Source organism: Anarhichas minor, unplaced genomic scaffold, assembly GCF_050575085.1.
Source record: "Anarhichas minor isolate MPS153535 unplaced genomic scaffold, ASM5057508v1 ptg000007l, whole genome shotgun sequence".
In the NCBI taxonomy this organism is placed as follows: domain Eukaryota; kingdom Metazoa; phylum Chordata; class Actinopteri; order Perciformes; family Anarhichadidae; genus Anarhichas; species Anarhichas minor.
Window position 1 is genome coordinate 17,744,985 of NW_027466453.1, and position 101,785 is coordinate 17,846,769.

The 101,785-nt window shown below is 41.5% G+C and overlaps 12 protein-coding genes and 1 long non-coding RNA gene across 18 annotated transcripts; 4 read left to right on the plus strand and 9 right to left on the minus strand.

Moving 5' to 3' along the window:
* Nucleotides 1-3,596: 3,596 nt before the first annotated feature.
* Nucleotides 3,597-12,338, minus strand: paqr4a (progestin and adipoQ receptor family member IVa). Its single transcript, XM_076081167.1, has 3 exons — nt 11,261-12,338; nt 8,095-8,313; nt 3,597-6,478 (listed from the first exon to the last, which is right to left on the minus strand). Exons 1-3 carry the CDS (start codon nt 11,532-11,534, stop codon nt 6,045-6,047), a joined length of 927 nt encoding a protein of 308 aa, XP_075937282.1. The 5' UTR covers nt 11,535-12,338; the 3' UTR covers nt 3,597-6,044.
* Nucleotides 12,339-16,222: 3,884 nt separating this feature from the next.
* Nucleotides 16,223-19,035, plus strand: LOC142938001 (perforin-1-like). The gene is made up of 4 exons (XM_076081180.1): nt 16,223-16,779; nt 16,909-17,047; nt 17,141-17,355; nt 17,453-19,035. The coding sequence occupies exons 1-4, from the start codon at nt 16,247-16,249 to the stop codon at nt 18,330-18,332; spliced, it is 1,767 nt and encodes a 588-aa protein (XP_075937295.1). The 5' UTR covers nt 16,223-16,246; the 3' UTR covers nt 18,333-19,035.
* Nucleotides 19,036-19,221: 186 nt separating this feature from the next.
* Nucleotides 19,222-34,658, minus strand: LOC142938008 (uncharacterized). The gene is made up of 22 exons (XM_076081193.1): nt 34,592-34,658; nt 33,407-33,454; nt 33,241-33,267; nt 32,764-32,823; nt 32,629-32,661; nt 32,212-32,286; nt 31,977-32,060; nt 31,767-31,796; nt 31,429-31,473; nt 28,469-29,560; nt 25,107-25,169; nt 24,953-25,000; nt 24,825-24,845; nt 24,143-24,196; nt 23,635-23,673; nt 23,472-23,531; nt 23,092-23,136; nt 22,701-22,742; nt 22,462-22,515; nt 21,093-21,170; nt 20,322-20,360; nt 19,222-19,819 (listed from the first exon to the last, which is right to left on the minus strand). Exons 1-22 carry the CDS (start codon nt 34,656-34,658, stop codon nt 19,728-19,730), a joined length of 2,196 nt encoding a protein of 731 aa, XP_075937308.1. The 3' UTR covers nt 19,222-19,727.
* Nucleotides 34,659-43,846: 9,188 nt separating this feature from the next.
* On the plus strand, nt 43,847-45,191 carry cox6a2 (cytochrome c oxidase subunit 6A2). The gene is made up of 4 exons (XM_076081206.1): nt 43,847-44,003; nt 44,373-44,448; nt 44,739-44,881; nt 44,988-45,191. Exons 2-4 carry the CDS (start codon nt 44,373-44,375, stop codon nt 45,075-45,077), a joined length of 309 nt encoding a protein of 102 aa, XP_075937321.1. The 5' UTR covers nt 43,847-44,003; the 3' UTR covers nt 45,078-45,191.
* A 915-nt stretch (nt 45,192-46,106) lies between these two features.
* Nucleotides 46,107-52,760, minus strand: armc5 (armadillo repeat containing 5). Its single transcript, XM_076086321.1, has 7 exons — nt 51,314-52,760; nt 51,193-51,223; nt 50,972-51,082; nt 49,784-50,669; nt 48,877-49,685; nt 48,326-48,458; nt 46,107-48,143 (listed from the first exon to the last, which is right to left on the minus strand). The coding sequence occupies exons 1-7, from the start codon at nt 51,704-51,706 to the stop codon at nt 46,640-46,642; spliced, it is 3,867 nt and encodes a 1,288-aa protein (XP_075942436.1). The 5' UTR covers nt 51,707-52,760; the 3' UTR covers nt 46,107-46,639.
* LOC142945031 (uncharacterized) lies at nt 52,555-54,273 on the plus strand. The gene is made up of 2 exons (XM_076086323.1): nt 52,555-52,759; nt 53,033-54,273. Exons 1-2 carry the CDS (start codon nt 52,666-52,668, stop codon nt 53,638-53,640), a joined length of 702 nt encoding a protein of 233 aa, XP_075942438.1. The 5' UTR covers nt 52,555-52,665; the 3' UTR covers nt 53,641-54,273.
* Nucleotides 54,274-54,562: 289 nt separating this feature from the next.
* On the minus strand, nt 54,563-57,139 carry LOC142945030 (putative nuclease HARBI1). The gene is made up of 3 exons (XM_076086322.1): nt 56,665-57,139; nt 56,040-56,271; nt 54,563-55,952 (listed from the first exon to the last, which is right to left on the minus strand). The coding sequence occupies exons 1-3, from the start codon at nt 56,965-56,967 to the stop codon at nt 55,234-55,236; spliced, it is 1,254 nt and encodes a 417-aa protein (XP_075942437.1). The 5' UTR covers nt 56,968-57,139; the 3' UTR covers nt 54,563-55,233.
* Nucleotides 57,140-57,728: 589 nt separating this feature from the next.
* On the minus strand, nt 57,729-62,504 carry elob (elongin B). Of its 2 annotated transcripts, none has more exons than XM_076086325.1 (4): nt 62,416-62,504; nt 60,108-60,461; nt 59,390-59,498; nt 57,729-59,147 (listed from the first exon to the last, which is right to left on the minus strand). In XM_076086325.1, exons 2-4 carry the CDS (start codon nt 60,228-60,230, stop codon nt 59,035-59,037), a joined length of 345 nt encoding a protein of 114 aa, XP_075942440.1. In that variant the 5' UTR covers nt 60,231-60,461; nt 62,416-62,504; the 3' UTR covers nt 57,729-59,034. The 2 variants fall into 2 exon arrangements, with proteins under 2 accessions (XP_075942440.1, XP_075942439.1); XM_076086324.1 differs by having other exon boundaries at nt 60,108-60,242; nt 62,416-62,501.
* Nucleotides 62,505-63,716: 1,212 nt separating this feature from the next.
* LOC142945034 (uncharacterized) lies at nt 63,717-68,351 on the minus strand. Of its 3 annotated transcripts, XM_076086327.1 has the most exons (12): nt 68,205-68,351; nt 67,520-67,721; nt 67,309-67,341; nt 66,893-67,011; nt 66,072-66,183; nt 65,803-65,838; nt 65,682-65,723; nt 65,359-65,592; nt 64,974-65,077; nt 64,558-64,723; nt 64,402-64,464; nt 63,717-64,190 (listed from the first exon to the last, which is right to left on the minus strand). In XM_076086327.1, the coding sequence occupies exons 1-11, from the start codon at nt 68,267-68,269 to the stop codon at nt 64,420-64,422; spliced, it is 1,158 nt and encodes a 385-aa protein (XP_075942442.1). In that variant the 5' UTR covers nt 68,270-68,351; the 3' UTR covers nt 63,717-64,190; nt 64,402-64,419. The 3 variants fall into 3 exon arrangements, with proteins under 3 accessions (XP_075942442.1, XP_075942443.1, XP_075942441.1); XM_076086328.1 differs by having other exon boundaries at nt 63,717-64,464; nt 65,803-65,835; XM_076086326.1 differs by having other exon boundaries at nt 63,717-64,464.
* Nucleotides 68,352-68,692: 341 nt separating this feature from the next.
* Nucleotides 68,693-74,070, minus strand: rusf1 (RUS family member 1). Its single transcript, XM_076081216.1, has 14 exons — nt 73,577-74,070; nt 72,451-72,528; nt 72,253-72,367; nt 72,126-72,171; nt 71,931-71,963; nt 71,723-71,828; nt 71,166-71,267; nt 70,276-70,346; nt 69,983-70,167; nt 69,590-69,647; nt 69,445-69,509; nt 69,226-69,348; nt 69,083-69,148; nt 68,693-68,976 (listed from the first exon to the last, which is right to left on the minus strand). The coding sequence occupies exons 1-14, from the start codon at nt 73,724-73,726 to the stop codon at nt 68,891-68,893; spliced, it is 1,284 nt and encodes a 427-aa protein (XP_075937331.1). The 5' UTR covers nt 73,727-74,070; the 3' UTR covers nt 68,693-68,890.
* Nucleotides 74,071-78,281: 4,211 nt separating this feature from the next.
* Nucleotides 78,282-88,725, minus strand: prr14 (proline rich 14). Of its 2 annotated transcripts, none has more exons than XM_076086331.1 (11): nt 88,603-88,725; nt 87,325-87,353; nt 87,057-87,166; nt 85,832-85,994; nt 85,688-85,747; nt 84,981-85,021; nt 81,646-84,459; nt 81,429-81,570; nt 81,098-81,207; nt 80,654-80,722; nt 78,282-80,042 (listed from the first exon to the last, which is right to left on the minus strand). In XM_076086331.1, exons 3-11 carry the CDS (start codon nt 87,152-87,154, stop codon nt 79,751-79,753), a joined length of 3,789 nt encoding a protein of 1,262 aa, XP_075942446.1. In that variant the 5' UTR covers nt 87,155-87,166; nt 87,325-87,353; nt 88,603-88,725; the 3' UTR covers nt 78,282-79,750. The 2 variants fall into 2 exon arrangements, with proteins under 2 accessions (XP_075942446.1, XP_075942445.1); XM_076086330.1 differs by having other exon boundaries at nt 87,057-87,226.
* Nucleotides 88,726-90,384: 1,659 nt separating this feature from the next.
* cd2bp2 (CD2 (cytoplasmic tail) binding protein 2) lies at nt 90,385-94,726 on the minus strand. 2 transcript variants are annotated; one of them, XM_076086332.1, is made up of 7 exons: nt 94,658-94,726; nt 94,210-94,288; nt 93,050-93,194; nt 92,536-92,693; nt 91,872-92,454; nt 91,702-91,787; nt 90,385-90,649 (listed from the first exon to the last, which is right to left on the minus strand). In XM_076086332.1, exons 2-7 carry the CDS (start codon nt 94,282-94,284, stop codon nt 90,539-90,541), a joined length of 1,158 nt encoding a protein of 385 aa, XP_075942447.1. In that variant the 5' UTR covers nt 94,285-94,288; nt 94,658-94,726; the 3' UTR covers nt 90,385-90,538. The 2 variants fall into 2 exon arrangements, with proteins under 2 accessions (XP_075942447.1, XP_075942448.1); XM_076086333.1 differs by lacking the exon at nt 94,658-94,726 and adding an exon at nt 94,514-94,558.
* Nucleotides 94,727-95,920: 1,194 nt separating this feature from the next.
* On the plus strand, nt 95,921-99,590 carry LOC142945037 (uncharacterized). The gene is made up of 3 exons (XR_012952911.1): nt 95,921-96,276; nt 97,623-97,711; nt 97,801-99,590. It is a non-coding gene; the product is annotated as an uncharacterized LOC142945037 (long non-coding RNA).
* The last annotated feature ends 2,195 nt before the right edge of the window (nt 99,591-101,785 follow it).

Sequence of the window (101,785 nt, forward strand, 5' to 3'; positions counted from 1 at the left end):
TAATAATCCCATAATTTAACCAATATTACACTTGTTCTAATACTTAAACCAGTTTTAATTTAATTTAAGTTTTAGACACGATACATCAATTTCCCTCATGGAGATTAGTTAACTAGTGTTACTGTGCTGTACCGTACTCTGGCTGAGGAATCAGCTTTGTAAAGCTTGAAGTCAGTCAGGAAAGAGCACCGTTGAGTTGCATAATGGGAAATACAGGATCCAGTGTATTTGGAGTCTTAACAGGCAGCAACCTCTGGTTCTGAAAAGTGAAGTTGATGTCCGTCTCTTGCAAGACCCTAAACTTTAAGGACACGTAATGCTTAGTTGCTGAAACACCTGTTTCAACCCCTCACCCTGAGCTGTAACCTTTAAACATCCTGTGTAACAAGCTCTGATCTAATCTCCTCCTTGAATAGATGAGGTCAAGTCATTTCTTTCTATTGTAGTGAGGTCATTCAATACTTATTACACATGCACACACACGTCTATACTTGTGAGGACCCCCCCTTTGACACAATGCATTTCCTAGCCCCCCAACCCTTAACCTCACCCATCAAAACTACAAGACCATCCACAGCCTTTGCCCTAACATTAACCTAAACCCGTTTTACAGTATTTGTGAGGATCTCATATCGAGTTGATTTATTTCCTAACACCTAATGGTACTAATGAAGTTCTAGCATAAATTCACCCAGGAAGACTATTCTTCTGTCCGCTCATAGGCCTGTAGTTTATTTCTCGTTCATCCTGGCATTCACTCCTCTCATGCATGCACACTCTACTCTCCTTGTTGTCATTGTCTGGAGCTTGATCATGATATCAGCTGTTCTCTTCACTTGGTCACACCATCCATATAACACAGTGACACACCTACATTGTTAGCCTATCATCTTGCTGCTGTCTCCTTTTAAATGATTCTCTCTCTGCCTTTAGAACGATGCTGCTGTTACGAGCTCCCCATCACCGCTCAGTTTTCCACCACCCGTGTCTGGACTCCATGGGGGGGATTTATCTTGCTGCTGCTCAGGGCATACAAATATCCCTGAGATACAAATCCCCCTGTAGAGAGTCGAGATTTATGAACACGTCTGTTTATAATCTATCCCACTAACAAGGTCTTGTCCTGGTTTACTACTCAAAGAGCTGAGGTCAGTTCCTTCTATCATTGGGACATTCGATCCTGATCCACACATACTGTACATCTATATTGAGGGAATGAGTCCCTCACTGACATAATGCATTACCTCGTCCAGTGTTGTCAGGTTTGACTCCAATCAGAGCCTCAAACACGCCCAGTCATCAAAAAGCATCCAGATTCCAGTAACATTAATGAAATGGCCTTTCGACAACGTTACATTTAAAGTCAAACGTATTCTATTATATGAACAGATGTACATTTTTACAAAGCTTTTGTCACAAAGCTGACCGAATAAAACCGTTTTCGTCTAGCTGTAATAAACCTAAATGTAATTTGGCACCATCCATCACAATGATAGCTCTAAATCTATATCTATTTTTCGGAAATCTAGCGGGTCACAGGATGGGAGTTGATTTCACGATTCATCACGTGACTGGGACGGGAAAAAGTCAGTGGGAGCGAGTGGGAACAGAATTATAATAAAAAGTCAGTTTAAGTATATAAATATGCAGTTCTAATATGAATAAACACAGGAATGGACAGAGATTGGGGTCGGACAATAACTTATTTTCTCTGTCATTGGGTTTGGGACGGGCCAGGAGCTCTTTTGTGAGATTGGAATGGGAGGGAAGTAAAAATCCCCTCCTGAGTCAAGCCATAATCTCCTCACTTTATACTCCTAAAACTTAAATACAAAAGCAAGCAAACACACACACACACACACACACACACACACACACACATCTAAACAACAGTAACATGGATGAAAGAGATGGTCTATAGGCAGTTTTAAAAATATAGACTTCAGTTTATTGCACAATCGTTGCTGGAGACAGAGGAGTGTGAGAGCCTGTCTGTTACACAGGACACTGATGTTGGACAGATGCGTGAACTACAGCACAGAACAAACTGTGTGTCTGCGTTCGTGCACATTAATTTGCAAGCACAGACTGGATAATGAGGCACTCTCTGGGGACGCAATCAGCTCCCCATCAGTGCAAAGGGAGAAAGCAAATCTGACAACATACAGATTTCATGCTTGCATGGGTTCTGCTGGAGAGCTCATAGACACACACGTGAACATACATGGTCTGGAAATATAAATAAACAACCCAGGGGAATGACTGCAAACCAGCGCAGACAGTATTACAAACTGTCAGTTGTTTTCCTTTGCCTGCAGTGAGGCTACAGTAATGCCTGCATCAGTGCATACGAACCTCCACTAGATGGAGCCACACTTACTCCGTTGTCAGTTTTAAAAAGCCACGAAGTTGCAGATATGAAGAGATGATAACAGACAGACCCTCCAGAAAGCTCCCTTCATCCTAAAGGGAAGGGCTTGTCTCGTTATCTGTACACATAGACCAGTGTCATCGTTAGGATCCACAGAATAACAGTAATCAGAATAATCAGTATATAACAATACAGGTAGTCCATTATAAACAGGTCATTAACAGGCTATCCGGCACCTGTGTTGTATTAAAAAATGAATTTTGTTTCGTTAGTGTTCATACATCATGTCGTTTTTTTTTTTTATTTTACATACAGACAAAAAGGACGAGGACCAATATTTCTGGCCAGGTTCCACTCATGTAACATGGTTTTGAGAGAAATACTCCCTTTCCACCTTTTGCCTCCCTTCTGTCCAGTCTGTGACCCAGTTCATAGCATAAACAGACTGGACAAAGAGGGCCGGTGGAGGTGGATGAAAGTCTCACAGCCATGTTCCAGACTGCAGAGGTCAGGCCTTGGATGTTACAGCTACTGTTATGGCACCCTGAGAAGTGGGAGACCCAGGATGTTGGAGCGAAGCCCTCCGTGACAGCGGATCAGAGAGCTGATTCAACGAACACATATCGACTTCACTGTTGCATATCCTTCGGCTGATAATGCATAGAGAGACCAGTGGTAGTCACGAGGTATTCACATGCCCGCCAAGATTCAAATCCGTCTTTCCCACGCGTGTAGAAAAAGTGGTTACATTTAAATGATCAAAAGCATTCTTAGTTAGGGTCACAAAAGGTCAAACAACTCTACATTAGCACTGAAACCAATTCCAGTATTTGTTTCCCCTTCTGTGTTGTTCACGTACATACGGACGCAGCTAAACACACGTCTTTGATATTAATCTGAAGCACCGCTCCGAGCCGCGTCCCTCTCAGCAGCTTCTATGTGGCAAACCATGAATCCCATTTCTTCTGATGCTATATTTTATTCCCATAACATATTGTGTAGCTATCAAAAATTAATCTGTATATCATTTGCACTGCATGTATATATGATCTACATACATGTAGTTACACTATTTATATGGACTTTAAATACGTTTCAGAATTGTAATTTACTTTAATCCAAAACCCTTTTGAGAACGATGAGCAGTGCAATTTCTTTGATAGTGACGTCTCTATGATCTGATCCGTTCAACCCCCCCCCCCCCCCCCCCCCACACACACACACACACACACACTACCAACACGGTCATTTTTAGGAGTGAGTGACGTGGTCTGTGGATGGCTACGATGAACAAACGATTAGCTAACACTAGGAGACATCGGTGCCTGTTTTATACCTGCTTTCATGCATTTTTATCAGTTTCATTCAATGTCCAATAATACATTAGTTTCAGCTTTTACATTGTACCACAGTCATCATCGTTAATAACCGCTGTGTCAGCGTGAGGCTGGCAGACATAAGTATCTGACTCTGTGTGGAGGAAAAGAGAGGGGTGGGGGGGGGGACGCAGTCTGAGGCTAGTGTACGTGATTACTACTGTGGGAAATCCTTCATCACCTATGATTCATTGTTAGCACAGGAAGCAGAGTATGTGTTACACCTCAGGCGCTGCTAATTTGGCATGTGAAGAGGGTCTGACGGGATTGGCAACGAGTCAATGGGCGGCTGCGACTGTTGGCATGGGAAACAAGTGCAATGTTATTCATAAAGTCAGGAGTGCCTAGTGTTGAGCATGAAGGAACAGAGCAACCGTTACTTTTACTCGAGAGTAGTGACTGAAATACCACAGAGGAACACAGTGTGCAACACAATCAAGGACATTCACACAGGACTGGTGAGACCGATACATGACATGAGGGCACAGGGGTTCATTCCTGTTTGGCGAGGCCAGCTTAGTGTACAACTGTAAAAAGACACAAAGTGTCGAACCTTTAAAAAGTGCTACTCAAAGAACACAAATCCAGCTGCAGAGCAACAGCATCGCATTTAAATAAGAAAGCATAAATAATGGCAATAACGTGCACCATTCTGTGGCAGTAATGACTGACGTTTATAAATCATCAACATCTAGAGTTAATGTACAAATAGACATCCAAATACAGTAAATCCATTTTCATTAAAAACAGAGAATATTTGACATAAATAGCATCTTTAGAAGGGTGCTGCACAGGTTTCTAATGTCACATAACAATGTTGTTTTTCTTGCTGATTATTGTGAATGTTATGTGAATGGCAAAGCCTAGAGACATTATTACTGAGTGACCGAGAAGTCAAAAATCGCCGGAGAAAGAAGAGTGTGGGCAGAATATGAGGAGCTAATCCTTGGGATTTTCTCTGACCTCTAACTTGATCTGTCAGCCTGTGATCCTGCACAGCAACAACGTAAACAGTTTAGGCAGCTGACGGAAACATAATGTTACCTGTACCAGCAAATAAATACAACACAATAAATATGTTTCATTACAGTGTTTTGTACATATTGTGCCAATAAGCAGGTCTTTTTGATCTGTAGTTTGTCTAAAGGTCCAATTGTTTAGGAACTCATAATTACATTTAAGATATCTTAAAAAGTTGGCAACGGTTAAGTGGAAACCCTTTAACCTTCAGTGCATCTCGCTGCCACACGTGCATCACGCACTAATGTACACGTGGTGGCATGTCAGTGTAAAGCTCAGTCTGTTCAGGTTTGTTCTGTCATTTTAAAATGGCTTTTCTACAGAACAAAATGTTAAACTCAGCAATTAGTTTATAACTTAAAAATGAAACAACCTCATCTTCCATAAAAGGAAATAGTGACGACGTTCTCCCTTACAATGGGAGGTTAAAAAAAAATGCCTCAATTTCATTGGCACTGAGCTCAGGTGAAAAGGAAACATGATCGTAATGTGTGGTACGAGCCACATGAAGCAAGTAAACTCAAGTGTGCCAGCACGCTCAGGAATGAACCCCCTCACCCGCCTTCATCTCCTCGTCATCTTGTGACAGTGAAGACGAATCAGTTTGACACACATAAAGAAAGAGGGAGCGGCAAAACACAGGGAAGCGGGGACAGAACCAGTCCAGTAAAACTCAGTGAAGACTCTATAAGTGCTTTGTGCCGCACTGACAGTATGTACATGTAGTATAAAAATATAGGTGCGAGGGTGTCTGAGTGTGTGTTGTGTGCGCGATGAGTTGAGATGTGGATGTGCTGCATAGGTAGCAACAGTGACATCTGAGGACTTGAGCATGTGATATCGTCTTAACCAACCACATCGACTAATGCTCAGGTAAAACTTCTATTGTTAAGTAAAGGCATGAAACTTACCTTTTACTAGAGCCTTTTGTTAAGACTTTTTAGTGTTCAAAACGTTTTCATTTTGCTGTGTATGTGTGAGTGTGTGTCCGTCTACACCTGTGCGTCCATGTTTACGGAGACTGACAGAGTCAAAATGCTTGTGCGTGTTACTTGACATACTTTTGCCTGCATTCGCACAAAGTACCAAGATGGACGTAGATATGGACATTCTGAGTTTGAGCGCACGAGGTGAACACATGCACGGACAACATATTGTCTCACCTCACCGCATCAGTTCCCCGATTTCCCCTCCCTCCCCTTCCCTCTGTAGACACCCCCCTCCCCTCAGAGGTCCTTTAACCTCGCAGCAAAGTGCTCCTTGTGAGGCATCGGGGGTCAGTCTGAGGAACAGTTGTAGCTGTTGATCCACAGCAGGTCGTCCAGCACACCCCAGTGCAGGTACAGGATGGAGCCTACCACCAGTACATGCATGATCTGGTGGCTGTTGCACCAGTAGTCAAAGAGGCCCGGGCGGAAGCGCTCCGGGATGCGCGTGATGTTGATGACCCCGCCCAGCACGGCCAGCGCATCCATCGTGAGGAAGTGGCGTAACGAGGTGGGACTGCCGCCGCCCACGCCCGCCCAGCGCAGCAGGAAGAAGGAGAAGCGGAACACCGCCTGCCAGGCGAAGGATCGCAGCCGGCGAACGCTGCTCCGAGCCGTGACGGCGCAGTAGATGGCGTGGCTGGACAGCATGATGTAGACCAACAGGGCCACGGTGCGGATGAACGGGTAGCACAGCAGCGTGCTGTAGACGATGGGCAGCGCCCCTGAGACAAGAAAACACACAGAGGAGCGTCAGCAGAGAGGTGGAGCGCTGATGATGCCCGACTCAGCAGCAATGTAACGCCTGGTGCAAGTCACAGTGCACAAAGGTCAAAGTGTTTGAGCGGAGTGTGACACAGCTCTGTGGGGGGGAGCAGCCTTCACATCGTCTGGTGTTTTAGTTGCTGCCTGACTATGTTGACTCATGTGAAGGTCATGTGGAAGCTCCTTATGAAATGAAGCTTTCCAGATGTGGTGACTTTGGTGAAATGAAAAAAACCGTTTCAGCAGGGGGAAAATTGACTGAAATGCGGAAAAAAACACATCAAGTCCATATAGAGAGCTCTTTATGTTCAGCAGAGGAGCCTCGACTTTGTAGACTGAAAACAGTTCTGTTTTATTGGACTCATCTAGAACTCAAACGATAAGTCAATTATTCTATTAGCCGATCAACAGACAATTAATCAGTAATCTTTAAGCCAATTTTTAAGAATAAATGCAAAGAAAATGCAATATTCCATCATCTGAAATGAGGATTTGCTGGTTTTCTCTGATCTACATCATAGAGAATGAATATCTTTGAGTTTTGGACTGTTTTTCAAACAAAGTGAATAATTTGAAGAAGTCACCTTGAGGAATAGTGTTGGACCTTTTTATACTATTGTTTTCAGAAATTTCATAAACAAGGTTAATAATGAACCGTTAGTTTCAGCCCTAGACTCGTCCTGCCAAAATATTCTTTATGATGAGTTGCTTTCTGATTTCATGAATAAGTTGTCGCTATAAGCCTTCAGTAGAGTCAGACGACACTGACAAAAAGATTATTAAAAAATGATGGACTCGGCATCAAGTATTAAACAAGCAACAGCGGCGACAGCAATAGAGTGCTGCAGGATTTCGTCCTAACACTCGGAAATGAGTCACCACAATGAAATGAGTTCTACAATATAGAATCACTAGATAACCCTCTCGTGGCTTTTGAAGCTTTTTACGTGTCCTAAAAAAAAAGGTGGCTGCTAACAAGTGGTCAAATGAGAGTACAAAACATCATCACACCGACTAGTCCGACCTTTAGCTTCGTGGTGGTGACGTCATGTGCCCGTGGGAGAATCCCATTGGCTGTTCGTCGAGGTAACCAGTGGGACGCTAACTTCTGGGTCAGGCTACAAACACAGCGCTCTGTACCAAGAACCAAGCTATCGACTTCTAATCGGCACGCGCTCTGCTCTGCACAGCCAATGTTAATTATTACTGTATTACCAGAATAATGTGGATTTTATGGCCAAGCTAAATTGTATGTTCACAACTATAAAATAAGTGAAAATATAGCCCGTGTCACTTTGGTTTTAATGGGCTAATACAGGCAGCATGGACGGATCAATAATCATTTAAGAACTTGGATCATTGCTTATATTGGCCAATTGACTCAGCGGTCAAATATGTTCTGACAAATCAGTGCCGGTGCACCTCTAAGCAAACCACTGCCGTGGTAAATCATTGACAGTCAATGAAGAAAAGTTCCCCCTTCAAAGTAAACAGAGCATCAATTACAGAAGGCGGGCTGACAAACAATCCCAAATGATGAATGGTGAAGAACCTGCTGAGCTTCCAGAAGGCTTACCCAACGTGTTGATCATGCAGATTCCACACACGTCGAGTTTGAGGAGGGTGTGGTAGACGGGCTCGCCTCCCTCATGGTTCATGAAGAGGTGGTAGAGCACAGAGCCCAGCTGGGGCGACAGGCAAGCCAGGAAGTGCACCACGCCCAACCACGTGACGCTGATCTGAGACCAGGGGATGTTGAGAGGCAGCAGCACCAGAAAGCAGACCAAAGGGATGCCTGCAGAGGGAAGGGCAGAGAGACAGAGACGGAACAGGTTGTTAGAGTCAGTTTTACCGTTGATGTAATTAAGCTTAAAGCTTTTGTGTAGCTCCTGGGAAGGCTCAACAACCTGAGACACTTTGAAAATGTGTTGTACACAATGTACACATTTAGAATCATTATAATATGTCTTCTATATGTAGTTACATATTTTAACGGTAACATTTTTAAAGCATGAGCCATATTTTGAAGGATTATTTACTGTAGGTGATTGAAGGAAAACAATGCCTGAGCTTAGTGCACGCCTGTATAAAAACCATCAGAAAACACCACAGAAACTTTGACAAAGCCAAATTAAGGTGCCATGTTTATTTTGATGGATTATCTGGCTAAGGACTTTCAAAAACATGTGGACGTTATTCTTCAAACTGTACAAAAATGAGATGCTATGAAGGGCTTCCAACTGTGCGCAGACACCAGCAAGAATGATGTGGAGCAGAGCAGAAACCTACATGATTGGCACAAACGCATCAGTACAGTAAATTCTTATAACGATGCAACAAAAGGTTGCATATGTAGGTAATGTAGCTCCAATGTAAGTTCCTCAATTGGGCAAGGGAGAGACCTTGAAATGTGATCCTCACACAGGTGTTGTAATCATTTATCACTCTACCACACACATATTGCTCTGTCTTGCCCTTCTGGTTTTTTGCTCACTCTGCCATTCCCAATGTCGAGGCATTTGTCCTGGCCAGGTGATACTGGCTATGCCTTCTACTGTAACATCTATTTTAAGTGTGCTATCTCTGCTCCCCCCCCCCCCCCCCCAACTCCACTCCACTCCACTCGCCCTCAGCTGACCGGCCATTCTCAGCCCCACTCGGCGTTGAATACAGAAGAGAGGACTTCTTCCTCTGAAGGCGTGAACGGCTGCTGAGCTGCAGGCAGGATGTTTTCAGTTTATATGCAAAACAAACCAGCTCATGAAACTTTACCTGAAATGTTACAACAATAGGAAACAACAATATTCCACCTTAGTCACAAGCACAGCTCTGCCTCACTGCTTCTAAATTTGGAAAAAATTAAACGTTGCTGCTTTATATAGGTGCTGATGTATGTGAGGTCACACGCTCAGCTGACGTCACTGGAGTCGTGTAATACAGACTTCCAGGGACACTTCCCTGGTGATCACTGCTGCAGTTCATTATGTGACTGCCGGCAGTTGGAAGTGAAGTGCTGACCTACAGAATGAGGAAGTTGTCAGATTCTCCGAAGTCTGTGAACACACAGATGATGTCCTGCACTAGTGCACTCTGTTACGACTGTAGGATGTATTCTGATGTACAGATGTATTCTGATGTACAGATGTATTCGTACCAGACTGAAAACAGAATAACATACACTTCTGGCTGCACAGATTAACACATTACTGCAATTTTAGACTTGCACCAATCTATTAAAAGAATGGGATATTGTTGTGTAACGATGACATTTTGGACCAGAGGAAAAAGCCACTTTTCATTTTTGTGCATTTCAAACATCCACGTCAAACTTCTGCTTGTTAGCGGCCCGACAGAGCTGTTACATTTGGCTTAAACACCATTGTATAGTTAAAGGAACAGTGTGTAACATTCAGGGGGATTAATTGGCAGAAATGGAATATAATATTCACAACTATGTTTTAATCAGTGTCTAATCTCCTGAAACTAAGAATCGTGTTTTCGTTAGGTTAGAACATAGATGTAGTCATCGTGATGTCACCATTGGTGTGTGGACGGCCGTTTTGAAGCCTTGAGTTTGGTGATTTGGCCGTCGCCATCTTGGTTTTTTTGCAACCGATGAACGGATGTTACCATATTTGGAATGTAGAGGAGTGACGTAGAGACGCCATGTACGGCTCTGGTAGCGGCAGCGACCTGTCAATCACAGTAAGCCCGCCCTAAAGCATGCTCTGCTTTATGGTCTGTTTTACTCTAAATGGAACATAGTTTAATAAATTAACATCACGTTGTATTGAAGAAGACTTGAAACTAGCGACTGAGACCATAAACTCATGTTTACAATGTTTACTGAGGGAATAAATCAAGTGAGAAGTACAGTAATTTTCTCATAGACTTCCATACAATCTGACTTGTTTTTGCAACCAGATGAGTCGCCCCCTGCTGGTCAGTAGGGAGAATGTTCATTGTTAAACACTTCCGCATTGGCTTCACTCGAGGTTAGAAAAAGTTATTTCTACCTACATCTAAATTTTAACTAAATTATAGAGCTCTAATAATCGATTAGTGGAAACACTGCAACTACTGTGATTAATCGTTTCAGTCATTTTTCAATCAAAACAGTGAAAAAACACTAGTTCCTGTTTTCCAGCTCTTTGTTGGTCATGTACTGAAATCTGAAGATCTTTGGGTTTTGGACTGTTTTATACAAAACAACAAAACTAAACAAGATATTTGAAGACATCAACTTGTTCTCTGGGAACTTGTGATTGGCATCAGTTTCATAGAATAAACAGTATTAATTACTCAATTACATTCATTTTGTGGATGAATACATTAGTGCCTCATAATGTAAATGTCACCAAAACCAACTTGCTATCACTCTCAGCTTGACAGTTAAATGGAAAAACAATAAATATAAGTTACTGGTGTTTTCTGATTTGCTTCAATATATTTACGAACTAAAACAGGCTTATATATTTTAATATTCCCAGTTGACAAAAAAAAGAAATTCACCTTTTCACCATTAAGACAAATTATTCAAATATGAATTTAGCTGAAACCTATTAAAATAAGGAGGTTTGAGTCCTGTATGGACACCTGGATGCGTATCGTCCAGGCTTCAGTGCATCCTGCTGCAGGTACAGTATCTGTACAGTCTGTTCACTGTCTGTGGGCCAACAGTCACAGTCACCGGCTACAGACATCTCACCTGCTGACTAAGCAATCCGCGCTTCTCTACTCACCGTGAGTGTATATGTTTCCGAGTTCATTGTGCAGGTAAAACAGGCTCCTGATGCAGTCGTGCACAGAGGAGATCGGCCGGTACCCCGTTAGGACGTATTTGTTAAATTGAAGATGTGGAGGTGAACTCGTCCAGTCCAGCAGCCTGGGTCCATTTAAATATGCCATAGCAAACAAGAACGTTAAAAGGACGCCGCCGAAAAAGTAAAAAACAGACTGTACACCTATATATACATACAATAAGATTATTGCCACGAAAACCTTGTGGGACACCATTGGTGGTTTTCTTTAGGGTTACTATATTGTGCTGTTAGCCTCGTAGCTTTGGCGCTAGCGAGCTCACGTCCAAGTCTCTCAGCACTATACCCGGCGACGGTGTGATCAGCGCCGCCGCTGTTTGCTCTCGACCGCCGGTACCTGTGCGAGTGTCATCCGCGAGGCTGGAGACAGACACGGCCAGCCACGTACATGGCGCGAGCCCGGGACGGTCATTACATGTGGCATCGGATAAATGTCTGTGTGGCACCGGACAGCCGTGAGCGGTTGAGATGCAAAACGTTCCTCGTCATGTTAAAGCCACTTCCTCGTTAGTTAGCATTCCGGTGCAGCAGCAGCAGAAAGCACGGGCTTGAACGAGTCACCGGCGAGGATGCTGTGCGTGCGCCGCGCGTCCATCCGACTCCAGAGGATGCTAGCGTGGACCTAGCGGTCAGATTTGAGGACTAGCGGGTCATGCATTTACTTTAATGAAAGAAAACGGGCGTCATATGCTCGAGTCAGCTCCGTTTGATGCTTCCTGGCTTTCGTGACGCTATTTAAAAAAACTAAAAACAGATGAGATCCGTGATTCTGGAGCGCAGATTTTTGGGAAGGACTGCTGGCTAGCAAGCCGGGCAAGTCGGCTACCGATGTCCAGAGACTGGTGATGAGGAAGCAGATATTTGAGCCGGGTGACTCCAAACACACGCGGTCCGGTCCGTAAAGCGTGTGTTTTCTTTATTCAACATCTGTTTTATCCAATTCTTTCCCACCATTATGTCTCGCAGGCTGTATTCCTTGAAATGCAGAGTCTCTCCTGGCGGCCTGTGAGTCCCCTGCATCGCCTTTACACAGGTGTCAAGCTACATAGAACAACGACGACGCAGCTTCCGCTCATTGATTTCAAAGTAAAACTCCAATTTTATTTTATTTTAAAGTTTTGGCTAGAGCATAACACACATTTTTCTGTATTATTCACACCATGTATTGTATTTTATTTCATATTGCTTTGTGGTATGCACTGTCATGCGCAATATTTCAGTTACTTGATGTTTCATGTATATAATGTCTCCTTCGAAATTAATGTAAAAGTAAGAAAACAGGTGAACCAATAAAAATATGGTCACAAAAATAAAGAAAACCTGCATCTATAATTTATCGATGGATTTGTTTGTTTGAGTGTCCAACAACAAATGGTGCTCAGCCCATGTGGGTTTACAAGACACTGGACTGCAACAACAACCAGGACGGCCACATGACCGATCATAACTCCCCGTATACCTGCTCATTGTTCAGCTGAGTTGAGCTAAACATGGTTGACTTATTAAATACACAAGATGCAGCTGATGATGCCTTTAAAGTGGCCTATGGCAAATACTTGCTTGCTACTTCATTTCTCAACTCCGGTATTCCTTCTGGAATAAGCAGTTTAGCCCTTTAGGTTTTCTTTGAGGTAATTTGATTAAATACAACTTAATTAAAGAATATGCACCATGTGAGAACAATATCAACTAAAAATCTTAAATGCAGGAATCCTTTGTAAGACAGGTCTACAAGAGTACAGGAATTGTTGATGCATGTTCTATAACACATTTTCAATTCACCCAAACCAGCAGACACACAGTGAACCTAGGACTATTTATTTCTGGGGCTGTAAAGCAGCTGCACACTTTGCGTACTTGATAATCCAGCTTTCTCTTTGAAAAACAAAACGAATTCAACAGACTGACTTCTAGAGAGATGATCTTTTATTTTGAAGGTGAACTCTTTTAGCTTCTGGTCTTATTCTGTTTTACTTGCACTCAGCAGTCTAAATGCCAACACTGAGCTACAGCTGCCTTCAACACAGCCGTTATTTTTAGAGTAACCACCCGAGCTCTCATCCTAAACAGAAAGAACATAATTATTATTTGTAGGTTATGTATTTCCCTTCTTTGGTGATATTCTAACTACGAAACAAAGAATATTTTCAAAGGCCTAGATGTGAAATAGTATGAAGACTATGAATATACCAGGGAATCAAAATGCTTTATAATGTAGAAGTTAAGGGACTCTCAGATTTTAATCATGAGGAAAGTTGTCGCTGCTGCAGGTCTATAAATAGATCAGAAACATGAGTTTGAGGGTAGCGCTTAAAATGCTAGTATAGCTTGATTTATACTTCCCAACAACATAAATACTGTAATTATTGGGTCAATTTTGCTGTTATTACTGAACAAAAGCAAGAGATGCACTTGGATTAAGACATTTCCGAGGAGCACATGAAGGCAGCACGTGATGCGCTGTAATCCTCTAATGGGGGAGAACTGTTGAGGATCTGTATGAATCACACCACCTCCACCTCTCACCCCCCTCTCTGCTGCTCGGATTGTCTCACATGTAGCTGCCTACAGCCGCACCTCTGTGCGACTGTGACGAACAATACCCCCCCCCCCTGAACAACCCACATGACACGGGTTAATCATGATGTGGTTCACATTACAGAGCGAGTCCCAATTCTGCAGAAAGACGAGGAGGGAAGTAAAGAATATAACAATATCTTCTTTTGTTATAATGTCTTCATATAATACATGTTTCATATTTCACTTAGTTCCTCTCCTACTTGCAGCGCTGCTTTTTACGTCTCCTTTGTGCTGATACAAATGTACTTCTAATGTACGAATCAATGCATTTAGCAGATTTCATTGATTGTTTTTTGTTGCCGAATCTGCAATATATTACAATTACTGTACTTTAAATGCTCTTACAACCCGTACACATCTATACTGTCCACACTGTATACATCTCACCTCTGGTGTGTTCATATTTATATTACTGTACTGCTTATACTTCTGCACTGCATTTTGCCTACATTCTGACCATGTTCACACTAGTTTTTTTGTATATATCTTAGCATACTTATATCTACCCCTTACTGTTATAAACACACCTCTATGTAGATTACTCTGTTTTTGCAAATGTGGTTGGGTGCTGAACAGCATTTTGTTGTCACAGGAATCTGTGCAATGTCATTAAAGTTAAATCTAATCTAAAAATGAACAGTTTCTTCTCAGTTTAAAATGTTCAGACATGGCTGTATTTTGTTTGTATATTAAAATATTGATTAATTTTCTTTTCCGTGTCAGTATTTGCTTAGTGGCTAAAATGTGATCTCAGCTCATCATATACAAAAATCACATTTTGCTTGTGATAGTCTTGAGAAATAGGGGGGGGGGGGCTTTACATGTCTGTGTCACGGGCCCATTGTCTCATAATCTGTCCCTTTATCAATCTTAAGGAGACACCCAGACTTGCTTCTCAGGGCCTGATAGACAACTTTGAGTTTGTGATTATCTTGAGAAATTGATCATTATCGTGTGACAATCTCCTACAGAGTACGGCCACAGCCCACCACCACTTCAGAGAAATGATCGGTTTGTGGTCTCTGGTTCGCTGTTCACTGGAAAGCCAGCCATAGTTTCATGTTGCCTCGATCTGTTTGAGATCGTCTAGACCACCAGCTCCTCCCTCTCAGTGCTGCTCTAAATCGATGACACATTTTCCCCCTGCTCTCTTAAAGACCACCATCACCTCACCCCCTCACCACCTCCTAACCTGCTTTTCTGACTTTTAAAAAGGCAAAGTACTAATATTCATGCTCACAGTCAGTTTCACAAGTGCAGCGTGAACAGGCAAGACGAAGGTGAGTGTTCGCTGATGTTAAAATATTCTTTCACTTTATCTGAATATACGTCTTTGGGTTATTTAATATTGTGTCAAGTTATTAAGTATCCGGTGAACAATGTATTGGTACATCATTGAGTAATTCTAAAGTATAGTTTAGTCCTTTCACATTCATGAGAGCGGTAGTTTGTAACATTGTGTCATCTATTATTGTAAGTCTATTTATTCACAGAGCAAATGTTGACCAAAGAGTTGTCATAGTTGTTGAGACTAAACGCAGTTGCAGAAAGATTGTGTTCCACAGGTTGTTGGGAAACAATGGAAAATGTTTGATTATCTTTGAATTTTGACTAAGTTTGCATGAATATTAAAGAGTAATTGATCAGAACTTCTAAGAAGACTAAAGAGTCTGAAATATAAACTTGTGCTAATCCATGCTGTGCTTAAAAAGAAAACAATCAATCAGTTCTACATTTCACTGGTCTCTATTCTTGGCGACAGTGAGGAGATTCTTCACAGGTAAGATGAGATTTCCTGACTGACTCACATGAAGAAAGTTACAGCAGTCGAAGAAAACATATAAAACAGTCTTCTGATCCCTAGAAGATAGATCATGTTTATTTTCGCAACAGACCTAAAGCCGTAAAAGCTATACTCATGAAAGTTTGTCAAAATTTACGGCAGATTGAAAAGTGACACCAAGACGCAATTTAGACAGAAATTTGTCTAAAATGTTGTCTACAAAGGAGAGAAGCTATGAAGACACCTTTTACCAATATTTTAGATAAAGATGACAATTGTGAGATTGTCCGTAAATTATTAAAAGTAGGTCCAGATATAGAGAAGGTTTTTTTTTATATCAAAGATGCATCACTGCATGTTAGCAGAAGGATGGGACATAACATTTGGAATAAAATACTGAGCCAAAGAAATGTCAAACACAAGAATTACAGAATAACTTAATCTGTACTAATGAACGGCTTCACTTGCTCATGTTTGTTCAACTGAAACGTTTATTTTTCAGAATCAACCGTCAGGTTGCATCCATCGCCGAACTTAACAGTGACATGTCTCTGTTGAATATTTGCGTCTTTGCCGGCCTCGTGCTCTCCCTCCCCCAGTGTTCGTATCAATCATGCGCAGACGGGACGCCCAAACAGTGCATGGATGCAGAATTTGCTCCAGGTACCAATTTGGCCGGGGAAGGCTTCGATATCACCAAAATGGAGCGCAAGGGAGCCTTTGTGCTCAACATGAATCAGTGGAAACGCAAGGATAAAACATGCACCCTGTGCAGCAACCCCTATCTAGAGAACAAAAAGCAAAAGCTCCCGTTGTCAGTGGTGGACTGGAGAGCGACGCAGTCCTGCAGCATAAAAGTGGCCACTACACTCCACCGATCCAGTGAGGCTCTGGTCAGCTCCAGCGCCTCTTCTGTGGAGAACAACTGGCAGGCCAATCTAGACGTGAATGTGGGTGAAAAAAGCGGCGCATTGATGCTGGCTGGTACTAATTCTAAACTGGCTGATTACTCCATGGATAAAACTAAGAATGACAAGTTCAGCTTCGCAAGCCACAGCATGTCCTGCGAGTTCTACAGGTAAGAAGACGAGGAGTGGCAGGAACATTTTCTCCGTACACTCCCATAACTCTGAAAATCAATGCAGTATGTTTGATACACTGGTTTCCTATTAGTCTGTCTTTTTTAATCTGGTCTCACTGTGAACAGCTACAGAGTGTCCGGCAATCCCAAATTGCACAGAGAATTTCAAAGAGCAGTGAAACAGCTCCCGAAAATATACAGCCCTGAACACAAGCAACGATTTTACAAACTGATCGACAACTTCGGCACCCATTACATCACCAAGGTGAACCAAAATTATAAAAAACCATGAGCAATTTTGAAAAATGAACAAAGTAATACATTTGCTAATACACTGTGTTTAAAAATATCACTCCAGGTGAAGATGGGAGGAAGTATTGAATCTGTGACCAGCATCAGGCAGTGCCAGGCCAGCCTGCAGGGCATCAGCTTGGAGGAGGCGCAGATGTGCCTGGAAGTTGAGGCGTCCGCTAGCATTAAAGTAGCTACACTTAAAACACAAGCAAAACACTGCAAGAAGGACACTGAAAAGACGGCAAGTAAGTCGTCCTTCTCCAGCCTCTTCAACGACAGGTAATTTCTCATATATTTTGTGGCCTTTTTTTGAAATACACTCTTATAAATAAATTACTATTTACAGAAGTTGCTGAAACACCTCTCTCCTCTACAGGTTCACAGAAATAAGGGGGGGGCATACCACGGACCCAGACCTTCTCTTCTCTGCTGACAAAAATCCATCGGCCTACAAAGAATGGCTGAACACACTGCCACAGAATCCAGACATAGTCTCATATTCCCTGGACTCGATTCACGAGTTACTGCCTACTAACTCCCCTGTCAGGAAGAACCTGCGCTCCGCCATTAGCCATTACATCCTGGAGAAAGGCCTGTTGAAGAACTGCAGTAGCCGCTGCAAGGCCGGCATCAAGAGCGACCCACGGGACACCTGCGTCTGCCAATGCCACAATGACCCAGCTGTAAACCAAGACTGCTGCCCGACCCGTAAGGGCATGGCACGGGTCATCATAACTGTACAACGGGCTGCTGGTCTTTGGGGAGACCACACCACGGCCACGGACGGCTACGTGAAGGTGTTCTTCAACAGACAGATGGTCCGGCGTTCACCTGTCTTTTACAACAACAACTCCCCACACTGGGCCATGATCGTTGACCTGGGCCCCCAGGATGTGTCCTCAGGGACAAAAGTGAGATTTGAAGTGTGGGATCAGGACAACAACTGGGACGACGACCTGTTGGGAGCATGTGAGAAAGCTATATCTGCTGGAGTCAAGGTGGATCTGTGTAACCTGCAACATGGCCAGCTGTTCTACAAATTGGAGGTGACATGTGCTCCGAGTCTGAGCGGAGCTACATGCACGGACTATAAACCTTCGCCTATAAGTCAAAGTCTGAAGAAGTTGTACGTGTCTCGTCACGCACATCCTATTCCAAAGGCCATGCTGTTAGAGATGGGTGTGTTTGTGAATGAAACAAGCTCACACAGAAACCAGAGTCTTACTGCTGAGATTTCAAAGTTTGATGTGATATAACATCCGTGTTTGGCTTCACTGATGCTCACGTAGCCAAATCAGTCTTTGTATAGGTGCATCTATAAAGGTTATTGAAATAAAACTTCACCCGTAACTGGCATCCCTTGTTCATTTTCTGCTGATTACAAAGAATGAGAAGTTTGTCTGTTGGGGAATTATGTTTCATGTTTTGACAAATCGTCTGCAACTCAATTATGTAAAATGCTCAGTTTTTGTTTCAGTGTAATTTACATTTAAGTCTGCCAACGGTTGTGTATGCATGTGTTCGACAGAAGAAGATTGTCAATGAAGTCTCTGAGAAATTGACATCAGCAAGCAAGACCCAGATGACTGAAATGTATTGCTAAAATGTTGAAAACATTTTCAAAATTTGAATGAAAGCAGTGGCAGAAAAGATACTGTTGTTTTTATGTACTGTGTCTGTGTATTTGTATCATATAGTACTAATTGTACTGTAGATACCGGCCTTGTCTTTCACAGCATATGCATCTAAAAGTTCTTGCAGCTTTCAAAATGTGAGTTTGATTTAGTGCAGCTTTTTCTTGTCAATGTATTCATGCATCATTCTTTACATAAAATAACATGTTTGCAGATTGTACATGTTGTGCATTTGTTGTAGCATTTTATCATCCATATATACAATATCATATTCTTTTGAGTCATTTTGACAGGATGTTTGTTTAACCAGAATAAAAGAATAATATCTGGACTGTGCGTAGTATTTGATGTTTCATCTCACCATCATACTTTTGGTTTTGTGTTGTTTGTCTTCAGCAGTGTTGCCTGACATGAGAAAGGAAGTGGTAAAACTTCCTGTGCACAGATGTGGGCTTCGCTGACGCTATTGCAAAGAACAATGTGTGCATGTTTTTACTCAGAAGCATTCAGCATCATTTGACACATCATTTATTGGATTAAAACAGTATTTTAATATATATTTCAAAACATTGAGGCACATTTCTTGCACTTCACAAACATTTATGTTCATCAATCCCCACCAATTTGTTCAGTGTTGACAGAAGACGACTGGTGGGTTACAAACAAGACAAATGTCCACTTACAGAAAAAAAGACATGAAGGTTAAGGAAAATAGAGCAAAAGACAAAACAGACAACACAACATGGCTGAAACACACAAAAAGCTTTAAAAACACATTACACTCAACACATTATGGAAATGATCCACTTGAAGAAGTCCAGGTCAATTGAATTAGCCTGGTTAAAGACAGAGACAAAGAGGACAGAGACAAAGAGGACAGAGACAAAGAGGCCAGGGAGGAGGGAGGACACAAATTTGATTGGTCGATGACAAACACAAGAGCGCAGCGGCAATGAATCATCGAATTCCTAACCTTGGTGGAAGCTTTTATAGTTTTATGATTTTTCAACTGGACCTTCATGCACCAGTTGTAAACTTTCCTTCATTCTCACCTTTGTATCCATTTCTAAGGGCACCGTTCACGTCGCCATATTTGCCAGCTTGCTCTCCTGTGAAAGGATCAAACCCAGACCAATGTTATAAATGTGCTCAGAAGGAAACTGCAGCAGCAAGAAAAAGAGGTTTGACTGCTCGGTGAAACCTTGCAACAACAACGAGTTTGGACTTTATTAGAGGACTCAGGCCATTCACTTTGCAGGCCTTATACCCTTGAGTGGAAAATAATCCATAATACATGCAGTTGTACTTTTGGCGTGACAGCAATTTAAGTAAAAGTACATGTTCATTGCATGTAAAAAAAAAAAAACTCGGAGTACAGAGTTAATTTTCCAAAAATAGCTGGACCTCGTTTCTTTCACTCTCCGAAAAAATGTGTATGTTTGAACAGTTGCACAGTAATATTTAGACACGTGCAAAACTGCAAAAATAATTAGATATGACAAATATGTGCAGTACACTCTGCTGCCATTGTACTATTATGCAAGAAGACATGGCTAATGATGTGAGTGGAAGTTGCTCATAAATGAGGAAGTCTGTGGGTTTCTTGCTTACCCAAGGCATCTTGAGTTGCTCCTAGCTGTGCACCGTAACCTTATCAAACACAAGCAAACATTTTTACAACAGACAAAATACATTCATGATTTTCATCACTTTGCTGATTTCAGGCGTAGCTGGGGAAATGTGCACAGATGAAGGGTACACTTAAAAATGTAAATCTTAATAATTCAAGACAAACCAGTACTAAAAATACTAATGAGTACTGTCATGCTCGTCCAGCCACCTGTGAATTGCAATGTGATGTGCTGGTGTGACAAAAGACACAGTAGGGGTGTTGTGCATCGTGTGAAAGGCTGTGTGTGTGTGTGTGTGTGTGTGTGTGTGTGTGTGTGTTTATTTAGGTGAGAGAATGCATGAAAATACACCTGTTTGCTGAGCGCCATATCCTGCTACAGCTCCTGAAACAACACAAAACATGTAGATAACTCGACTTCAATAGGGGGCGTCATGACAAAGAGAAATATTGTAAACAAAGACACAGCTCAGCCGCAAAGCTAATCTTATCTCCGATCATGAGGCATATATCTGGTGTCTGTCTCATGGTGAACAACTCATGTGCTTATTTTTTGTGTTCTTAACTAGCATCGTTATGTTTTCTCTATTATCTTGTTTGGCTGAGGGTTGCAACCTCAGTGGCATTATCACACCCTGCTGCTTTAGAGAAACAGACAAACTGTTATTTTTCCATCAAACTCTCTCACACACACACACACACACACACACACGCACACACGCGCACACACGCACACACGCGCACACACGCACCATATTTGTTGGCGGCTTTAGTGCCTTCAGCACCAAGGTTGAGCTGCTGAGCAGGATACGGGTAGCCACCACCATCACCTGGGGGGGGGGGGGGGGGGGGGGGGGGGGTGACAAATGCGTTACTTATTCAACTGTTCTGGTAGCCGTGGAGTTTTTAACTAACATGATGGGTGATTGTAGTGTAACGAAGTGAGGCTGTTGTATTTCGTTGCTGGAGTTTATTCCTTTTAATGAAGGACACAATTTCAGCTACAAATGTCAAATAAACAATACACATCAAAGTGTCCTTATATACGAAAACAACAAAGAGGTGGAGGCAAGAATGTGGAGTCCATTATTTTACTTTGGCGTGTATAGATTACGCTTTCTGTTCGCATTCTTGCAGAGAGTTACACGTCTGTGAGGTAGCCTTGTGGCTCGAGCCAGCAGTCAGTTAGCTTAGCTTAGCAAACAGACTGGAATCGGAGAGAAAGAGCTAGCAGGCCCAAGAAAAGATCACAAAATCCTTCCAGCCTACTCTTCTGAAGCTCACTATTAACATTTTGTATCTCGTTAGTTTAATCCGTACAAAAACCAAAGTGTAAAAACAACAGTTTGCCGTTTTACATTGAATTATGTACTGCTGTAATTCCCAAAATGTCAGACGATTCAGTTACATTTTCATTACATGTTGTAGTAGAACAGTGGCCTAACAGTTATGTTTAGCTGTTTTTTGACTTTAATTAACAGCTGCTATGTTTGATATGACTTAATATGATGCGTTCTGTAACACAAGTGTACTCTATTTTAGATTACGGTTGCAGTTGACCCTTCACGAAGTCTCGCCCCTAAAAAGCAGACTAGCCAATTAAAGCATCAGGCAGCATCAGGACTGCTCTGACCAGAGTCTGACAAGTAACCGGAACTGCTCCCCTGACTCTCATGCAATGGTTTCAGATTTTCTTTATTTTCAGGCTGGTTTTTTGTAGATTTGAAAATAGTCATGGTGAAACATTGTATAATAGTGATATTCGTTACATGAACAATGTTGCTCCTTAATTTCATTGTCTTCTGTCTCGATCACCAGGTGATGCGATGCTTCACTGTGATCTGTGGGCTTTTGCTTCTATCTTTATCTTTTCATTACATCTTTTTTATCAGTTGGACATCCTGGATATCTCCTTCAAATACATATTGTAGACATTTCTGTCTACTTCTATCTGAAAACACTTTTCATGTTTTCCAAAAATTAGATAATAGTATTTAGGGACTGTAGTTAGTGACAGAGTGGGCTCCATGGTAATGTAGCTCTGACAGCTTGACAGAGTAGCAGCGGGGGGCGGGGCTTAGCAAAGGGTGAATTGAAGTTGCTAACACGTGCAGCTCTTACCCTCCAGTCCAGTAGGAATCACTGGAACGTTACCATAAGGAACCTGAGCTCCTCCTGCAAGGAAGAAATCAGATGGGCAAACTTGAATCATGCCTCTTCTCTCTTTTAACCTGCACGTGCTATAAACCATCTCTGTGCGATCCACCAGTTCAAATCTGACTCATGCATGGAAAGCCACATCAACAGAAGCCTGACTAATAGTGTGACAGAAGGACGAGGTCAGTGTCAGCACTGCTCACCATATTTGCCACCAGTTGAGTCGAGTCCTGCACCAAGTGCTCCTGAAAGAAGACACAAGGGGCTTCAGTGACAAACAACACAGATGGTATATTCATACAGAGCTCCCTATGGTGGGAGGTTATTTCCCTTCAGCTCGATACAACCATTTCTCAAAAAGTAATAGATTTCTCTGAAATGTGGTCGACAGATATTTTTCGCTTTAGCTTTAATCTTGTTTTCTGATTAAAACTTTTTTGCCATCAACTAATACATTACTATGAACACACTGCAGCCTTCTTGGGAGTCATTCACACTTCTAGTATTTCAAAGTGCTTATTTGTAACCGTGTTTGGCAGCCAGAGGAACGTACAGTGTAATCTCTGATGCTGCTACAATCATTAAATCTCTTACCATATGCTCCCTGTCCTTGTCCAGCATAGCCTCCTGTACCGAGGGCTGGAAAAATCAGAAAAAATATAATGCAGGTGAGACATTGTTCATCCATTAACTGATTCACACCTTTAAATTAAATAGTGTAAAAAGCATCTACATGAAGCAGGAAGTCAGAAACCACCAGATTAAACTGGTCAGCTTCTATGAATAAGAGACAATAGCTACACCCAGTGGATAACACTGGACATGTGTTCTTCCTTTAAGGCCTCTTATTTTGTTAAGCTGTAATATGTTACAGCTTAATACATACAATACATAATATGTATGTATTAAGCATCTACGGGTTAGTGCCATCACCGATTACAGGTTTGAGCAGGTTATGACCGCAAAATTGTTACCTTTACGCTTCCCTGATTTGCTCTCAGCACCGTCAGCTAACTCTGAAGGGTAACCGAGTCCTGAAACATAGCTCTAATTAGCATTATGATTACATCTGTGAGCTAATGACCCTTTAAGTAGTTCTCCTTAATTGCACATCTTTTTTCTTTAATTGACACTCACCAGCCCCGTGACCATTGCTGTAACCATTCCCATAACCTGCTGAGAGAAGGAGCTATAGGTTAAAAACATTTTAAATGAAAAGAGGAATTCAAAGCAAATCTTTTCAACTGTTTTTGACATTTCTGACTGTACCCAGAGCCAAAAGGGAAAGGAAATCTTCAAGAGAGTTCATTGCATGCATGTGAAATACCTGTAGACAAAGCTTTCGCACCAACATCTCAGAGAAAGAACAAAGACAGCCACTAAACACAAAAGATCGGCCAGTCTGAACGGAGTATCAACACTCCTGTCAGTGACGGCTTTGATGCAGATTCCCTCTGACACCAAACAGAATGAAGAGTGATCCTCTTCATCATTCAATGCAGGCAGACAATTTACATTTCAAGTCTATGGTTTTGTTTTTTATATTTAAATTGTCTTCCGTGTTGCCTTCCGTACTCGCAGAGCGCACAATTTGACTCGTAGAATTTGAATTCCTCTGTGCGTGGTCTGATGAGTCGCCACTTACCGAAGCCATTGCCTGCCATGGCACCCAGGTATCCTGTCGCTCCCTCACCATAGCCTGTGAAAGCACACATTCAAAACATATTGTATGGGACACACTCTCACTACTTCTGCATTTGTTTAAAATACATACATATTTTATATTTAATATCTGGTCATTTTAAATATATTTTGCCATTAATGGCATTTTCATTTTGCACAAACCCTGCAGTGGGCCATGAATTATTTTTTGAGGTAATATTCCACCCATGCGATGAACCCTTCACAAAGAGCAGTGCTTCTCCTCCATTGTTTTCACATCAATATTTAACTTTGAAAGTCAAAATATTGACTTCCAAGCATACAAAAGAAAAGGAAAAGACATCCACAGGAAGACAATCGGAAGACAGCTGAAATGGTTTGTGAGTGATCCTTTGATTTTTAAAAGTGGCATCAATTATTCACCAGAAAGGAAACAAAGACACTGAAGCAGCTTCTCCTGAAGGTGAAGTGGACTCAAACGCAACTAATTTAATTTCTAGGAAGACTCGCAAGCAAATTATCGGTTTACAAGGCAAAGTAGGAGTAACAGCTGGTTTTCTGCTGGGTGACACGATCTACGGTGCATAAGGTCATTAGGTTTGTGGAGGAGGCCCTTAAGAATCAAAAGAGACAGTCCTTCCCTGCAACACTTATGGGATACTCACCCTGTCCAAGAGCAGCAGCAGCTGAGATGGAATTAAGAGAAAGAGAGAGTTAGGAGTTAGTTTAAAAAGGGAAAAAACATGTGAGCATAAACCTTAAATTACTACAAAGAAAAGAAAAATGAAAGAACATTTACCTTTACCAGCTGCACCCCCCAGGTATGCTCCCTGTCCCAAACCTGTAGGCAGTGCATGAGAATCCTTTATCACAGGTAGTGTAACATCAGCATCTCTATCAGCTGACAAGAACTGTTTCCTGTGTGATGCGTCAGTGGCCAACATTACCTGGTCCGTAGCCCCCAGCGCCCAGGCCTGCTCCCAGATAGTTTCCTGGTCCTCCAATATAACCTGTGGAGGAAGTCAACACAAGCTCAGCCAGATGATCTGTGATTTTCTGTGGGCTGGATGAACATGATCCCGGATTTTATTATTATAAAACACTAGTGCCAACATTTATAGAGGAAAGTCACTGCTTTTGGTTGAAAGTCGGGTGTAAATCAAAATCACGTTTTTAAACACATGATAAAACCAGGACATAATATGCCGCCTCATTCATTTGTTTCCATATACAGAATATACAGAAGCTGCGGTTCTTAATGGAGTGTTGGACATGTGCGGCTGACAGCGGAACAAAAAACAAAACACATAATAGATTTCAACATGTTTGTCATGGTTGGATGGTTTTTTGCACCCTCTCCACAGGACACTTTCCTGGACTGAATCCCCAAAACCACAACACCAGATGCTTACGCTTCTTTCAGCATCTCTTTATAACATCTGTGGATCAAAACACTTATTTCTCCTTGTTGTACATATTTTCATCTCTGTCTTTTATATCTCCCTCTTTTCCTTCTCGTCTTCCTGTAAATCACTTTGTAAACTCTGTTGTGAAAAGTGCTATGAAACTAAAAATAATAAGAGAAACATACACAATAAGACAGAGATGTCATTGGAGGTATTGTGTGTACCTGTAGATACAGTTTAACATGCACCAGCCATCATGAAATAGTGTGATGTGACGGTAAAGAAATTACCAACGCTGACTTTAAGAGCTCTGCTCTAAACCTCTTTGTCCTGACAACTTCATCAAAGATTAAGAGATCGTTTTTGGCTCTGGGACTTTAAGCTCTTGAAGGAGGATCAGACAGATCGGACAGAAGACTTTCCTAATTCTTAGAAAATCCTTTCAAACTAGGACGTATTAGACTGTCAATCACGCATGAAAGTATCTTATAAGTAATGTAATAAATAAATAAATAAAAATAAATACATGGCATAGCAGATATTAAAGTATGTTTAAATATGCTCAGCGAGATATAAATGGCTCTCAGTCAGGACTAAGTTCAATATGCAACACAAAAACAAACGAGCGCTACTTCTGGCACTCAAAGGTCCTGTGCCAGTTCATTTAGTATACTCAAAAGCCACACCCATCCTGCTACCAAGAAACATTCAAATTTTACAACAGAAAAAGAAAATGTTCCTCCTTTTTTAAAGCAGTGAGACTCAACTTCACAGTCTATCGTCAGTAAAGAGCTTCAGAGTTCTGTTTTTAGTCTCACGTAGTTTGTGTTTTCAGGTGGCAGAGATACATTTCTTGAAAGACTAACAGGGGCCTTGCATTGCTGCTGGCAGCTGAAGACCCTAAACCACCGTAACACAGACACCAAAATGATTCTGTAAAAATAATCTATTTTATTTCTAAATTCACTAAAGAGTAGTTCCTTTAGTCAACATGCTTAATCCTGTGATGTTACAGGAAACTGACTTTGGGCCAAATGATGTTATAAACGCACTAAGACAGACTCACAAGGACATGCAGGAGACAATTTATAGTTCAATATTCTCTGGCTTCAACCTCGCAATGATTAAGGCTTGATGATCACTTTAAATCTCCATCCATGAAAAGATATTATACACCACTCAGCATGCCAAGCAACACACATACAGGCCAAACGTTTTACCGCCGGTCACTCCAGCTGCTGGCCCGTGACATTGAATCCACAACAACCGTCATAAAGCAGCATAAGTACTGTACATATCCTGAAGAAGACAACAATAACTATTGACTGGCTATTCGTTGTGCGTCGCTGATCCCAGCTAACAAACTATTCCAAATACAGAGAAAGATCATCCATGCAGTGTAGCTTCAAGCTGTATATCAACATATACACGTACACTGTGTGAGTTGTGTATGTTTGACGTGTGTACACAAATATGCACCAAAGTCGGCTGTAGTTGGCTATGTACTGTATATAATGTTGTATTTTACCACTTACTGTTGAAACTAGACGGTTTGTCACTCTGGGACTAGAAAAGCAGATTTGTTTGTTGAATCATTTCATTTGGACAATAAGTTCCTGTTTGTTTTCTTTTGTCTATTATAATGGGTGCTGCACAATGCTTTGTTTAGTAAGATAAATACAGATATTGATTTTGTGAATATGGATTATGTAGAGTCTGCTGTTCACATATTTAAATAAATATTTAAATTAGCTAGTTATTTGGAGAAAGCCTGAGAAATGAGCAGGCTTGTAGCAGTTCATTTCAGTTCATTTGAAAGTTGTCCACATAAATGTGTTATTTAAAAGAATAAAGAAGTACTTTGGATTGTTGTAACATTTGTGCTCTTTTGTTTTTGTATATGTAAGATTGCATGTTTTGTCTTGTAACCCCATGTGGGATGGGACAGATGTTCGCCATGATGCAGAAATAAAAACTAAACTAAAGTCTAATCACGGCTTAAACCACAACGGCACAAATGAAACACAAAGACATGCAAACAGACCTCAAGGCAACAATAAACCAAACGATTAGGACAGAACAAGACAACAAGGAAGCAGCTTTAGCGTCCTGATGAACACGGTATGGAAAGGATCAGCATAGGAACTGCTTCCAAATAGGTCATCAAATTTAATAAATTCAGAATCATAAAGCAAACAATGCTTGTATTTCACATGTGTATTAAAACTCTCATGTGGCTCCAGATTACATTTACACACTTTAAGTTACACTTGGTTCCTTTTATAGTCAATAAGCCAGATAGGAAATCCAACTGTGTTTGTCCTGGTTTTCCCATAAATGCTAAACATACCATAAAAAGAAGAAGCTTTATGTTTTTTATTAAAATTGTTTAGCTAGCTGGCCAACAGCTACTAAACGACGAGCACAAAAACATTGTGCTCAGGTTCCGCTTTCAATACAGCAGCGGTCAGAAAGAAATCCACTTATAATGTTTCTTGCATTCATGCTTTTTTTTTTTAAATATCAGATTGTTACTAAATAAGCACAAGACGCAGGAAGTGACTACATGTAAAAGGGGTGATTATTAAGTCAGCTGTAAGACTCATCTCTCAGCAGTGTGGAAATGAGGAATTATGAGTTATAAGTCCAATAAAAAGACTTTAGAAGAGATGGAGACTTTCCAAACAGGCACCTGAAAAAATTGGGTCACTTATTGAATCAAGAAACAATTTCAAACAGAGGTGGTGAAATATATATATATATAATAACTATATTAGATTTGTAATTAAGGATTTGGATAACTGATAGAAAGTGGAATTTGGTGGGAAAATATATTGTAGATCTCAAAAGTGTACAAAATGACAACATTATGGTGGTGTATGAAGACAAAGCTTTGCTCTTACTTGTTGCCTGGTCATTCCTCCCAGTCTGTCCTGGGATACTGAGAGCTTTTGACTCTGTGACATCACGTCCGGCATGGGAAAGGTGTTTTACTTTCTGACCATCAGCAGTAAAGGTTTTTGCTTCATGCTCTTCTACTGAGGCGATGCCTAAACTTTGGGTTCCACTTGCACCTGGGATCACTGGTCCATGGCTCCCGCCTCCGTGTGCTTGAAGATTTGGAGAGCCATGACTACGGTCTACAGTAAAAGTCCCACGGATTCTAGGCCCACTTTTGTCTTTAGCCACAAGTCCAAGGTCTTTGACGCCCTGGCCTTCTGCTACAGCAGATAAATAGCTTCTGGTTCCCTGACCTTGAGGAAGAGAGAATAAATTGCTTCTGCCATCTTGAGTTTGTGAAAGAGGTCGTTGATAAGTTCTCTCTCTTTGTGCTTGTTGAGTTAAAATTCCAAGATGTTTGCTGTCCTTGCCAACGTGAGGCTGACGCACTAAACCTTGAGTCCTCTGTGTTTCTGAACCCAGATGCTCCTGGTGACCGATTCCCAACAAATGTGACAAATCACGAGTGGGTCCGCAGTTCGAGGCTCGCTGATGTAGTTGGATAGCTGAATCATAGTCTCTTGCACGCAGGACCTGAAAGGAAGCCGAACCCAGACTTCTGGTGTTGTCTCTACCTAGAGGCAGCTGCTGCCTTACACCTATGGCGGCCAGTGTTGCTCCATGGTTTGCTGCGCCCCTTCTTTCTAAGACCGTAGGCTCATAACTTTGTCCTCCTTGTGCTTGTGAAACAGCTAGACCAAGACCTTTACTCTGTTTATCAAGAGGTGTCAGAGGTCCAAGACTCGATGATTTGACCGATAGATCAAGGTTTTTGATCTCTCGTCCATGTGGCAGTACAGCAGGTCTAAAGCCAGTTTCTTCCTGCAAATGAGGATCAGTTGGTATATCGCTTCTCCTCATGTTGGGCATTTCAGCTCCAAGAGTTCTGTCTCCATACGAGCGACCAATTGCTCTGCTCTTTTCTCTCTTCAGATCTTGAACAGCTTGGCCCAGATTGGCCATCTGAGGTCCACCCAAATCTGCTGCAGACACACCTGGTTGTGCAGAGACAACAGTGTTTTTTTGAGGGTCAACAGCACACCGCAGTGGCCAGTGGCAAAAATGTCAACTGTATTTTATTAGATGAGTGTATAAGAGCATTCAATGCAATATAACACATCATCCAAAGTATAAGCAGTACTCAAATGGCGATAACTCAAGACCAAACGGAGATAAGGCAACATCCATTATGGCCTAAAATCAGTCAAAGGACACAATCATCACCATAATTAGGAGCTGACACAACATACAGCTGAAGCCACACTTTCAAAGGACAGTCATAGTGCTTCTCACTGAGTCAGAGCAATGACATCAACACATAACACATGACAACAAAATGTTGCCACCCCAAATTGTTGAAATGCCATAAAAAGACACCAGTGTTACAGCAAAAGAAAAAGACGCCACCGGACTCATCAGTGTGTGATGAAGACAACTGATAAATAAAATCTTAGTCAAACACAGGTTTGTGATGAAGACAGAAACCTACAGTAACCAGCAAAGGTTTTAAAAGTGAAAAATATTTGCAGTTTCCCTGATTTTTCTTTAAACTATATGCATGCATTCTATAATCCAAAAACTGGGAAGCAGAACTGTGACCACAATAAAGTAATACATTTTAAAAATCACAGTAACCTGTTATGCCCCAAGAATTAGGCTGACGTGAATATTTTTTTATTTGCTAGGTTCTAGCAAATACAGCTTTCACAACATCAGAGTATCACCTTAATCTCATTCTAATCAAGTTATTAGTGTGTATTTAGTTTGCATAACCTATTTTCCAGCACTAAGTACTCCACAACTCTCATCAACTTTCAGACTTTAAACTGTGATACTAAGAGCTGGAGAACTCATGCAACATGCAACAGAGATGAAACACTGACAGAAGAACACAGTCAAACATCAGACCTGCTGTGCACACAAAATAACAACAGAGGAGCTGATGATAATAGTACAGTAGATAGATACGACTTCATGCAAACACAAAGTTAGCATGAACTCGACGTCAGTGAATCACAAGACACCAGTTCCACAGAGGTGACAGACGAATACAAGACGGAACAAAGACAGACAGACTGACTAACACAAACACCGCAGGTTGCTGTGGTGAAGGGTTTACCAGGTTTTTGTTGCTTAGCCTTCTGTCCAGTGGGATACCCAAGTCCAATTCCTAATGATGGCAGACAGACGGACTGTAAATGATTTCACTCAACATGCTAACTTACAGAAACACCCAGACCACCACTGTGGACAGACCAGAACTGGCCCCGACCTATTTTAGTTTATTTTAGTCATTTCAGCCACCAACCATTTTGTTCATACACTCACACAGAAACTGCTGAGCTTTACGTCTTTGAGCTTTAGCTATGCAGATCACACTTAAAACTGTATTTCTCAAAATGTTATGTTATAGGTTATTCCACCTGAATCTCACCTGTAAAGTCTTTCCAATCTCTACCCAATGAGTTTAAGGTGAGAGAAGGCCTAACTGATGTTAACTACAGCTATCTATCAGCTATTATGTGACGCGCCGGGGTGATGCCACAGGCAACACACAAAATAGGGCCTATTAATTATTAATACCTAGTTATGTTGTTGTGGACACATAATATTAAAGAAAGCTGTTGGACATGGTTTTGCAAGACTACTCAACTACCTTTAAATGTGATAATAAATAATCTGATCATCACATTGTTTTCTGTGCAATCTGATGAACCTGTTTTTATCCAGAACTGACAGCTAAGGTGTGTGTTCGTGGCAGGAGCGATGGTTTGGAACGTAAACGAAATACCCTCCAGCATACAAATTCGAGGTGAATGGACAAAGTAATTGGTTCTGAGGTAAGACCTGATTCATCACTTACCTGGTCGGGCTACAGGATAGCCAATGCCGGCTGAAGCCCCATATCCTGGCAAGAAAACAAAAAGCCAAGTTCAGAAGACGTGGGGCAAATCTGTAACACTGACAAGCACTCTGATTACATCACTAGTGCCCTGGGTTTTGTTTCTTCTGTGGACAGATAATTTATTTCCTGAGATGCAATATGTCCCTTATATCACGTTCACAGACGATGACAGAGTGCCACTTAGTGGAGATTTATCAGACAAACGAGCAGAGGGCTTACAGAGAGTGCAATTCACTTTGTATACCCTCATTCAGACAAACAATGTAAGGAAATCACAGAAATGTATAATTACTTACCTGGCAGAGTGCCAGGGCCAGCACCATGAACTGGAAAGTCACAAAAACAGAGTTTTATTTACAAAGATTTCTACAGCTGAAAACCAACTGTTAATGTTTTTGCTGAAGACACACACATATATAGAACTGTTGTGCATATGATAAGATAGAAACTTGATCTATATAATATATCAAGTGGATTATAACATTATTAACTTTAATTAGTCTTACCACGTCTCCCTCCATGGCCATAACCAAGTCCCAGTCCATTGTTTAGTCCAGTCCCCATTCCCATTCCTGTACCCAAAGCGGCACCTGCAATCGCAAGATATTACGTCAAAAATGTTATTAATAAACTAGTTTCATTATCTACATAGAGCAAATCAGCAATCAGCCACAGGAGTCAAGGGGGACAATAAAAAGCCAGTAGGCTGTGAGAGCTTGATAAGTGGTTATGATGGTGTACCATAGGCTCCCTGGGCTCCATATCCACCCTGCCTCAGGCCGGCTCTACCTCCTAATCCAAGAGCTCTGTAACCTCCTGTGAAAACAATCAAAAGCACGTATTTCACATTGTTGTTAAGCAGCAGAGTTTGCCAAAAAGTATCATCATTCAGACTTTAGATGCACAGATTGTTTCTCTGCATCAGGACTGAAGGGAGGGTTTTTTCACTTGGTAATTTACCTAAAAGGATAGAAAAAACTCCCACTCTTAAAAGGTTTAAAGGACATTCATGAAAAAAGGATTTTGTATTCTGTTTGTATATTTTGATTAATCTTCCTGCTTTGCCAGTTGGCATTCCCGTGCTGTGTAAAACTGTTTAGGTGTGCATCTCATTTTCGCCCTGCCTCTGAGAATTGATTTGGTCTTAAGACGTCTTACCAACACCAAGCTGAGCCCCTGGGTACCGACCAACTAAGATTTAAAGAAAGAACAAACACAAACATTACTCATCTCAAGTGACAGTAAACCAAGTCAATGCTACACGCAGGAAGTTAAACAGAAAGTTGAGCTTACTTCCAGTCTTCAATCCTTTGGTGCCATATCGGCTCCCCAGTGCTCCAAGGGCACCTGCAACTGAGCAAAAGTACAAAAAGAAACTGTCGATGATTTTATTACACAATTTAATGTCCGTTAGCTGTGTATTAGTATTCGTCTTACATTGAAACAATAATTTGGATCCTCAGGAGATACTTTTAAATACGTCTAACACATAACTGATTTCACATCTGTAAATGCTACAACATGCAGGTGCATGTTCCCTACAGTACATGTGTGATGGAGAACACACTACACCAGTGGTGAATTCAATGTTAACACATTACAAATAATATTACATGTAGACGTGTGCTCTTTATTTGTTCTCCTGGCTTATCTGTAAATCTAAAGACTTGCACAGATAACAATGCACACCAAAGCATATTTGTTCTTCAGTCATTAGTTAACCAATTGGTTTCACAGGAACGGTTAATGCATGCTAAGACAACCACTGACCTCCAGGTTTCACTCCAATGCCAACACCTGACAAGAAACAAAACACAGACAGGAAAAGGGAAGACAAACACAAATATTTAAAGAAAATGTTTCTAGGAGTTAATAAAAGGCCAATGGCAAAGTAATTAAAACACAATGTGCATGAAAAAGAAAACTTGAGACGTACCTCGAGCTGGCAGCACTCTCCCCCAGGATACACTTTGAGGTCTAACTCCTAAAAAATAAAATGTAAAAAACACTAACAACTGGTGGGGGTTTGATCTTTGCATATATTTTTTTAAAAGACCAAAATTGTCATTTAAAATGTTCATGCAGTATACAATAGACCAAAAGAATAATGTCCTTAATACAATTAAAATCAGATAAATAAAAAGTACATAAAATCTTCATGAAAATTGCTTTTACTAACTACTTGAACACTATCCCCAATAAGGTGGGTATGGGAGCCATATACAATATATAAATAACAATACTTCAAACTACTGAGTATTACAAATGCCACTAGTGTCTCATGAATACTATCACCGGCCCTGGCAACCAACAGGAGAGGAGAGAGGAACAGATATCCATTGATGGAAACAGAGGGTGAGACAAAATGGAGCGACTGTGCCGAGTCCGTTTGTTCTTCTCACGTTTGGTCGTCAAATCTGACCTGCCTCTGCCACCTGTTCATCGCCTCCTTTGAGTCAAAGAAATTAGATAATGTAAACCGCAGTGACTCACTGATGGTGCAGCCCGCGTAGTCTCACAGACATGATATTTAACAAGTGAGTGAGAGTGAATCACTGGAGATCCATCAGAGCTTTAAAGGTGGACTCATACACTGCTTTTAAAATTATGAAGGGACAACTTATCATGACAACAGCCATAACTTATGAATACTAAGTTGTATATATGCAACGAAAATGTAGCAAAAAATATTACAAGTTTGTGGAGAGGTAACCAGACTTTGCTTGGCATTTTTGATAGTCATTTTTGTTCCACTTTAACAAATATTTCGGTTTTGTAGCAATATTATCTTTTTAAACCTGATGATTGTCTCTTCCTCAACCAATGAGCTAATTAGAATATTATTACACAAAAGTGAAAAGTATCCATAACAAACTTAAACTCCATCAGATACATTTGATCATTTTCAGTGATTCACTTGTAATTAACACGAGAGGCCATTAGGAAGAGAAATTAAGTTGTTGTTTTTTTTAACAACAGAACATGGGCTGACTTGGTGTTCAAGACATTAAAGATGTTAAAGTAATAATTTCATAACTGAAGAAAACGTATTATTAATCTGTGATTTTAGTAAACCACCAGTGTTTAGTCTTTACTCGTGATATCCTGGAGTTTTTCTTACCGCCTTGCAGAGTTTGCTGAGCCAACCAGAGAACCAGCGAGGTCTGGAGCAGAGCTCGAACCAGCATGATGGAGGAGATCGGGCACACAAAACAGAGCAGCACTGAAGGAGAGCAGAGGGACCGACTGATGGACAGATGAACGGAGAGACGGACACTTTAAGCACCACTACTCCCGCTGTCTTATATATGGTACTCTCTTTGATACACTCCTACTGCCCAGTCCTGCCCTCTGCACACACACAGGTTTGATTGGGCAAAGCCAAAGGCCCATTTTGGCCCATTTCCATTAGCTGAGAATGCACACACACACACACGGGAACCCTCAATGTTCTCCCTTAACCATCCCGTGTTTGGCATGCTAAACCCAGAAAATATAAGATTTGTATGAGTCCGATCACATTAAGCTTATGATTTAGCATCATTTACATTTTTCTTTGACTTTTTTCTTGGGTAAAGATCAAATGGTTTTCTGCCACAGTAACAAGTGTAGGGAAGATCTAAAAAAACTCTAAAATCCCTTCAGAAGACTAAAAGCCAGAGAGGAAAGACGGTGCTAAAGAACAAACATCTGCAAAGTGTGTCTGACTTTTCTGCCACTTGTTATCAGGCTTTCCATACACACAAAGAGTCACAGTGTATTTGCCACATACACACGCAATATGTGTTGTGAACTGCAACGAGGCATGCTCCAAAAGAAAAGCACTGATAAAACTTTTTAGTGAAGTACAAATATGCAATGTGCAGAGTAGAGCGAAGGATTCGATGAGGACAATGAGACAGAGGACGCTCATCAGGTCAGTTGACAGTTGACCGTCCTGAGGAGAAATAAGCTTTTTCTTTTCTCTCTGTATTGGGATTGTGACTACGTCTGTTGCTTCATAATCTTACGAGCACTGGTTCTGCCCTTTCCCTCTATTAGGATGCTCTCCACAGCACCACAGTAGAAGGTCCTAAAGCTCATGCAACAGTGTCGTTTCCATAATTACATCCTTGCAAAAGCATCGGGAGCAGCAATTAGCAGCTCTAAGGCAAGATGACGTACACACTCATAACTGAACAGACTCACTGACAAACTCAACACTGCCTTTCATACCTGAAGAAAAAAAGCTGAAGACAGAAAAATGAAGACAGAAAATTAGGTTTTTGACAGATGTGTTGAACTCAGCCCTCCGCCAAACAAACTCACCTGCGTCAAAGACGATTAAACAACAGCCCTGTTTTTCTTGGGATTTGTTAATAGAGTAATCATTACTCCTCCTATAAACAAGAAGGGTAAACAAATAAGAGACAGCAAACAGAATATCTTATAGCGTCAATATCCTGGAGAAAAGTGGAAATTGCTAAGTAAACATAACATCATTTTTATATTTGTGTTGAGTGTTTTGTTAAGTGAAAAAACATGCAATTAACAATTAACACACACACAATACCGCTGTAGAAATAGCCCTCAAGGCTGCCACCGCTATTAAAACACCAGTTTCAAGGAGTTTCCACAGTTTGTTACGGAATTGCATTGCAATCTGACTTAAAACAGGCTGTCAGCTGTAATGGGGGTCTTTGGGGCAACACATAGTGCAACTACAGTCTGTTGAGACTGTGAACAAGAAGCCCGCGGTGGCATCGAGATCCCCCTCATATTCTATAGTGTGGGAGGTCCCCTGGTTTCTTAATCTATTGTTTAAGTTTATGTCTTGAGCTCAGGAACAGCAGCACTTAATGCAAACGTCTGACTGGAGAAGCACATATGATGGTTACCCTTTGTTCGCTGTTTTTTTATACCACCTGAGGAAAACTGAAGTCACACAGGCAGACCACCACATCGTCTTCTCTGGTGGTACTGAGCATAAGACAATAACATAACCCACGTCTGACTCACGACTCCCTCGCCCATGATTCACATCTAAACATTTATCCGTCCGCACATTTGAGAGGTGCCTAAAAAAAACAAGAAACAATCAGATCCATAAGGAGTGTGTCAATTGTTCAAGACGAGATGTCAAAGCTTTGAAAGGACGAGTGGATTGTTGCGAGAGGAGGAGGTGCAGACAGTGTTGGCTCATTTACTCAGAGAATAGTATGAGAACAGGGACTGCAGTGTCTGTGGAGACACATCTGGATGGCAGTTTCACTGTGGTCTGTCATATTAGAAACACTCTGTGCCCCAATATATACATAAAAATTACATTCTGTGTGTGTTCGTGTCCTCATCTGTCCTTTAAGGTCAAAAAAGAAAAAAAAAACATCACCTTTCCAGTTGATTGTTCACATAAAGACAACATTTTGTATTACAAGTTTTCTGAAGTTATGTAAAAAATGCAAATGAGGCATTATCTTATTATACAAGTGTTGATTTACATAAATGTAAAGTTTAAAGTCTGAACATTGGATAAAGCCAGGTTTAAAACGCTGAGCTGACACGGAGGGTCCCGACCAGGCCTCAGGATGCGACAAGTTGGGAATGAGAATGGGTCATTTTTGCAACATGGAACTTAGTGACTCACAATGGATGCCGATATAGATTTACAGGTTTACTGATATACATACATTTGCTCTACCTTCATGTTTATGGGTATGCAATTAGTTTTCACATATCTTGTGCAAATCTGATAAACAGATTGTAAGGTAAATGGATTAAACTAAGCATTGGATTGTGGTTTAGACCTCAGCCAAGGTGGGCATATTGTCCTTTTAGCTTTAGAGCTAAATGATCATTTTCACTTTTGACCGAGGAACAGTACAGGCCTATTGTTTATCCTTAAATCGGTTCGTGCTCAAGTGTTAGTTTAGAGTACTGGGGCCACAAAGTGAAGGATTTCAGTCTCTGTGGGAGTTATTTGCAACACTTAAAAGCACTTAGAAGTGCTATTCTGCAAGACTTAGTTATGATGTGTGCTTCCTATAAAACATCCAGTGTGTCCATCAACAAAACCCAGATTTATTTTACAGCTCAGTACAACTCACCACTTATTGTTGAAGTGTAGTCCATTGTTTCCTTCCCTCTAAAAATAAACCAAAATGTTCCACAGAAAGTACAAAATGTGTGAATAAACACAGACAGTCAAAACCTCAGTGCCTGTCTAGAGCAGCACACCTGCACCTGATCACACTAGCCTCCTAAATTAAATCAATCAAGCATCTAAAAATGCATCTAGCGCCATGTGGTGGCCGGAGGTGTAAATAAAAACCATCTCCACTAGAACACTTTCATGAACAGCTTCAATCTGGTGAAACGATCAATTTCAATCTTAATAAAACAACTCAGAAATAATTTGAGTCTTGAATTTTTAGTTGTTTTTTCTTCTTCGCCTGGGGACCGGACCAGTTGTGTTTATTACTGGTTTTATGCTCTTCTTCTTCCAGCTGGTAAACCACTGTGGAGCAGCTCCAGGGGACTTAATATTAGTGTTGAGCTCCATGTAGCGTACACACATTAGGGGATGAACACAAAGACCTACAGAGTGATGGTGCTGGCTCACTCTTCATCCACATCTTTCAGCTGAACCTGCATCTGGCTTGGCAGGTTTTGGTTTTGAAGACATTACAGCAGCAAATGTACTCCATCAGAGAGTCTGTGATGACGATTTTTGGTCACGAGTTTCAAAAGGTGGAAGGTGTCGTGTGGGGAAACTGGCCTTAAGACTGAAGTCAGATGGAAGAGTTTGAAGGAAGAATTAGAGAGTGAAGAGAGCAGCTGACCGACCAAACCAAATGTGAGGTGTGAACTAAACGGCCTGTCAGTGTCCATTTTAATGACGTACAGCATCTTTCCCCAAAGGTCAGGCAACAATTAGCTCTATTCAAGGATAAAGCTGGTGTTGTATTTCTTTTTTTTATTATCAACCCATGAAAAGAAACTAACCAACAAGTAATTTATCTCTGTATGACTCTTTTATGTGTTACTTAGGACGATAACATATTTTAATGGAATACAGGAGCTATAGCTGGCTGTAGCCAAAGTGTTAGTAATCTTCTTCACAGAATTAAAAATTCCAATAATCAGATGTGGAATATGACCAGTTTAATGACCAGCTTTTAATCTGCAATAAATGATTTTTGGTTAATCAGGTGTAAATACAACACTATTCACCATCATCACATTAGGTTGACATGGTAAACTCCTTGTTGCCTATTTACGTATCTAGCAGATTCATTCAGACATATGGAGCTTTGTTTAAGCTCAGTTTTTGGTCTCTTCCAACGCCTGACGGATATATTTGGTTCCTCAGCTGCCAGATGCTCCAGCTTAGCTTTTTGCTTTTTTGCTGAAAAACAGCTGCCTTCTGAGTCCAAACATGATGCTAAGAGAACAGTGATAGTGAACTAAAACAGTAAAGTTGCCAGCTGGAAAAAACAAAACAATGAGCTGAAGAATGCTATAAAAATCTGAAGAGTTGTAAAGAAATTCAGAGTGTACATAAAATATTGATTATAGCTGCTTTAAAATGTCTTCTGACTGCCACTATTAATGCACAGCCACTAGCAGCCAGTCAGTGGTGCTGTACATTTCCACTGGCATGATACACTGAAAATTCAGCTAGTCACATAAAACGTGCCAGTAATACTTAAGCAAAGTTAGCTTGCTGTGTCAGACATCAACACTGCAGACAAGAAGACGCTGAGCTCTCTTTCTACCCACTCTGTCTGCACGGGACCAGCTGATGTGATGGACAGTGTATGAGAGTTTTCACTGCGTAACGTCGGCCCTCGCATCGCCTCAAATCCACTGCCGTCTCAGACTATTGATGGTGGATTGTGACTCCTCATGGTTTGTAGTCTGCAGCCAGAGTTATACAGGCAACTCCCAGTCTCACTTATTCACATTCCAGTGTGTACAAGCACATTCTGTCGAGATACTTTGCATTATCATACAGTCGTATGTTGCAGAAACAAGAATTAGATAGCAGCAAACCATGGATTAAAATCATTACAGTTGTGGAAGTGAAAGTGCAAGGCAAGGTTCATCGTTAAAATGCTGTTGAAGCCGGGTTTGTAAAGAAGACATCCTGGAATAGTCTGCAAGAAGAGCTGAAGAAAAGGTCTCTGTCCAAAAGCGGCATAACTTCAATGAAGAGTTTAGATGTGAGCTGCTCTGAAGTGAACGCAGGAATATGGTAGCTAAGTGTCCAGAAAAGAGAGAGACACACAAGGCAAAGATGGGACAGACTGTTACAACTGGCACCGGCTGTTTTCACCTCTGTCCAACATCACACACACTTACTGCATTGCACACAATCAGCAGTAGTCTTTCTCTTGGCATGAAATACACAGAGACAGGGGTTGTGTGGGTGTTAAGGGATGATGTGGAGAGTAAACTCATCTGAACTCAGTGTACAGCACCTTTTTTAATAACTGTTGACGCATGACTTAAATCCCTCATGCTGTAACTTAAGTGGTGTCAAACTAAGAGGATGAGGATGCAGTCAGGAAAAATAATCTGTCATACTTTTGGAAAATCTATATTTCTTTATTTACACATCATTATGGGTCTGTCCACTTTGCTGTGTTGAGTCTGCTGTGTTTCCTCCGGCTGCTTGTGTGTTTATAAACTCCACACGCACCCACTGATGGAAATGCTGCACTTCATCAGGTTCAGAAAACCTGTTGAATCGGTTCAGTCTGCATGTGGCCGTCCATCATCCATCCAACAAAAAGGCTGCTGTTGCTGCTGCCGGGTGAAAAACGGAGCTCAGAAGGAAGCTATCAGCTCTGCTAACATGAGAGTTATGTTATAAAAGATAATGGGAAGCATGTCATTGATTTATTTAATTGTACTTTAAACTAGAAGTTAAAAGTATCAAACAGATAGATGTTAGGTTACAACTTATAAAGACTATTCATGTAAATAAATGTGTGCAGGTTGGAAGACTGATGGAGTCCAGCTGCACACCTGCAAACCTCCGTGTGTCTACCGGCCAGTAAACGCCCGTGCGTGGAGTCTTAAGCTGAAACGGTGTTTAACTTCTGCCCACAATAACACAAGCGCGAGACATTCAGACTGGCTGCTTGCATGACTGGCTGACATCACTTCTGGCTCCGGCTGCTGTTTGCACTGCAGCCTGAAGTCGCCCAGACAGAGACCACAACGGCATTAATAATAGTGTGAAAATCAAGAATTAACACTCAACGGACCGGACAAAAATAACACATTCAAACTTGAGACAGTGCCTTTGTGTGAAGATATCTAAGAAGTAGATACTTCTAATAATCTATAATATTCCACTAAAAGTATTAAAAGTAAAAGAACTCATTAGGCAGAATCGGCCTGGAACCAATTTTAGATACTTTATACACTACTTGGTATAGTTCAGTACAAACTAGTATGTTTTTTTATGTAAAAAGTAACTAAAGCTGTCAGATTAATGTAGTGGAGTAGAAGATACAAGATTTACCTCTGACATGTCTGATATCTCATGACATTTCCATTTGAAACTGTAAAGTAAACTTTGCTCCTTCAAATTGAACACTTCAGGTTCTGTGCAGGTAAACCAGCTAAAATCCAAATGTATGACACAACTTTAATTTTAAAGGCTGTAGGTTTCAGCCAGCAGTGAGGAACCCCGCTGCAGAGATGAGGCTGTGCTACACCAATAACTAAAGAGGCTAAAGGAGCGTTCAAGGACAGCGTGTTCAAAGCAACACTACTCCATCTAGTGGATAGTTTATTTCAAGGTAAACCAATTATTGTTTAACAATAAATAGTCCCTTTTACTTGTGATTCTTTCACATAAAGTCACAATTCTACCAAACAATTCTAGCGAAGCGATCAAAAGACTTTGTATGATGTCATGCCTTCTACACAAGCTTTTCATGTTCTATACTAAACTGACAAAATGAAAACTTGTGTACCTGAAACACTTTCTTTGTATACATTCAGATTTAATTTGTGTTGTTTATTCACATCGAGATCTACAGATGTGCACATAATTCACATTCATTGTGGCTTTGGGACAGCAGTGTAATGGCACAGTACAGGCTTTAATATAATACATAATAATACATAATAATAATAATAATAATAATAATAATAATAATAATAATAATAATAATAATAGATAATAGATGTTCTGCTCAACTTCATTATTTTTGTCCTTAAACTTACATATATTATAATGTTTTATTTTATTCTTCTGTGAAAACCAGTGGTGTATAGTAACGAAGTAGAAATACTTCGTTACTGTACTTAAGTCGTTTTTTTTGGATATCTGTACTTTACTTCACTACTTATATTTCTGATGACTTTTACTTTTACTTCACTACATTTTGCAAAGAAAACTGATACTTTTACTCCGATACATTTCCCCTGAAACCTTCGTTACTCGCTACAAAATCAAATCTATCTTTAGAAACAAAATGAATCATGAGACCAACGTCGGGGACTGTGGTGGAACACAGACTGCAACAAGCAGGTTTGGTGAATCAGTGGTCCTAGCTTGCAAGTTAAATCATTGGTTAATCACGTTAATGCGCAATTGCAAACAAGTGCTCTCAAAGCCGCGGTGTTTAGATTCCCAGTGATGCCCAGGATGCTACATGCTATAGCTAGCGAGCGACTACATGAACAGAATTCCACTCTACGATGACTGATTTCATGATGGAAGCAGAAATGGAAGCACCTGCTACTCCCGCAACAATCTACGGTGGTGACGAAGACCAACACCCGGGGATCGCTAGCGAGTTAGTGAGCTGAGGAAGTGTTGACAGTTGTGCAGCTATAGTTGGCTAACGTTAGCTATAGCTAGCCACCACACCATAGGATTGACAGGAGCCGCGAGAGCGCAGCATTAGGGGAATCCTTCCCAGCTGTGCGCAAGCTGTCTGTGAAGCTGAACACACCTCTACCTGCCTCAGCGGCCTGTGAAAGACTATTTAGCATCGCAGGACTAGTCTTCAGCCCAATAAGAGCGAGACGGAATTCTCGCAATTTTGAAAACCAACTTCGTTTGAAGATGAACAGGACATTTTTCAGTTTCAAGTAATGACTGGGTTGTTACTTTCGGTGCTGCTTTAGCATTGATCATGTTTTGATATTTGAGTCATTTTGTGGATGATCAGATGGAGTTATGATGGTAGCAGTCGCCCAATTGCAGATTCAGCTTGAGCAAAACCTTTGCCTATTGTGTTCAAATCAGGCCCATAGGAGTTCACAAGGCAGGTGTCCTTTCTCAAAACACTGACCTGATGCATCAAGTGGATATTTTCTGCTGAACACAATATTATGCATTTGCCCTCTACATCCTCTAGTCGGAATGAGCATACTTATAAACGCACTGTTACAACTCCTTCATAGTGTCATATTGCTTTTCGGAGAATTATGATGATAAGTTCATAGTAGATGCAAAAGTATACTTATGTACAATATATTATGTTGAACATTGTTGCTCCTGGATGGATCACAGCCAACCCAATTATTGTCAACACAGCTCCATGTCCTTGGTCCTGGTGGCCACAGCACTTAAAAGAATAAACTTCATAATTCTGACCCTTTGCTTTTTTATTAACAGCATTTACTTGTACTTTTACTTTCAATACTTAAGTACATTTTATATCAGAAAATTACTTTTGATACTTAAGTACAATAAATATCAGATACTTTAAGACTTTTACTCAAGTAGTATTCTAATAGGTGACTTTTTACTTTTACTGGAGTAGTTTTCCAGTAAGGTATCTTTACTTTTACTCAAGTATGGCTTTTGAGTACTTTATACACCACTGGTGAAAACAAACCAGCTAACAAGAAACTTTTCCTGTTAAAACAAAATATACGAATATTAAATGTTTAACTTTAACAAGAAGTTATATGTGTGAAAGCAGATGTGTTACATATGTACACTATTTACAATTGTAAATATAACTTTTATTTAAGTAATTTTTGCACAGAAGATGTAAATCCTACAGGACTTTCCTCAGAGGTGCTTTAATATTTCAGGATATCAGTGTTCATCTAATCTTGATTACCAAAAGCACTTATAATAGTAGATGATTAATAACTTGAAAAATGTAAATAGACTGGAGATTATGTTGCACCTGTGACGCACAGCTGAGCCACAGGTGCTTTCAGTGACTGCTCTCTAACTGAAACTAAGGATGAAAGCTACAGGATTCCTCCATTAATATGGATTAATCAGCCCTCTGCTCTTTGTAATGCAGGCTGAATGCCATATGCAGCACCACCACACTCCTCCTCCCCTGTCCTCTTCGTCACATATCAGCCTTTGCACTTGCCCAAATATAAACTAAGTTTCTTGGCGCATGGACAGATTGAAGTAGGGAGGAGTCTGACACTCTCAGTTCAGCTCAGGACAGACTGAAGGGCAAACAAGCAGCAAGGAGAAGAAAATAAAACTAAAGTGGAGTTTTCCAGATAAATAAGAGGATATTAAAGCATATTGAATACTGCCTGCCTGAAGAACAGTAAGTTTTTGGCTGATTTTCTTGTATTTATATTATTTTTAATTACTTGACACACTACAACACTAGTAGGCCTCGACTGCCTGCTGTTGTTTGTTTGTAGAGGGCCATATGACAAACGACTCATTAATTCTGCACATTACTTCACATGTGAGAAATGTGTGATGTTGAAATAGCAGTGCACAGGTTCTCTTTAGTTAATCTCGTTATTTCAACATTGTTCTGCTGTGTTTTGGCTCAGTGTAAAGCTCGTGAAGGCTGCCTTAACATCGAAATAAACAGAAGAACCAACATGTGTCATATTTTCTGGTGCATAAGACTGAACTGAACTGCGAAGGTTTCTCAATCCTTTTCTTTTCTCCGCCTCTACAGATGTCTGTGTCTCCAGCTGCCTTGGCTGCTCGACGGGTGCTCGCTGCTGCGTCACATTCAAGCCATGAGGGAGGAGGTCAGTGTGTCTTTACTGTTCCTCTCAAACCAAAATGCATCAACGCCTCCAGATTCAGAGCTTCTGCCCCTCTGAGTCTCGTGTTGAACATTAAGTGAATGTCTGCAGAGCTGGCAGGGACCCATCCTGCACATTCATTCTACTTGGCAAATGATCAGGAGTCCTATTTTATGATTGATATGCACTCTGTAGACGAGAGAGACGGCTGCTATCATTTCATTTTCTTCCTTCCCCTCCATGCCGTATTCAGTGCTTCAGTCATGCACTTCCTCTGATTCTGTTTTCCACAGCGAAAACCTGGAAGATCCTGACCTTTGTGTTGGCCATACCTGGTGTTGGTGTGTGCATTGCCAATGCCTACATGAAGATGCAGGCACACTCCCATGACCAGCCAGAATTTGTGCCATATCCTCACCTGCGTATCCGCACCAAGGCGAGTCTCAAACCGCCTGCACCGAGATGTGTAATATTATGGGATGAATATCAGTTGTTTTTGTCTCCTGTTGTTGACTTTCTTTGTTTTTTATGTCTCCTTCCAGAGATTCCCGTGGGGCGATGGAAACCACTCTCTGTTCCACAACCATCACACCAATGCTCTGCCCGACGGCTTCGAGGAATCCCACCACTGAGAGGATCAGCCGTGTTTTGCTGCTTGTATAAAACTGCAGTCTGCAGTGTACTTGGCTTAATTATACTGACCGAGGGGCCACCTAGACATGAATAAAACCACTTTGTGTCATTTATTTTGTTTTGACCTCACGGTGTCTTTTTAGATATCAACACTAGGGGGCGGCAAAGATCCTGCAAATAAGGGCTTTCAAAGACTAAAAGAAGAGGCAAGTTATTTTATAGAAAGTGTAGAGTGCTACAGAGATGATGTATTTTTGTAGGCTAACCTGCAGGTTAGCATCACACTGGCTCCCTCCACATAAAGCGTTGTAAATATTTTAATTGGATTTTAGATTATTGCAGAAAAAAAGCTCTGTGGCAATCGAACGTTTATGATAGTTATACGTTTTGCTGAGCAAGATAATCTACACAAATAAACACCACTTTAATGATTTTTGAGGCGTGAATGCAATCTGCAGAAGTAGAAAGTTTACGTTAAGCTTTAAACAAACTACACCACAGTCACATGACTTCACGTTTCCACCACTACGCTTCAAACTCGTAATTTGAATTTGCGCGCTTACCTCTTCTACAAAAGCCTTTCCTCTTAGCGTGACATCGAGCATAAATGTACAAGTTGGAAAGTTTTAGTTAGCATAGTTTGCAAGAGCTTGAGTTCAAACACAAGACTAGTGAGTAGAGGCGTGTCCGTGTTCGGTTTTATAACATTCAATGTCCCTGACAGACTGTAGTCTCATCTAGCTATTTGTTAGCAACCACCGTTTTTACGCCACGTAAAAGTGTCAAAATTCATAAGAAGGGTTTTTACTTTTTACTGACGCATCTCATGTCAAAATCTCAGATCTTATTTCCCACTAAATGAAAAGTCATCACGGCTCGTCCTCTTGAGACCATGAATCTCTAACGAATGTTACGACAGTTCAACCGATGGCTGTTTGACTCCGATGTGTAATTGAATAATATAACCGACTGATTACTGCAGTCGCTCTGCATCCCGACACTCCGACAAGAAGAAACCAGAAGCAAAGTGATGTTCCAACAATATATTCAGTGGCATAAGTTGATATGGGACAGTTGTGATCTATACATTGTATATCTGCTAATCCATATTATCTCTATGTACAAAATAAACAACTGGCTACTAGACCAACCCTGATAATTCCAGTACTTCCAGCTTAATGACATTTATCAAATCCATTTTAAGACTTTTTCAAAAAAAAAAGAAAAAAAGAAATCACAATGCAAATGTCATTAGTAAATTATAAGACAATTATGTCATGCTGGGACGGGCTACAGTTTATATCAGATTACATCAAAACTAAATTGAAATTGATGCTTCCAGTTTGTGAAAATAAATCAACAGTCAGTTCATACAGCAGGTTTTTTCAGGTAATCATGCCGTTGTTGTAACCTGCACGTATACCTTCCAGACGTTTAATAAAAACGAATACAATGGAAACTCTTCCAGAAGCTGATCATAAGCCCCACAGTCGACTCCCACTTAACCTGCGCCTTCTGAACTCATGCCACAAACAACTCAACTCCATCTTTCCCTCCGCGTTCAGCTCAGAGCTACCGTGGTCAGACTTAGTAGATCCTGTTTCAGAGTCTCTGTACAGTCGGCCTCTCTGGCAAGTCTGCGAAGGCAATCCCCAGCAAGGGAGGAGGACACGAAGGGCCGAGGACAGTCCTGACAACCCAGCAGCAGAGACAGGCAGGCCCGGCCCAGTGTCGGGTAGCTGTACCGCTGGGAAAACCAGTACATCCGGGGGAGGAGAGCAGCCAGGGATCCACCTCCTCCACCTCCTACTGAGGAAGAACGGGAGTCCTGAGCTGCTGATTTCAGACGCTGTGCTGAACTTTTCAAGTTCTTTGGTCTTAACCTCAACTCCTCTGGATCTAGTGATTTGTCCACCACTGACGCACGGCCTGATCTGGAGGCTGGAGTGGCACTTTTGATTGTCTTATGGTCCGAAGTTGTATCGAGTCCTCTGCTGGCCTTTTGAACGGTTCCAGAGGTTTTGTTTCTGTCTGTCTGGCGCTGGGAACAGTTTGGTTTCTTTGTCTGTCCTGGTAGAATTTCTGCCTGCGCCTGAAAACCACTCAACTCTAACTCGGATGTTCGATTAGCCAGGTTCTCCTCGGCAGACTCGGTGCATTCATGGTCCATTTTAGATGCGGCCTTTTCAGCTCTGTCCACTGCAGAAGCTGATGCAGCTCGACTAGCAGCCTTGGTGGAGCAGGACAGGAGAAGAGACACACAGAGAGCCTCCAACTCTCTCTGCAACTCAGTCACCAAAAATCTGCAAGCTCCAATCATCATCTCGCCTAAAGCGGTTTTCTGGAAAGCAAAGTCTTCTGTTGAGCGACCCCCTCTCTCTCTTTGGCACATCCCCAGTCCTTCAAGGACTAATTTGTCCAAGACCGGACACGGTCCTCTCCTCTCGTCTTCATCACCTTCCCTGGTCCTTCCAGTGTCCTTGGTGAGGCGACATCCATGCAGGTAGTGCAGCACCGGCAGCAGCATGCCTGTGCTGACATCTTTGATGCGGATGGCTTCTTCCACATTACCCCGAGCTTCTCCAAATCCGCCTCTCAACAGAGCCCAGAAGTACTCAGAGCCGACCCCGTTTGTCCCCTCCCCCCCGGCCACTGCCTCCCTGTTGGCTCGGACCTGAGTCCCGTCGTCCAGCAACAAGAGGAGGTCAAAGTTGGAGACTCCGTAGGGACAGGCGTCGGCCAGCCGAGGCCTTTTCGAGGGAGGGGGTGAAACTTCGTCGTTTTCAATGACCGACTGTGTTGCGACTGGACTCGGATGTTTTTTGTCGAGCTCCATTTTGTTGCCGACCGTCAGGGTGGACAGGCATCCGATCAGTAGGGAGGAGAACAGCGAGTGGAGCTGAGAAGTCCGGCCTGAACGCGAAGAATTTAACCAATCAGAAAGAAACTTCCCACCTTCAGTGGGCTGGTCTTCATCCTCATCATCGTCATCGCAGCCAAGAGGCCGCAGAGCCAAGAGCAGCCCGCCGCTGTCCAGAAGAAGCTTCTTCAACAAGGACTTGTTGCTGTTGGAGAAAAAGAAGGTTACTAAAGACCAAATATGATCACTTGTTAGCAGTTAGCACTTGTTAACCAGATTAGCAGCCCAACAAATAAGACAATTTCTATAATCTTATGATATTCCAGTCATTAGATTTACAGACTCTCATCATTGCTGAACTCATATTCACATGTATCTACTACTCACCTGCTGATTAACGGCAGAGACAACGCACAGTTCATCTTGTCGGACTCAGAGCCCGACAGCATCACGTGGGCAACAACCCCAGAGCCGAATCCAGACTCACACTGGACGCGCAGATTACTAAGAAGAGTAAAACCTGCAGAGACAGTCAGCGCACAGTTATAAAATGCTCTTGTATGAAAGCTTGGTTCTCGAGTGTTATTTACGTCAGAAGTACGGACGCACCGATTTGTACCGGCCCAGATACCGACCTCATTAAGGCCATCGGCCAGATGTGACTGATCCACAGTAAATATTTAAGATCAAGAGCAATTGTATCAGCTCTGTAGCAGCTGATGGCTGAGATCCTAGTTTACGGTATCTGGACCGGAAAGTTTGATAGTCGCATCCCTCCTCAAAAGAATTCATCTCAATGATTTAAATAATCTACTAACAATACAACATTAATACAGTGTGAATTATCTTTAACCTTTATAAGGCAATGGTAAAAAGGTTGAAGGGTCAAACATATTTTCTAAAGTTACTGTGTTGCAGATGAAGAATCTTTATCTCACCGAGTTGTTTAACTTTGGCTTTCACTCGGTCCGTCTGTCTCTCTTGTCCCTCAAACCCTCCCCCTCTCTGGCACAGATGGTGACGAATCAGCGCGACCGAGCCGGTTCGGACCAGCGCCTGCAAACAGTTCGGGTTGCAGCTCAGCCGGCAGAGCATCCGGAAGCACCTGCTGCTGGGGTCCTGGTGCTGGGTGAGGTAGTAGAGCAAGCCGGACATGACTCCCGAGCTGATCAGAGCGGCCGACGGGTCGGTGGCGTGGGAGAAGCGCGACAGCAGCAGCAGGATGGGCGACTCGGGCGTCCAGGGTTCGGGGTGGTAGGGGTGGTGGTAAGCGTTCTGGCGGGGCACTGACGGAGGGGTATCAAGAGTGACTTTAGTCAAACAAGCTGCTGAATGAGTACGCTGCCTCCTTCTGTGAGGGGAGGAGAACTTTGAGGGAGAGACTGGTGAGTGGGTTGTTTTAGTGGGAGAGGAGACGGTGGAAGAACTGGGCTGGGTTTGCGGTGTGAGCACAGTGCAAGGTGGAGGACTAGAGGGAGGCGGATCAGTGCTTTTACATGAGGATGACAGTTGGGGCTGGGCCGAAGAGGACACGGGGGAAGGCTGAGCAGCTTTTTTGGAAGAGGAAGAGGCAGTAGGGTTGGATGGAGAAGAGTTTTTAAGAGAGGAATAGGAATCGGGGTTTGGAGAGGAAGTTTGAGGGGATGGAGCCGTTGGGATCTGAAGACTCCCCCATTCTCCTTCAGCACCAGAGGAGTCCAGCAGGTCCCCCTCTGAAGAGATCAGTCCCTCAGACACCAACCAGGACCTGAAGAGAGAGCAAAACTCATGTAGATAAACAATAGAAACTAGTGGAATAAAATTCACAGAGAAAATAGATAAACCGGTGCTTTTAATTGTCCATACCTGAGACTTAAAAAGCTCGATGAACAAAGACCTGCTTCCTCCTTCTTGCAGCCCTCAGGAGGAGGAGGAAAGTCAAAGGAGTCATAACACGAGGAGGGCAGGAGCTCGGAGGGAGACATGCTAGAGGAGAGGCTCACATCCATCTTCTCGGCAGATTGTTCCTCGCCTCTGGAGAGCTCAATCAGTCGTGCGACCAGCAGAGGGACCAGCCCCAACTCGTGCAGCTGCTCCATGGCAGATTCGTCAAAAACAAAGTCCACACAGGCCAGGATGGCTAGTCGGGAGAGGGGATTACTCTGATGGGCAGCCAGGAAGCCAATCAGCACCTCCAATCCACTGCTCTCCTTCACCTTGGCGCGGTTGACCGCCTCCTTGCAGCACAAGCACAGCGCCTTGAGGAAGACTCCAGACTTCAGCGGGTCCCTCTTGACCTCCTCGGTGAACTTCTGAATGACCCCCAGGGACCCCACGAAAGGGCGAAGGCAGCCCTGGGAGCACATGTTGGCCAGGGTTTTCAGCGCCAGCTCCTCAAAAGGTTTACCACTCTGCCCCGACGCCATGGCGCCGAGCTGAGCGAGGACTCCGGACCGGGACACCTCCCTGGCACATTCGACACCGCAGCCCCGGGTCAGCTCGTGGAGGGCCTTGAGCGCCGCCCGCCTCAGCGCCTGGGGGTATTCTGGAGCGATGAGCGGGGCGAGAGCCGTGAGGGTCCCCTGGGTGAGCAGCGACAGGCGGTTAGAGTGCGTGTCCGAGAGGTAGAGCAGAGCCCGAGCAGCCGACTGAGCGCACTCCAGTTTGGGACAGGGCTCTTTGGGCGGAGCAGCAGTGGGGGAGGACGGGCTCGAAGAAAGAGACACACACAGGAGGAGGAGAGGAACACCACCTGGAAGAAAAGAGGATGGTTTTATAACGATACATCTACACAAAAACATTTCACAGATCATATCAACAGTTTCTGCGACCATTTTTAATGTGAATAGACATTTCCTATTTTTCCCAGTACGAGTGTCTGTCTAGTATTGATAACTCTTATATAGACATAGTTCATTTAGAAATGTGACACACAAACTATTGTGCAGCTACTACAAAAATGTATAATTTTCCCTTCAAGTAGCTTTCAAGCTGCATCTCAAATAAGTAATAAATTGTGAAAATGTTAAATAACGTTCGACATTTAGGACTTACCAGCAGAGTGGATGAGTGCGGAGCTCTCTGGGTCCATGGCCAAGTTTCCCAAAGCCCGGGCTGCTCGGTTCTGGACTGTCTCCAGAGCCATATTCTCCTTCAGGATCTCCACTGGACGGTCAAGAATAGTTTAGAGATTACATGCAATGAATTGTGAAAATGCCAAAGATTGCAGCAAAAGTTTAAAAACATAATTATTCTAAATGTAAGTGATCACTTACCGACAATATTGATCCCATCAAGCTTACGGACCTGTGGTGACAGACATTTCATTAAACGTTTTAATGGGTGGTTTAATAAATAGAGCTTCCAGTATCTTCTCTATTATTCATTTTGTCTCACCTGTATGCGTGTCTGCAGCTCCGTGCAGCAGTTTGCTAAGATGCTCAGAGCCAGGTCCAGGGTCTTCCTGGAGCACTCGGGGTTTTTGAGCAAGTCCAACAGGGGCCGGAGACCACCTTGAGTTCTGAACCGGGCAATGCCAGCCTTGTCCCCCTTGATGTGCTGCGTCCGGATAGCAACCAGGGCTCGCCACTGAGAGACCCTGGACCTCTTGTCCCCATCTCTGGCACCACCGGAGTCAGCCCTGCCATGCCCCTGGTGTTCAGCCCCTGGTCCAGGTTTAGAGAGGTGAGCCAAGCACCAGGTCAGAGAAGCCTCTGGAGAGGATGGGTGACCCTCTCGAGAGGGGGCTCGACATTGTTTCCCGTCACCTTGCACAGGTGATGCAGCCATGGTCCCCTTTGCCTGACAGGCTGCGGGTTCAATTATCTTAATTGTCCTCTTCTCAGTAGAGACAGATATGAATCACTGTGTGGAGCATCACTGGACGCTTACAGTGAAACACTGAGGATTTAAACATCATGTCCTTTCACTTTAAATATTTAGCTTCTTTACTCAACTGGTTATTATGTGCTCTTCGTGAGTTCATTCACATAGTTGTTTTTTTTCAAAGTTTCCGCAAAAAAACAAACATTCTGGTGTGATCAGAAAACTACAGATACCATGAAAAAGGAAAGTTGTACCACCTGACGCCGCGCTCGCTGATGGGAGATGGAGTTCCAACAGCTTCGGTCCACTCCCTAAAAAACAGGCCTCACATTGTGAGAAGGCCGAACAAGCGTTATTCTACGTGGTAGACGTGTATTATCTCAATGGAACATATTTTCACACATCAAGTGGCGGATTAAAGCTCTAATGGATAAATGTTTTGTTACCACTGGCCGAATAATTTTTGTGGAACAAAATGCAATCGCCTGTGTTAGCCGCTAACGCCATCTTTAGCCAAACAACAAAACAGGGGCGGTTGAGGGAGGGAGCAGGGAGTGAAGAGGTGGGCCGGTGAGATATACGCTGGGAGTTGTAGTTTAAATATCGCTTCCTGTCACCTCCCCTAGTACACTTATTTCCGTTAAAGAACTACAATTCCCCGTGGCAGCGATAAATAGCCACTTGTCTTGATCAATTCGCAGCGTTTAGGGATTGTAGTTCATCTGGTACACCAGAGTACTCAAACGCCCGGTTGTAACAACGAGAACGGACTACACGTCCCAAGCTGCTTAGCAACGTTGTTATAGTCATCGTTTTACTCGATGCGAGAAAAGGCATCGGTGCCTCTGATATGTTGTTAAATTCCTCGCTAGAGACGCACAACTAATAAAAAAAACAACTTTAACAGTTATTATCTTAACATCATGGAGGTAATCGAGACAATTGTGATCCAAAGTACTGAAGTGGAAGAAAAGGAAACGGTTGTGTGCAGCGTGGACACGGATAGAAGTAAAGCAGGTTAGTAGACTACATCATGAAGTTAAACAGGTTTCATCCAGTCAGCGCGTGAAGCGAGGAGGGCCCGATGAGTGCGCAGTCTCTGCCTATTGCAGTGATTATAGTCATAAACCGTGACTCACATGTTACTTTAACGGCAACTAAATGACGTCTTATTACCTCATATTGATGTAATATCAAAAAAATTAAGATGCTTAAAAAAAACAGGTAATAGGTTCAATGCAATATAATTTAACAACCAATGACATGATACACCTTTGTTCTCCTCTCTAGAGTTCATATGGACACTGCAGGCCACATGGCACCTTGTCAACACCAGACTAGAAATGGACCCGGCTTTTGATCAGCCGGTGTGCAAGAAGAAGAAACTCTGGGAGACGGTGGCAGAGAAAGTGAACGCCAAACTGAGAGAGTCGGAGGTCACCGATGTCACCGTGAAGGCCTACGAGTGTGACCTCAAGTGGAGAAACATGCTGGCCACATACAGGAAGAACTCCGAGAGGGCCAAGAGGCTGGGGGCCTCCAGCGTCCACTGGGAGTTCTTCAAGGCCATGAACGAGACGCTGGGTAAGAGCAGGGAGGAGATTGAAGCCCAGCGAAGGGCGAAGCTCAGCGGGACCAGAGTGGGCAAGGCCATAGCCAGCAAGAGGTTCACCCCCATCCTCCCTAACCCTCCTACAGCAGCTGCTCCCTGCTCCACGGCCAGGCCTCCACAGGACGTCCTACAGCTGTACATGGAGCTGCAAGAGAGGAAGATGAACATGTGGGCCCAGCAGAAAGCCCTGGAGGAGAGGAAGATAGAGGCCATCAACAACCTGGCCCAGGCCATCTCCAGCCTGGCTCAGAAGAACAGCACACAGATGTCAAAGGAGGGACATTAGGCCAGAAGAGATGCGGTTTTCTGTTACCAAAAACGTTTATCATCCTGCACAAGGAGAACTGTTTGAGTGCGTTTGTTATAAATGTTTTTAAGGTTGGTCATGTTGGCACAGTTTTAACTGTTACAGGGATTAGTTTGGCCGGTCTGAACTTAAACCTGACACACACTCACTAATCATACCCTGGTCATCTTTTGTTTATACTGCAAGCAGATCACATGAAAGTTGTCCTTTTCTGTTGATGCTCCAATGGATGTAATCATCACTTATTTTTATACCGCCTGTAAAGAGTGAATTACGGTCGGCTGATGTTGGAGAGCAAGAAAAACTAAAATATGACTCACAAATAAGAATATACAGGCCCCCTACCATCACTGCACCAGTTCTTTATATCATATGTCATAAAGTTATGCAAGATTAGACAAAATTAAACGGAAATGATCAAAGGAAGTCAGTTAGACTAAAATACTAATTTTTCAGTGACAATAACGCAGATATTTATATTTATAATCATTCCCAAAAGCTATCATTAACTATTCATTGAGACACTTGTACCATTAATGTATTAATAATATACACTGTCAGTATGCACAACTTCACTTTGTAATGTTTTCCAATAAACAATCCTGCAATAAATACTACCGTAGTAGTTTTGTACAGAAACACTTTACTTTTATTTTGAAACTTTTACCGGATATATTATGGTAGTGCGTCTGTCTTGACGCCAGGGCCTGACAGATTTGGACGGTTGACGTGTGTTCACTGCCCTCCAGTGGTCACAGTGAGGAACTGCAACATTTTGTCCCGCATGTAACAGTTTAAATATCAGTATAATATATATTCATATTCAACTCGTTTTTAGTGAGATTATTACAGATAACAGTAAGATCAATACTGCCGATACTTTTTAAAAGAAAGTTTAAAGTTTTGTTGGTCTGGAGATTTATTTAACCCGGAAATTGTCACACTTGCATCAAGGTAGACATAATAGCACACACTCACTTCCGGTCATCACTTTCAAAATACATTTGGGTGAAAAAACTTAAAGAAAAATAACTTAATTCATTGCCCCTTCATTTAATTATTTTCTCGCAATTCGTCGCATGTTCTTTTTGTCACCCCATGGATTACAAGATCCTGGATAGACTCTCACTCATGTATTAAGACTTCAGTGGTTATTATTAATGTTCCTTACCCATGTGCTTTATTGTGCTGTATTACAGACTCACAGGTTATATTGGTCGTTACATTACATGGTACTTCTACTCCGATGAAGAGGACCACTAGAAATACACTGGCTTTAACATACATCTACAGTCCTACGGTCTGTTTTGTGTGATTACATTTATTTTTTTCTATTTGTAAAATGTAACAAGAGGTGATAATGTTCTGGAAAATATCATTTGTCATCTCTATTGTGGTTAACTACAGTAATAACTATGCATTGCCCAGATTTACTGTGGAAAACTGATAATTCCCACAGTGTAAAAGCTTTAAAGACAAACCTATCCGTCGTATTTAGAGACCCAGAAAGTAGAGATTCTGTTCAGATAAACCTTTATATCAAGGAGCCGTTTCCCACCAGACATCCTCACGTCACACGCTTCCAGAATCAAACATTTTAAACAACAAATCTGAGACGGCGTCACGTCTGTGCACGCCCTCGTCATCCATCTCCAACTCCCCCTCTCGGGTTATGGCTTCTTCTTCCTCAACGTCCCCTTGAACCACCTGTCCCATGTCCAAAAACACATTGTGCAACACACAGGCAGTCAGCACAACAGCTCTGGCTCGCTCGTAGTTTCCGATATCCAGATACCTGAGCCTTTTGAACCTGGCTTTCAGGTTGGCGACAGCCTGATCCAGGATGTGACAATGCTCCTCTAGCGTCTTGTTGAAGAGCTCCTCTCTTGGTCCGTGACTTCCTGAGTATGGAGTTAAAATGTGAGCGGTGAGCGGGTAGCCGGCTCTGGCCAGGAGGCAGGAGTCAGAGGGCATCAGTTCAGGATGCTGTTTGAGTTTGTCCCTCAGAGCGCCGCCTCTGTCCACGTCTGATCCTTTACTGATTCTGCAGTGTAGGAAGCGGCCTTTACGGTCGCATGCGAGCTGCAGGTTTAGCCAGGAGTCGGGATGGGCCTCCTTCTTCAGCCTCTTCACTTCAGGCCCTGCGCTCTCCACATCGTGTTTCCCTATTGGCAGGCGGATCGGGATGCGGGTGTGTCCCAACACTCCCAGGACCACAGGGACACCTTGCTGCTCCTCCTGCTCCTTCTCTGGACTGCACAGTGGGAAGAGGGCTTCCACAGCCTCCCTGCCTGGAGAACAGAGAGGAAAAGCCCCCCCATCATTATCACTTTAAAACCCTGATCATGTCCTACAAACTACTCTGAGGTTTAACCCACCGACTGGCCACCTGATTTGCTTCTGTTCCAGCGTGTTGAGGCGCTCGCAGAAAGAGAAGAAGATCCTGTGGATGTTTCCTTTCTCCAGGTGGAAGCGGCGGGACACAGAGCGGTAGCTGACCCGCTCAGAGAGCAGCGTGAGGGACAGCAGGACGGTGTGGGACAGGGACAGGCGAGCCCGTCCCGCCATTCGAGCCCTGGATTGAGAGTTTTGAAGCAGGTCTGTGATGCACTGATGGGAGAAAGAAAAGTCCAGTCAGCAGATTCAACTGGTATTTCAGGTGAAACCTCATCATGGATACAAACAAAGAGTGCATCTCTCAGCAGGCCATATTTCATGGCATGATTATTTATTCAGAACAAGGGCAGCTAGAAAAAGCATTGGGAAATTTGTATATCTGCCCACCCTGTAGGTATCTTAGTGAAGTTCTAACTTTGGGAGATTTGTTTTGTTATTGAATGTTATTCTTTATTGTTTAATACATTCACTCTTTAGACAAATCCACCAGTACAAAGGAAAACACTTGAGATCATCCTAGACGTGTTTCTGTGCACAAGTAAAATGATGTTAATCTGTAAACTTATTCTAACAACAATTACTATCATCCATTTAACAGACCGATACCTTGACTGCTGCACCGTCAACGGTCTCCAGCGGTTCTCGGGACTCTGGTGTCTCTTCCTCGGGGGGTCTGATGCATGTCTGTAAAACTTGGGGCTCCACACCCGCTTGACTCTGCGGTAAATGCACGAATATAGTCGGTGGAGGCTGAGTTTTAAATTGCGCTATGAGCTCAGCCTCCAGGATCTCCTCCACCGCCTGGTCCAGCCGCTGCTCCAGCTCGCCCGGAGACAGCGGCTGCCACTCCCGCTCCACCACGTCCAGCACGGCTCTTCCCGCCGACAAAACGCACTCACTGACGTCCATGTGTGCCGGTCTATGTCCGCGTAGTCTGCGTTGAGTCAGAGGCCATCGTTGCTTCGTGCATTGAGCAGAACAAGAGGGCGAAGTTACTTGTAGCCGCCCGAAATGCTAAGCTAGCCCGCTAGCTAACGCACGCTGCCTTCAAGTGCTGTCGGAAAGTTCGTAACTTTTAGGAACAACGAGCAACTCGCGTCATCGTCTGCAACGTGTTGCTTATTGTAAGTTTAATTGAACGTGTGTTAAGCATACCTTTTCCATTATCTCGTCAAAAGTCGACGTGATGATTTGCTGCTTCTCTGTTTTATGTGATTTTAAATTTAATATATTCTGGTTTTGGACTATTGGTCAGACAAAACATGCAATGTGATATTCTGATGGGCATTTATCACTATTTTATTGACCAGTCCATCAAATAATTTAGAAAACAACAAATATATGTTTGCAGTCCTAATTTAGTTCATTTTCATATCTTAGCACACATTGCTGCCAATTATTATTACCAGTTCTCCCAAAATAAGCGGATACACCAGCAGAACACAAACAAACTAAAGGACTCCACACAGAGAGAGATAATAAAAGCCATCCTCTATTATATCCTGCAGTTATGTATTAATTCATCAGTCTGCCATTAACTTCTGTGCTGGCTTATCTTATTGTTTATGACAGAAAACATTCTATCAGCTGCTGTTTCAAATGAAATGCAAAATCAACACTTGATTGTGTTCCTCAGACTACACATTCAAAAACACCACAGTGCACAGGGGTGAAAAACAGTTGTTTTAATGTTAAATCAGTTACAAGTGCAACTTTGATCATGTCCCACTGTTTAACAGCCTCAATTTGCAAATGCTAACATCAACAATTTCATTCCACACCCACAGGTCAGAATATACTTTCCTGTTGTAACAAATGGAGGGTTTTACCTTTTAAATTGTAGTTGTTTTTTTTAGATCATGAGACCCAGTGTTATACTTTTATTTGATGTGCAGAGAGTTGATTTCTAATCCCCCTTTTGATTTTAGGAAAAGAAATGTGTATGAAGGTATTAATGGGGTATAATACAACACAAGTTGCAGCATGAACTAAACCTAAATGGGCAGTGATTCTGGGACAACAGAGTCAAATGTGCAGCCCACTACTCACAGATCATCACATGTAAACTACCCGCTTAACTTCTAACGGTTTAGGTTTACTATGAACAACCAGCCGCACTGATTCAAGTCAAGAGCATCTCCAAGATGTCATCGGCTACAATCAAACATTGGAGAGGAGAGTTGGTTCGTCCCGACCTCTGTTAGTAAGGTAAACATCTGCCTTTTCAACACCAGGTCCCACGACTGAGTGCATTCAGTCTCAGTAACATGTGTGAGCAGCTACAGTAGGAAAACTACAACTACTGATACGGTAAAGTACCAAGAAATGTTCATCTTAGTGCCAGATCTCCTGCCAACAAGTGAATCTATTTTATCTCAGACCCATATTGTTCAAAACGTTTTTGAAATACAGATAGTAACTTAGAAATCCACAAACTCCGAGCTATTGTCGCAACACATATCCAGGCCGAAGACCAAAAAACGTGTTCAATCCTAGCAATAGTTTAATAAAGAAACACACAAACATAAAAGCCTAAAAATGTCACACCTTATAGTCTAACTCCCATGTTTAAGCCAGTAAAATAAAAATAAAAACACAAGTAAGGTAGCAATAACCTTACCCCAAATAAAGAGTAGAATTAATTAAATACGAGGTACAACTTTTTATGTTCAGCCATTACCAACCCCATGGATGACTGACAGTGTCGTGACAAGTCCGTCAGGTATCTCTGAAGGGTCTTGTGTGAAATGATCAATGTATCTAGCATGCGTTCACCCACTGCAGGACAAATGAACCACTTTGAAGCACTCGCCCTCACATTTACAACGAGGGGAGTCCGTGTTGGTAACCGTTTGTGCCCGGCTGAAGATCTGTCGTCGGCAAGGTAAAAACTCACCCGCGGAGGCATCACAAAATGTAACTCCTCCCTCCCCCCTGTGAAGCCCTCTCGTTTCCCTGCCCCCCCCCCTCCCTCCCTCACTGTACAGCCTGCTCGTTGGCTGTGCTGCCAGAGTCCTGGGGCTTCATGACGTCAGGGAGCTCTGGGGGAGTGGAGAAAGACTCGACCCTCAGCTGCTCAAATGAATCATCTGAAAGTGACAACAGTGAAGAGAGAGAGAGAGCGAGAGAGAGAGAAAGAGTGAGAGAGCAAGAGAGAGCGAGAGCAAGAGAGAGAGAGAAAGAGAGAGCGAAGATACATTACTGGAAATCAGAGCTGCTATCGTTCAAAACAACTGTCTCTGCTCAGACTGGACTCAGAGCGGCTCAATAAAACAAGTGACTGGATGACGCCAACACTACAACACTGTTGACTAAAGAGTAAACTACTTACCACTCAGACGGAACGCTAACCCCACCGTGGCCGGGGCCTGAGGTCGAGCGGTTTGATTTGTAAAGCCACAATTTCCAAGAGTTTGACCGTCATTGAGCATCACGTCATCCTGGTGAAGACATTTCATAAAAGATAAACATAGCGAACAGCCAGAAGATCATTTCTATCTTCCACGTTTATCAGCCTTTTCAGACACGATGTTCAAAGCCTCTGAAGACATTTAGGAGACAGAGTTGCCAGCGCAGTGAAATGGGTGAGGACTCATCGCTGTTGTGAAACTACTTGCATTCCTCTCAGCCAGCATGTTTGTATTCAGTGTCAGTGAAGGAGGAATCCTGTAACCATTGGGTCAATTTAATGATGCCGTTGTCTGTCCAAAAATAAATACATTTACTGTCATATATGACAAAGAAAAGCAGCAAATCCTCAAATCTGAGAAGCTGAAACCAGAGGATATTTAGCATTTTAACTTAAAATGACTGAAACTATAAATGTATCATCAATAGTTGCCCATTAATTGTCTCCACTGATTTTTGCAGCTTTAAACAGCAGAGCTTATTCCTGAGACGTTGTCTCACAGTATTTATCTTCATATTGTCTCCCCTTCACTCTCCTCAATCAGACGGTGATAAAGCATGAATGTGAATTCAAAGCTATTAGCTGTTAGCTGTATGTATGCGGTCCACTAACTGGACATTTCACTCATACGCTCCTTTACCTTGTAAAGTTTCTGATCTTCAGGGGGCCTCTTTAAAATGCCTTCCACAATGCGCTTCAGCTCATAGACTGTGGTCGACTCTTTGGCGTCGGTGAAGATGGTCGTCTTGTTGCGTCGGATCATTAGAAACACATCCTGAAGAGAGATCGAGTGAAGAGGAAAGAATGGAAATGAGACACCGATGACTCACGAGAATATTGACATCAGAAAAACCACCGTTGACCTTGTGAATGCTTTCCTCTCAGACAGGATGCCGTGAATCTCTGGAGGCACGTTTCGTCTGAAACAAATCAGTCCAGACAGAAGTATGCTGCATCTGTAGTAATAACCGTCGTCTTTCATCCACGAGCCTCACTAAGAAATAAAGATACTTTGGGTGTAAAGTCAAGCAAGTCATAATCTCCTCATTACTGGTCGTCTCTGTGCTAAAACCTCCACAAAGTGTCTGTTTGCATCAGCAGGTAGAAACTTTATCTTTTGCTCAGTAGTGGAAGTTATTCAGATCCGTTACTAATACCAAACTGTGAAAATACTCCACTACGAGTACAAGTACTGCATTCAAACCGTACTTAATTAAAATATTTAACTTTTCCTGAGCTCAGAGCGGTTTGCAGCTTTGTGAGAAATGCTTTTTCCTTTTTAAAAAGTGTATTCAGCTTCAGAAGTAGGAGGATTGTTTCAACACATAAAGGAACACTTCGTCCTTCAGTTCGTCACAAACACATCTGGAGAAACGTGATTTTCACTGGACAGGAAGGGGACGATCAGCTGTAATCTGAAAAATAACTACAGCTGTCACACAAATGTAGTGGAGTAGTATAAAGTAAGTAAAGTATAAAGTTTCATACAATGGAAACACTCAAGTGAAGTACAAGTACCCTAGTACACTAGTGTGATACTTATTGTACAGTATACTGAGCACAAAACAATGCCCGAGCTAATACAGATGTTAACTCAAACACTAACTAGGGAGATGAAGCTGCAGATAAAGTAAATGTTGCAGTGATAACCTCTGTCTGTACTAGCTAGGTAAAAGGTTCTCAGCCATTACATAGAATAGATTACATAGAAAAACACAATTAGAAATCAGTTTAAAACAATATGAAGCAGTGTCTTACAAAGAAACAACTAAACCAATGTCCCCACAGGTGGTATTGGACGTGTGTGGCACTAAATCCCAAGATGATTTAATTTTCAAGTGTCATCAGGCCTGCAAATACATTTGACATGAGACTTCTTAGAACAGTTCGTGAGTATGGACTCCTCTAGACACAAACACGACACCATCTAGGTCTCTTAAGTAAATATTAATAGCATCATCATATAAGCTACTTGAAGTCTTTGAGAGAGTAGTGGTGAATGGTGGACAAACAATATGCTCTGAATAGAGACACCACATCTGTAACACGCAATTAACGTGAGTAAGAAAATGTTTGCATGTTCGTGCATCATTGACTGTAAATATCTGTCATTTATTCAATGTGTTTTACCTCATTACAGACAATAACTAGCTAGTTAAGTATAACTCTGGAGGGTTAGGATGTTTGGCAGCAGTAGAGACTACAGTGACAGTAGTTTGGTGAATTAGTTGATGAGCTCGTGAGGTTCATACAAACAGACTGATCTAGTGTGACTCCATAACGTCACACCGGTCTCTACATGCAGGCGTTTAAAGACAGGCAGCAGCTGCCAGCTAGCGTCACAACGAGCTAACGTTAGCCTGCAGCTAGCTGGAGTAGCTCCCTGTGGGTCTGGAGATCGTGCCCCTCTCCCAATATAGCACCTACTAGACACACGTGTTTGTTGTCTAACATTAAACTCGCTTCATTTAACTGTCAAAATCAAGTTGTTTTTTAATTATATGTTAAGATGATAACATTAACCGAGATACAGCGGCTACTGACAACTTCTGCTAGTTAGCGTCTTCGTGGCTAGCTAGCCATTTCATCAAAGCAAAGTTTGTCAGTTGAGTTTGTCACGTATCCAAAACGATGTGTATTTATATGCACTTTCGTCTGCGCCCGTCTCGGCTAACCTAGCTGTCGACTCGAGTATTATAAAAGCGATGTCCAGCTAGCTGAAGCTACAGTGTTGACGTTAACCAACGTAAGGAAGCTAACCCATGTTAGCAAGGGTTAGCTAAACAAAGACATCAGCTTCTGGATGGTCGTTTTTTGTTACCAGCCTGGTTCCGCTACTGACGGCAGACATTTTAACGCTTAGATAAAGACTTAGTGACTAATTAAAGTTAAGTTTGACTCGTCAACGGGCCGTTACATCTGGAGCTGGATCTGTTTTCCTCACTCACCATTTCTTGCGGTTGGTTGCACACAGAGGGAGAAATAAAAAACGCCTCCACCGCACAGCGACAACTGTGAGATCACAGCAGCATCAGACACACCTGCAACTCCAAAACCAACCAGCAGGTGGCGGTACATTCTTCTTCTTCTTCTACCAATCTTTGCTGTAGAAATCAACCCTTTCGTGAGTCAACACAGAAAACATGACTATTCCCAATAAGATGATTCATGCAACGTATTAGCAGGACACAGGGTGACTGTAAAATAGTTTAAAAATAATATAAAAAATAGTGGGAAGAAGAGGGAAAAATTACAATTCAAAATAACAGAAGGTAGGCAATACAATCTAATTTCCTAAATGTATTTAAAAAAATCCTGTAGCATATTCAGTATATGAGCACATTTCTTATTTGTTGCTATTTGGATAGACTCGAAAGTACTTCCTAAATTCAATCCAGAAAGGTTCAAACGATGAGCAAGACCTCGAGAACTTTATGGATGTTAAATATCCCCAGTAGAATTAATAAATTGACAGTTGGTTGAACTTTCTGTTTTTTGTTTTCTTAGCATGATACTACATCCTTGGCTTCCAGTTTAATTTAATGATTGGTTTGAGTGACCGAATAATCCTTAATTTAGTATCAAGTCTAATTCTAGTTTCTTCTCACTGGTGGGTTCTTTCATGTGTGAGGACTTAACTTCCACCTCTGAGCCTGAGAGCAGCTGTCCTCACAGGGAGTGGAGCAGCTGAGCAGACCTGTGAAAGATCAGGGTTCTTCTTTCCTGTTGCGTTTGTGACATTGTGGCGTGGTTGGCTGGTCAGCAGTCGATTCATGATACAGAAAGATGCAAACATATAAAAACGAATACATTTTTTAATTCGTTTTCTTTGAAAAAACTAAAATCTTTTAAAATGTAACAATTCTTTAGATTTAGGAGGTTCTTATTGAAAACATGACCTCTGAAACTCAGCGGTTGTTGTTTGACACATTCGTTTGCTAAAGATTTAAAATGTGTGGACGTTTTTTTTTTAACCAAAACACTGAAGTCTGTAAACAAAGAGGCTCCAATTTATCTTTGCATAACTTCTGATTGCCTGAGCAGGTAATAGATGAGATTCTTATGTTGCAGATGCTCTACTGTACATACTGCATATGTTCATGTTAACACGTTGAAATTTATAACGTTATAAGTTCAAATCATGGTGCTGACAATATCTAATACTGACAAATGCCTTCATTTTGAGAGCATATTGATTACACAGGAGTATATTTGTAGTCACATTTTTCATCTCGCATACATCAAACAATTCTTATTGAAAGCAAGTTTATTTACATGTTTTACATTTTATATACAAACAAACAAATCTGTCACAGCAGCCTTGAAAATACAAATAAATCCTGAAGTAAAACATAACACTGTTGTATCCACCAGACTCATAAGGTTCAAGCACAAAACATCTCTTTTCTAAACTTTTGGACATTAAAAACATGCATTACGTTTGTTATGCTCTTTCAGCATATTTATATACAATGTTGCATTCTGATATGATTTCCAAAAATAGCACACAAGCATGAAAACGGCCTTCTACTGAGCCGATGGACAAGAAATAGGTCAAAACCTAATTTAGATTGAACAGATTTGAAATGACAGCGAGTCACTGACAGAGTGAAAGATGATGTAGAGACATATTCCCACTGTGGCCTGAATAACTACAGCACTTTTCCATGAACGAAAAATACTTCTCCTCACCATTTTGTTCATAAAACAAAGCCCAATTGACCTGAAATATAATAGAACTGAGTGAGAAAACGTGTGCACTAAAGTGAAACTCCTCCATATTTTCTTAAACTGCTTTGAGATTGTTTTCAAATTCACTGACTTTCTCTTTCTGAAAAACACCTCGAGAAAATGCAGATATTCCATGATCCCAGAAATATGTAGAACATTATATTACATATACACACACATATACAAAAATATATTCAACTCACCAAATACACTTCAGATATCTATCTAATCACGAAGGCACTCTCTCTGATCTTGGAATAAGCAAACTGTGGAACAGAGAGGCAAGAACACAAGAGTCATTTTACAGTATCACAAAACAAAGGCTCATCAAACCTCAAACGTTCAAAACCTTCACTTACATTCAGTCCTCTGGGGGATTGGACGGGCTGCAGTCCCGTACAGCAGAGCACTGAAAAGGGCCTCTCCTTCGTCTTCGAATGCTCTTTGAAACACAGACTGAACACCTTGGCAGGCAGGTAGACGTCCCAGTCAGCTGCATGCTCCTCTATTAGATCGCCTACCATCCTGTTCATGAGCAGCAAGCAGAAAAACATGGAGTCATGATGAGAGATGTTTCAGTGACATGCATCCATCAGAAAATAATCACAGGATACACATGTGCCCTGCTGAGAGGAGACAGTAGAAGTTTGTACAAAAAGTTGACTTCAATGTTTGATTCACTATATGTTTTATATTCCCTGTCAATTTAGAGCTGGAAGATGCATTAATGCACTACAGATACAGTATTTATTGTTATATTACTATAAGTGCTGACCTGTCAATCAGCTGCTGAGTGATCAGATCCACGGTGCCCGTCTGCTGATGATAGACGACCAGAGCGACGGTGATCTTCAGCTGATCTTTCAGCTCTCTGTTGATCTAACACGGGGACACATTCACACAGTGAGACACTGGCTGATTAGGACACAATGTTATACAAACACTTTATTATAAAACTAAATGTGTGGCGACCTAAAATGCCATCTGTCACTCCGTGGAAATAGTAATTAAAGGTTTTAAATTCAAGCTGAGGAGACCGTAACTCTTCCTTGCATCCAACTATGTCATATGATGAGGACATCCACATAAAAAGTAGAATGTTTTCCCTTTAAGCTCTCTATAACAAATAATACGAGCAGTTCAATCAACAACGGGCTCACTTTGTGGACTATGTCATGAGGCAGTCTGGAGAGGATCCTGATCGGGTACCCAAAGTGGGCGATGATGTCGACGATGTGCTTGGCGACATCCGTAGGGAGGCTCGACTGCATCGGCACAGCCTCCACCCACTTGGAGAAGTAGTCCGTCACCGTCAGGATGTACTTGTGTCCGTTCAGCGTTTGGGGAAGCGGCCCTCTGACATCCAGACCAAGCCACTGCCACGGCTCCTTCACCTGCCACCACCACATCACAGTGAACATCACAACCACGTTGGGTTCAGTTTAATGCCGCAGTACGTTCAGGTGATCCTGTTGCAACTCACCTCTATCACCTTCTCAGGATCCTCACAGTCCGTCTGTGAACACTACAGACGAGCACTTGATTAAAACACGTCGTAACATAGAAGTCAAAGTATAAAAGTTAAAACCATGAGGACTACTTACACTCAAATCATCATCTGGAGCCCACTGAACATCCTGCTGGTGAAAAATGACACAATGTCCAATGGGATATAAAGATGAAAAAGTTTTTGATAAACTAATAATGAAGATAAACATCTGACAACAAAAGGCTTTTGATTTGTCTAATGTCATACCACAATAATGACATTAACAAGTAATGAAAACATGTTGATTAGTAATTATACAATATATATATATATATATATATATATATATATATATATATATATATAGTTTATAATAAAACGTACCCGTGGTGAACAGTAATCTCCGTGGAAGAAGTGTGGAAATGACTCTATCTTCATCAGCCCTTCATCTACTATAATCCTCCATTTGTCATTTGACTTTTTTGGGTCGTTGTCCCTGAAAATAAACAATAAAAAGTCAACACATTAAAGAAGCAACAATCCAAAAAACACTTAATACAGGAATTTAGGTTCCAACTGAAAGTGCTCTGTTACTTCCTCACATTATTAATAGAATAATTAAAAGCTTGTAGTCGAGCATCACAACTAAGCTTCAATATAAATGTGTAAAAATGCAACGTGAATTAAAATCACCACAGTTCTGGATTAACACACTACTCATACTTACATTACTTATGTTATTTTGACAATCGATACATCATTTCAATAATTTATAATAATAAACACAACAACAAAAAACCAACTAATATTCACTAGTTACAGCTGAAACTATTTAAATATGTGTTGCTTTTCTTTGTCTGACATGATAAATACTAAATATACTTGATATTAAATATACATGATATTAAATATACATGATATTTGTGTTCTGGACAGTTTCACCAAACAAAAAATGTGAACTCTGCAGATTAATTGATGATGAAGTTAATCCATATTTACAACTAGGTCTGTCAATAATTCACACAAACAATATTATCACATTGTTTCTTTTTTGGCCAATGAATTACATACAAGTGAAGGGAGGCGGAGAGAGTCTGTGCACACACACACACGCACGCACGCACACACACACACACACACACACACAGGTAAAGCCAGAATAAACAGTGGAGGGTTAGGACAGAGCCTAACTTTAAGTGACTTACCCAGCAGGCTGTTCCTCTGTGTGGATGGGCTCTTTGTTCCGGACTCTTCTCTTTGCCGTGGCAGCAGTGATAGTTGGAGACGGAGCTGGACTAGTCTGTGAGGCTTTAACACCAGCTGACTGGGTTCACGATACAGGGAAACAACACACAGTGTGTTCAGAAACCTGAACTGATCGTCATTGTAAGCGACTAATATACTTATATTAATAGACTCCATGGTGCTTAAGTGAATTAAAGACAGAATTCATGTTAACGTCCTTGTTTTTTTTTCAACCTTAACTCAAAGCAGCTCAATCTGAGCAAACAGATGTTTTATAACTGCAGAGAAAATGGACTAACAAGCTGCTAAAATGACCACAAATTAAAGATGAATCACAGAATTTGAACAGTTAAATGTTGATATAACACACTCTCACCTTGAATCTCTTACTTCTTGTGTTGATGGAAGCCTATATCAGGGGGCAGTGACAGTGATTACATGCGATATATTCAGATAATTATCATACAGATGAAGCTTCTGTGCTACTAAAGCGTTTCACTGTCTTGTTGTCAATAACTTTCTCGACTCTATGAGCTGATGTTGTATTTGTGACATGATCCAAAGACGCTGAGTAGCGACAGACAAACCTCTCTTTTCTGAGTCTTGCCAGGGGATGAAAATATGGTGGGAACTGCATCTTCCCGAAGTTTCACACATTTGCCGGTCCTGTCGATGTATTGCTCCTCGAAATGTTTGACGCACAGCACAGAGAAGCGAGACGGGGTCCAGTCCTTCAACTTCATGTTGATCAGCCATTTCTTGAGCTTTCGGGGATTGTAGACGGGGAATCTGTAGAAGCCAAAAACTCATCAAACCACCGAAACACTGAACTAAACCTTAATGTTCTCATTGGCAGAACTCCTGTTATTTTTGTTAAATATCACATGCACAAGGACGCCAGTAGAGCACTTCACTTAAGTGTTGCAATGTTTATTACTATTGTGATGGAGGTACGCAAAATATATACAATGTTGCAAAGTGATAAACATGTTTTGTAAGATCTATCTGAAGTCAATTCTGTCTAATAAATCATATTTATACTCTGTACGCGGGTGAATCTTTCACTGCCTGACTCTAGTTAGCGTTATGCTCGTCCTGCATTCTCTTCTTAAATTCGTAGTAAATGTGCTAAAAATTCAAAATGTGCTGGAAAAACTTGCCGCTGACTGGCTAACTAATGCTATTCATGCTGCTGTTTATGTTAGCTTTATGTTCGCTAGCTTGACTATTCACAAATCTGCCGGCCGGCAGTGACAAATGTTTAATACTCACTTAAAATACTTCTCGTCTGGCTCGCTGGAGCTTTCGCAGTCGTAGGCACATTTATATCTTCCCATTTAGTACACAATTTAGTTTAATTTGCGTCCAAACGAACCGATTTTGTTGCCAACAGTTGTTTGAGCGACCAGTCAAGGTAGCAATAATACAACCGTAACATCCGGTCCCAATTTTCAAAATAATAAACTCATGACATATTTGAAAACTTGCATTAACAAAGTCAAATAATACATCTGACAATAATGACATCGTAATTGGCAGTATACAAGAGTATATGTTTGCTCATCTTGTATACAAACCCTGTTGTTGAATATTCAACGGCATTTGTTAATACACAAACCGGAAATGTATATTTTCAGATACTACCCAAAAATATTACTAACTTGACGCAACTGTTGCATCAACGTTTCTTCTTCGTGTCGTATTTAATTGCAAATGAACGCCTGCAGCGCTACCTTATGGATAAAAGATAGAAGGGCAGTCAGTTATATTTTATTTGTAGGACACATTTGTACACCTGTAAAAATCTAAATATTTCAGTACAAATATAGATTTATTTTTTCTCTACTTGTATCATACACACAGAATGTTTTAAACAATGTATACTTAAAAACAACACTGTTTGATCAACATTAAAAACTGTGATAAAGAATGCAAAATGGCTGCAGATGTCGCACATCTCAGTGGTTCTTTGTTTTCCACTCAACCCTCCACTCATCCCAGTCCAGTAAAGTTCGTGTTGTGTCCCATCCTGCAGCTTCCACACCTGAAAATTTACATTGGCAAAAATAATGTTTTCTATTGGTAAATTGCACAATAAAAAGTTGGTGATTATTTGGTTAAATTAGCTTTGTGTGTGTGTGTGTGCTCACCTTTGAGAAATGGTTTGAAAATAGTGTCCATCATCTTGTGACTCTCATGTACCATTTCCCAGTTATCTTTAAAACACAAGAGCGTGTAAAGGAGAGAAAGCACTGCTGTTATTGTAAAGACATGAATGGAGGTAAAGGCTCACTTTGGGTTGGAGGGTCTCTGGATGTCGGAGGGCTCAACTTGCTGCTGAGCCACACAGCTTGGCACATGGCTCTGATTTCATCATGTACTGATGCTTCTGGTCCCAGACAAACGCATACACAGCCTGAGAGGAACACAGCAGAGTTATTAATAAACAACATTCAAAGTTATATGGCTCTTAAACACATTGTTCTGTGGAGGACGATGGGAGATTACACACCATTTCGTACTCCCAAAAGGTAAGGCATGTTGTTTTCCCTTAAAGCCAAATTCAGATCCTCTGGGCTACAAAATAATAAGCAAAATTAGAATAAACTGTGTTATTGTGCATCATTTCTCATCATATAAACAAAACATTGAATTACCTTTCTACCACCTCCTGTAGCCTCACTCCAAGTTTGATTGGCACCGTTTTCCTGAACTCTGTAAACAAGCCGTAGAATCCATTATTCTGAATGCACAAAATTAACATATTAATAATAGCAACATAAATAATACGACATTTATTTATAGAGCGCCTTTCCAAAGCAAGGTTTACAAGGTGCTGTACAGGGAAAAAACAACAAATGACAGAATCATGAAAGGGTTCATCATAAAACAATAAGAACACCACCATGAGTAAAACAATACAAATAAAGAATAAGACATAAATAGACTTAGACATCCTCATATATTAATATATATTAATATGTATTCTGTCTCAATGCTGCAACAATTGGACACTTGAATTAGTCATGATGAAGATGTCACAACATTACCCAGGAGAACTGGTTCTCTCTGATTGGCCTCCAGTGGACTCAGGACCCGTCCGTCTCTCAGGTAACCCTTCAGCACAATCGAGAGCCGCGCCTCGTTTAAGGTTTCCATGACAACCGAGCGCACAGCCTTGTAGTTGGCGAAGAGGTGGAGGACGGTGAAGAGGAGGAAGAGGCTCACCGTCAGTCTGAGGGGACGGAGAGAGGTATGAAGACATGACAGACTCTTGAAAAAATGAAGTCCCTGTGTCAGATTGTAATGGTGATTTATACACGTTTTCTACAACAACACTTACATCGGATTATCTGTGACGATGGGAATGAGCATCAAACTGACCAGCAGTCCAGCCAGGTTCACTAAAGTCTCCTGTGGGAGATAAAAGACATGCAGATGACACAAGCACACTGCCCAGTGCAGACAGCTGTTCAGGGCTGATTTTAATGACGACTTTTATACATGTCACAGTCGGAAAAGCACATCTGTAAAGAATAAAATCAATGATTGCAGAGTTTCATTTAGCTGCTTCAGTTTCAGGCTCCCGGTATTGTTCATGTGGCAGAGCCATCGTTAAGTCAATATACAGTATATACTGTGATGTGCCAGTTAATAATGGTCCCTGGTATAATCACAATAGAAGAGCACATGAATGGGTGAAGGAAATAGACGTCTGTATTCACCACAACTGTGCACAATGTTATCCATCACAGTAATAGAAGATTAATTATTATACGCACATCTCGTCGGTTCAGGGCGATCAGAAAAACAGCGTCAATAAGGGAAAAGGTAACGCCTCCACACTACTCCATGCCAACTGTATTTACGAATGACAGTTTCAATCCTACTGGGATCTTCTTCAGGTCAGAATGTTTGAACCACACCCATATTTATACATCATGCACACAAACAGGTAAACAGGCTTCATGACGGCAGGCGTGGTTCATCCAAAATACATAAAGTCATAAAACATCCACAAACAATTAACAATTCAATAAAGTACATAAAACAGTAATACAAAAGCCATACTTCTAATTATCAGACATATATGTCATATTCATTATCACACATATCAGAAACTAAGTAAGTCAGTAGTTAAGTTTAAAAAAAAAGGAAAGAAGACAATTGAATACAGTGATAGCTGTTCACTATGGGTTCCTCCACAATAAACAGTTAACGGTCATAAAGTACCTGACTGCCATCTTTGGCAGAGATGTCGGCCATGTTGTCTCTGCGAGCCTGATGAACGGTCAGAGCCGCTCTGGTGGCTCCGCCTGCCACTCCAACAAGAGACTGGAGAAGAAAAACACACAGAAGTCAGCTTGTGTTTATCAAGAAATACATTGAAGCCCTAAACCTTTAAGCCGACTGAATGTTTAGTAGTTCAACAACAGGATATTTTGACAATCCATCAGGTTTGATTGACAGTCTGCAGCCTGGTTCCAGACCTGTGAATGTAGCCACGCATTCTGATCAACAGGCTACCAAGTTAGGGCCAGTGGTCTCTGACCTTTTTTGGGCTTCTGACCCGTTTTATTAGAATTGTTCGGGGGCTTTGGGTGTTTGATTAAACACTAACTTGTGAGTAAAAGCACTGATAGATAAACAATACTGTTCACTCACAACCACTATGATTTATCTTGAACCCCATTAAAGGTTCTCTATTTGATATTCAGAACATTATTATAGCAGCAAACAACTTTGCTTTTTTTCCTTCCTCCCAGCTGATTTAAAGTTTGTATTTTTACCTTGAATATTCCGGCTGTACAGACAATCAGGATGAAGCAAGCAGGAAAGTATGGAGCCAATATTTCCATGAACATGGCGATGTCGTTGAGGGCATCAGCAAAAAGCCTGGTAGGAAATCAAAAGATAGAACTTTGAATGGGTTCATAATAATGAGTAGAGTAGACTGACCCAAGTCTTTTTAATCTAGTGCCTGAACACCATGCTTACCTCCACTTTTTGGCCTCAGAGTCCAGTTTACTCCTGAAACAAAGACAAAGAAACTGATCATGAAGAGGAATTCCCATCAGTGAAAGATGAGCACAAATAAAAAGCAAAAATTGAGAGCATCCAAGCATTGTATTTAAGCTCCCAAAACTTTTATTGCACTTAAATAATGAAATATATTTGAAAAAGAGTCTGTACCCTTTCTGCCAAGCGAAGAGGATTCTTCCCAACATGCCAGTTCCATCTGCAGAGAAGACAATTAGTTTGCAGGTTGCACTCACCGTGCTAGAGTTACATACATGTGTGGTGTATTTTAAGGGCTCACCTCTTAGTAGCCAGGTGATTGTGGCTGCAGCTACCGTCGCCTCTTGGTTTCCAACACCGAAACCTTTGAGAGAAGCCTGAGTAGCCAGAGTCCCTGACAGAGAGCTGGCGAAAGCCTGAGAGAGAGTGAAGAGCGTGGATGGAGAGTTTCAATCTGATGCTGACGATCTCGATAGCGTTAGTGCGTCATTTACTGTACCTGCACAGTATCCCAAAACTGGTACTGCAGGTAGTCATCACTGACGCTCTCTGGATAGCCCTGAGGCAGAAAGACACTCTGAAATACAAAGTCAAAATGTGAGTCTGAGGGGGGGAGTGGATGAGCAGTCGATGTAGCCGTTATATCGATGTTTTTCTTCTTACATGGCTATTTTAAGAGAGATTAAACAGTATACTTCAGACAACAAATGCATTATTTACGTTTTAAATAGTTTGGGCCCCAAAAGAAGAAGAATTAAATGATTAAAGCTTCCATTTATTGGTAGAGTGAACTTTAGTTTCAGTCTTAAAAATTAAAATCTGCATCACTGATGAAGAAAAGAAGAGATCAGACTAGAAGAGAATAGAATCCTTTTGATGCTGCTGCAGTGTTTATTGATGTATATGTTCATGCTGCAAATGGATATTAATTTTAGGATTGCTATTCATATTATAATTCCTCATTGGGTTGGGTTTTGTTTCCCTTCTTATGTTATACTATTATTAGATTAAAAAATCATCTTATTTCTATCTTATCTTAGTGTGTTTTATCTTCCATCTTATTTTCCCTGTTTTTATGTTCATTCTTTGCTCATTTCCTTTGTTGAAAAGCACTTTGTGCTGCAGTTCTTGTATGAAAGGTGCTATACAAATAAAGTTTATTATTACTATAATTATTATTTCGTTGATGTTCCCACAGTGTTGCGTGACAGGAGAGAATACTGTTGGAACTTGTTTTCCAGTCCAGAAATATAAAAAAGTGAAACCTCGATCGTTATTGAACCATAATGGTGCAGTTTGGCTCTGAAACAGAAACCTGTTACTATTTACTATTACGTTATTTTACAAATGAATGGTGAATTCTTCTTTTCTAATTGAACTGTTGTATTTCTGTCTCTTTCTGTCCTTTAGTAGAGCTGAGCTGGTTAAACTATTGCACATCATTTTGTGCTCCGTGTACATCACATATCACACATCTACTTGTAAAGAGGACTTCCCACAACCTAAAAGCATGACCTGCCATTCAGAAATATAGAGTCGCCCTCTCAGACATTTGACAGGACACAATCAGGCTTTTGTGGCAGGAGATCACACATTTCTTTTGTGGAAACGTTATAAATCCTTACTTTAAAAGCTCCAACAATAGAGTTTCCTCTTGATTCACCTTTACTGCCATCTCTTCTCCTCTCCATCACTGCATCCTTTGCAAAATACTTCCAGGACTCTGCACTGCCATATCTCTCTGTGGCCAGAACCACACCTCTAGCTGTCTCCATTTGGACCGTTAGGAGCGAAAAACTACACGTACGACTAAACTAACGAACCGACATATACTGCAGTCTGAAATACGCTGCAATGTATTCAATTTAAGTTCATTTTGGCTCAGTACAGGGTGAAACTAGACACAGCCTACGTGTCGTCCTTTCTGCCTTTCTTTGAAGCACTTCCGTGTTTATTTCCGCCCTCAGTTTGGAGAGTCCTCATTGGTCGATTAGGAGTTTAAGGCGGGGCTTCGATAAGACGCCAAAAACTAGAATCAGAATCAGAGCCGTATATTGTCAAGTACGTTACACAAACAAGGAATTTGACTTGGTGAATGGTGCAAAAGAATAAACAATGAACACAGTATTGTGTCCATTCGAGACATAATAAAAAAATAGAAAAATATTAAAAGTTACAATAAAATATGTTACACAAACAAACAGATAACAGTACGTTAAAACAAGTATATTATAAAAATGGCATGTGTATTTTAATATAGAAAGGATGAGCAAGGGAGTGTAACACTAGGTAATTGTCCTGGGGATGTAAGAGTTGAGTCAGAGTTGAACCCAACTGCAGATGGGAAGAAACTGTTCATGTGGCGTGAGGCCTTGGGCCTGATGGACAGCGGCCTCCTACCACATGGAAGGGACTCGAACAGTTTGTGTCCAGGGTGAGAGGGGTCGGCTACAATCTTTCTTGCTCGCTTCAGGGTCCTGGAAGCGAACAAGTCCTGGAGGGACTGTGGATCACTCTCTCAGCAGAGCGAATGATGCGCTGCAGTCTGCCCTTGTCCTTGGCAGTGGCTGCAGCGTACCAGACCGTGATGGAGGAGCAGAGGATGGACTCAATGATGGCTGTGTAGAAGTGCACCATCATTGTCTTTGGCAAGTTGAACTTCTTCGGCTGCCTCAGGAAGTACATCATCTACTGAGCCTTCTTGGTGATGGAGCTGATGTTCAGCTCCACTTGAGGTCCTGGGTTATGATGGAGGCCAGGAAGGTGAAGGACTCCACAGTGTCGACGGGGGAGTCACACAGGGTGATGGGGGCCGGTCGGGCTGCGTTCTTGCGGAAATCCACAACCATCTCCACTGTCTTGAGAGTGTTGAGCTCTAGGGTGTTCAGACCGCACCAGGTCACTAGATGGTCAATCTCCTACAGTTTGAGGTACTTCTACCTTACTTTACGAGTATTTCCATTTTTAATTAAAGAGAGGCTAACAGGAGTCAAGGATGCATCCTGTTGTTTGTCTGGGCCGATGCATTCAGATAAAACATATCCACCAGTCCTCGTAACTCTGAGAATGACCAAACTATACTATTACTCTGAAACTGTGCCAGCAATTAACTAACGCAAGACAAGACCAGTTAGTTGTTACAACACTAATGAATCAACCAACGTATCCCAATAGACACTGAGGGAATGACAGAAATCCACAGTTTAAAAACACATTTTCTTGTAGAATTTTTCACTTGTGGCTCCATGGATGAAGAGCCAGCAGAAGCCTGCCATGCTCTTTTGCACTGTGCAGAAAGATCCCGCTGTCTATGAAGGCTGCCAGAGTGTACAGTGGGTGGTGTCAGCTCTGAAAAAAATGCAGTCAGGTAGCCATGAATCACTGAGCAAAAGGGGAGTATTATGTCTTATCTGGGTCATAAAGCAGAGACTAGAAAAACAAGCAGAGCAAGAAGTGTATGTCTCAAAGAGACATAAGTGACTGAGAAATGAGCTGCTACGTGGTAGATAAAAACACAACATCTGTTTGTTCTCCCAGGATCAGTTACAAAACAATGAGGCAACTTGAAATCTTTGTCCGCGATGAACGCTGACACACCTTCCTCAAGTACTCAGGAATGCGGTGTGGGAAAGAAGAGAAGATTGTAACAATGTACAGACTGTAAACAAAGAAGAAGAGAGGAAGCCAAACCTGCGACTACACAGGACGTGACAGCTACTGGAACTGAGTGAACGAAGGGTTTGACTTATGTGTGGGAGGGAGAAAGAGCAAAGGGGGAAAAATACTTCCCAATAAATAGGCGTGAAAGTTTCACACAAGAGTTTCCTGCCATTCAACAACACACAGCACCGGGCGTTCACAGGGACTGGCTGGGCCTCGGAGCTGTTCTTCTTTGGGACTTCTACTACGATGACGGCCGCAGTATTTGGATTAAACATGTGTGGAGAATCTTAACCAAAACTTTCAACTTTTAAAAGGAAGAAGCTTCATGTGAAAGCGGTCACCTGAAATTGGACTTTTGTTTAGGAGACGCCTGTCAATACAACTGCCTGCCATCTCAATAGGACTTTAATATCACTCTGAATCACCAACTGGACAACTAAGAACTCACTGAAGGAGTGCACTCAGACTGCGGATTTAAAGTTGTATCAGGTTTGTACTTTAAACAAAACAATTACTCGTTAAATGAGGTTTAATTGTGCATCATCGGGTGAATGTGACATTCTTTATTCAAGTTGTATACTTCCTTTTGTCTGCTAGGACCATATTTACTATTTTGTTTTTCAGTTTTTAGAGAACAGACACTTTCTTAATCATTCTGTAACACATTAGGTAATCCTCACAAGTTTCTCACAGCCAGTACAAATGATTCACGGGCCTGTGGAGCATTACATGGTGACTGTATTATTAACCCAACTCTCTGCATTTGTCTCGAGGTGACAAACACACAGAGCATGCTGGCGTGCCGTGTACAGCGCTTTGATAAAATCAGAGATTAGATTCATTTCTGCCATCGTGACAACTTGCCAGCCAAGCGGGAGGTTGTGTGATCGGACAAGTTTTCAAGCGTTTTTTGTCTAGTTAACAGGGAACTCTTGATGACATTACGCCATCCAAAGGCTACTTTCTGTTTCATGATGGAAACCCCCAGTTCACAAAAATTCCCATGCTCACTATAAAAAGAGCATACTGTGGGAACATTTTTGAAGAACATGTTTAGGCTTGTGGGGGACTTGTATTTTTTAATTCTTTAAACTGAGATCGTCTGGCCTTGCCAGCACTTTAGGCAACAGTTCAATCAGTCAAACTCAGGGTAAACGTATCAAACCTTATAGACCTTTAATACAAGGTGGTAGCTTGGGAACACATCGCTCTGTTTTTAGGATAAAACATATCAGCAGCAGGCACCACAGGGCCGTCAGTTAGGGGAAGTAAGATTTCTCAAGGAAATCAAGAGAAAAACCTTTGAGCCGTGTTGAATTACACCTGGACCGATTCTTGTTATCATTATGAGCCAAAAGAAAAACATGTGGGCAAAGATTAGTCTCATTATGAAGGGACATTATATGGGTCTTATTCAGGTTTAATAATTGAGAGAGACTCCGACATTGTGACATTAAACAGAGTGAGTAATCAGAATGTAAACATGAACATTAATGGAACAGAAAAGATACTACAACCTATGAAATGAGTGAGAATCTGTCCCGTTATGTCGATATAATCTGAGAAAAACTACACGAGTGTTCCTCACAGACCTGGGGCATTAAAGCAGACATATTTTAATTAATTAAACATTTACCTACAGGGCTCGCCTCGTACATAAAGGGTGAAGCCAGTTCCTTAAATGTCACTTTATCTTGAAAACAAATAATTCTATCAACTGTGAACAAAGTTAAAACCATAAAGCAGCCACTCAGACCAAACCTACAGGAAAATTGCTCTTTGCTTTTCAACCATAATTTGCATATTTCTCACTCAAAATGTTGTTTTTTAGTAATTTTGGCTTTTCTTAAATATCTTATGTTTTGCAGAAATGTCTAAGTCGCATGAAGCGGCGGAGGAGGGGGAGGAGGCCCTCCCACTGAACACCGTCCCAGGAGAAGGAGCCACACAAAATACTCAAGCATACATCAGCAATGGGCCGGGCGCCGCCTCCTTCTGCGATGACCAGCGCCACAGGAAACTTGCCATCTGCAGCATCATCTGTGGGATCTCCTGCATCGGAATCATGGCTCTGATCAATTCAGTCAAGGTACTTTTGAGTCAAAATGTCAAAGCGGCACATTCCACGCTCCTCCACATAATGCTTTCATGTTCACCACATACTCCGGATGTTCTGGTCTGTGGTGCTTCAACACACAAACAGTGAACTGAAAGGAAGTTTGGCATTGAATTTAAAAAAATGTTGTCTCGTCTTTACCTCAACAGGCTGAGACAGCGGAGGATCCAGACAAAGCGGCGCCGTTTTTAAAACGGGCAAAAAGGTTTGGCATCATCTCCATCGTGGTTTGGGTTTCCATTCTGGTTTTAACTCCCATTCTGATAGTGCTGGTCTCGTACCTCCTCACTCTGGGAGACTGATCAACTTTGAACAATCGCTACAGAAGTCAACCAGAGGAGTGACTTTTTGAATGTTAATGGAGACAGACAGTACAAAGCTCCTCATCAACTACTAAACCACACGAAGAAACATAAAACACAGACTGTTTTCTTGTGCTGATGACGTGACCGCTGTCCCAGTTTACACTTTTCTACTTACTCCAAACCAGGTGTTGTGTTTTTATGAAAGGATCAACCGCTCTAGAAAACAGTATAAAAAAACGTTACAACTTTGTTATATGCTGTAATATTTATTTAACAATATATGAACATGGACAATTCAAAATCTAAACGATCATATAAAAATCCAGCAGTGCCTATAGTTTGAGACATGACACTATATGACACATATACATTAGAAATGTCATTCACCAATAAAGACCCAATCCTTAATATTACAATTTAACATACTCATTCTTAGATAATGTATATACTACAGATACTACAAAAGTCAATAAATTACTCCATCTGTCAATCTAAAAAGTCGTGACATTAACTTGTTCATCAGGGATTGGGTCTCTACTGGACGACATGCATGTGATGGCAGTGAGAACAAGATCCTGCTCTTATTGACAACTTTACCGTGGCAATATTGCATTGTTACCATTCTAGCTGTATTAATGTCAAATGTATCAATATGTTGTACTTTTATACAAACAGAAACTATTTCATAATAAAAACGACTTTGTGCTTCGATTTGTTTGAAGGATCTTGACCCGCCCTCGTAAAAACAATTACCAACATCTATTTAAACATTTTACAGTTAAGGCAATCTCGTCGAAATTTGGCCAACAAGAAAAATACATACATGAGCAGTTCATCCAGAAGTTACATTCGCAATACAAATATAGACGGCACGAAACATCCAGAGAACCACAGGTCATTTAAAGCCAACCAGCAGTGGAATCTCAACACCGTATTGTTTCAAAGTTATATTTCATGCAACATAAACCTCTTCAGCCACGAAATTTACACAAATAATTGAACAATTGAGAACTGAGCTGAGTAGAATGATGAACAAGTGCTACTTGTAGACACACTTGACAGTACATATAAATCACCGACAAAAACTTGGTTGTGAAATTGGCAGAGGCGAATACAAATCTCTTGCTGGCATGGAAAAAGGTTATATTCAGCATGTAATAAATCAGCTGCCTTTATGGATTATCTTACAATAATGCTGCAAGGTCACGACTGCTCATGTAAATCCGATGCATTGTGCATTTAAGAAAAGAAAACGGCATCATCACTCACCCAGGGCGGATGTGCAGATGTGAAACTCCGGGTAAGTCTGAGATTTTAAAAAAACAACCGAATACTGAAAATGTTACGATACCGTACAAGTGCTTAAACCGAGAATGTTTGTTTCTCAACGGTTTCACTCATCAGATGGAAAGCTGCCAGGGGAAAAATGGACGGCAGAGGTTTAATGTCAAATCAGCAACTTACTGTGCGATTCCTATAACCACCATGTTTATAACAGACTTCTATGAGGCAATCCCCTCCGATGCTATGATGTGTCGTTCTGCAACTTGCAGGCTACACGTTACAGAACATAATTCTTCAATAACAACTTGTCACCACAACAATCGGACACAGATTGTGCTGAAGAAAAGCGCAGAGGTTGAGAATACATTAGAAACAGTCGTATAAGCAGAATTATCTCCCGCAGTGGTTTTCTATGGCTGACAAACAATCTGTCAGCTGTCTGTCTGATCATTTGTCAACCACAGACTGAGCTGATCGAGCCTGGCACAGAGAAGAGAGTCCACATCCTGCACGCTGAGGGACGGCTCGTCTTTAGGGAAGCACCTCCGTCTCGTCCTGGAAGAGGACATACCTGCTTTTCCAACACCAACAAGTGGCTTCTTTGGTTTTCTGACCTCGCCGGCATCCAGGAACTCCAGGAATCGTTTGACACGCCTCTGGCCGTACCAGGACGAGGAGCCGTCCCGGCGATTGAGAGGCACCTCGAATATGGTCTCCAGACGGCTGAAACCAGAGTAACAAATTCTAATCAATGAGTGAGTTCATACATTAGAACCCAACATATCAGCAGGTGAAGCTGATTTAAGTAACTAATCTTTCCTCTAGTGCCACCCTCTGGTCAAAGCTTTTGCTCACCTTTGCTTCACAACATCCAAACTATCCCTTTAAGTATGTTGACATCCTGTCAAGTGCAGAAACAGTATACTACAAAGATTTAGAATATGGAATTAGGACACAGCATGTGCCTCCATTGTTTACAGCAAGGCTTCAACAAATCCCCTTTTACACATTTTGTGTTGTAATCCCATAAATTTCAATGTTGAGCAATAAATTATAGAAAAAATGGATTTATATTTATTTATTATTTGTCTGACTCGTTATTTAAAAAGGGAAATCTGCCGCTCCATATGTCCAGGGACACAACGTCGAGCTATCATTTATTAAGTTTGTTTTACTGTTCCAAAGTCTAAAGGGAAAAGGTGGTGAGGCTGTAATATGTGTCGTACAACTGTTTTTATATTTGATAAAGATTAATGACCTTCATGAAATACCTATTGTGTGTGTGTGTGTGTGTGTAGTGTTTATATGACTCAATGTTGTAAAGTTGACCTTACCTTTCAGGGGGTTTGCTGAAGTTCTTATTTGTGTAAATTTCTTCCAAACTAAACTCCTTCTTTTTCAGCCTGTGGTGCAACATAAGAAGAAAACACTGTTACAAGCAGTCTGAATATGGATCAGAGTGTTCAATAGACAACATGTATTGACAAATTAACCCTCAATGGCAGATGAACGATCAGAAGTGACCTTGTATATTTATAATCAGCAGACCTTTTACCTGTTGTACCTTATAAACAAGTCAATATTCCTGAGCTAGTGTGTTTCTGCTACCGGGACAGAAAAGGTATTTTTGGGGAAAATATAAATCCCTAGAAAGCTGTGAGATTCAGTTAAAAGTACAAAAGAAGAAACCGACTATGTGGACCTTTGAGCGGAGATTCATTTGCCACACACATTGTTCTCTAGAGTGATCTCGCCCGCTCATTTATTTGGGTATTTACCTGATGGGTCTGGGCAGGCCCATGGGTGTCAGGTTGTTCTGAGGTTTGGGTAAAGTCTTCCGAATTCTTATAGCTGACACTTTCCCTCGTTCCTCATGCTTTTGCACCACCTGTGATGATGAACAAGAGGATTGGTAACCTAAATCGTTCTGAAAGCATTGCAAAATATTTGACAAAATGACAAATGCCAGTGTCAGGTCTTCAAACTGCTGATTTCAGCATAATAAACAGTCCAAAAATGTAAAAGGATTCGTAATTAAATGATGCTCGACAATGTGTTATTACACCTTTAGCACAAGATGTCATTATATTGAAGTGAAATGACGTATACCTTGATCTCAGAATCAGACAAAGCCTTTTCTTCTCTCAACCCTACATCTTCAAACTCCTGGCTGGATGAGCTTGTGTCCTCGCCATCATCCTCCTCTTCACTCTGTTGTCTTCTCTCCATCTCACACGCCAACAGATTCCCACTGCAACGACACCAAGAGGGAATATCAGCACAGCATCGTTTTACATATTATAACGGATCTTAAAGAGAGTCTTACCTGCTACTATAGTCCAACGTAGTAGAACTAGACGAGTCAATTCTTTGGAGGAATACCGTTGGGTATTTTGGAGAACAGGAGGCGGGAGAGGAAACATGACTGGAGGTGCTGGGGCTGGTGGTAGCGCCTCTGCTGTCGACCTTCGTGGAGAGGAAAGCCAGGGGGCTTGACAGGAAACAGGAAGCAAGAACGGTGAGGGAAGAGCTGGGAGAAAGTGCAAGACTAGGAGACCACCTGTCGTACGGGAGGGATCTTCTGGACGGGTACACCTCCTTACGAAGGCAGAGCGGGGCGATCTCCCGCTCCACTTCTACGCTGGAGACCGTGTGTCGGCGAGCCCGCCGCAGGGACTTGTGGGCATGGTGGACGGGAGTGTGGGAAGACTGGTGTGTGTGGTTCCTGCTGTGATGGGACGAATGCAGAGCGGAAGTCCAGGAGGTGTCGTGGACACGAAGCGAGGGGATCTCTGGGCAAGAGTAGCTGCGCAACAGGCGCCTTGACAAGTCATTTCCTTCTGAGTGAGAACTTGCTGTAGCCAGGTCTGCATCGTCCATAGTGATGGACTTGGTCACCTCTTCACCTTTACATGTCCTGCTATGCAGAACCCTGCATCTTCTCCTTTCTTTGTCTGCTCTTCTTGGCTTCATATTAACCCTTCTTGCAGTGATGCTGCTGTGGTTACTGGCTTCAGCATCAGTGGGAAATAACTCCTCTGATACAGAAGCAGCACTCTTTTCTTTCCCATTGGTGACGTGCTTAACTTCATCGTTTGATTGTACAGAGCCGTTTAAATTAGGTTGGGAGGACGAAGGAACAGGTTGTTGAGTACTTTCAAAAGGTGTCATTTCAAAATACAAAGGGTCCATTGAGGCTGTACCTTTGCCTTCATTGGGCTGGTTTTCTTTGGCTATCAAATGACGGTCATGGATACACTGCTTTGTCTCTTGAGTCCCACCTGATGCAGACGATTTAACAACCACTTTAAAACCCCTTTTGGTTCTCTTGGACGGCTGGGCCAGTCCCGTTTTCGAGCCGTCCTCTTTTTGAACGCACTGAGAGGCATTCAAGGCTGTGGGCGTGAGATCTAATGGCTCCGTTGATAGTGCCGAGGAGGTAGAAAACAAAGTGCTGTCTGATTCTGGAGCTGAGCTAAATTGGCTCGGCGATTTCCGTTTGACTGGTTTCTTGTTGATATTCCGGGGCTTGCTTGTGCTCTGGCGCGGCTTTACAGCGGGACGGGTGAGGACTTCTGAGAGCTTTGCCTGCTTGGCTTGTTTTGTAGAGGCGATAGCCGTGCTGGTTTCCAGTTTCATATGGTTATCGACGTTTACTTGAGGTTTACCACGGCCTGTTCTGGTCCTCAGCTCTTTGCACGATCCCCTGGGCTTCCCCTTGCTGCTGCTGCTGCCCTTTAAGTTATCCTCTGACACACCACTGCTTTCATCCAGTGAGTAACTCTCGGTCTGTGCGATTAACACGGTTTCATTTATTGTAGCAATTATTTCTTGTCCATTTTTTCCTTTCTTATTTGCTCTTGTTGAAACAGACGGTCTTTTTCTGACAGGCTTCAGCATTTCTTCCTGATGTACAATGGGATTTGTCGACACAGCTTCTCTTCTCGTTGGTCTCAATATGCCAACATCTGAAGCCACATTTAATAACTCTCGTCTTTTTGTACATGCATCTGCTGTTAATCTCTTCCTCTTCACAAAGTCTTGGGAATGGCAGTCCAGGTCCACCCCTCTCTTTGCTCTCCCAAGACCTGAAGCGGAATAAGTTTCAGGGTTCAGCTGACAGTCCAGCTCCTGAGTATTCAAAGAAGGCTTCAGTGTTCCTCCATTAGCACCGTCACTTAACTTTTTTAGGTGGCTGGGGCGATCCAGACTTTCTATTTTCCTGCCATCATCATCATCATCATCAGGCTGAGGACAGTCAGTGTCAGGCTGAGCATAACAGACGGAATCAGCTTTGTTTGATTTCACTGAATTCACGTGAGAAAACTGCTCACCACTAACCTCAGACTCTTCCTTTTTTACTTTAGATGTTGAAGTCTTAGAGGAAACTTTCTTTGCTGAACATTTCCTTGGCAGTGGTTTCAGCTGGGCAGCCAATTTGCCTTTCTGGTCCTCGATAGCACCAGAGATATTTACCTTGTTTTCATGTGAGGCACTTATATTGAGAGAGGGCTGTAACAATATCGAGGACCTAATAACGGACCCTACAGATCCGGAAACGTCCTCAGAAACAATGCATGGTAAGGGGCGGCTCTGCAAAGGCACAGAATCAGGAGAGTTCTTTTCCTTTTGGCTTATTGCACATTCATCCGCCCGTTCGGAGCCGTGGGTTGGCAACTCTACATCGAACAATAATCTTTTTGAATATTTAAGAGCAACAGTTTCTGCGTTTGGTGCACCTTCTACTTCACTGAGCCTCTCATCCTCACTTTGTGCTGCTGAAGGAAACACATCACTTGGCTCCGAGTGTTCACCATCAGATGCTCTAGTGGGCTGCAGCTCAGGCTCATCGGGTTTGTCTGGAAGGTCCGTGCACGGTGGAGGACTATTAGCTCTGAAGAGTTTAACGGGACTCATGACTATCTCTGTGAAACTGGCCATCTTGGACTTGAATGACTGAAACAAGGGGCCGATCACCCATCCCTTTGGGGGGGACGCATTTTCAAAAGAGTGTCCAACAGCCAATCCCCCCCCACATGTATCCATGTCAGGTTCCATGGTGTCAGGATTCTGTGTGGTATCGACAGCAAACTGCTCGACCACATCTTCTTCAGTCTCTGGGCTTCTCTGGTCGATTTGCCTAAAAAAGTAAAAAGTAAAACGGGAAATTAGACTTTCAAAAACAGAAATCACAAGACAGAATGTGTCATTATGTCAAATAAAAACACCTACATATAACTTTCTTATGATATGGTGTGTATAAAACGTCTTGTATCAGGCCGACCTCTCTCTAGTTCTCTGTTAATAAAACATCTGTTCCACAGAGCTGATATTGTAGCTCATATGGAAAACTACTCACACATCTGCATCACAGACTCTGCTCGCATCGCTTCTCTAAGTTATTAGTAACTTACTTGGAATTCTGCTTTGTTACTTTTTGATCCACCTGCCGAACCCGTCACATTTTCTAGTAATCTTACCCAAAACCGTCCAAACCCGCGGACGGTGCAACCCACACATCGTTACTGACCACAGTTACCAACAGACAGTTTTTCCAGATAATTAAAAACATCTAAGTAAACAAACACCATATCAAGTATAAAATTAACTAAATGATCATCATGCATACAGGAGCTGAGAAGACTTTGCTATAACACTTACTTATTTTGGCACTCTGCTGCAAAACTCTCATCAAATCCATCCTGAGAAAATAAATACATAAACAGTTTACAGTCGTTTTCAGAAAATTAAGCAGAGTTGTGCTACAAGCAATTAAACAACCAACAATAAAACTCTAAAATGTTGCTTTTGTGAAAAAGCATTAACGTCTCTTTTTCCATTTATAAAAGGAAAAAAAAGTCGGAAAGTTTTTCAAACCCAATTCAATTTTGGTCAAATTTAAATAAAACACTTTGCGTGAAAGAAAAATGTATTCAACATTTTCGAAAAAAATTGGTTTGGTACTTTATAACAGCCAATTTATTCGATTGTTTATTCAGTCATTTGTGTGGATCCTGAAACACTGGTGCTGGTTCACCTCTACAATGAAGACACATGGCATCCTGTATCCATCACGTTTATGCGCTACTGGGTCACACTAAGACACTCGATTGCTCGTCTGTGTCGGATGCAGAAGGCCGTGAAGGGAGATTAAAATCACTCAATTAACCCTCACACCCCGCTCACTGTACTGGTCTCCAATGTTGACATACACAGACGGAAAGAACAGCTGCTGCACAAACAGATCAGTCACTGAAAGCTGTATTACATGAAATATACCATCGAGGGCATGCAGACAGAGACCCAACAGAGACACAGAGGGTTTAGCTGAGTGTGGAACATCTAGAGCAACGAAAGACATAACTGACCTCCTTTTGCTGCTCATGTTCATGCGGGCCTTCAACTCTTTGCTGCTTGGACTGTGACACCTACAAATCAGAGAGACGCATGAGCAGTGACTCGTCAGGTTATTGAAGAGGCCCTGAAAATATGTTTTTAAGTTTAACTCTTACCATGTTTGCACCCTCTCTTTGTCTCTTTGTGGGGGCCAGATCCTGTCTGGGTGGTTTCTGGGCGGCTCCGTTGTCTGTGTTGCTCTGCTTCTTCGGGGTTTGTGGTCGGATCTCTTGAATGCGGCCACTGAGTCCGTGTCCAGATATTCCATTTTTCGCACAGCTGTGAATCAGGAAGTCAAGTCAATATGCAGTATACGGAATTAACGTTAAGAAGTGACAGCTGATATGATAGCATGCCGCCACTTCATTCTTCATTTTAAAACAGTGAAAGCAACGATCAGTGATGCCTAAAAATGAGAAGCTGCTCGCTGAATGCACACTGCTCTTTTCTACTTTGAGAGAAGCGATAACAGATTAGTTACTGTCGGAGTTTCGTGAATCGGTGTGTTTCGCCAACCCGGGTGTCAGAACAGAGTCACTCACAGGTGCAAACAAATCACTTTTCACATTCACACGCTTTGATTTTCCCTTTGGTACGCAGTACACTGCACAGCCTGGCTGCCATTACGCAGGCTGAGGTGGACCAAACACAGTTCAGTAGAGAAAGGATCAGATTTTGATCAGCTGTATTTTAGCTGATACCGATACCTTTGGATCGGCTGGGGACATCCCTAACCTGTACAAGTATCAGCAACAAAATTACTTAAAAATACATTATCCTCACCAGAACCATCTTAACTTATGACCAACATGCAACACATCAAGCATGAATATTCTAATTAGTCATTTTGATAACCTTATCTGCTTGAATGTGATAAATACTAGCCCACTGTAAACTGATGACTTTCAAACTTTCTGAGCATGTCTTACATATGTTTTTGTGGCGACTGAAGGGAACAGACACACTTAAAAACACTTGCAATAATCCTTCAGCTGAGGTGGGACTGTTAACATCGACCACGTTATTTCAAAATAAATGTTACAGGTTGCCTTCGTGTCTCTATTGGTGACTGAAGACACTTGGAAAAAAAAAATTCAGACCACAATGTGCTTTGTAGACATCTAAATGCATGATGAACAGCAGCACACCAGATTAATTCAAATGGAGAAAATACATTTTCATAATCTCAGCACTGATGGAAATTCACATTTATCAGACTTTTTCCATATAACGTACTTCTTGTATGTCCTAAATCATTCAATCCATAAAGGGGAAAAAACAGCAAGGAGGGGAATAAACACCTACAGCAAAAGAAAGCAAAAGGTGCCACAAGAACTATACCTGGGAGTGACGGAGGAAAGGGGGAGGAGAGGTGGTGGAGGTTCACTGTGGGGAGGTGCACTACAGAAACTGTTTGGGGGAATCGCATGTTCATCCATTGGACAAACTATCTGATGGAGGGAGTCAGAGGGATAAGTCAACATCCCCTTGCTCTCTCTTTCTCTCCTTGTCTGTAAATAACAACAAGGGAAAAACAAACAAACATGCAGGGCATGAAATCAGTATGAAAGGACTTCGAAAAAGGTCTTAGAAATTAAGCTTCGCTTACTTTTCTGATCTCTGGGAAGGCGGTTTATTCTGAAATGAGGAAACATCTTTTAATAAGTTCCTTTTCAAAATGGAAAAATATTCATCAGCGTATACACAATGTCAGGAAATAGTGAAAAAAGGCCCCTCACATTCTTCTTAAACCCAAGGTGACTCACATACAACTAAAGAAAGCCCTCAAATCATAGTTGGGAAGCTGGAATTAGGGAATTTTGGCATAATAGCTTTACAAATGACCATGCCAATTATTTGATTATCAAAATAGTGTTCGGTTGAATAGATTAATTGAGACATTTTCACTATTTTCTGACATTAGACCAAACAATGAACCGATGTGCAAATAATCGTTAGTTGCAGCCCTAAACCAAAAGTGGCAAAGCAAGAGAGAAACGAGACTAAAGTAAAGATTTAGATAAACATTGACACATCAGAGAGCATTCATGAGGAAATTAACTCATTATAATAGAATTATACACAAAGTCAATGAGGCTGAGAGAGATCTCTTCCATGGAGCCAATTAAAATGTTAACATATCTTGTAAAAAGGTTTACATTCGTTTGTTTTTTAAACAATAACTTTCTGGAGGGTCATGACAAGGAATACATTTAATGTACAAGTATGGTGGAGGTTATTGTCTATCGTGAAAATGTTGGTTTTGATCTTTATTTAAGATTGAAGCAGTGATGCAAAACCAGAGACGACGTTTATAGTCAACATCAACACAATAAACATGTTGTGAGCTCTTTGTGAGTCATAGTTCACACACACAAACATGCACGTTAGTTACCGTTAGACTAGCTAATCATCTTGCTAACTAAACTGACTTAAAAACATATTTTATAGCCAATTAGATAGCAATGCATCTCAGTGAATGTTTTCAATCAAATGGAAGCGGCGGTTCGATTACAACTGCGCGAGGTCTAAATGCTGGAATGGACAGTTTCAAATTCAAACTTTTAACGCGATATGTGAGCTAACGTATGTTAACATTAGCCAACGGTATTCTTCTGTTATTCATTATCGTAAAAAATATTGTCAATTAAAAACACTTCAGCCACATCTGAGCGGAGCTTTACGGTGACTCCGTCAACACTGACGCTGTTATTCACACCGTGTGTAATATAACGCTAGTTTCTGCACCGGGGAGTAGTCGTAGCCCCGGGGAGCTGTCATCTCTCCTAACGTTTGAGTGCTCTCTACGGGGTAACTAGACATACCCCGGGTTTAGCACGTTGGTTGCAAACGGTTATCAAGGCTGAAGCAAAGTAAACACACTTACCAGAGACGTTAACGTGGACCACGGGCTCGTATTCCGACCCTCACCGTAAACAAGGCATGCTGAACGGCGCCTCTACAGCGACTCGCAAATGTATCCGTTTTTACGAATCCAACAACCAGACAGACGGATGGACCAATCACAGCGCGAGTTGCTTTCTCCCCGGAAAGTCTTGTTGAAATCTGACCAATCAGAGAAGACCTTGAGTACGTCGTAGGTGGAAGGTGGCCAATAAGTGAGCGACGATAAACGGCTAAATAAAAAAATGATAGTCTTCTTTATGTCCTCGGCTGACCTACTATCTGTAAAGCCCCTGAAGACCCACATTTAAAATAATGAATGGCGTTGGATGTTGACAACATTAATTAAGAGCACCTTATTCACAATAACATTATCACCAGTGAAAACGTTTTGTCACACAGATGATGTCACACTGATGGATTACTGAACGGGCCTACTGGGGTCCCAGGGCCTCGTAATGAGTGTTAACGTGTGTTTTAAAGTATCCTACATCTCATACTTGATACAAAGAGACGCAAAACTACTAATAGACCTCAACTGGCTACAAGGACGGAAGACAACTAAACGATTACAAAGAGACACAAAACTATTTCAACACACAAAAAACGATCACAAAATGACTACAAAGAGACACAAAATGACTACAAACATGACTACTTTCAGTCCGGGGGTCTTGCCCTTATTTAAAAGGGGACCTTTTACATGTCTGGGCAGATTGTCTCATAACCCATCTATGATTAAACTACAGTTGACTTGTAACTAAATTGTTATATTTTTTTAAACAAAATTGAATGGTAACTTCTGTTATAAATAAAATATATTTTAGTCACACATTAAATTAAATCAATGTTCCACAAGTCTAATTTTATACAAATCACTACTTTGGGTTGCAATTTACAATTATTGTTTGGTCTAAAACTAGAGCACATGATGATTAGTCATGAACCTAAAAATATTCAATTTGCTACAATGTAAGACAAATAGAAGCAGCAAATTTTCACATTCAACAACCTGGGAGCTTGTTTAAAATTCTGTTATCTGCGCACTTTATTTTATAGTAAATTTTAATTTGTTTGCACTGTGTTGATTGTTTAATGTTAAGCACTATCCACCATGTAAAATTCCTTGCACGATGTGCATCATACTCTGGCAAAATAAACGGTTCTGATTCTGATTAAGAGTTTGGTATTTTTGCTTGAAAAGTGATGTAAATTAGGATTTATTTTCTTTTGATCAACTACTTATTACACTGAGACTTGTACTGTCAAAGTTCAGTATGTTATCTCATCACTTCTGACATAAAAACTCATCCAGCATACTTAGAAGAATATTGAAAGAATATAAATAATTTGAATTGGCCGGATATTTTATACGTCTTATATTTTATAACACTGATGCATCTGTGACTATATGCAAACTAGATACAATCTAATAACTACCAAAGGTATCCAGTGGTGAATACGTGAAGCTGTGTTTGACATTTCTGTATTCTATTCACTGAGAATATGAATTTCTTTGCAGCATAAGTGCCATTCAATACAAGCTAGTACAGCAGTATATTTTCCTCTCAACAGTAGTAAGTACACAAGTGAGAAACACTCAAAGTAACAAAATAATTCAAATAAATGTATAAAATATAAACGTGTCAATGTTAAGTGGAACTTCACTAAATGATTAGAATTAAATTTGTCCTCAATGAGCCATAAATGATCCTCAATGTGATTTGGTTCTAAGAAATACAATAACAAAGACAGAACAAATGTCTGATAGCAACAACACATACATGAGTTATTTATTTAAAAACAATGTACAGAAAACAAAGCCCCTGCTAAAATGATAGATTTAACACCAAAGCCACCAAACAATGAAAACGTTTCATGACCGTGATGGTTGCGATTCATTTACTGCTGGACAGAAATCATGTATACAGCTCAAAATCTAGTCTCTTGGAGTTGTAGAACTGAGTTCCCTTCTGGTCGATCCTTTTGCAGTAAACGCCGGTGCTGAAGTAGCCTTCGTCCACCCAACCCTGAAAAACAGACAGTGAGAAGATTAAAACCCACCTGGCCAGATCTGATGTTAAAGCTAGAACCAGCCTGCAGCCCAATAACCTAGTAAACATAATGGGATTTACTAATGAAGGTACACAAGTATGGAGGAGAAAAGGAGTACCGGCACTGAAGCAAAGTAATGTAATACTGTGGATGAGAGCAGCAGCAAAACGAATATTAGAAACCTATCAGTATCAGTTTGACTGTACGCTTCTTCAAAGAATAGTTTCAGCCCTTAACCGTGTTGTCAAACAGCTCTTTTCAAAAGGAAAACTGAAGCCGTTATCAACGCTCTCTTCGACTCATTTTACCTTCAGAAGAGTTGCTGGTCTGCCGCTGACTCAAGCGGTTAGTTTGTTTGTGTGTGTTATTGTGTGACTTTGGTGAATCTGACCTAACCCTTAAAAATATCACGGTCACACAATAAACTAAAAATAGTGTACATTTAAACTGATATTGATTTTTTTTTTTTGGTGTCTTAAATAGGTCTACAGCAGTACATGCTTTGCTGCCGTGCCGGTACTCTACTGCGAGTAATACACCGACTGTGGTTAAGTACCTCACACAACCTCACTTCAATACATCCAAACTATCCCTTTAAGTTTGTGCATGTACTTGATCATACTTTAAAACACACATACATTTCTAATATGACCGTAAACATAGAAACCTGAACTATGTCCCATTCCACACTTGAAAACATCACAAATAAACAAAAACGTTATTCTAAGAATGTACACCTTTATGAATTTAAGTTCTGAGCTCTTGCCTGAACTATAACCACAATTTTCTATAACTATTTTTAAAGTTACTGTGTTTCTTTCTTTACTTGTCATGTTTAAGATAACAAGCAGAATACCAAATCCATACTACATATTATTTCCAATAAACATATTCTGTTTTAAACAATCATCAAGTATACTCAAAGACTTTAGTACACATCCTTATTTCCTTCCCTTTCGAGTGAGCATTTGTGGATGTCATAATCAAACTGGTACACACCTAAAAACTCAAGAACTGCATTGATTACCTGCATCTGCTGACTGGTAAAAGGGCCGAAAATCTCCGAATCCTCCTTGTTTTCCCATTTGTACTCCCACATCACTTCATCGCTCACTGAGAAGAAGACAAAACCGGATGAAACAAAACAAGATATTTTGTACTATTGAAGGAAAATGTATACTAGTAACACTACGCCACCTATTTTGTCTTCTTCGTCCTCCTTTGCTCTGCCTGTTTGCGTCTCGTCAAATTTATCTGCGAACATATCAAGTTCATCTTCTTCCTCTTCACCACCTTGGTTCTTCTCCACAGCTGGTCGCTTGCTGCTCATGCTCTTCATCAAATAGGCCAGTTTTTCATACGTTTGCTGATAGATCTCAAACATCCCAGATCCGACCAATCTGTCAGCTAGTGATGTGAGCCTGTCGAGCTTTTCTGTATCCCGTTTGTTCTCCTCCGTGGGTTCACTCTCCTCCCTCAGCTTCCCCCTCTTCCGTCCTCCAAGGCCTCCTAACCGACGGAGCGCTGTGGCGACCGTCTCCCCGGGCAGCAACAGTTCGACCACAGCTTCAGTGAGCTGGTGCTGAGTGAAGGACGCCAGCGGGTCCTCTGCAGGCTCCATCTCCTCCTCTTCGTCTTCTGCTTCATCGTTTACTTTGCCTGCCTGCTTCTCTTCTCTCTGCTTCTCTTCCTCAGCCTCATCCTCGTCACCGGCTCTGCGTTTCCGTTTGGCTCCAAGACCTTTCTTCTTTTGCTTGAAAGGTTGCTCTTTTACTCTCACCTGGAAGAAGCAACTTACATTATTGCACATTGCTTGAAACGTTTTCAGAGATGACTCAAAACGTCCCTGAAATACAATTACCCAATCAATGTTGTCAAGCCAGTTGTCTCTGATCTGTTCTTCCTTTTTGATGAAGTAGTTTCCCTCAGAGTCAAAGTATCCTTCCTGCATCTCCTCGTCCAGGTTGAACGGTGTGATAGAAACTCCCTCGTCATAGTCGATTGTCGCTCCCTCTTGGCCTGAAAACGTAGTTAATGTGGTCTCAGGTGAATTCATTACTGATAAGACACGTTTCGGCAAAACATCACCTTGCTACATTCATGGCACTTTTATGTTGCACGAGTGGACAAAAAAATCTCCAGTGGTAAAGAATTCAGGCCCTTCTTGTTAAGAGCTTGCTTCCTTAACGCTTAATTCAAATTTGTATGATTGGGAATCACATAGATTTATACTTGTGAAGATCTTGTACATCTATAATCATTAGTGTATGTTTGTATATTCAATAAGTGTATATATGTTATATTCAAGAAAGCAAGACCACCTCTCTGTCATCTATCACTTCATAGTTACAGTTCAAATGTTTAAGTATACGTACCCTCCACGTCATCACTGGCCAGAATATCGTATTTGTTGCTGCTGCTGCTGCTGCTTTTTGTCTCTTCCCCTTCATCCTCTTCGTCGCTATCAAGGGAATGTTTGCCCTTAAACCTGGAGCCTGGTCCACTCACAGCCTCGCAGATCTGGTTCAACAGTAGAAAAAGAAAAGAAAAGTAAATATAACATTAAAGGTTATACAGGCATCCCTTTTCTTGCTTGATTTATTGACTTATTTCCATGTCCTAACAACACCGTCATTGATTTAGCTTCATGGCCCCCATAAATGATAGGACAGAGGATCCTGCACCTGTCTAAAGCATTCAGCAAGAACAGGCAAACATGACAAACTCCTCCTTAGAGATACTTTCACTTTGATGGCGATCAAGCAGAGCTTCAGAAGTCATTACTACAATCTGTATCGGCCTCACTGGACCAAAGGCAATCTGGTGCTGGTTGTTAAAGTCTTATAAAAGGTATTTATTTTCACCTCTGACCATTTAGTTGCCAAATTATATGGTTGCAGTGGTGGAATGTAACTAAGTACATCTACTCAACAACTTTTTACTTCTATTCACCACATCTCAGAGGTAAACATTGTACTTTTTTTTTAGTAACTTCTCAGATTATAGTTTTTTTATCCCCTTTCCATTCAGTGAAAACCTCATAATTCCAGATGTATTGATATTGAATGTTTGGGATAAACTTTATGCGTTAATAAACTATTTTAAAAGCCTCTTGGATCAGCTGGAAAATGCATCTTATACTATAAGATCATCATATGTTTGTAGCTTCCTATAAGACTTATAGGATATGATGCATTGCTGTGGATTAAACTATGCAACAGCATATAAAGTAGTTACAATGAGCACAACTTTAAACATGTGACATTAATGCAGCAGTAATAGTATTCACTGCACAATGACTACTTTTTCTATCCATACTTTAAGGACATTTTAATGACAATAACTTACTTTCATACTTTTACATAAGTACGGTTTTGAATTCAGGACTTTTACGTGTGGTGGAGTAAAGGGTCTAAATACTTCTCCCACCAATGATTGTAGGGATAGTTACATCCATGCAGCCCTAACTAACTAACTAACTAGTTAACTAACTAACTAACCAGTGATGTACTTCGATGTCTCGTGCTCACGTTACCTTTTTGTTTGGGAGCTCGTCATCCAGCTCTATCTCTTCGTCCCCGTCCTCAAACGTAACTTTCCTCTTCGGCATGGTGCTACACGAGGGAAGACAGGGCCTCTGTTATTACTCACACGCTGCTAACGTTGTCTTTGTGATATTAGTTTAGTGGCTTTATAACACGTCCACACAGTAGGTTCCTGTTACGTTGTGAATATGAGCGGTTAACACACAGCTCGTGTTAGCTTTGTTGCTACAAATGTTAGCCAACAGCAGCAGCGCATGCAGAGCAAGTAAAGCATTTATCACAGTGCAAACTCACGTTAGAGGCGAGGTTACGTTTAGTTAACTCTTATAATACAACCTCTATATTACGTTGGTGTGGAAATATACAAACAAGGCAAACGCATTGATATTTAGCTGGAAAGTGTGTCAGGACCTGATCAAAATAATTTAAACGACGTACGTTTTCGTTTCTTCTTCGTCTTCTTGTTTTCTTCTTCTTCGGCTTCTTAATGTCTGCACTTGTTAGTAAACAACGACAAGGCGCATTACCGCCACCACCTGGTCAGAAGTGTGGATCGGATATGTACCACACGTTTAAAATCACAAATAAAAATCCTGCATTTCATATATTACTTACGTAGTTAAATTATAGTTAGACTTGGCCAAACGTCTGAGTCACTATTTTCTATTCTGTCACTATACAACAGCTATGGAAGAAAGACTAGGCATGGTTTTATTGGTATTAGCCAGACTTTATTACAGTTATTGTCATGATAAATGCAATTTGTAATATTTGACTGGAGTTCTATAATTCAGTGTATTTGGAGTAACAGTATGTTCCTGTTCATCAGTTACTTGGGGTGACACTGACAGCTGCTAACTCTGGCGGAAGAAGAATTGAGGTAACTTCGGTTAAGTAAAAAATATCACATACAAATACTCCATTGTAAAATGCTAATCTGAAAAACACAATATATATGTATTGTGTTTGGTACTCAATCTTTCTTTATATATGATTTGTCTCAATTTTTAATTGGTTATATTGTAAAATATAGTATGAAGATGTTATCGTTTCATAATGAGAATGTAATGCTTGATGACCAATGTCCATGACTGAAATGTTGTTCTTAAATAAATAGATATTCAAAGGCAATGACAGTGTGCAGGAATTCAACACATAAACACAAACACAGAACATGTAAACTCTTGGCATTCAGTTTTTGGCTAAACCTTTGACCTTAGGTTTATTACGGCCCCTGATCCAGTCTGTGGAGACATGCTGCACTGAATATAAATCCCTGTAAATCTCTTCACCTTTGACTATTTTAGATTTATCCTTCAGGATAAAAAGGATAAGTGTGTGTCAAAAATAAATACAACTGGAAAAAATGTAGCAGCCCATTTTCAAGAGGTCATGTTTCCTTACTTTTAATTTTTACTTATTCCAATATAGAGAATAATAGAGAGAGAGACCAATTCGGCCATGACATTGCTTTAAAAGCAGAGAAGGGAATTTGACACAACTGATATTTTGTCATAAACAATTATTCATTATATCTGAAAATAAGCTGCACATCTCCCTGAAGAATCACCCATCTAAGGGACTTTTGCTCTACACACCACCAGAGATTAAAATAAAACTCATCTGAAGTTTAAAAAAAAAGTAATTTAAAATGCAGAAGTGAGAGAGCCGAAGCAAACACATCAGACCACCACTTCAACATCCAGCGTCTCACTTCCAGGTAGCAGTTGCTGTTAGTGACTGCTCGGTTCGGCTGATCCACTAGCTCAGGGTCGACTCAAGCGGAGAGGAGAGAGAGAATATAATATGTCAGGATTTTGTTACAAGGAAGTGGGTCGAGTTATTTATATTTCAACACTCGTCCTCTCGCACCCGAGGGAGAACCAGTGGTAGTAACCTGAAACCATATGTTCAAACATTGTCTGGTTCTGGATGCATCGAACTGGTAGAGAACAATTGGCTTCATGCTGAGGACCGGTGAGGACCACGAAGAAGATATCTGTAAATGTGAATAATGAAAAGACAGTGACCCTGTGAGGGATTCAACATTGGCAGAGGTAAGTCTGAGTCACTGTGTTCTATTCCATCAGTGCTGTCTGAGTCACAACAACTATATGTAAGAAGGATGAGACATACAATTATTACTGTCACAATCATTATAACTTCATTCACAGTCATTATTAATTACAACTTGTATTATTTGACTGCTATTGATTAAGTGTATTTGGAGTAACAGTATGGTCTTGGCTTTTAGTTCACTTAATAAAACTGGTTTTAAATCCAAAGCCTAATGGATATTAATAGTAATTTCCTCAAAATGATATCCTAATACTACTATTATTATTAATTATTAGTATTAATAATAATAATAATAATAATAGTAACTGAATTGAACTCAAAAGGAAAGTGAAAAAATTTTGTTAGGTTGCTTGATCATTTTAACCAATATTTAGTTTATAAAAATCCTGGATTTCAAGAATATGTTCCAGTTGAAGTAAAAGTACCACTGTGTTAATGACAAAAGACTCCATTAAGAAGCAAGAGTGTAGCAGTATTACAAGCAAAGTGTGCTTTAAGTATCAAAAGTAAAAGTATACTCGTTTTGCATCAAAGTGGCCTCTATGTTTGACCTGAGAGCGCGGGAGGGTGAATATGAGCGAAGTAGTTCAGTAGTCACATACCTAAAGGGTCACAAGATAAATCTGAGGGGTGGAGAGGAAAATACAAAGTTCTCTTGGGGAAATTTGAAGTAACTTTACGCAACAAACAATTATTCAAAGGAAAACATCAGAGAAGTTTAGAGGGTAAACGTCTCTAATAACAAATCAAACATATCTGGAACAAGACGATGGGACCCAAATATAAAGAGGGACATAAGCTAAAAATGATTGAAAAAGGAAAATGTTTGAGAAAGAGTGAATCACTACAATGATGAGAGGTCCTTGAGTATGCAGCCATAACTGCCCGCCCAAAATATAATGCAGTTTGCTGCAGCAGAATGCGAGATTAGCGTGGACAGACACAGTGGTGCACACTCACTCACTCATGGACGCACACAAGCGATTGCATGAAGAACAAATGCAGATTGTGCATGAAGCTAACATAGCCAGTAACTTACAGTCCAACAAAAGTAAAAATAGTGGAACAATAAAGATATAGTGCTTGATTAAACTTATTATAGTGTATAATTACCTTCATGGGCCGGCTGCTGCTTTCAAACCTGAACTGTGAGGAGAGTTAGACGATAACTTCAAAGATCAACTGGATTGAAATGAATAGAAAACCCATAATGGTTTGTAATTACAGTAAAATCATGTCTTTATTTCTGGAATATGTTCTGACACATGTCATGCAGTTTTTTGTATTTTACATTCTGCATATAAAAGCACTTTCTCTTCTTCAGGTGTTGGGATGAAGCTCCATGAGAAGATTTTGACCCATTACCTTTCATGCACCTCCCCAGTAGATAAAGAGGGATATCTCTACAAAAAGGTTTGAATAAACAAAAGACAGACAACATAGAGCGAATATTGGAGGCTAATGTAATAATCCCGCTTTACTTTGACAAACTTTCCTCATAGAAAGAGAGAAATGCCACCTACCAGCGGCGCTGGTTTGTCCTGAAGGCAAACCTGCTTTTCTACCAGGAGCGTCCCGCTGACCGACACCTGCTGGGTGTCATCGTGCTGGAGGGATGTGCAGTCCGGCGCTCTGAGTCTGATGTACAGTTTGCTTTTTCCCTGGTGTTTGAAGGGCCGGGACTCAAAACCTACAGATTTGCAGCAGGGGATGGTCAGACTCAAGAGAGCTGGGTGAAAGCTCTGCTCTCAGCCAGCCACTGTTACCTCTCCCTGCTGGTGAGAGACTTGGGGAGGCAGTATGAAGGTGTGTTCTGTTTCCTGGTGCCAATGTACATTTCTATAGACTGAAGTTTATGGGTTTTTGTGCCTTATTTTTCTGGTGGTAAATTATATGATAAAATCAGTGCAACCAGCTCCAGCCAGCTGAGAGTTAGCTTAGCTTAGCATAAATAATCAAATCAGGGGGAAACAACTATCCTGGCTCTGTCCAACGTTAAGGAAAGCCGCCTACCAGCACCATGATGCCGTTTTAAGTTGGTTATGTACTCTAAGCGGTTGCAAGGTGGCAAGCAGAGACTTCAGGAAGTTACAGCTCCCAGCCAAGATTGTTGTCAAGCACATAATCCCCTGTAAAACTGCAAATTGTTTTTAAACTTTATTTTTAGTAAAACAATCAATGTAAGATACCTTTAGTAATAATAATAATAATGCATTTTATTTGTAATGCACTTTTCATTAAAAACATCTCAGAGTGCCACAGAGCCAGTACATAGTAAAAAACATAGTAAAAAACATAGTTAAAACATAGTTAAAACATAGTTAAAACAAACTAAAAGAAGTAGTAAGCATAAAAAAAACAGTGAATGAACAGAAACATAAGAAATAACTGACAGTGATTTAGGTCAGAAACGCCTTCCTGAATAAAAAGGTTTTTAGGCCAGTTTTAAAAGAGACCAGTGTCTGTGTTGCCCTTAGGTGGTCAGGGAGACTGTTCCATAGGCGTGGAGCTGCCGAGCCAAAGGCCCGGTCGCCGTGGTGCGGAGCTTGGTGTTGTGGACCCGGAGGAGCGAGCTGTTTGATGATCTGAGGGTGCGGGTGGAGATTTGGGGAGTGATGAGTTCCTGTAGGTAGGGAGGTGCGTGTCCATTTATGCATTTATGTGTGAGTAGTAGGACTTTGTAGTCAATCCGGAATGAGACAGGGAGCCAGTGTAGTGAGTGCAGAATGGGTGTTATGTGCTCATACTTCTGGACTCTCATCAGGATCCTGGCAGCGCTGTTTTGAATGTATTGCAGCTTCTGGATGTTCTTGGCAGTGATCCCAGTGAATAGTGAGTTACAGTAGTCCAGTCTTGAGGAGATAAAGGTGTGGACGCGCTTCTCTGCATCTGACAGGGTTAAAGTGGGGCGGAGTTTGGGGATGTTTTTGAGATGATAAAATGAGGTTTTGCATGGTCATTAAATTAAAGGTCAGGTATGGGTTAAACCTAACTCCCAGATTAGTGACTGTGGAGGAGAGGGGGATGACCTGACCGTCGAAGGTGAGATGAGTTATGGAGGATGACTGAACCTGGTGTGGAGTGCCAACAAGGAGGGCTTCGGTTTTGCTACTGTTTAACTGGAGAAAGTTGTTGGTCATCCACGCCTTTATCTCCCCAAGACAGGCGGTGAGACATGACATGGCTGCAGAGGGGCTTGGGGCAGCTTTGATGTAGAGCTGTGTATCGTCGGCATAACAGTGGAAAGACATCCTATGTCTGCTGATGACACGACCGAGGGGGAGCATGTAAATAATGAAGAGGATGGGGCAGAGGGCCGACCCTTGTGGAACACCACAGGAGACAGGGAGCAGTCTGGACTTGCATCTTCCCAGTGAGACATATTCAGTTTAGTGGGGCTGGTAGACTGTTTTTGTTTTCTGTTTTCTCCCTGTTGTGCTAAGCTAAGCTAAACTGGCCACTAATTGCACCCAAACAAGAGTGTGATTTCTCTGCCAAAACTTTTCCATTGCGAAAGATGCTTGTATAGATATGTTAATATATGCTTATTTCCATCTGCAGAAGCTAAACAGCAACGAGGCTCTGGTGAGTCCCGTCACAGCTCCTTCTTCAAGCAGTCCACCACCAACTTCTTCTTCCCTGTGCAGGGGCCAACAGCTGAGGTCAGGGAGGGCAGAAGCTTCAGCGCCAGCACTGTTTTACAAGCACCGTCAATACCCACTAAAGCAGTGGCTAAAAAGTCTCCTAAACTGTGGCCCAGGAGAAACGCTCACGTCACACCACTCAATGGACCGGCTCCTTTGTATGGCGAATGGCCTCTGGTGGGTTTTAATCCACTCGAGGACTTCAGCACACTTCATGATTATTATGGCCAGGAAGTGAAGAAAGTGAGAGAGGAATGGCGGAGGAGTCAACGAGCAGAAGAGGAACACATTGATGGAGATCTCATCGACCTGGGGTGAAAGAAAACCTACATCTCACTTCCATGTAAGAGGAAGTGAAATAATGCGTGTCAAAAAGGAACTGAACCTGCAGTGTTGTGGGTTCAACTGTATATTTCAGAACATCGAGTTTGAGGCCCAGACACCTGTAAATGTGCTAAATGTTCCCTCCATCTCATATGAGTTCAGATCATTTCTATCTTAGATTTGTTTTACAGAAAATTGGATATTTCTTGATCCCAAAGTGTCCATGGCATGCATCAAAGAACAAGGATTAGAAGTGCAGCTGGTGTCTGCACATCTGGATCATTTGGACATGAAGCAGTTATTTACATGGTGCAAATGATAATTTCATCCATGGTATAAAAATACTTTATGAAGAAGCAGTTTGAAGCAGTGTTAAGCACAGTATTATATATTTTTCATTAACTGAAAATAATTATTCTGTCGATCAAGATCCTATGATACAAACAAACATTACTTCTTAGTTCAGAGCATAAAAGAAAACGTTACTGGAAGATTCACAAGAAATCATTACACAAATTTTATAATTTACATTTTGTCAAAATGTCAGCCATGAAAAAGGCCCTCTATCCTTGTTTGTTCTGCTACTTAACCTGCACACCTGCTAATAATTGCATTGAAGATGTTTCTGTACATTTCCATCCTGAGCGGTATATTATTCAAATTATGCCATTTTGTATCTATGGCATAGAAAGGCTCTCTAATGCAGTATTAAGCAAATAGTATTATATATTTTTATTGCATGAAAAATAAAAATTGTTGACTGAAATGTCTCATAATTAGTTGGTTGAGCCATACATATGTCATATAAAATAACATTCTGATTCACAAAATACAATGAGAAACAACTATTTAAAGTTTTAGTCCGATTGTGAAGTTTGATACATTCCCTCTCATGACCTGATTCAGCATGTTAAGCAAGCAGTCTGCAGGTCCTTTGGAAAGCTATCTTTCTGCAGGAACATTGTGTTGAGTTAAAACCAACTCAACCTAGAAGGGTGTTGTCTCCTTTATACACCGTGTAAAGTACAAGTGTCTACAGCCTTCCCAGTTAAACTTTACTCAACATAACCAATTTGGAGGGGGCCGAAAAATGACTCGGTGTGGCCACAAGGCACGGAAATGCCCTTCCCAAGGTCCTAGAACCTCAACCCTCACCCTCAGGTCCTAGAGCCTTGGAAGTGGGCTTTACCCCCACTAAAGCGTTCATTGCAGTCCGATTGGTATCAATCCCGAGCGAAACGGTGATCGTCTAAAATGTTTTGAAAGTTTGTGCTAGACTCCTGCAATTGTGTGTGTGTATTCCTAGCACTCCATAGCACCTTTGAGGTCTTTGCACTGGCTTCCTGTCAAACAAAGAATTGACTTTAAAATCCTGCTGTTGGTTTACAAAGCACTGAATGGTTTAGGGCCAAAACACATCTCTGATCTGCTGCTACCTTATGAACCATCCCGACCCCTGAGGTCGTCTGGGACCGGTCTACTTTCTGTTCCCAGAGTCAGAACTAAACATGGAGAAGCA

Coding starts and splice junctions, on each gene's coding strand:
- paqr4a (XM_076081167.1), bottom strand. CDS start 11,534: ATGGTGTCCCACAAGGTTTTCGTGGCAATAATCTTATTGTATGTATAT. Junction 8,314..11,260: donor CGGAAACATATACACTCACG/GTGAGTAGAGAA, acceptor TTCCCTCTGCAG/GCATCCCTTTGGTCTGCTTT. Junction 6,479..8,094: donor CTGCATGATCAACACGTTGG/GTAAGCCTTCTG, acceptor TTCTTGTCTCAG/GGGCGCTGCCCATCGTCTAC.
- LOC142938001 (XM_076081180.1), top strand. CDS start 16,247: ATGTCTCTGTTGAATATTTGCGTCTTTGCCGGCCTCGTGCTCTCCCTC. Junction 16,780..16,908: donor ATGTCCTGCGAGTTCTACAG/GTAAGAAGACGA, acceptor CACTGTGAACAG/CTACAGAGTGTCCGGCAATC. Junction 17,048..17,140: donor GCACCCATTACATCACCAAG/GTGAACCAAAAT, acceptor ATATCACTCCAG/GTGAAGATGGGAGGAAGTAT.
- LOC142938008 (XM_076081193.1), bottom strand. CDS start 34,658: ATGCTGGTTCGAGCTCTGCTCCAGACCTCGCTGGTTCTCTGGTTGGCT. Junction 32,287..32,628: donor AGGGGCTCAGCTTGGTGTTG/GTAAGACGTCTT, acceptor TTGTTTTCACAG/GAGGTTACAGAGCTCTTGGA. Junction 31,797..31,976: donor TGGCCATGGAGGGAGACGTG/GTAAGACTAATT, acceptor GTGACTTTCCAG/TTCATGGTGCTGGCCCTGGC.
- cox6a2 (XM_076081206.1), top strand. CDS start 44,373: ATGTCTGTGTCTCCAGCTGCCTTGGCTGCTCGACGGGTGCTCGCTGCT. Junction 44,449..44,738: donor TTCAAGCCATGAGGGAGGAG/GTCAGTGTGTCT, acceptor TGTTTTCCACAG/CGAAAACCTGGAAGATCCTG. Junction 44,882..44,987: donor ACCTGCGTATCCGCACCAAG/GCGAGTCTCAAA, acceptor GTCTCCTTCCAG/AGATTCCCGTGGGGCGATGG.
- armc5 (XM_076086321.1), bottom strand. CDS start 51,706: ATGGCTGCATCACCTGTGCAAGGTGACGGGAAACAATGTCGAGCCCCC. Junction 51,224..51,313: donor AGCTGCAGACACGCATACAG/GTGAGACAAAAT, acceptor CTGTCACCACAG/GTCCGTAAGCTTGATGGGAT. Junction 50,670..50,971: donor CGCACTCATCCACTCTGCTG/GTAAGTCCTAAA, acceptor CTTTTCTTCCAG/GTGGTGTTCCTCTCCTCCTC.
- LOC142945031 (XM_076086323.1), top strand. CDS start 52,666: ATGGAGGTAATCGAGACAATTGTGATCCAAAGTACTGAAGTGGAAGAA. Junction 52,760..53,032: donor CACGGATAGAAGTAAAGCAG/GTTAGTAGACTA, acceptor TCTCCTCTCTAG/AGTTCATATGGACACTGCAG.
- LOC142945030 (XM_076086322.1), bottom strand. CDS start 56,967: ATGGACGTCAGTGAGTGCGTTTTGTCGGCGGGAAGAGCCGTGCTGGAC. Junction 56,272..56,664: donor TTGACGGTGCAGCAGTCAAG/GTATCGGTCTGT, acceptor TTCTCCCATCAG/TGCATCACAGACCTGCTTCA. Junction 55,953..56,039: donor GCAAATCAGGTGGCCAGTCG/GTGGGTTAAACC, acceptor TCTGTTCTCCAG/GCAGGGAGGCTGTGGAAGCC.
- elob (XM_076086324.1), bottom strand. Junction 59,499..60,107: donor AAGATCAGAAACTTTACAAG/GTAAAGGAGCGT, acceptor TGTCTTCACCAG/GATGACGTGATGCTCAATGA. Junction 59,148..59,389: donor GTTAGCGTTCCGTCTGAGTG/GTAAGTAGTTTA, acceptor TGTCACTTTCAG/ATGATTCATTTGAGCAGCTG.
- LOC142945034 (XM_076086327.1), bottom strand. CDS start 68,269: ATGGGAAGATATAAATGTGCCTACGACTGCGAAAGCTCCAGCGAGCCA. Junction 67,342..67,519: donor GCAAGACTCAGAAAAGAGAG/GTTTGTCTGTCG, acceptor CCCCTGATATAG/GCTTCCATCAACACAAGAAG. Junction 64,724..64,973: donor ACTCAGCAGCTGATTGACAG/GTCAGCACTTAT, acceptor GCTCATGAACAG/GATGGTAGGCGATCTAATAG.
- rusf1 (XM_076081216.1), bottom strand. CDS start 73,726: ATGGAGACAGCTAGAGGTGTGGTTCTGGCCACAGAGAGATATGGCAGT. Junction 72,368..72,450: donor AGTTTTGGGATACTGTGCAG/GTACAGTAAATG, acceptor ACTCTCTCTCAG/GCTTTCGCCAGCTCTCTGTC. Junction 69,510..69,589: donor CTACAGGAGGTGGTAGAAAG/GTAATTCAATGT, acceptor ATTATTTTGTAG/CCCAGAGGATCTGAATTTGG.
- prr14 (XM_076086330.1), bottom strand. CDS start 87,199: ATGTTGACTTATCCCTCTGACTCCCTCCATCAGATAGTTTGTCCAATG. Junction 84,460..84,980: donor GCAGCAGAGTGCCAAAATAA/GTAAGTGTTATA, acceptor TTACTTTTTTAG/GCAAATCGACCAGAGAAGCC. Junction 81,571..81,645: donor ACGTTGGACTATAGTAGCAG/GTAAGACTCTCT, acceptor GTGTCGTTGCAG/TGGGAATCTGTTGGCGTGTG.
- cd2bp2 (XM_076086332.1), bottom strand. CDS start 94,284: ATGCCGAAGAGGAAAGTTACGTTTGAGGACGGGGACGAAGAGATAGAG. Junction 92,455..92,535: donor GGCTTGACAACATTGATTGG/GTAATTGTATTT, acceptor TGCTTCTTCCAG/GTGAGAGTAAAAGAGCAACC. Junction 91,788..91,871: donor GGACGAAGAAGACAAAATAG/GTGGCGTAGTGT, acceptor TCTTCTTCTCAG/TGAGCGATGAAGTGATGTGG.